The sequence below is a fragment of the Quercus robur genome, chromosome 6, assembly GCF_932294415.1.
Source record: "Quercus robur chromosome 6, dhQueRobu3.1, whole genome shotgun sequence".
Lineage (NCBI taxonomy): Eukaryota > Viridiplantae > Streptophyta > Magnoliopsida > Fagales > Fagaceae > Quercus > Quercus robur.
Window position 1 is genome coordinate 8,043,435 of NC_065539.1, and position 143,805 is coordinate 8,187,239.

A 143,805-nucleotide genomic window follows, 5' to 3' on the forward strand; every position below is an offset into this window, starting at 1 on the left:
ATATAGGAACCAAAATGGTGTTTTCGCCTTTTTTATATTGTGTTTTTTTTTTCTTTCTTTTCTTTTCTTTTCTTTTTGTTGCTGCTAAAGTTTAAAACAATGAATAATTTATTCTGAATTGAGGTAATGTTTTATGGTAAATTTTTATATTTATTATAATATATATAAAATAGCGGTAAACCCGAAATGGTATACCGATATTGGCCAATATCGAAATATATTGTTCCACCGGTCAAATCGGTACAGCCTCCGATACGAAATTGACTCCCTTGGATGAGAGTGCAGGCCAACCCTTTGATTCCTTAAAACTGTTGTTTAATGACTAAAGAAGTGGGATTAACTATAGAGATAACACTTGTCAAAAATTAAACAAGAAGAAAAAGATTCTTATTTAATTCTCTCCTCGGGCTAGTCGAGGATCACTTGCCCTTGAAAAAATACAGCTTTTAGTATGACTCTAGTCTCTTTCTCTCTTTCTTTCTCTATCTCTCTCTAAACTTTTTCCGATCCCTTTTTAAGTGGGACATTCCTTCCTTTTATAGCCATTTGAATTTGCATCATAGCCTTCCACTTGGAAGGCTGCTAATCTTTCTTTGGATGCTTGTCCGATTACTGCCTTGCTGGTGATGGTAGAGTAGGATATGGGTTGTGAAGACACTATGCAGGGGTCATTCTGCCATTAATGTGGCAAACTAAGTTGTTGGAGAGCATTTAATGTGGAGATGATGAATGTTTTATTTGGAAGTTTCCTCCCTCTTTGTTTGTACGTCATCATGGTCCTCCTTGGCTTTTCAATCTCACAACTCTTACGGCCTTCCTCCTGTCTCTCGAGGGGCAATTGTTCCTTAGCCTTCTTGGGCGGGTCGTAACCCTCGGTTTTTCTAGTCCGTCGAGTATTTAGGTTGTCTTGATTGGATCGAGCCTGGTTTGATAGACAACTAGGCCTTAATTACTTCTTGGGTTGATCTTGTCAAGGGTTCCTTCTGTTCGAGCTCTCCCTCACCCCCCCCCCCCCCCCCCCCCCCAAAAAAAAAAAACACACACACACACACTTATAATGCCTATTTCATTCTTATCCAATTATTTTATTTTTCAATCTTTTGCTATAGTTAAGATTTTTTTTAACCATATTTTTAGGGGATAATTATGACTTGTGAGTTCATCATCATATTTAAGCCATTTTCAAGGTAGATCTTTCATAGGATTGATTAGGTTTTCTAGGTATCAATTTATAAACCATTTAAAATAATAATAATAATTAATTAATTAGAAAAATTAAAATATTCAATTATATATTAAATTTTATTCCATGCATAAAAATTAATTCATTCTTTAGATTTGAATCAAGAGTTCTTCTATAATTACAACAAAATCTAATAGCATTTTTACAACAAACTAAGATGTATATCCCCCATGAATAAAATAAAATAAGATTATAGATGGACCTACCACAACTCAAAACAAAATTATTGTGAAAATGTTGTAAGATTTTTTTATGCTCTAGAATTTCTATTGAACGAATAGGATTTTTTAGAGTCAGTCATAATTAACTTCTCATTATTCTATTATTCACTTTGATTGTAAAGATGTCTATCAACTACAAAAATTCGATTTTGCATGATCTCTCAATCCGATGCTTTGATCTTTACGCTTGAAGCCACCTTTGAATCTTTGATCATTAAAACTTAAAGGTTCTCATCATGTATTTGATTGGATCTTTAGTCTTACAATGACACAAAATCACATTTGGAATTACCAATTTGGTAATTTTCCTAATTATATTTCAAGTATTTTAAAATATAAATGAAAACTACAATAGGTCGGTTTGGCTTCGACCCCAAAGTTAGAGGAGTCTTTCCACATTTTTTACCTTTTGCAAAAATCCCTTTTAGATCTTCTACTACTTGATATGATTTTATTCCACCTCAGTGTTACTTGATATGATTTTTAGCAGAATTTTGTTTCTTCGTTTATCAAAAGGGCAAGATTCACCTGCAGCCGAATGTCCACAAGTTCAACTCTCCAAATTTGGCATTAAATTAGTGGTCAAATATGTTCGCATTTACTCCCTCCAAAAAAAAAAAAAAAAAAAAAAAACTTCATGGGCACAAGTCATTATGTGGGAACATTGCTGTCATAATTGTAACATCACAATTTTTTTTAATAATTTGATAATTATAACGGGAGATGAGAGATTTGAACCTAAATGTTGTGAATAAAATAAAATAAGATTATAGATGGACCTACCAACTCAAAACAAAGTTGTTGTGAAAATATTGTGAGATTTTATTGTGCCCTAAATTAAATTTCTATTTAACAAATAGGATCTTTTTAGAGCCAATCATAACTAACTTCTCATTATTCAATTATTCACTTCGATTGTAAAGATGTCTATCAACTACAAAAATTTGATTTTGCATGACCTCTCAAATCTCAATCCGATGATTTGATCTTTACGCTTGAAGCCACCTTTGATCATTAAAACTTAAAGGTTCTCATCATGTATTTGATTGGATCTTTAGTCTTACAATGACACAAAATCACATTTGGAATTACCAATTTGTTAATTTTCCTAATTATATTTCAAGTATTTTAAAGTATAAATTAAAACTACAATAGGTCGGTTTGGCTTCGACCCCAAAGTTAGAGGAGTCTTTCCACATTTTTTACCTTTTGCAAAAATCCCTTTTAGATCGTCTACTACTTGATATGATTTTATTCCACCTCAGTGTTACTTGATATGATTTGTAGCAGAATTTTGTTTCTTCGTTTATCAAAAGGGCAAGATTCACATGCAGCCGAATGTCCACAAGTTCAACTCTTCAAATTTGGCATTAATGGCCTGTTTGGAAGTTTAGAGAGGGAGGAGAGTAGAGGGGAGGAGAGTAGTGGGGAGGAGAGTTGAGGGGAATGGTTCCCCTCCACCTTGTTTGGATGTTTTTAAAATTAGTAAGGGGAAAGGGAGTAATTAGCCCTTCCCCTTATTTGGATGTTTTAAAAATTAGGATGGAGAGGAGAGAAAATGATTAAAATAGACAAATTTACCCCTATTTAAAAATGGACTTGCAACATTGGTTTATTATTAATTTAGAAAGGGTAAATTGAGAAATTTATTTAGTCAATAATTTATCTACACTACTTTCCCTCCAAATCTCTCCAATTTGGGGGAATTAAAAATGAGAGGTTAGAGGTGGTTGAAACCCCTCCAAACTCCTCCCCCTCCTTCCTTAAAAAACTTCCAAACAAGGTAATTGAATTATTCTTCCTCCCTTTACTCTACTCCCCCTCCTTTTTTAAACTTCCAAATAGGTCATAAATTAGTGATCAAATATGTTCGCATTTACTCCCTCAAAAAAAAAAAAAAAAAAAAAAAAAGTATGGGCACGAGTCATTATGTGGGAACATTTCCGTCATAATTGTAATATCACAATTTTTTTTTAATAATTTGATAATTATAACGGGAGATAGGAGATTTGAACCTAAATGTTATGAACCCATTAAGAAGTATTAACAAGTTAAGATACAAGACTCTTGACAATTGCAATTAATTGAAATTTGTAAGAACATTTTTATTAGGCTATTATTATTTAGTCTTATCTCGTTGTTTGCTTGGCAATTATTCTATAATGTGTTTAAAAATCAATCCATTTAAAAAGCGATCGGTTGATTTTTTGGGCAACCCTAACATTTTGGATGACATATTAAAAAATGGATATGATTTTAAGAAGATACCCCTTTAAAATTGGATATTATTTTGAGAAAATACCCCTTGAAGATGATGAATAACCATAGAGCTCCGGAGGTATAAATGTCCCTAAGACCATATATGAATCAAATAGATGTCCTAGACTCCTAGTTGTTTGGCCATAAAAGTCCATGCTAGAAACTAAATTCTCATACTAAATTAGTATGCCTGTGTGAATCTATGATGCTTATCCTTTGATTCATTAGGCAATGAGTTTGAAAATCTGTAAAATGTAGGCTCACAGAAGCCTGTCCATCTTCAAACCTAATTATTCTAAAAAATTTGATACCATAGTAGTGATTGGTCTTTGCCGTCTTTAAACTAGGTGCAATAAAGTTTTCAAGGTCCCATATCATGCCTAAAATAATGCATAGTTTGAACTACAAAAAGAAATGGACCCAAGTCAATGCAAGTGATGATGGAATATGTAGAATAACTTGCCGGCTTTTTGGTTGTATCCCAAATTCCCATTGCTTTTTTAACTCAACCTAATCGTTTTTTAGTTGAATTTTAAACAAGCTACTATAAATAACTCTATACAATTTTGCTCAAGTACATTTAAAAGAAGCACTATATCCATCTAAAAGGAAAGGATGTGTGCACCTCAACCCATGCTCTGGTCAACTCTTATTTAAAGGATGTGTGCACCATAGTCTATACCCAGGAAGTATAAGAGCTCGCCATTTGGCAAAACAAAGCGATCGGGATTATTATTTTTAAAGTCACAATGTGTACATAGCATCGATTTCAATAATAATAATAATAATAATAATAATAAAAAAGTGGAAACATTAAAATTTGGTTTGGAAATCCCTTTACAAGTGGTCTGATTACATAATTCCACGATAAATAATTATTAAGTATTTCAAATACGGTGAATCCATGATGTAATATTCTTTTCTTGCATATTTACAATTAACTTATTAAGAATGTGAGAGGAAAAAAAAATACTATTTTACACTAAAAACATCTATTAATTTTCCTTACAACATGCATGTAGACAATAGGATTGCAAAGTTTTGCAAGTCAACTTGTTATTTTGAAAACTAGTATACAATTTTATTTTATTGTTATTATTATTTATTTGCTCATAGAAAACTAGTCATACTTGAGTCTAACTGCATCTTTCTCTTATACAAACACAGAAATTATTTCTTGCGTAATTGCATATAATTATCACCAAATTGACAGCCGAAGTACCAATTCACGAATGCCATAAATCTTTCTTTTTCTTTTTTCTTTTTTTTCTTATGAATTTACTAAGTAAGATTTAGCGGTAAAGAGGCCATCATGCACGCTTTTAGTCAATTAATTTATTATCAGTAAATACTAAATTGTTACTTTTTCACTTTTGCTTTTAAAAAATATATATATCTTTTTTAAAAAAAAATTATGTCTTCCGTGATAAGTTATGACTTTTTCCTTTCTCAAAAAAAAAAAAAAAGTTATGACCTTTTCAAGAAGAGAGCTAGTTTTTTAAGTTAGTAAAAGTGCTTTGATCATTCTTACAACCCAAAAAAAGTGTTTTGATCATTATTTAGACTGCTTACAAAATGTTGAAGAATTTGTATAGTACTTGATCATGTGCTCTAAAAATGAAGCGAGATTACTGTATGGCTGCACGCACCTATCAAAATTTAGAGTTCCACTTATTAGCTAACTTATTTTTAAGCAGGTTTGTTAAAGATATGTCAGATATATATTAGCCCAATGCAACAAGTCAAAGCTGTTCTTACTTTGTGTGTAAGAAAAGTCTTCTATTTATACTAAGAGTTCACTAACCTGTACCCTAAATATATAATTTTTTAAAACTTCACTTCTTTGCAACTTAAAAGTGATATGAGTGCCAAAAGTCTTATGTCTTAATTGGTCGATACCTTTTAATGTTTTCAATATATTTAGAGTTTAAATCCCCCCTCCATTGTAACTAAAAAAAAATATAGAAAGTGAAGTAAGTTGTGATGAGTTGGCAATGACATGGCGTTAACAATGACTTACTCAGTTTTTAGGGGGGAGGGGGGGGGGGTAAGAATGCAAAAATACTTTTGATACTTCCACTTTTTTATTGTTTGACCTATGAGTTATTGAAAATGACAAAATTGACCCTCTGTCTTACTTTTGTAAATTAAACATGACTAAAAGAAATGAAATTTTTAATAATTTTTACTAAAGTTACTTAGAAGTTAAATTGATTTTTTCCCCCTTGTTTAGTTATTGGGGAATGCAAAAATACTTTTGATACTTCCATTTTTTTATTGTTGGACCTATGAGTTATCAAAATGGACAAAATTGACCCTCTATCTTACTTTTATAAATTAAACATGACTAAAAGAAATGTAATTTTTAATAATTTTTACTAAAGTTACTTAGAAGTTAAAATGATTTTTTCCCCTTGTTTAGTTATAGGGGAATCCAAAAATACTTTTGATACTTCCATTCTTTTTATTGTTTGACCTATGAGTCATAAAAAATGACAAAATTGACCCTCTGTCTCACTTTTGTAAATTAAACGAGACTAGAAGAAATGTAATTTTTACTAAAGTTACTTAGAAGTTAAATTGATTTTTCCCCCCTTGTTTAGTTATTCTTCTCGTTCCCTCTTTTTTTCTCTCTCCTTGCAACACAACCAACCACAAGCAACCCCTAAACTCACACCACCGAATTCGCAAAATACCCCACTTAGCATCATGATTAATATATGGGTCAATTTCATATTGACCTATATAACTCATGATCGACTCAAAATGACTGAGTTCATTATTTTTGCAAGGTGGATTGACCCATTTTTAATGCGAATGCATTTAACCGTATAAATAGTTTAATATAGAATTTAGTAAATAAACTAATTTTATTAGTTTTATTAGTAAATTCTTCATTAAAACTCTAAAATCTTCAACCCTTTACTCAAAATAAAGAAGATCGGAAAGTCCAAAAATAAATAAATAAAGGATAAAATTTATGTACAGTACTTTAGGTATTGTCCCTTAGATTCCCCTGTTAAAATTCTGCCATATGACTTTTTTTTTTCATGGATGGAAGTGTATTTTTTAGTTAAATAGTCACATGACAAAATTTTAAGAAATGAATTTAAGGAACAACACTTAAGTACTGTACCTAAATCTTGCTCATAAATGAAACTTATAGGCTTATCCTTGTGATAAATTAAACCTCATATTTTCAAACTTGCCACTTAAAATTTCATTATTATGCAAAACACTTGAAAATTGTGAAACACTTGAGACCATAGGAGGGGTTTTGTTTAGCACAATAATGAAAGTATGGGATTAAAGTTGCACATTTAAAAGTATAAGATTTAATTTGTCACATGGATAAAACTATAGGTTTTATTTATTTATTTATTATACTTTCCCCCTTAAAAACAAAGTCACATTTTATTTATATTTTTCTTAAATTTTGTATTTCTAAATTTGGACAATACTTATTTGGTTGAGATAAGAACATTTAGATTGTATGCTATATTTTTCCTCATAAAAAAGAAAAGAAAAGAAAGAAGATTCTATGTTATTAGTACTTTAATTGATAGTATCATGATATAGAATTTGTAATGCGAGGATCTACCTCCTGAGAAGACGGTCAAGCCCTCATGAAATGACTGAGTTCGTTATTTTTGCAAGGTGAATTGATCCATTTTAACACGGACACAAGTACTCAACAAAGGAGATGCCTTAAATGTGATTATTCCACTACGTAAATAATCGTCTTCTTCTTATTGGTCGATCAAACATTTTATTGATGAGACTAAATTAATTTTGGAGAAATACTATGTCCATAATATTTTTACAACAATTCCTAAATGATAGGTTTTTATTGGTTGTTATTGTTGGGGCAAAAATATAATTTCAGTGGTAAATTCAAATTTGAACCTATAATAACAAACCACTTATGATTTATTATAAAAATATTATAAAATTGTTATAGACGTAACACTTCTATTAATTTTGAATTCATTCTTTGAGTGGTTTGTAAATCACACAACTAAGGACGCTAATTTGTTGTCCATAATGTAGCTAGTTGTGCCATTTTGTGTAGTTACGAGGGAATAATCCCCATCTATTTCTTACCATTTAAAAAAAAAAAATCTTATTGCACATGATAGAGAAGGGCCTGATTTTTAACTTGTTATTTGGTTCTCGATGCACCTCAAGTTTACCTGGGGCAAAAAAAAGAGTTGCTGAGAATACTCTTGGGCCATATGGCCTAAAAGTCCAAGTACTTTATATTTTAGCAACATCTCTTTCATGTTAGGCTTCATTGATCTTATCTCATGGACCTTGAAAGTTGAAACAATAACTCTATAGCCACCGAAAAGTTTACAAAATTTTTCACAATATTTCTTTATTATTTTGTGTTTTGATAAATGGGTGAGTGACAATTTATAGGGGTTAGGTGTGAAAGTTTTGGTGAAATTTTAGGTACCCTAACAAAAGTCATGCTGAAAATATGTGGAGCTTATGGGTAACAGTTATTTTAGTGTTTGTTTAGAAACATGAAATAACTTATATTTGATTATTTACTGAAATTTTTTATTGAAACTACTAAAAAGAAAAGTTAAAAACTAAAAAGAAAAGTTAAAAACTAAAAATAAAAGTTAAAAGCTAAATAAAATAAGTAAGTAATTTACATGAGACTCGCAAATAATAGGAAAAAAAAAGTAATAAGCTAGTTTTTTACCATTTGAGAATTGCTTATTTTTTGTAGTTTATTTGTATGATATAAGACAAAAACTTAAAAATTAGTTTATTTCTAAATGTTGAAAGTTAGATTATTTGAAATAAAGTTGAAACAAAAAGTAGTATAAGACACATAAATAGTAGATAATTTAAACAAAAACCTAGCTTACAATCAGTTGCCAAATTCACACAAGTTTCTATTTAGGAATTGCTTATTTAGTTTTTTTGCTAAAAATACTATAAATCAAAGGTAAAAGTTAAATGAAATAAGTAGAGAACTCATATGAAAAAAGACAATAAGCTGAATTATAATCAAAACTCAAACACATAGGAAGACTATAACATTTGTCATAATTTGATTAAGTAAACAGTGGACAATTGCTTTCTTAGACACTCACTACATACAATCAATAATATTAGAATTGTGATAAAAATTATAATACAAAAAGTTATGTCTTTAGACTTTCTCAATGAGTAAGGTTAATTATGTCACATGGCTTTCGATGGATCCAACTTGTAAACCATACATCATATGGTAGTCATTTTTTATTCACCATTTTATGCATATATTCACACGTCTTTCTTTACAATTCACAGTTTAATGTCAAAATTGTTGACAAAAATTGTGGTACAAGAAGTAAAATTTGGTGTGCATGAACTTTCTCTGTAGCAATACCACTGTTCAGGAAGAGTGCAAGGAAATTAAGAAGAGTTCCAATAAAAGATGCTCGACCGCAGAAGCAAAAAAACGTGTCGAAATCAGAATGGCCAAAAACTCTAAAAAGTTTAAATCAAAGAAAAAAGTTGTTTGACTTTTATGACTTTAAGGCACCGGCTTGGAACCCCTATCTGAAAACACTTCCGCTACACGACAAAACACCTAACAGTAAAGTCCAACCAGTTAATGGCCTCCGACAAAGGATTCTCGTACCGCAACCGCAAGTTACAATTTTTACACTAATTATATTACTAGGTAAACTGTAGATGTTGACAACTTTTATATGAATCTATTATTTTTACCATAATTTTTTTATGTAATAAATTATTTATTACCCTTATATGAATTTTTTTATTTTATTTAACATGTTATAATTATAACATGAAGTTGTAAAAAATACAGTATCCTAAGACTTTCTACCCTCCGACAAAGTACCATGGCCTCGTCAACTAGATAGATAAGATAAGGAAATACTTTAAGGTAGTAAAATTAAAATTCACTATCGTAAATAGAAACTTAGTGAAGAAGCTTCTCTTCTAAACCCTTCTTATTAACACTAATTAAAACTCACTTAACTAGTTTTGAAAAAAAAAAAACTTCATCTGAATCTAATTCCTTTATTTTAATCATTTTCCTTACCCTGAAAAGTTAGATAGAAGCGCCCAGACCAACGAAGGCTTTAGCAAAATCTTTCTCTCTCTCTCTCTCCCAAGCCTTAAGACAAGATCTCTCTCCTTCTTTTTTATTTCTGTTTCTCTCTCCTTAAGCCGCCTTATAAAACAGAGTCTTGTCTGATCCTTAACTCTGTTTCGCTGGAATATAGGATTTGTTTACTGAGATTGATCCGAAAAGTTGAAGACCCAAAAATATATATATATATATATATTCTTGCCTAAACGTTTTTTTTTTTTTTTTTTTCACTTTCTTTGGTTTTTTTAGACCAGAAAGTTGAAATATTTTTAATCAGTTTTTGACCGTTGGATCACGGTTCCACTTGCCGGTGATCAAAAATTTTCCGGTGATGGTTGTGGGGTTCTCTCTCTCTTTCTCTGTGCGTGTGTGTTTCATTTTAATTTCATCTGAGAGCTGAGAGAAAAGCCTTTTTATTTTCAGTCTTTGGGGTTAATCATTGAGGTTCCTTTGGGTACTGTGTTTTTTGGTCAGAGACCAGTCAGAGCTGGTAGGTGGGTAAAGAAGAGAGAAAAGAAAAGAAATAAAAAAGGGTTTGATTGACTGGTAGATAAGAAAGCAAGACAGAGCAGAGACGGAAACCCTAAACATTGTGTTCAAAAAAAGCCATCTTTGGAATTCTATGATAAATGTCCTAGATAGATTTTGCTTTTTTGCATATTAGATTACAGTTCCAAAACAAACCCTATCAAAGATTTCTCAGCATCCATGCCGGTAGACTTAGATAATTCCTCTACAGCTTCAGGGGAAGCTAGTGTCTCTTCCTCTGGCAATCAGAGTCAACCTCCAAAGCCCACCGCTAAGAAAAAGCGAAGCCTTCCTGGAATGCCAGGTAAAATTAATAAAGAAAATAAATACACACCCATATGAGTTTTAGTACAGTTTTTTTTGGTTTTTGACTTGTTTTTGGGGTTGTGGCAGATCCAGATGCGGAAGTGATTGCTCTGTCTCCGAAGACCCTAATGGCGACGAATCGATTTGTCTGTGAAATTTGCAACAAAGGGTTTCAGAGGGATCAGAATCTGCAGCTCCATCGGCGAGGTCACAATCTTCCATGGAAGCTAAGGCAGAGGTCGAGCAAGGAGGTGAAGAAGAGGGTCTATGTGTGTCCAGAGCAATCTTGTGTGCACCACGACCCATCAAGAGCTCTGGGCGATCTCACGGGGATAAAGAAGCATTTCTGTAGAAAACATGGTGAGAAGAAGTGGAAATGTGACAAGTGTTCGAAGAAGTACGCGGTACAGTCCGATTGGAAAGCCCATTCCAAGATTTGTGGCACTAGGGAGTACAAATGCGACTGTGGGACTTTGTTCTCCAGGTTTTTTATTTTGCTTTTGATGTTTGATTTAAATTCCCGTTCGTTAATGCAATTGTTGTGGGGTTTTGGGATTGTTGAAGTTGTTCTGGGTTTTTTTGATTGTTGTTTGAAGGAGGGATAGCTTTATCACGCACCGGGCGTTCTGTGATGCTTTGGCAGAAGAGAGCGCTAGAGCTCAGACTCAGCCAGTAGCGAATCCAAATTCGGAGTCAGACACCAAAATTCAAGCGGTTGATTCATCTCCACCAACACCAGTACCAGCACCAGCACCGGCACCAGCACCAGCAACAGCTCCAGCTCCAGCAACAGCTCCAGCTCCAGCTCCAGCTCCAGCTCAAGCTCAAGCTCCACCAGCTCCTCCACAGCCACAGTCAAGTGGTGTAATATCATCGGTTTTGCCAATCAAGAGTCCAGGTAAATAGAACACGAATTTGGAAAATTTTGAATCTTTTATGTCTTGGGTTTTGTCGGATGTGTATTTTGTCTAAACCAACAACAAATCTATGTTGTCTCTCTTTTTCTGTTTAGATCTTGGAGTTTAGTAGTTTTTGTCTGTTACTGATATTTGTTGTCATCTGGATATGTATCACAGTAGAAGAATAAGTCATCTGAGATTTGGGTAGCTAATAAAATACTAAATAAAACAACAGGCTTCTTTTGAGGGATTACCTCCAAACTACAGAGATTCAATTTATACAATCTTTGATAAAGAAACCCAAGTGATTCAAAAGTTAAAGGAAAAGGAAAAAGAAAGGGGGAGAAGTGGTTTTAGAGAAAGGAAACCATTATTGTTTCTCCTTTTTCTTCTAAAGTTCTTCATAAAGAAAAGCCTAACTTTCCATATCGCTTTGTGTTTTAATCAACCACTTTTGTTTTCCTTCTTTCTCTTTTGGCTTTTGTTACAGAGTTACCAGAAAATCAAACACAAATAGTAGAAGAAACACCAGTCACAACTGGCTTAAATGGGAGCTGTAGCAGCACGACCAGCTCAAGCAGCAATGGCAGTACAAGCTGCAGTGTATTTGCAAACTTATTTGCTTCCTCAACTGCATCAGCAAGCTTGCAAACTCCTCAAACTCATGGATTTAGCGACCTAATCCGTGCTATGGCGGCACGTCCTGATCCCCCAACAGACCTTGCACGGCCTCCCTCTACAGAACCTATTTCTCTCTGCCTCTCCACCAATCATGGGTCATCAATTTTTGGGACTGCAGGGCAAGAGCGTCGGCAGTATGCACCGCCACCGCAACCAGCCATGTCTGCCACTGCACTACTGCAGAAAGCTGCACAAATGGGTGCAGCAGCTACAAATGCATCATTGCTTCGTGGATTCGGCATAGTTTCATCATCTTCATCTGGGCAGCAAGATGGTTTGCATTGGAGTCAGCGGCAAGTAGAACCGGACAATGCTTCAGTTCCTGCAGGGCTTGGACTTGGGCTTCATTGTGATGGTGGCTCAGGATTGAAGGAATTAATGATGGGAACTCCTTCTGTGTTTGGTCCAAAGCAAACCACCCTTGATTTTCTAGGTCTGGGAATGGCTGCTGGTGGCAGCACAAATAGTGGCCTATCGGCTCTAATCACATCAATTGGTGGTGGTCTTGATGTGGCAGCCGCAGCAGCCGCATCCTTTGGAGGTGGAGAATTCACTGGGAAAGACATAGGAAGGAGTTCATGACACATTTATTAGAAAAAGAAAATATTTCTGTGTTTGATGTGGATAAAGATGCACATGTTGGGCAATTGATGTTGCAGGATGAACCATCATAAGCTATAATTTTATATATAAATAGTGCCCTTGTGAAGTTAAGCATTAGGCCGCAGGCAGTTGTGTACTTTTTGATTGTTCTGCCGTCCTTGATGACCAGGGCAATGAGGATCTTGTCGCATGGTGTAGACTCTTTTAGTGAGCTAAGACAGGGACCCTTCTTTTTCCTTCAGTGTGTAATGGGGTCATATGTGATTCAGTATATTTGATTTGAAGTACTGAAATGTGTGAGGTTTCTCAAGCTAAAACAACATAGAGCAGGTTAGCAAAAAAGAAAAAGAAAAAGAAAAAAAAAGATAAAGAAGAACAAAAGTCTAAACCATCATTTATTATGTTAGCTTCATCAAGCTAGAGCTTGGAAAAACCAGAGCAATTGAAGAAATTATGGGAGACTGCCATTGTGCAGTAGATCAATGACTTTGGAGTGATCTTGTAAATGATGGGTTGGGTTTAGTTTAGGGCTCATGGACTTAAATCAACTTTCTATCACCTGTAATTATTTTTAAAATTGAATTGAAGTTAATGTTTTTCTTATTTGAGGAAAATTTTCTTTCCTTATCTGTTTTTATCTTACATAGGATTTGATCTCAATCGGTCTTTTTCATTATGGTTGTCTGGTAGGCTTGTACTCTATTATCAGTTCAAGACACTGTTGATGAGTAGATTTTTTATTTGGTTGGCAGATTGGTAGTAATAAGCGGCTAATAAATTATTGAAGACAAGGTGGCTAACTTTGGATGAGGAAGTGTTAATTGGTTGGCTGATTGGTTTTTGGTGAACACCAAAATAAATTAATAGGGATATGGTAGCTGATTTAAGTCTTTGTTTGTCTTGTACTAGATTAAATTATTCATGTTGTAGCACTGTTTTTATGAATATTCACACTTGAATGCTTATTAATTGGCAGTATGTTACTTTGACATTGATGCTATGCCTATCTACATATTGAAGTTTTCAACCATGTGCTGCTTCTTTTTTAACTTGAATTTATATAATATAAAAAAAAAAAATTAAAGAAGAAGAAAAATTGTCAACTAATCTTTCGGATTAAAAAACTGAGGTGAGATTTTTGAAGTTTAAGATAGTCTTTTTACAGTGGATTCTTGCCCCTAGTTTGCGGACATAAGCAAACCATTGATTGATTCCTTGATTCCTGTTTTATTTTTATATTATGTTTATAACTTGAAATTTCAACTTGGGGGTCTTAATAGTCATAATGAACATGCATCACATCTTTTGACATCTTTCACATAAATACTATCCGTCTTTCGTATAATGAATCTTTCGTAGAAAATTGCGTTAACCATGATAAGATCATGAAAGATAATGCCTTTAATTACCAAGAAAGCAAGGAAAAAAACCATGGGATTTTTTAGTCAATCCTAATAATAATATGTGGCTTAAAATTTGGGACATCCTAGCATAAATGATATTCTCCCAAACCTTTTGTTTCAGAAATATTTCATTGGATTTTATTGTCTCCATTTTTTCCTGTTAAATAACAGTGTCACTTATGAAATATTTGTAACCCCCAAAAAAGGAAAGAAAACAGTAAAATGGGAGAACCTTGATAGGAATAGGATTATTATTCTCAAGGACAATTTTTTTTCTTCAATATACTCCACTATATTTCTTATTTTTGTACTTGTTTTACTCTTTGGCACGATTTTTTATTATCAGCCTTTTTATTATTTATTTTTTGAGTTCGTACTTTTATAATAAATTTATGGTTCAAACACTATCTTTATCAATTAAAATCTCTTTTGTACGTATGAATGCCTTTAATACATCTATTACTTCTTCTTCTTTTTATTTATTTTTTTGAGATTCAACTGCTACTTTTTTCTTTCTTTTAAGATTTTGTTCTCGATTTGAAAAAAAAAAAAAAGAAGGAATTTCTTTCTTTTATCAGTCTGATGAAGGGCTTGGAGTGGACCGCAAGAGGAAAATGGGAATTTCGTATTTTTGTACTTGTTTTACTCTTTGGCATGATTTTTTATTATCAGCCTTTTTATTATTTATTTTTTGAGTTCGTACTTTTATAATAAATTTATGGTTCAAACACTATCTTTATCAATTAAAATCTCTTTTGTACGTATGAATGCCTTTAATATATCTATTACTTCTTCTTTTTATTTATTTTGTTGAGATTCATCTGCTACTTTTTTCTTTCTTTTAAGATTTTGTTCTCGATTTGGAAAAAAAATGGGAATTTCTTTCTTTTATCAGTCTGATGAAGGGCTTGAGTGGACCGAAATAGGAAAATGAGAATTTCCGAATATGCCGTTGGACTTGGATTTCTAAAACTCCCTTATATTGCCACTGTCAGAAATACAAAAGGCTTAATTGTATTTCTTGAATAATAAACCGTACAAGAATAAACGAGTGCCTATATATAAGAGAAGCATATAAGTATAGCACAAAACATATGAGTACAATACAAGTATGTGTACGATATAAGTATATGCGTAATGCAAAAAAATAAGATTGGGCCTAGAGCCCAACGGACTATGCATTTTAACAGCAGCTATTTATTTCAGAACCTCTTAGTGTTTTTAATGAAGATATCTAGGATTCGAATTCCTTTTCCCTCAACTATCGAATTATCAAAAAAAAAAAAATGTGAGAGAAAATAATAGAGGGCACTTCAATTTTGTTTTAGGCTATTTACTTAATATTTACATAAATATTTAGTACATCAGAAGTAAATATTTCTTTTTATTACTTAGTGAGTCTTGTTAATTAAATTTATAATAGGATGCATCATTCATGTAAGAGAATGAAAAAGTTGGATTCAAGTTATACTTGGTATAAATCTAAGTAATATTACTCACTTTATAACTTTTATTGGATTAATATTTTGAAAATAACATTGTTGATTACATGTTCTCCATTTTCTTAATACTCATGCAAATTTTGTGTTAATCAAATGTTGTTTACTATTCATTCCATAAATTCATCTATTATGCATAGTTTTAAAATATAAAAACTTGAAATTCAAATATTTTATAGGTGATATAGTTATTGATCTTTGGTCATCATAAAATTTTTTAAATATGGAGAGTGCAAGAAAAAAATGTAATACAATTGTAGATTTGTCAAAATTTGCATCTATAACAAAATTCTGAGTGATATAATATTGCTTAGCGTTACATCAGGTGTAACTTGAATCCAACTTGTAATAAAATATGGGTAAAGTTTAGATCCAGTTTTTTAGGTGTTGTATATCAAGTTTTTCAATTAAATTCAAATACATGATTGTATTGCTCAATAAAGCATAAATAATATTATCCTTACAAAGGATAATTAAATTCAATGCAATTATGTATTTAAAATTAATTATAAAAAAACCTAATGTACTACATTTTTCCATAAAATAAATTCACTTATAACCCTTGCATATCAGCATACGTACAGATCCAATTTAGAATAAATTGAATAATCCGAATTACATATACAATACAAACATACTCACATAATATATATAGTGTGTGTTCCTACCCAATAAGTAAAGAATGTATACATTCATAATATTGTAAAAGTAATAAATTTAAATTAGTATTTTTTTTCTAAGTTTAGAATTTCAGATGCATAAATTTATATATAAATATATTAATTGACACAAAAATGTTAAAGTATAAATGAAAATTTGGAAGGAAACTTGGTATAAAATTGGAGTGTAATTAAAATGACACTTAGACACAAAATTGGAGTACAATTAATTTATACCACCATGCACGTACTCTTGGCGCGACCAGGGACGTAGCTATGCTTGGACTAGGGTGGGCAATGGCCCCCCTGGCCCAATGAAAAAAATCAAAATATAAAATATATAAAATGTGGTTTTGAATTTTCATGCTCTATTTTTGTTCAATACTTTCCTGCTTTCACAAAAAATACACTTTCTTTATTCAAATTTTCATTAAATTTTGATTCTTTTTGTGAGTTTCTATCTGGGTTCTAAATGATTTATGAAATTTATCTTAAAGCATTAGCATAGGATAATTGCAACTTAAGTGTTTGATGAAGTTCCCCAAAGAAGCTTGGAATAAACATACACACACACTATATATATATATATATATATTTATTTATTTATTTATTTATATATATATTCTTTTATAAGTAGCTTGGATAAAAAAAAAAAATGGTTGTCTTCGGGTTAATCTATAGCTACGAAATGAAGGTTTAGGCTATAACAAATTTTTTAAGCATTTGGGTTTGAGTTTATCTCCCCCCCCCCCCTCCCCCTCCCCGGCGCCCCCCTCCCCCCTCCCCCTTACTTGAAATCCTAGCTCCGTCCCTGGGCGCGACGGTCATTCCATCTTGGCACAATGATCATTCCATAAGTACAAAGTTCTTGTAAAGTGTGGAGGGGTATTATTATTAAGGCCAGGGTTCAAGTCTCCAAGAGAGAATTTCATATGCATATACACTTAGATTAGGTTAGAGCAGAATTTATATCTTGTATCAATATATATATATATATATAAAATTTTGCTAATATATGTCCTAAGGGTACACAATAATTAATCATTTTTTGAAAAAAAAAATTTCGGAAATTGAAAAAGTATTGACAGTTTTTTCAATTCTCAATAAAACTTTTCAAAAAATGGATTTGTTAATGTATACCCCTAAGGGCATACATTAACCGGACCCATATATATAGTGCAAGACTTAGGAATAGTACTTAAGTTATATTTCTTAGGTTCTCATTTTAAAATTTTGCCATGTGGATTTTTTTTTCATGGGATGAAATTGTATTTTTTAGTTTAGTAGACATATGGCTGAATTTTAAGAAGTAAACCTAAGGAACAGCACTTAAAGTACTGTACCTGAGTTTTGTCCATACATATATGAATATATATATATATATATATATTATATTTATTTATTGAGCTTCCAGGAGTATATATACGATAAGTCTACGTTTTGTGGTGTTACTGTGTTAGGTTTATCAAGCTAAAGATTAGCGATAAGTGCATGCATTTGATGAATTCCAACGTTTCAGTTGTAGGTAGCTTTGGCATAGAAGGTATTGTGGTGGTAATTTTAAGGTGCCGAAGTTGAAATTTGACGTGGACCCGCCATCGTGTAGCAGATGGATGAATATTGATATGGATGAATATTGTTATTCGGTTGGCAGGTCGCTGTGTCAATGGCTTCATACTTGGACTCCATCTCTCTCTGTGGATAGATTTTTTAGATAAACTAATTTAGTAGCACCAGTTTCATGATTAATGAATATTCACACTTCTTGTCTAAATTGTCAACCTGGTACAGTACACACAGCAAAATATTCTTTTTTCACATTTCGATTCATTAAAAGATTAATGAAAATCTTTTTTTCAATAAAGTAATGAAATTGAAACAAAAGTGTATAAAATCTTGAGGTCTTGGCTCTTGGTCAATAGTTTAGAGTGATGGAAATTTGGAAAGAGGCCTATGTAGCAGATTTCTTGCACTTCATTTGTGGACTAATTAAGGTAGGTGTACCGTCGATTTGATTTTAATTAGCAAAACTCAAATGATTCATGCATGATGAACAAACGTGCTTTGGATTGGTAATTGTGAAAATGACTGGTCCTTCAAAAAAAAAAAAAAGATTTTGGTTGAGTGAAATGGTGAATCACTTAATCATGGTTTAAGTTTTACCATGGAAATTGAACTAGCCAGGAAGTGTGCAACCATTTACCCTTAAAAGCAAGAGACTTGACGGATTAATTAAGGGACACCATGGCAGCCATTCAGTCCATCTCGGTCCATTTTGGTCCTATTCGATCCACACTGGTCCTACTCAGTCCACTTCGGTCATATTTAGTCTATTCTGTCCACTATGGTCCTATTGAATCAACTTTGGTCTTATTAGGTCTATTGGATCCACTTCGGTCTTATCTGGTCCATTAGGTCTACTTTGGTCTTACTCAATCAACTTCGGTCCACTTTAGTCCTATTCGCTCCTATTCTGTCCTTTTCGATCCTATTCGCTCTACTTTGGTCATATTTAGTCTCCTTTGGTCCATTCGGTTTTATTTGGTCCATTCTGTCTACTTTGGTCTTATTCAATCCTACTCAATCCAGTTTCTTTCATTCGGTCTTATTCAATCCACTTTGGTCTTATTTGGTCAAATTTGGTCATATTCAGTCACCTTTGGTCCTATTCACTCCATTCGGTCCTATTCTGTCTACTTTGGTTAGTTGGTTTACTGCGATCCATTTGGTTCAATCCAGTCCATTTTGTGCACTTATATAATGGGAAAAGATTGGTTTGGGTTGAAAGCACCTATTCTAAATCCACACACACACACACACACACACACACACATGTATGTATATATAGAGATCTCAAATTCGTAATCTCAAAAATCTTAAGCATAGCCTTTATTATTGCTACAATCCTGTTGAGCCATATTAATATAACATTTCAGCCAACTTTGGTTTAGCTAAATTTAAGTAAAAGATTTTCTAAACATAAAGGCTATGAATATACAAATTTAATCTTTAGGGCAGTTATTCATTTGTTTTAATATCCACTGCAACGCACAAGATAGTGACTAGTTAAGTAGTTAATATAACATACAAGGACAACACTAACCCAAAACAGCTATTTTATATTAACAATTTTCTTTTATCATTATTCGGTCTTATTCGCTCTACTTTGGTCATATTTGGTCTACTTTGGTCAATTCGGTCTTATTTTGTCCATTCTGTCCACTTTGGTCCAATCCTACTCTTTGGTCTTATTCAGGCCACTTTGGTCTTATTCGGTCAAATTTGGTCCTATTCGGTCAGCTTTGGTCCTATTCACTCCATTCAGTCCTATTTTGTCTACTTCGGTTAGTTGGTCCACTGCGATCCATTTGGTTCAATCCGGTCCATTTTGTGCACTTATATCATGAAAAAAGATTGGTTTGGGTTGAAAGCACCTATTCTAAATCCACACACACACACACACATATATATAGATCTTAAACTCGTAATCTCAAAAATTTTAAGCATAGCCTTTATTATTGCTACAATCTTGTTGAGCTATATTAATGTAATATTTCAGTCACTTTGGTCCGGTTAAATTTAAGTAAATGATTTTCTAAACATAAAGGCTATGAAAATACAAATTTAATTTTTAGGGTAGTTACTCATTTGTTTTAATATCCACTATAATGCACAAGATAGTGACTAGTTGAATAGTTAATATAATATACAAGCACAACACTAACCCAAAACAACTATTTTTATATTAACAATTTTCTTTTCATTATTATTCACGTGTATTCCCAATAATATGTCCCTCACCCACCCTATACTCCTGCACACAGCAAAATATTCTTTTTTCACATTTCATTAAAAGATTAAAGGAAATCTTTTTTCACTAAAGTAATGAAATTGAAACGAAGTGTACAAAATTTTGAGGTCTTGGCTCTTGGTCGGTAGTTCAGAGTTATGGAAACTTGGAAAGAGGCCTTTGTAGCAGATTTCTTGCACTTCATTTGCGGACTAATTAAGGTAGGTGTACTGTCGATTTGAATATAATTAGGAAAACTTAAAAGATTCATGCATGATGAACAAACGTGCTTTGAATTGGTTAAATTGTGAAATTGACTGGTCCTTATAAAAAATTAGATTTTGGTTGGGTGAATCACTTAATCATGGTTTAAGTTTAACCATGGGAATTGAACTAGCCAGGAAGCTTGCAACCATTTACCCTTAAAAGCAAGAGACTTGACGGATACATTAAGGGACACCATGGCAGCCATTCGGTCGTATTTGGTCTTATTCTGTTCACCTTGGTCTATTTGGTCATATGCAGTCCACATTGGTCCTACTCAGTCCATTTTGGTATTATTCGGTCCACGTCGGTCCTATATAGTCCATTCTGTCTACTATGGTCCTATTCAATCAAATTTGGTTCTATTCAGTCCTATTCGATCCACTTAGGTCTATTATGCCCATTTTGGTCTCATTCGGTCTTATTCAATCAACTTCAGTCCATTCACTCCGCTTTGGTCCTATTCTGTCCACTTTGGTCTTATTCAGTCCTTGTCAATCCACTTCGGTCCATTATGTCCACTTTGGTCTTATTCGGTCCTATTGAATCCACTTCGGTCATATTCGGTCCACTTTAGTCCATTCGGTCTTATTTAGTCCATTCTGTCCATTTTGGTCTTATTCAGTCCTAATAAATCTACTTCAGTCCATTCGGTCTTATTCAGTCCAATTTGGTTCTATTCGGTCTAATTTGGTCAAATTTGGTCATATTCGGTCAACTTTGCTCCTATTTACTCAATTTGGTCCTATTTTATCTACTTCAGTCATTCGGTCCATTGTAGTTCATTTGGTCCAATTCGGTCCATTTTGTGCACTTACATAATGGGAAAAGATAGTTTGGGTTGAGACTTGAGAGCACTTATTCTATATATGTATCCTCAAACTTGTAATTAGGGGTGTTCGCGGTGTGCTGTAGTACGATTTTGGGCCATTTTTAGTATCGCACTTTGCGGTGCAGTTTAGTTAAAATCATAATTGCACCACACCTTATTTTTGCGGTCACATGTGTGATGCAGTGAGGTGTGATGTGGTTTAAAGTTTAGCCAAAACCATAACCGCATCGCACCTCAAATTTGCGGTCATATGTGCGATACTATGTATAAGATGTGGTTTGAAATCGGTATATTTTTCCAATTTTGGGCTTTTTTTTACTCAGCCTAAAACTAATTTTTCCCTTTTTTTGGGCCAAGTTTTAAATTATTGAGCTAGTTTTTCTTTATTTTGGGTTGGCTTTTCTATTCAACACTTGCTATGGTTATTAAACCTTTTTTTTTTGAAAACTAGGGTTATTAAACTATTAATAATATATTTAATATTAAAAATAAATAAATAAATTAATATATAGAGAGGGTGCGGTGCACTATTACTTGCGGTGTGGTGCGGTTATGCCATTTTACGGGCGGTTTTGGTGCGGTTTTTGTGGTTTGGTGAACACCCCTACTTGTAATCCCAAAAATCTTAAACATAACATTTATTATTGCTATAATCCTATTGAGCCACATTAATGTAACATTTTAGTCTACTTTAGTCTGACTAAATTTAAGTGAAAGTTTTTTTAAATATGAAATTTATGAATATATAAATGTAATTTTTAGGATAGTTACTCATTTTTTTTAATATCTAGTGCAACACATAGTACTAACCCAAAAGGCTTAAACTTATGAGTTTGAGCTCCAACTATTTTAAATTAACTACTTTTTTTCCTCGTTATTATTTGATGAAGGACTTTAATCATTTGTATTCCCAAAAAATATGTCCCTCACCCACCCCCTACTCCTATACTCTGGTCTTGCTAGTGTTGTAACTCTACTAAAAAAACACTCTAACGAGGTCCTCTAACCTAAGTTTATTGAGATTTATAATTTTATAGGATATTTTTGTTGTATAAAATTTATTATAGTTGTATTCAAATAGAAACATACCAAGTTGGCTACATAAATAAATTAACTTAATCCACTATAAAATGAGCCTATCAAAAACTAATGCACTTAAATATTTATCATCCGACTGCTAGTGCTAAAAACACATGTAAATATTTTTTAGTTGTGTTTTGTATTTGATAAATATTTAGTAATATCCCAAGAGGTAATTTTTTTTGTAGAGCCAAGTACATGAAAATGTTTTTCGGGTCACAAACAAACTCCTGAAAAATGAAAATAAGACATTTTCTGGAAATTATTTTTCAAGTGAAAATATTTTCAGCATAAGTGTCGAGTGAACTTTTAACTTTTAAGTCTATATATAAAAGGAACCTTAGTCCCAAGGAAAAAACGGTAAGGCTCAAGAACAATCCTACTCTTTTGTTTGCCTACTTTCACGTATCTTCATTTGTTTTTCTTCCAAACTTTCAATTGTAATCCTTCCTAATTCCAATTGTATTCTGTCCTCGATAATTCTTCAAGCGTAACGTTCTTCGTAAGTATATTCAAGTCGATCGATCTTTTGATTATTAAAAAAAAAAAAAAAAGTGAAACTTGTATTTCAAGTTAGTTTTCAAACTTTGAATATTCACACTTTTGCTTCTTTCATTAAAAAGAAAGGTGTGACAAAAATTATGATTTTTTTTTAATATAAGTAAAGGTAGAAAAAGGAATTTGTAGAAAGGCTAAAAATTATGGGATTCTAATTTCTAAATATCTTTCAAGCATGAAACAAAAACTATATAAATATTAGCTTGTAATCCCGTCTATATACATAGATATATTTAAAAGATATAAGTTAAGATGCATAATATAATTTATATATATAATTTAAATACTATTGTTATATATTCATTCTTATATTTTGTTAATTCTTTAAAAAAAATTCTAAGAATATTATTAGGTAGAAAATGTAAATTTTCCATATTTTTAAATTTTTTTTATTAATTCTTAATTTTTGATATTATGAAGCATTTTTTTTTTCAGTTCATTAATTATAGTCTCTTTGATTTTTGTACTTAACAACTCACTTGAATGAATATTTATGATGTAGTCCTACATTTGACTCAAAAATTAAGAAATAAAACTCTTTAAAAATAAATAATTTAGGACACATGATGCAAAATTAGACTTCAATTGTAGAATCTAATTGAATTTATATATATATATATATATATATAGAGAGAGAGAGAGAGAGAGAGAGAGAGAGAGAGAGAGAGAGATTAATTATTGGCTTAGGCCTAAAGACAGAACAAAGTCACTAATTATATTTTTGCTTATTTTTGGAACACGCACTTTGTCTTCTCTAAAAATCATGTGCAAAGGGTTGTAGGCCCCATAGGCCCACTGGGCCTTCGCCCTTCTGTCCCTTGCAAATATCATAGTTATGGATATTCGTAATTGATTCTCTACTTCTCTCCCCAACTTGGTAAAACAGCCCTTTCCCTAGTTGTGTGTGGGGCCCAACATTACTGTACACATGTGCTTCACAATGCATTCCTCCCTCATATTCTATGGACCACAGACCTATCACCTCTTAACACGTCACACTCCCCAGTCCTGTCAGAAAGCTGGCCTTACCTAATTGGTTCATTCACGACCAAGCAGTTCACTTTCGTAGAGCCTCATACTCATAACACTTGCTTGCTACTTCGACAAAATATGCAAAATTACCAAAGTACCACGGATTCCAATATTGGCTCCGTTCGTAGCTGTACACTGGTTTCTGTCTGCATTCACAGGGGCTTTTAAGTCCAAAAACCTTGGGTCCCACATGGGTATTTTTTTTAGGCTTAGGTTGTTGTGGACCTTACGCAAAAGAAAGAAGAGAAAGAAGGTTTTAGAATTTTTGGAGTAGTGAAGAAGAGAGGGAAGCTCCAAAGGTCAGAATCGAGTCTCTACTCTTCGGAGCTTCTCTTCGCTTTTTTTCTTTTCTTTTCTTTCTTTTCTGTGTGGGAAAGATCGCTTTCCAATAGTTTTCTCAAGCGCCGACTTTCCTGTGAATCCATTTGAAACAGACAGGTGCGACTTTCTACTTCTTTTTTACATTCATTGCTTGCTTTTTTTCTTTTGCTCATTCTGATATGGGTGTCAAACTCCAACCTTGTTTTTTTTTTTTTTTATCGTTTTGAAATATGGGTTTTTGTTTTTAATTGGTTTGGGTGGTGATTTTTTGTAGTTTGTTGAAATGGGTTCTCTTTTTCTCTCTGATTTTTTGGAGAGAGAGAGAGAAAAATGGCTTCTTTTGTTTCTTTGCAAACATGGTTCCAACTCACAAGTATATTTATGTTTCTAAAGTATATTTATATTCATTGTGGATATCTATTTATTGAGGGTTCCAATGAGAAGAAAAAAGAAAAAGGACTTTCAAGATGTCTGTTTGCTACTAGATTTTCTCAAATTCAATGGAATTTCAGTGTGGAATTTCAGCCATTTATTCTCTTTGAGATTGTGTTTTATTTAGGAGTGAACTCCTTGAAATATATCTTAATTTCTCTTCCCATATTAGGTTTCAAAGTCTTACATTTCACTTCAGAAGGCTTAGTGCGAATTGCTCATAGCTTAATTGGTGTGTATAGAATATATAGATGTATTGGGAGTAATGACATTTTATGTCCAAGGTTGGATAGCCTCCAAGAGTGTAATTGATGCAAGGGCATTCTATATACGGGGCTAAGATGCCATCTGGCATTCTATCGAAGCTGAATACTACTATCTATTCTGGTTTTAGACGTGCAATAGTTCAGCGACAAGGTGGGTGGCAAACTTCACTAAATTTGGTACTTCGACCAGGGAATTTGTTGTTTCGGTATTCAGCACTGTCACGTTCCCTGCCCTATTCAACTTCTTTGATATCAGAGGCCTTTCAGTTTTCTAAAGGTCGGGAGAATAAGAGGAAATTTATGGCTGCTTCTACTTCCAAAGCTGTATTAGCAGATGTCTATGTCGATGACTTGATTTCAAGTTGTGGGAATGCATTAGACTTCACAAAACCTACTGGTGTTTTTTACAATGACAGAAGTCGGGGCAGATATCAAAATGCTAGCCTGAGTTTGAGAAGGAAAGAATGGTCCAACAGTCATCTGATTTGTGGGTATTTTATTTTTGATGGATTGAGGCGGAATTGTAACCCCAATTCACTTGTTGGACCATGGTTGAAGAATTTTCATTCTTCATCTTCTGTGTGCCACTCTACTGGGGCTGCTCATGATGTTTCATTTGACGGCAATTCTCGTGATGAACAGCTTGCAGAGTCCACCATTTTGTCCGGCGAGTATGTGCTCTGATTTTCTTAATTCTCTGTTTTCCCTAGTCATTTTAATGAATTAATTAATATAGTCAATGGAGGTCAGGCCTTGGTGTGATGGCAAATGCCTTCCACCAATAGCAGTAGGTCATGGGTTCAAGTCTGAGAATCAGCCTTCCTAAACAAAATTAGTGGTAAGGTTTCCTACCATGTCCTCTCCCAAACCCCACAAAAGTGGGAGCTTTGTGCACTAGGCATGACCCTCTTTTTTTAAATAAAAGACATCTAGTTAATGTTGTGTCTTTCATGAGCCTCGTACTTATTGGCTAGTTTAGTTGATTTGTTGATGCTGCAATTTGAATTTGTCCTTTATAGTATGTACCCACTATTTCTAATAAAATTTAGGATTGTAGCTTTGGACCAAACTTCACTAATCACATGAATTGTCATTCACACTGTTATTTTGGAGACGCCCTCCCCCAAAAGAGTAAACAAACATTTCTTGCTAATTGTTTACAAATTAATAAAATGGGCTTAGCAGCACCAGAGAGGAGGGTTTTTGTCATACTATAAAGAAGTTTGCTTATGAATTGGGGTTCATTGTTTCTCACTGTTTATATTGTATAACTTGTTTGTGTTCAGAACTGTTCTGGGTGAAAGAACCCTGAAGCTTATTTCTGGATCATGTTACCTGCCACATCCTGACAAGGAAGAGACAGGTGGAGAGGATGCTCATTTTATTTGCGAAGATGAACGAGTAATTGGTGTTGCAGACGGTGTAGGTGGCTGGGCAGATGTTGGTGTTGATGCAGGACAATTTGCCCGTGAGCTCATGTCTTATTCGGTGAATGCAATTCAAGAGGAGCCTAAGGGTTCCATTGACCCAGCCAGGGTGTTAGAGAAGGCCCACTCGAGTATAAAGGCCAAGGGATCCTCAACAGCATGCATCATTGCCCTTACAGACAAGGTTTGTTGTTTTTCATTTTCACAAGCCCCTAATGCCTGTACCTTGTATAAAAATTTTGGAACTTGGAATGTTTACATTAAACAGTAAAACTAGATGATAAAAAATGGAATTTTTTCCACTCTGTCTGACAGCAGGAATATATGTTTGCTTTCTGCTTGTACACACAATTTCTCTAGACCTCATCTTGACCTTATTCATACAAGAACAAATTAAGGAACTCCACAAGATGACCTAGCAGTTGGCTGAATAGAGGCTTTTCTTTATATTGCTGCTCTCTGCTGGATTTGCAGATTTGATGCCATTTTCTCCTTCAACAAAGCAAAATTTTCAAAAAGTGGCAACCCTTTCTCTTGGGTGTAGTGGAAATTTTTATCTTTATTTGTAGGGGCTGACTTTCTTTGTTTCTTAATTTCTACACCTGGGATTATTGCAAACTCCCAAATGCTATTTGATTTCATTCTGTAAATTGCAAGCCTTTTAAGACAGAAGGCTGCCGAATTACAACTACTAATAATATGAAATAATCATGGATGGGTTTGGAATACTTGAGATTTGAACTTAGTTTGAAGACAGCATGCACTAGCACAATTAAAACTTGGACAGAATGCATGATGCAGGTTTCCAGCCATAAACCTTTACACTCTGGTCCTCCATTTGTGTCCACTTCGAACAATTTTCTTTATAGAGAGAAAAAGACTAGAAATATTTGCCATCCGTTGTTATATGGTTTCAAATGTTTGCTTCTTTCAGCAGGGATTACATGCTATTAATCTAGGAGACAGTGGATTTATAGTGGTCAGAGATGGATGCACTGTCTTCCGATCCCCAGTGCAGCAGCATGGCTTCAATTTTACATATCAGCTTGAGAGTGGCCGTGGGGGTGATCTACCCAGTTCTGGTCAGGTCAGTTAGCACTTATACCTCACCATCATGTATGATTTGTTAATGTTTGTGACATAATTATTAGCTTCACTCGTCATATTTGAATCATATGTCTTCTTCTTGTTCTTCCCTCCCCCCTAATGAATCAGTAAAGAGTTTTATACAAACAGGACGAGAAACAACGTGAGCCCTAGAGGAACAAAGTAAACTCTTATCATATATCTCTTTTTTGGGTGTGAATTTTGAAAATCTAACCTGCATGTTCCTTATGTTCTTAACATGCATATCAAATTTCGTTCAAATCAGATGTTATATACTATTTGATTAATAAACTTATTTTTTATACACAATTTTAGATCACAAAAACTTGAAATTTTAACATTTGTTTGATGACATAGCAATTGATTTTTGATTTTTTTTGAAATTTTGCAAGCATGAAGGATATAATAAGAACATGTAATCCAACAGTTAGATTTTCAAAATTCATACTCAATAAAAAAGTATATGATAAATTTGAAGGGTTTCTCTCCAAACTAGAGGGCCCAAAAACACAGCTAATAGAGAGGACTCTGTAGTTTGTATATCTTTCTAGCATATGGAAGAGTTTTGGCTTTGTTCTGTCCACTTATGTGATGGAATATAAAATTGTTAATTAGGGATTAATAGCAAGGTTATCAATTCCGTACCGTACCGGCCAGCAATCCGGTACGCTCGACCCCCCTGTTTCGTACCGGAAAAAATACCGGCCAATTTCGGGCAATATCGGCTGGTATTGGGCGTATCGGCCGGTACAGAAAAAAGGTTTTTTTTTTTTTTTTTTTTTTTTTTTTTTTTTTTTAAGTTTTGTAATTTTTGAATTTTTGTTAGGACAGAATGGTAATTTATTTGTATTAACTTATTAGTATTATTTGTTTTCTTAGTATGCAATGGTAACTTTTAAGCTTTCTATTTTATTTTTTTATTTCTTTTTCCCTTTTAATTGATACTAAAGTCTAAAACCATGAATAATTAGTTTTGAATTGAGGAAATGTTTTATGGTAATCTTTTATATTTATTATAATATATATATACATAGACACATACATAAATATATATATATATATATATATATATATATATTTATTTATTTATAAATATAAAAAATAGCGGTAAACCCGAAACGGTACATCGGTATTGACCGGTATCCGAAATATATCGTACCGGTGGCCAAACCGGTATGGCCTCCGGTACGGTATTGACATCCTTGATTAATAGTAATGAGTTTATAATTTTATTAAATAAGAAAATATGTATTATGACAACGCAGACATCAAACATGTGCTGGATGCATCTCCCTAATGAAGTCATTGTGGGGACTTTCATGAGGTCTGAAATGCTTCTTAGCTTTAGGCTTCCATGATCCTGGAACCCTTGAGAGCTAAGATACAGTTAACTAAATCAGCTTAGGTTACTACAATGATGAGAAAGGAGTAACTTCTCAAGTACGATTAGAAAGGAGTCCTGAATATTTTATGTTTTTTTCCCACTGGTAGTTTTATCAACTAAATCAGCAGCTTAATCAGTACAAGCTGTAATCAAGTGTGTTAGACTCAGTTATCTTTTTGGGATAAATGCATCCAGGTATTTACAATTCCTGTCACTGCTGGAGATGTCATTATTGCTGGAACAGATGGGTTATTTGACAACTTATATAATAATGAGGTCACAGCTGTTGTTGTTCATGCGATAAGAGCTGGCTTGGAACCACAAGTAACTGCTCAGAAAATAGCAGCTTTGGCACGCCAGCGAGCACAGGATAGGAACCGACAGACACCATTTTCTACGGCTGCTCAAGATGCTGGTTTCCGTTATTATGGAGGCAAGCTTGATGACATCACAGTTGTGGTGTCATATATAACTAGTTCTTCCGATGTGTGAGTTTCTCATTTCTAGTATAGATATACTTACTTTGCTTGTATAGTCACGTGTTTAGTTGTGGTGGTGGACTGGGCAGTGTGGGCTGATAAGCCCATTAATTCCATTTTTGGCCATGAAACACCGCGGAAGTTGTACTTGATATTGGTTACATTTAGTCCTTTGAAGATCTGAAATTTGAACTACATTAGCATTAGAAAGCTGTGCATTTTGATATGCTTTCAATTCACGTATAATTAATGTAACCTCCTTGAATGTCTGGCCCAAGTGATAAGGTGAATGCAATTTTCTTCTTCTTTTTCATCTTGGTTCAATATGTGAGCTATTGTATGAACTTGTTATGATTTTTTAACTATTTTAATTTTGAACTAATGGACCAAAAGTTTTGTTATGATTTTTAATTTTTTAGCCTTTTAAAAGTTTGAACTAATTGATTGAAGTCGATTATGTGGGAGGTTATATGCCCTTGTTACTGGACTATTGTACAATAACTCGATTGTACAAAAATGTCACTCTCTTTTCTCTGACAAGAATAGCGGAACCTAATGTTACGTGAGATTAGGAAGTATGATATTATCATACTCTTGGAATATTGTATAATTACCCCTTGTTCCTTGGGTTAGGCATAATTCAAGGAGGTTACATAAATAATAGGTGAAATGCTTGCTTGTCTGCATGCTAGCAGTTTTTCTTTCTAGTGTTTCAGCTTATTTTCCTATGATCAACAAAAGCCAATTTTTTTTATCTAAATACTGAAATCGGTTCCAACTGTGGAGAACAATATCTCAGGTATCATGTTTGGTTCTCATCTATGTCATAATTCATATATCAATTCTAGTAACTCATTACCCACAACTCATGACTCATTCTCATAACTCATAATTCCCAATTTTTTTCTTAATTCATTCTGCATCCTATTTGGCACCCGAAATCCCCCAGGTTTTGGTTGTAAAAAACAGATTTTAACTCGGTGGGGTGGGATCTTTATCAGAAACTGCTACCTGCCATAGCAACGAAACCTAAAGAGCACAAATTGCAAACAAACACAGCACCCACATGAACCGAAGAAGAAAAAAGCATTGATCAGCAACACCCACATGATCAGCCACACCTACAAAAAGAAAAAGCTACTAACGGCCACACAAACTCACCTCCATTACAATCCAAGCCTCAAACCACAACCACACTCATACAGACATCAAAATCCGAACACATCAACATACAAATCCCTAGATCAGCAATCCAAAACCGTAGTCCACACCCACCAGAAAATTACATGCTGAAGAAACCCATCAAAGACTATAAGAACCCAGAAAAACCCACAGCTCTTCTATTCTCAATAACTCATAAAAACCCATAAATTACAACTTATTTATTCCGAAAATCACAACCAAACAAAACCCATAGATAATAGAAAACCCAGGCCTAATTTTCGAAATACAGCCATGAGAAATTTGTGAGATCGAAGAAGAGAAAGCACCGGTGTTTGCTGTGTTCAGATCGAAGAAGAAAAGAACCGTTTTGAAGAAATAGAGGAAGAAAGAAGAGAAAGAAAGAAGCTAAGAGAAGAAATAGGCAAAGAAAGAAAAAATGAAAAGAAAGAAAGAAGAAGAACCTAGAGAAAAGGAAATGGGCGTGAAGAAGAAAGAAAGAAAGAGAAAATGAATGAGGAGAAAGAACCTGAGAGAAAAATATGGTGCGAAGGAAAAAAAAAAAAAAAAAAAGTGAAAATGCACTTTTAGTTCTTACATTTTGGGCCTATTCACAATTTGGTCCCTAAATTGATTTAGCTCCTAGGTCAGTCTCTGATTTTCAAAAATCATTTTTAAAATAGTCCTGCCGTCAACCTAGTGACAGAAAATGGGTGACAAAAAATGCTGAGGTGGCAAACGGAGTGCATATGTTAATTGCTGACGTGGCAAATAAAATAATATTAAAAAAATTTATTTTGCTTTTAAAAATGACAAGTCAGCATTTTAATTAATAAAAAAAATAATTAAACTGAAAAAATTCAAAAAAAAAAAAAACCTTTTTTCAATTTTAAATATTGAAAAAACAATTTATAGTTTCAATTTTTCTTAAACTTTCTTAACAAACAAACATTAAGTTAACACCCCTTCTCATTCTAGGCTGGCGTGTTTGTGTTTGTATCTATTTCATTTTCTTCTTTCTTTTATGATAAACTAAAAAAGGAAAAATCAAAATGAAAATAACTTAATAAATAAATATGGCGAGTGTTTGTATTTTTTTTTTCTTTAGATCCTCTCTTTCTCTATCTCTTGGTGCATATATTTGTTTGTATCTTTCTTTGTTCAAGCTTTCAATCCCTCTCTCTCTCTCTCTAAACCTGACTCTCTAATCTTTGGGTTTTTCTAGTTTTCCGTGGGGTGGTCGGTAATGGAGGTGGAGATCGGTAATCCATGGGTTTTGGATTATGGGTTTGGTGGGAGATGGAGATGGCTGGGTTTGGTTGGAGAGGGCTGGGTTTTTCTGGGTTTGGTCGGGGTGGTCGTTTTTGTTGGAGAGGGCTGGGTTTTTTTGGGTTTGGTTGGGGTGGAGACTGGTGGTCAGGGTGGTCGTTTTTGTTGGAGAGGTTTGGGTTTTTCTAGGTTTGGTCAGGGTGGAGATCGGTGGTCGAGGTGGTCGTTTTTGTTGGAGAGGGCTGGGTTTTTCTGGGTTTGATCGGGGTGGAGATCGGTGGTCGTTTTTGTACTGTTTAGTGGACCGTGACTCGGATTGGGCTTCGACTAGGTGGATTTGTTGTTGTTGATGGCGAGTTGATGGTGGATTTGGGTTTGTTGACAGCGGATTTGGTGTTTTTGATGGCGGATTTGGTGTTGTTGATCGGCAAAGTGTTGTTTGATGAATTTCTGGGTTGGAGGTTTCTGGGCTGGAGGTTTGATGATTTTTCTGGGTTGGTTTTCTCATGTTGGTTTTGGTTTGGATTTGATGAATTTTTTTATGTTCTAGAGGTTTCGGTGGAGGATAGGGATTTTGTATGAAATATTGCATTGTTCTGGGTTTGATTGTGCTCTTGTTCTGGGTTTGATTGTTCTTGGATTCTGAAGAACAAGTTATTGTGTTCTTAGCTAAAAAATAATGAAAGCAATAATAATAATAAAATCAAATTTAAAAGTTTTTTTTTTTTTTAATTTAGTTTGAATTAAATTGAAATTGAAAAATATAAATTATTTTTATTTTTTTAATTAAACTGACGTGGCTTTTTTTAATTCAGAAAATGCTGACATAGCATTTAAAAAATTTTTAATATATTTTATTATTATTATTTTATTAGCCACGTCAGCAAACAGTACATTCCGTTTACTACCTCAGCATTTTCTGTCACTGGGTTGATGGCAGAGACTATTTTAAAAACGATTTTTAAAAATCAAGGACTGACCTAGGAGCTAAATCAATTTAGGGATCAAATTGTGAATAGACCCAAAATGTAGGGACCAAAAGTGCACTTTTACCAAAAAAAAAAAAAGAAAGAAGAAAGAAAGAGCCATTGGTAGTGTGACAGGTTTGTACAGTGTGGGTCCTACTCATCATGTGTTATTACCAAAATGTCAATTAACTTATAACTAATACCAAAAAGTTGTTCTCATTCACATTATTCATTTTCAATATTTTGAGTTATGAGCGATGAGAATTAGGGATGAAAACTTGGCCAAATAGATGCAATTGGTGTGAGACCCAACAGAAGTGTGTAATAGGTGATGGATGATGGAAATAAGGCAAACCAAACAGGCTTATCATCTCTTTAACAACTATAAGATCAATGACACATACACTAAATGTAGAGATGGCAAAAACCCGCTTGGGATGAGTTTCCGATCTGACTCAATGAGTACGGATATGTGTTTTACCCTCATCAGTTAGGGGATTCGGGTATTGGGGCGGGTTTTTCTTGTGCCCGAACCTGGTGGAAGACAGCCATGGAGCACTGGAGCTGCCAATTTTAAGGGCGGCCGTGGAGCACCTCCAACGCTATGCTGTTGTAGATGAAAATTTAAAATTTAACTCTAATCAAATCAAACAATGCATTCAAACTTTCACGCATTTCTATCATAGTGCAATACGAGATTCCTCCTCATCTACAATTTTATCTACTTCAACTGCTAATCTTGCAAGTATAGTACTAAACCAAGACAAACTGTGCAGTAGCTATAACAATAATCCTGATTACAATAATAATCATAGTAATGACTATTCTAACAATCTTATTCCTGTATTTAAAAAAAAATTCTAATCAAATCAAACTAAACATCAAAACTTCAGGCTTCCAAGATTCTTCATCTACAACAACCAACAACATTGCATTATAAAAATCTTGTTGCTGTAATTTTTTTAAGTTCATCCAACTTGGATGTACACATCTCCTCATGGCAGGGAGAAAATTGGTGTATTTATCATTTGTACCATCCACTCATCCAGATACTTTTCAATATGTGTGTATTGACACTTTATATGAGACTTTTTTTTTTTTGGCAAATAAATAACATTTAGTTTAAATTTAAATGCAATCCTTTTTTCAATAATTAACGTGAGAAAACTAAAAAGATCAAAGATATTTGAGATCACATAGTTGCATTTCTAATATCTAGCAGGAAGCTGCATTACTCAACACTTCATAAGTTTATGCATTCATCCTTCATCCTTATTGATATAAAGATCTCAAAGTTTTCTGCATTCCACTAAATTTGTTTCCCCCAAAAGATATGTATAGTTAAATGGGAGACAATGGAGCTACAACCTTTCAACCCAAAACAATAGTTGAAAACATACTCAATAGTCAATCCCACTTCGGAGTTGCAAATCCTGCCTCCAAGTTAAGAAACAAGTAGCAGTGAACAAGAAGTACCCTCAGCTGAAATTGGCCATAACAAATGTGTGCCTAGAGTTTGAAAGTGATTTGAGATACCTGAATATTCTTGCCCAAATTGATCCAAAATTGAATGAAGCAAACCCTTCAAGCAAGCATTCTAATAGACACTATTTTGAGATTGTCTGAGCTGATTAAGATAGGAAAACACTGCTATACTGGATAAGAATTTAAAATAAACCATTTGCTTTCTTACCTATTCCAAGATTTAGATTTTAGAAATTGCTAAACATCAACAATTTTTAAATTTTGACTTTGAAACATGACATGTTATTTGATAAACATTACAAACATGACTTATAATTTGATTAAGTACCACCTTACACCTAATTAAGCAGGAATCATTCAACCTTTTTAACCAATGCACTCATAACTTTACAATAAGCATGGATCACAAAACTTATTATACCAAAAAGCATCAAATGACAAACATTGTCCAAGTGGGACGTCATTTTGCATAGAGCAAAATGCATGTTTGTTTTTCTTATTAACATGCATATATTTAAGATGATGAAAACTACACAATCCAAAGTAGATGTGACAACTAGCTAGGCATTAAATCAAATCATTGCTTGTTCTTCTCCCTTTCCCCATGCCTCTCTCCTTTCTTCTTCTTCTCTCCTTGCTTCTTCTTCCTCCCATTCTGCTGCTTCTTGTCTCCGTTTCTTTTCCTCTACTTCTTCCCTCTCTTTTCTCGTGGTCTCTCTTTCTGGTTCTTCTTGTCCTTTTCTCCCTTCTTCTTTCCTCCTATCTTCTTCTTGTTCTCTTTTTGCTTCCTCTTCTCTCTCTCCAGTATGTTCTCGTCTCCAAGTCTCTTCCTCTTTGTGCTCTCTTTCCCTTTTTTCCCTCATTGGTTCTTCTCTTGCTTTCTCTTCCCTTTCCTCTTCCCTTCTCCTCCTCCCCTCTTCTTCTTCCCTCCTGGCTTCTTCTTGTTCCCACTTTGCATCTTCCTCTCTCTTTCTAGCTTCCTCCTCTTCTCTCTTCCCACCCTCCTCCTCCTCTCTCTTTCTAGCTTCCTCTTCCTCCCTTTTTGCTTCCTTTTCTCTCTCTTTCTCTTCTTCCTCCCTAGCTTCTTCCTCCTCCCTTCTTGCTTCCTCTTCCTCTCTCTTTCTAGCTTCTTCTTCCTCTCTTTCTTTCTCTTCCTCTATCTTCTTAGCTTCCTCTTCCTCCATTAGCCTCTGCTCTTCCTTAGCACAATTGCAACACTCTATTATGACTGACTCAGGCTGCTGATTCATAAGCTGATCAATCACAGTACTGTTAGTGACATTTAAGGACAAGGCCAACACGCGCTTATCCAAAGTTTGAAAAACTGAACTCTTTCCTGCCAGAAATTGAGGATTATTTTTCCTTGCTGTTGTACTAAATCCCATGAAAACAAATGACTCATTGTTGAAAGATATCTGGGCCATGGGATGGAACCTAGGCACAGCAAAAACATCTCCTTCCTCCACCCTGAACCTCGTATTGTTGCATTCTGATTTCTTTGCAGTGCTAGAACAAACCAGCCGAACCATCCCTTCCCCTCGTAACACTACTGATATCTCAGGTGCCAATGGATTCCAATGTGGGCCCATCATTGAGCCCTTCAAAAGAACAAGTTAAAATAGTGTTAGAATTAGGTGTTGGATTTCCAATGGACCAAGAAGCAAGCTGTTAAAAACAAAATTCACTAACCTCTGTTAGATTCACCATGAAAAGTCCAATATTGGAACCCTTCAACAAATGCAATTTTTTCTTGGTTACTGTTAGGCTCCACCCGTTACTATTCTCAAAATCTGGCTTTTCATCAAAAATATTATAGGGTTTCTTCTTATTGTCACTGAGTAACATGCCACCTCTTCCTCTTCGGAAGACTTGGAGGAGGAGAGCGTCTAATTCTGTTTCCTTTGTTGGCTCTGCATGCACTATGCCTGGTGGCTGAGTTCCTTTTGTTATTTCTCTTACCAAATCCTCCGAGACCTAGAGATATAGTAATATTTTCATTATTTATTATAGATCTTAGATTATTACACATACTAAGCACATATATGTAATCAACATGAAAATCTTTCAGCCCTATTTTTTAGAAAGATATAATGATGAAGTGGATCATTGGGTCCAAGATTCATGTCACCCACAACCATCACAAAATAAAGAATTTATTTCAGATAAAAGTAAAAGGCAGATACTGTCATTTCATTTCAAATGCAACTAAAACTTAGTACTTGGGACATAAAACCAATGTTTATAAGATCTTTCTTGTCTCCAAATACTCACATATATATACACGAAAACTATTAGCCTAAAGAGATTCAACTACTTGGAAAAACTCAAGAACTTTAGGATTATTATTGCATTAAAAGAAACAGTCCATCTCCGTAGACACCCAAATTTATACCCATTTTCACAATGTTCCTGTGTGTCGATTTTGTGATTGGATTACAATACTTTTCACATAAGACCATCATATGTACTTGTTGAAAAAGTAAATTTAAGTGCACCACCAACCACAAGGTGACATTGAAGCATGCATATTGTATATCTCATGGATACTTGATCAAAAAGTAAATTTAGATGCACCAATCATAAGGTGACAAACATATGATGTGGATTTGGTACATTTTAGGTGCGTCTCTATAATTTTTCTTAAAAGAATATGAAATGCTTCTACATAAGAAAATTTAAAAATTACTATAAATTATAATAGGGACAATAGAATATTCTTGGTATTTAATTATACATCGAGCAGGTACTAGAATGAAAAATGAAACTGATTGGAACTTGGTAAGTATATACCTTGAAAGCTGCTTTGAGGACTTCCTTATTAAAGCCTCGCAACAAGTTGCCAATAGTTGAGTATGCCCCAATTGTTGGCTCCTGCATTGGTTTTAATTAGTACTAACTTTTAAATAGCAAAACTAAGCAACTTAAATATCCTATTTATATTCTAGCAAATCTACTAGATATAGTCGAATGAAAGAAATTTTTTTTAAAATAGAAAATAACAGGGTACTTATTACAAATTAAAAGAAGCTCATACATATAAGTCATCATCTGTATTGGTGAAGATTGCATATATCTTAAGCTTCTGTCGCTCCGGTTGTAAGCTGCTATGCACATAGAAGATAGAGCCTGACTTGAGCCTGTAGATATCTCCTCGACGTAAATCCACTCTCCTCATTTCATCAAGAGTATCAGTCCAAGTCAACCTCCCACTTCCTATATATATATATATACACCCACAAAAAATATAATGCATATATACATGGGAATATTTAGAAATAAAAAACAATAATGAATATGGTACTTGTGATTAGAAAATTAAACCCCAACGCTTAGGCATTAGTGAATTACAATTTATAGTAGAAGCAATTAAATGGTTTATTTTAAGTGAGTTTGCATTAGCTTTTTCTTTTAGAGTCTCTGACCTTATTTGTTTATTAACTGTTTATGTACAACATTTTAAAAGCTCGATTTTTCTAAGTATAAATAAAAATGCTTGGATTAAAAAAAATTACAAAATATTTGTCAAAACTTGTTAAAAAATTGTGAGTGGTAGAAAAAAATGGTTGGCATATGTGGTTACAGCTTATTGCATGACAAGTTATGAATTAAGGAAGTGTTGACCCATATGTTCCAATCACTTTTCTTCATCACTCACAACTTATAATCATGACGAGTTATGACAAAATTGTGTAATTTTTAATGGTTCTGTAAAGTATAATTATACTTTTTTTTAGGGGTCAATTTGAAGTAAACAAGCACAAACTTTCAAATAAAATAAAATTAATCTATATATATGCAAACTAAAAGTCACAGCACCTGTGTGGACATAAAAGACCATGTCTGCATGGAGGAGTACAGGAAGAAATAGCGAGTATGGATCCAACGTGATGAACTGGAGGTGGTATTGCCCTCGTGCTCCATCACCGATCTCAATGGCTGAGACCTCTCCGTATTCTGTCACAACAAGTTGTCTCCTTTCATCTTTCCTCACTACAGGCTCCAAACCTGAGGCATCCTCCTTAAAAGCCTTATTCACATGCAAAAACAGAGAAAGAGAAAGAAAAAAGAGTGAGAGAAATGAAGCTTTGTTAGACATTATTTCCTTTCAGAGAGAGAGTTCAATTCTCTTAGCTTCAGAGTGATCGAGCTGGGTCTATAAATATAGATGAAGATGATGAGGAGCTAAAGAGGTACGTGTCTTTCTCTATGGACACGTACATTTGCATGGAACAGGTGGCTGGTGATTGGGTCTAGGTCTTTCCCGCATAAGTTCAAGTAGTTAGGGTTGATCCGAAATGGAGGGGTCCATGGTCTTATTTACCGAAAAATGCTAAATCTAAAACTAAGATTATTTTTTTGCTTCAACAATAACAACCAATAACAATTTCCCAGTTAAGATTTATTGTGAAAATGTTTTAAAAATGTTATGAACATAGTATTTCTTTAAATATTTTACTATATAATCTTTACAAACTCATATCATAATGAATAAAATTGGTACATTTAAAAAATATAAAAAATAAATTTAATTTTTTTTATTTTTATGATTGGTGACAAATCAACTTGTAAATATTATGTGGTAATAAAATTTGTAATATCCTCATTATCAAAAAAAAAATTGTTATATCCCTAATATCACTCTAAATGAAAAATCAATTTGTAAATATTATGTAGTAATAAAATTTGTAATATCCCCGTTATTAAAAAAAAAGTTGTTATAATCCTAATATCACTCTTAACTAGTCTGACATATCAATTTGTAAATATTATGTAGTAATAAAATTTGACATATCCCTAATATTACTCCAAACTAGCTCGTTTGACACGAATAATGCTAGAGATACAAATTATTTTACAAAAAAATTTATAAACTGCTAATATAGTGAATGATTATTGGTAAATAAAAATGGGATATTAATTGTGAGTCTAGATGAAAACTAATAAGATATTGGTCACATCAACATTTGGTAAAAATATTGTAAAATAGTTTGTGTTCATATCATTACTCCGTTTGACACATAAATTTGTAAATATTATGTAGTAATAATATTTGTAGTATTCCTAAAATCACTCTTAAGGTAACTGATTACAAGATCTTAAATTTCGCAAGGATTACGGGATGGTCCTGTTTGACTCTTGACAACACGAAATGGGCTTTGGAAGATGCATGCATGGTCTGTGATCAAATCTGAACTGGGCTGGGTTGCCTTTAATTAAATTGAGCATAGTGAGAAATGGTATACATGGGCTGTAGCATATTATCTTAATCAATCTCAGGCTGAGATTTTGGGCTAAAATCTGCCCAATGCCCAAGGCCCAAGTAGAGGTGATTTGTAGTCCACACCAAATAATAATAATAATAGTTTGCACTTTTTTGTAGGTTCAAGTTCATAAAGGTTTTGTTTAGTAATTAAAATAAAAAAAAAGTTCATAAAGGATTTTTTTTTTCAATAAAGGATCTAGCTTCGAACCCAACCCACCTATACTAAATTCAATCTGCGTCTTACTCTTATAATAAAAAAAATAATTATCATGGAGTGAATATCATAAATTTATTTATTTACAAAACTTATTTAATTTATTTACTTATGTATAATATTTTTAAAATCTTACATTTTCTAAATATAACTGTACTATGGTCTATTTTTAACAAATAAACAAATCTAGTTCAACACTAAATCAGGTGATTCAAGGTTCGAAAGATTGTTATAGATGTCTTCATTTGACGGTAGCTTAAATTTTATTAGTGATGCTGTATAAAATGAAGAGATTCAATGATAGTATAGATTTCAGACCTCCAAATTCTTTTATTTTCTGTGGAAAAACATTGAAAAAAAAATACATAAATTAAATTCCAATAAAACTCAGAAGAACGCTACCATTATGCATTTCACAAGATATCCATGTTGAAAGGTGGTAAGAGTAATCAAAGTTTCTTCTTTGGTTTATTTGCCTCTAAGAGAAATTAACTTTTAATGAAGCAGCTTTAATTTTATTGTTCTATCATCGATCAAAATCCATCTACTTCTGACTGGCACTGAACAATTCTGTATTCAAGTGGGAAATCTGAGTTGGTCGTGTCATTAGTTCAAGTGGGCACCAAAAATACCAAATATCATTCACAATAATACCACATAAAATGTGATGTTAACTGGTCAGAGAGGATTCTCAGGAAAAAAAAAAAAAAAAAAAAACTAGTCAGAGAGAAGTAGGCAAACAGAGAGGCCACGTAAAAAATGCATGTGAAGGAATCACACATATTAAATAAGTGGTGGTAGTAAAGACTAAAGAGAACTAATAATTGAATCAAAGGGTATTTCTTTTTTTCTTTCTTAAAAAAAAAAAAAAAAAAGTAACTCCAACATATCCTTAAGATCCTCTTTCATGTAAAAGGACCCCTAAGGTTTATTTGTACAATAAATAGAGGATAGAAGATCCGCACCATCATGCTCAAATCACCTCCACTGTTCCCACTATTTTTCTTTTAGGAGAAGTGGGTGAATGAATTGATCATGAAGACCATAACTTTATTTGAATGATATAAAGAGAGTAGAATCTCAACCCCTCTGTCTATCTTTTGTGTGTTACAAGCCTCTTTCGATCTTTTTGTCACCGCGTGTGTCCCGTGTACTATTTGCTATAGAAGAGAGACTTAGTTCTTAAGTATTTGACAAGGTATCCTAAATCCTAATGGAATTAATACTTGTAGAAAGCTAGGTACGTTCATTCTTTTCCAAAAAATAAGAAAGTTAGGTACGTTAAACATGCGATTAAGAAAACTTAGTTTAAAAATGAAATTCCATTATTAAATGTTTTAGCCATGTACTCCTACAAGGTCTTTGAAATAGAATAATTTGGTTATTCGTTTTGTTTTCTCTAGTATATCTTACACAATGTAATAGAACATGACAACATAATTAAAAGTGGTATTGATAACTATATTCCAAACTCAAACATAATAAGATGTTACATAATGGTTTATGATTATGAATATGCAAATTTTGAAAATATTGTGGAATAAGGAACCACCATAGAGTTACTAAAATGATTCCGTGTTTTGGGATACTTAAATTGATAATATCTATTATTTACCATTTGATTTGATGATAACCATATTTTTAGTTTTTTTTTTTTTTTAATACCATTTTTTTAGTTAATTATGATTGAATTTGAATTTCTAGCTAGTGCCGCTCTATAATGGATATCCATTAATTGATTGTTATGTATGTTGCAGATAGTAGTCTTCCGACTCTTCCCCCTTTCCTTTTTTCTTTGTTGATAGTTCAATAATTGGGAGAAGAGGGAATTAAATCTAAATTACAAACTTCATAGCAGTGCAAACATCAATCACTATCAACAATTGAAGGTATGATGTAATATTGAATCTAATTATTTGAAAAGTTGGTACAAAAGATCTATATATGTAATGTATTCGCCGGCGTTTTTTTTTATGCTTATTAGCCTGTATTTAGCACACATATTATATATTGTTGTTGTTTTTTTTCTATTCCAAACGGCAGTTATATTTATTATATATTGTTAAGCATAATAAAGAAAACCACGTTAGGATTCCTACTCTTATAACATATATTTATTTTATCCTTTCTACATTAATTAAATAATATTTTGAGAGAACAATAAAAAAAATGGTAATATGTAATATGTGAGACATGATCTTGGATGCTAAGATGCCATGACACCGTCGAGCTTGATTCAATTCGCGCCCAATGATTGATATATTCATGCTATTCTTTTGTGTTTCACGAGTACTTTTTATTATATTAAAAAAAAGAAGTAATGGCAAAATATATTAGAGAGAGAGAGAGAGCTATTTTTCTCCTTCCCAGGTTTCAATATTGAATACGACTAAGAAGATTAGAATTTTCTCTTTCAAATTACAAAAAAGAGGACTATATAACTAGCTACAAAATGAGCTAAGTATCGAAGTTTGCAAATATCAACACATGAGTTGCCTTCCAAAATGAGAAGGATAGTTTTACTAAGAGAATATTAGCTATATATTATGGAAGTAATGTGAGGATTGTTGGAAATTTATTTCTCGATTGATAGATTATAACCAAATTAAGCTAAACCAATTAATTAATCAGTTATGCTTTCTGATTTAGATTTGCTTAAACAAGCCACATAGCTATATTGTAGTATTTACTATTTATATTGCAAAAAAATAAGTAAGACAAGAATATATTATTATGAAGGGAAACCTTGACATGAAAAACCATAAAAGAGTTTATTGTTTATCTAAAATGAAAGAATCTACTTGTGAAATTGAAGTTATACAAATATGTCAACCCTAATTCTAATTTGTCACATCCAGTAAAACTTACAATTGTGATCCCGTGAAATTTCAACCATCTTTAACTCTTTTACTATGGATCTCTTTACACAAACAACCCAATTCGTGATTTCAAGTACTAACTTGAAGGTTCTCACAATAACACATATTTGTGTAGATGTTGCATCTTAAAACTGATCACCAATCCTTTAGAATTCTTTGGTTTTCTCGGTGATAGAAAGATTTCTTGGTACAAAATCCTAGGCATACATCAATATCGTAGCACACCTTGCATTCATTTTTCTTGTTGTGGTCAATTTTAGTGTTATCTTTTATATTTTAGACCTGTAAGGCACTAATTCCAAAATTTGATCATCGACCTAAATCAAGAATTCATAAATCTTGAGGCTCAGTCAGTTGACTGCTGTTGAGTATTAAGCTTGTAGTAGAGCTTAAGTGAACCTCGATTTGTCGAGTGTAGTCGAGCACTCGAGCTAACAAAAACTACAATTTCCTAGCAATTCTCAAGTCTTTGTATTAATCTTCAAGTATATCACCTAGATACACAAGACTTGCAGTTTGACTCAATAAATTATTACAATTTGACACTGTTTGCGAACAGGAACAATACATGGACCTAACATGGATGAACGGATACATGTCCATTGTCCAACACATTTGATGCATCCCTTTCCAAAATTATATGAGTACCGTACCCCACAATGACCCTTAAGCCTCCAACAAATCTATCCAAACATGGCCCAGTGTTCCTTTCTTCTTCCTCTTCTTTTTAAATTTTAATTATTTATTTTATTTTGCGAAAACATGGACCAGTGTTCTTACTTATTATAGCATTTACATCAACTCACCAATTTAATATTTCAGCAAAAATTTATCTAAACTCAACCAAAACAAGCATGCATCACTTCTCAAAAAAAAAAAAAAAAAAAAAAAAAAAAAAAAAAAAAAAAAACAAGCATGTATCAACCTCACTAAATTAACTAAAGTTTTTAAAGATGATAGTCTCATCTCTACATATAGTGAGCCTCTATCCTCACTATATTAAATTTCAATGTTAATAAAGTATTGAGGTTGATGTATATGTATGAAAATAATAGATAGTGAAACTAGTAAAAGTAGAGTTTTTTGGATTAGTTTAGTTAAATATTTGAGAAAATTGATGTGAATGCTCTTGTACTTGTTTATTTAGCTTAATTACAATTTTTAAAAATTTTACTTTTTATAAATACTTCATGTGTACTTTTACTTAATATTTGTTTTAAAGCCCAAACAATCACTTAATGTCATTTCCTAGTCCCTCAAAAATGCTGGTATAACAAAACTCATTAAGCTCGATCTAGGTTTTTTTTTTTTTTTTTTTGGGGGGGGGGGGGGGGGATGTTTAAGGTATTAAATTTTATTATTATCTTTTTTCTTTTTCTTTTTTCATTATTTTACCCCCTTAACCATCGTTTTTTACTTAGGCATAATAGGTCCCATATTTCGTTACATCAAATTGCCTTTGCTTTATTATAAGATTAAAGCAAGGTCGCAAAAGGTAGCTGCATTGGATCCCTTATAAAAGAGCCTTTCTGTTTTGGCTGAATCAGTGTGAACCATAATGCAAAGACAACCCCCCAAAAAAAAAAAAAAAAATGGTAAAATGAAACTCTTGTATGTGCTTTGATTTAGACGTGAGTGCCGCTTGTAAATAAGAGGACCTAAGACAGCTTTTTGTAGTTGGCCCAACTTTCTCTTCAAAGTTCAAATCATAAACCCAACAATAAAAGGTTCACCTCTAAACTAGACACGTGTACCTATTGAAATGTATGGCAACTAAAAAATTAAAGTTGTTAATATGATACTCTAAGCAGTTTCGGATTGATTGTGTGAATGAACTCTTTCGACATCAAGTTTCTGATTAATACATTCAATTCTTAACTTTAGTTTTTTTAATCGACAAATAGGCCAAATCATGGGCTTACAATTGATGGGACATTGGCTTCATAAAGAGATTAGAAATATTTTTTTTTCGACTTAAAGAGATTAGAATTTTAGACTTTGATATATACGTAATATATTTATAATTATATATAATATACAATAACGGAATCATGTAGAGACAAGGGGGTCACGGTCCTTTTTTTTTTTTTTAATTTTATTTTTTTACTAGTATACAATAATTTATTATTTTGGAAGTTTTTATTAAAAAATTCATACATGCCCTACCTTCTCCCTCTACTTGAAAAGTAAACCTCCCAAATTTAAAGTGACCACATTGCTCATATATGAGGTTGATAGCCCCTTCCAAAACAAAATAAAAATGAAAATAACTTTTTACTAACAGAACAAAAACAAATCACATAAAAAATCTTTGCTCGGGAAAAAAATTCAGAAGACAAATGCATTACAATTATATGTTTCGTATGAAAGCTTGGAACTCAAATTAAAAGTTTGGAACTTCGAGATTTGGGTCTTATTGCTACCATATGGTCTAATACTATTTTTTTTTTTTTGGCACCAGCCAGATGACTTTACTACTGAGCATTATTATTGATTAAATATCTTTTACGCTACAATAAATTATTAATTACAATAATTAAATCATTGGTTTAGTGAAAATATAATGATGTTGCTTAAATCTTTATAGAATTGATGTTGCTTGTTTGTTAGTAAGCCAATTTTATTCGTAGGAATTTACAAATCAATGGGGTGTTTTCGTTGTCAATGAGGATGGAAAATTATTAGGAACTCCCGGAGTATCATAAATGTGTACTCCCTCATCTCACATGAATGGTGAGTCCCATCATGAATTTCATTAGTGGGACCCACCATTTATGTGAGAGGAGGGAGTATTCATTTATGATACTCCGAGAGTACACAATAATTTCCCAATGAGGATATAGACGGATAGTGGTGTTTCTTGGGTTAGATTTTGGTTAAAGGGGTTGTTTGATAACATAAAATGTTGAATTTGCATTTCTTTTAAGGTAAAGAAAAGAAAGAGGAGAAAAGTTTTAAGGGTATGTTTGATAACTTTTTTTTCCCCTTATTTTCTGTTTCCAAAAACAATTTTTTATTTTTGAGACTAAAAAACTTGTTTGGCAATCCAAAATAGGCAAAAAAACAAAAACTGTTTTCAAAACTCAATTCGTGAAGAAAACTGAAAACATGCAAAATGTTGTTTTCAATTTCTAATTTTTAAAAGTCAATGAAAACACACATTTAATTTAATGAACCTGTCTTATTAATGAGTTAACATTAAAGTTCAAATCCTAGTAACAACATATTTTAATATTTTCTATTTTTTTCTTCAAAAAACTATCTTTTTAATTTTAACTAACCAAACATTTTTTTGATTTCAAAAATACAAGAAAAGTTTTTTTTCTTTATATTTCCAAAAACAATTTTTTGAAAATAGAAAAAAAAAAAAAAAAAAAAACTATTACAAAACATAACCTAAGTTAGCATCTTCCTTCTTCTTATTGAGAAAAACATAGTTCTTTATCTTTATTTTTTTATAAAAAAGGAAAAACATATATGGGATTTTCTAATATATCAAAACAATGATTTTTGTCATGATCAAAATCTCAAATCAATATATCTATCTTTTTGAAAAACATTTTTTTGGGTTTTTCCCTTTTAGATTAGGTTTCTTGAAATTTTTATGTTAGTTCAATTATTAAAATTGTTTTAATTAATTTTTTTTAATAAAGTTTCAATTTATGGTGTCCAATTTTTTTTTTATAATTGTGCTCATTCAATCATTATAGACTTTATCTATTAAGGTAACTGAAACCCATTTGTTATCATTAATTTTGAAATGCATGAATTATATTTTATTAATATTTAAAAAATAATAACTATCATTATTTTAATATTTTTTTTAAATATTAATAATAAAAAATATCGAATTCATGGATTTTAAAATGAGTGGGAACACAATTTCATAATGGATGGATCTGATATAGTGATATTACACGAAGTAACGAGACAACATGTAAAGTTAGTAGCTGTGGCAAAGGAAGGGTGCCGGACCCCTGGCTTTATAAAAAAAAAAAATCCTCCCCCCATTATATATTTACTTAATGACCCACTCATATATAAATGATTGTACAAACACTCATTAATTTAAAAGATTTTGAGAATACTAAGTATTTTAATACATACACAGGAAGAGGGGGAATATTTTTAAATAAACTTACAGTGATAAATATTCAAAAGGGCCTAATTCTTAGATACACAGCATAGACTTTAAACCTCTATAATTCACACTCATTTTTCAATGTGAGATTAATATCTCATTTTTCCTTCTAATATTGAACTTATTTTGTCTAAGTGTAACTCAATTTTGTTTTTGCTTAAAAATATTTTTTCATTTTGCATTTGGGTTATATATCTTGTAAGGACTCAATTTGTAACGACCCTAAATGATGTTGGGTTCGCACGTAAAAAGGCCCAAATAATATCACTTATAGAGCGTGGGTTTGAAAGGCTAGGCCTTGGTCACCGGACGAGGGTTTGTCGTGGTGTTCATACAAAATTAAATCGTGTTCGCTCGAGGAGTCTTTCTCCTGGAGATGGACTGGGAGGCTCTGGTTCTTGGCCATTTTTCCCAGCCACTTCTCCGGATTGCTTGCCTCTCTTTTATATTAACCTGCACCCTTTATCCTACGTACACATGTAGGATCGACTTTCCAGGACTGATACTTGTCCCATCAGCCCATACCCAAAGTGGTTGGGGGTGGTTGTAAAAGCTAAAGAGTATGACTCTGTCAGGTGCAGAATGCTTTATTGTAGTACTGACAGCCTTTTACTTGTGCTGTTTCCGCACTGTGATCACTCTTCCTTTTAGGGGCATTTATGGCATTCCGAGCAGGAGCTCGTCCTCGGCCATTTCCTTAGGCCATCCTCGACTCTCACGATGCGTTCTCGGCCTTGTATCTCCTTAGCGCAGGCCTTGGGCCTTAACATGAATTGGGCTGGGGTCACAAACTCTCTGACCCCACAATAGCCCCTCAAAATCCTGCTGTCCGACCTCCTGGTCGGAGAGAAGGGTTTTGGTGATGCCATGTCTTTATTGCGGTCTGCTTAGATCTATCCTTCATTAATGCGGGTGTCTCTTCATCTATCTAGGAAACATGTCGGACTTCGAGACATTCCTCTGAATTCATTCACGATGCGCTCCTGCCGTTTCAGTGTTCGAGACGCGTCTTTAATGATTTCCCTTTACGAGACTATTTAAATCCGACGGTTATTGACAGCGTGGGAAAGTGGAGTGGGTATATTCTCGTTTACAGATTTTCTTGGAAATTTGGATAGGTTAAATGCCTCCCGTTTTGCCCTTCATATAAGAAGAAAGGCAATAGGTTACTTCTCTTACACAGAGACCTTTTAATCCTTTTAAAGTTTGAAACCCTTAGCTTTTCCCAGAGTTTCCCTTATCCGCTCGCTTACACCTTGAATTGTGATACGTCCGAGATAGGAGTGGGAATGAAGAGACCATACCCTTCCCAGAAATACCATGTTCTTCTGAAGCTCAAAATGGCTTGGTCAGGGCAAGGATGGCAGAGACTCAAGATACCTCCCATCCTCCCTTCAGCCAAAATTCGAAACAGGGGCTCGTCGCGTCAAACTTTTGGTGCGATTGAGTTGGAGTCACCCATTATCAGTACCAGCCGCTCTCTTATGAGCATAGCTAACATGGCACCAGCGTGTTAGGAGTCAGGACTAACACAGGAACAAAGTATCCCTGCTTCTTCCTCTCTTCCTTCACTGGTGCCTCCTTTTGCCTCCCCTTCTTCTTCTTTCCCATCACCAGATCCATCCTGGTGCTTTTCCTTCTTCCTCTTCTTCTCCTCTTCCACCAAAGGAGGTTCTCCTCTCAATATGGGTGCTACTGGGGCAAAATTTGGAAAGACTTCGGAGCAAAGCTTAAAAAGACTTCTGGTTGTTTGTTTGTTTGTTTGTGTTTTTTTTTTTTTTTTTTTTTTTGCAATTCGTTTTCTGTATAGGCTTGTTTAAGCCCTTCATTGTACGTTGTAATACCTCTTTATATCAATAAAAGTCAACATTGCTTTATTTTGCATATTCTACCTCTTCTTTCTGAAATGGTTATGCCGTGAATAGACGTACTACCATATGACTTCTTTTTTATTTTTATATTCTGAACGATGCTTAGGGTCGTAGTCCCAGTTACTAAAAAGACCTTGCTCTGTGCTTATTGAAACTATTCGGCACAATAATGCTGACTTGAACAAATGATATTTAGGGAAAAAACCTTTGTTTGAGAGAAAGATGTAATTTTGTACTTATCGGGCTATTCGGCTTGATAATGCCGCCCTATTAGAGCTGTTCGGCACAATAATGCCGACCTGAAAAAACGATACTTAGGGTCGAAACCCTTGCTAAGAAAAAGATGTTATTATGAACTTAATAAAGCTATTCGGCACAACAATGCCGACCTGAGAAAGCGGTACATACCCCAAAACAGCCGAGATGACAGCTGAATGCTCGGTGCGGTGTAGGAGATAACCATCTGAGGATGGGTGGTCCAAAGGTGGATCGTCCATGTGGGCCGCCAAGTACTTAGAGTGCTTCGCCGCCTTCCTAATGGCTTTTGCAGCCTTGGTCCTTTTTTTGGTATCCAGTCTGAGGACCGAGGTACGATCATGCTGGGCTCAAACGCTCGTTTGTATCAATTCCCTTAGAGCTGAGGCTCTGAGGACAGATCGGGATCTTTATTATGCCTAGGATTTAATCTAACTTTTAGTAAATGATCTTCCTGTAGGTCTGAGTAACTTAACATTCTTCTTAAGTAGTTGGTTTCCCCATAGATTTGAGTCCGAGAACCATGCAATACCTTGGTTCTGTCCAAAACTTAATTTTTAAGTAGTTGGTTTCCCCAAAAGTTTGAGTCCGAGGACCATGCAATACCTTGGTTCTGTCTAAAACTTGATTTTTAAGTAGTTGGTTTCCCCATAGGTTTGAGTCCGAGGACCATGCAATACCTTGGTTCTGTCTAAAACTTGATTTTTAAGTAGTTGGTTTCCCCATAGGTTTGAGTCTGAGGACCATGCAATACCTTGGTTCTGTCCAAAACTTGATTTTTATAAGTAGTTGGGGGAATTAACCCCTCGGCTATGGCGTGGGACCTTGGTTTAGGGGGGTTAGCTCCTCGGCCAAGCCCCTAGAACCATCCGTGCTGCTGACACTATGAAGCGCAACCCCTAGTGAAGAAACATAGCCCCTAGTGGAACTTTACACCCACCGCCTATGCTAACACACAAGCCTTCCTTACAGACGGCGCCAATTGTAAGGACTCAATTTGTAACGACCCCAAATGATGTTGGGTTCGCACGTAAAAAGGCCCAAACAATATCACTTATAGAGCGTGAGTTTGAAAGGTTAGGCCTTGGTCACCGGACGAGGGTTTGTCGTGGTGTTCATACAGAATTAAATCGTATTCGCTCGAGGAGTCTTTTTCCTAGAGGTGGACTGGAAGGCTCTGGTTCTTGGCCATTTTTCCCAGCCACTTCTCCGGATTGCTTGCCTCTCTTTTATATTAACCTACACCCTTTATCCTACGTACACATGTAGGATCGACTTTCCAAGACTGATACTTGTCCCATCAGCCCATACCCAAAGTGGTTGGGGGTGGTTGTAAAAGCTGAAGAGCATGGCTCTGTCAGGTGCAGAATGCTTTATTGCAGTACTGGCAGCCTTTTACTTGTGCTGTTTCCGCACTGTGATCACTCTCCCTTTTAGGGGCATTTATGGCATGCCGAGCAGGAGCTCGTCCTCAGCCATTTCCTTAGGCCGTCCTCGACTCTCACGGTGCGTCCTCGGCTCTGTATCTCCTCGGCGTAGGCCTTGGGCCTTAACATGAATTGGGCTGGGGTCACAAACTCTTTAGCCCCACATATCTATATAGTTTTTTTTTTTATTTTTTATTTTTTTTTTTATAATAAAAAACATGTCATTATTTTTTATGGGTTAAAATTGTTTGAAACTATTCTATTTTTATCATCCATAAAAAGATATTTTTATTTAGCTTTTGTCATTTTATTATATTTATCTTATATTGCATTGGAGTATATGTTAAGCCGTTTAGGCATATCAAAGTGGCATTTAATATCTTAATCTAATTACCTGAAAATAATACAAGAAAACAACATATTTAACAAAAAATAATATTGATGACATGTTTTAAATATAAATTATATATACAATATGTGTTATTTTGTAGATTTAAAATTTATTGATAGACCTAGAGCTAGTTGCTTCTTCTCCCATGAAAAATATTTTCTAACTCGGTTTCTGCATTATGGAGACTCCTATTTCCTATTTCCTACAACCCTCACCCAACTAACCTTGACTGCTTGCTTATGATTAAAAAAAACTGTATACGTGTCTTCCTGCTATAAGCCGCAAACCAAAGCAGAGTTGATAGTACTGCAGGAGCTAGCGTCGGCCGGTACTACTCTTTGTTTGTTTCTTTTTGGTACGTAAAAAATGGAGGGATTTAGATTTAGTGGGCAAGGGAGTGAACGGTGCTCCATTATCGAAAATGGTACATATTCTTCTTCTTTAATCGTCGCCGCTATGACGGCAAAGCTATATCCTACGTGGGCGTGCTTCGAACGCGCTGACTATATATATATATATATATATATCAGATATATGTATATGTCATTTCACGGTAAAAGTTAATTATTATCTCCCATGCATGTCCGACAAAATTAAAGCCGCCAAGTGGGTCCTACATTAAGTCATCCCCTATGCCAATTTATTGCCAATCAGGCCGCACTACCATGACAATGTTGTGTAGGTGTAGGACCTACTTAAATTACTTTGAGAGAGAAGTCACTTTCCTTGTCAACAAGTCCCCTCTCCTCTCCTCTTGGCCTTTTCTTTCTTTTTCCACTTCTCGTGTGAACATTCGTGGATCCTTGTGGAGGACGTATATGGCTCCTACCGCACCTTTAGATTTTTGGTGATTCAAATGTTTTAGTTCACAGTTAGGGAATTAAGATGTTTATTGAATTTTAAATTTTTTTATTATTAAATTATGAAGGATAATATTATTTGTTGATAAAATTATGTTTTCATTATTAAATAATGAGAAATGTTAATGAATGTTTTAAGAGTATTTGTTTTTAAACTATTTTTAGAAATGTTTTATGGGTTAATGATAAAACAATTAATTTTTGTTTTTATATTTATCATGAAAATGGTGTTAAAAGCTTTCTTAATATGATTTATTAACAATTGTCCTAATCACATCTGTTAACATGATCTTTTAATTAAGACTCAAATCATCTTAGCAAGTGGGTTCCAGTTAGCTCAATTGGTAAAGTCTCTGATGGCTGTATAAAATATTTGGGATTCAATCCCTGCCTACACCAAAAACTAATTAGTGTCTTTATCTTTTGATAAATAGCTATCATCAGGAACGGACGCCATAGGTTTAAACTCTCTCTAAAAAAAAAAAAAAAAAAAAAAAAAATCATCTTAGCAAGACTCATTATTTACCTATCTAATTTAAAGTGAATATGATAGATGGAGGAAAAAGAGAGTCATTATAAGGATTTCAAAATTAACATTTAGCTTGAGTTAATTTTGTAATATGTGAATAGGTCATTTTTGTTTGGAAGCTTTAGAACCCAAATCTTACGTCTTACCCCCTCTACTCTACTTTATGCTCACAAATTATCAAAACTTGTCATGTGTCCACCTTATTGATTAACTCTTAATTTTAAGCATTTCTTTGATTTTGCTTACCAAAAAAAAAAAAAAAAAAACCATCTCCACCACCACCCTCACCAACACATTTTAATCGGGCTCTCTGGTTTCATCTGGGAGTGTGATGGAGTCGGTGACGCATCATATATATATATATTAAAACATGAATATGGATTTGATATTGGTTTGAGTTGTTTGAGAATGACGCAAAGTCGGAGGAGATGGCAATTTAATTAGCTTGAATTTGAATAAGACAAGGTGGTGATGGTGCTCGATGGTGTATCTTGGGAAAGAGGTGGAGTTTGCAATGATAGGATTTAGATACATGTGGATCTAGTAGTGGTGGCATGGCCATGATTACCGTGGATGACCTCTTGCTAGTAGTACTGATGGAGGTTGATAGGGGTAGTGAGATGTGTTGATTTTATTATTATTATTTTGCCTTTTATTTTATGGGAGTGAAATAAGAAAAAAACTATAAGTAGGAATTAATTAATTAATAGGTGGACATATGACAAGTTTGGTTTGTGGAGTATAAAGTGGCCAGAGAATGAGATAAATGATTTGATCTCGCAAGATTTCTACTATGACTCTAACTCAACTCAGCCATCCACTAAATGATTCAAATTTGATTTCCTTTTAAATTCTTATTTAGGTTTTGTTTGGTAATGGCTGAAAAAGACGGCTAATTTTACAATTTAACTTATTTTTACTATTATTTAACTTATTTTTGCTATTATTCATGAGTCCTATTATACTTTTTGGTATTATTCATGGATCCCACTGTATTATTTTAGCTAATTTTTAGTTTTATCTACAATCATTTTAGTAAAAAAATTTTAGTTTCAACTAAATAAGTTATTCCCAAACGGACACTAAATTTTTTATTAGTCGCTGAAATAAACATGAAAAACTACTAGCATAGACCAAAAGATAAATTATTCAAGAAGTTTATATATAAATTTAACCAAAAAAGGGGATAGATTTTTATCTAAACTTAATTGATTTTTCATAGTTGAAGAATTTGAAATACCGTGGAATCCTTGACGACCTCTTTTAGTTCCTTTTTATGTTAAAGTTTATATGGTGAGGATGATTAGTGAAGGAAGAAGACTTGCCAAACGGCTTTTACTCCGCCAAGTGGAATTTCGAGGGGGATACTAGCGTTAATATCTAATTTAAAGTTTAAAGTTTAAAGTTGTAGACTATCCTCTCAAAGTACTTAATTATGGCACTTTCGCTTAGCCTTTATCGACGAATAAGTAAAGTTGAGGTGGTGGAGTTTTTCTTTCGCCTTTGGGCCTGTTTTGAACTTTTGTGGGCCCTAAACTATTACTCCTAATTACAGTGGGGCCGACAAAACAAAAAGAACTTTAACGCCAACTATTTGACTTGTTTGTCGTTTTTCAGGTGATTTTAACTTTGATATGAATTGGTTGGTACTTGGAACCTGCTAATTAAAATGTAGTTCATGCTTTCATGGGATTATGAGCGTGTATTTGACTATTATCCTTTTCACCCTTTCTTGTTTTGCAATTTGCACTGGCTAGCGTCCAATAGCACCTATCATTCAGGAAAAGAAAGATATTCCATCTCTCTCTCTCTCTCTCTCAGATGAAAAGGCTTAGATAGAGTTGACGGACATGATTTTACGATGTAATGATACTAATGAAATGCCACAATAGTTATCTGGATTTTCACAAACAAAATTTGAAGTACTCAAAATATAATTTCAGATTTGAGTATGCAATCAATCTTTTTTGGATGTCACTTATTTTTTGGAAAAGTTTTTTCCAATTAATTTTAAATAGAAGAACAAAAAACTTGGTTATAATTTTAGCTTTATCCTTACAAACTTTTGTGGACTGTCATCAAATATTTGTGGCCCACTCATGCCATTTTTTGCACATAAAGGGGTGTTCATGAATTTGCAAAGCATACCTTGATTGTTAAAATTGAAAAATTATTGGTTAGAACTAGTAGAGAGCACTAGTATTGGAGGGTGTAAAAACCCCCTGTTATTATTTTAGCAACCAAAACATTAAAATAGAGCTTCATCCGATTATGGGTTTGTAAAAACTTTTAACATTCATGAACCATAAGGTTGTGTTTATACAATTTTACTGTTCATAGGTTGTAATAAAAAACATTGATATTTTATTTTCTTTTATACTTTAAAAGAGAGAAACATAGTTTTTTATTTTATTTGATGGAATGGTTTATATTATTTTAATAAGTTATATGTAAAAATAGAAACGGTGGAATTAGGTAAGTTATAAAATAAAATGATAAAATAAATAAAATAAATTTTGACGATGTAAAACAGATGTTTATTAACCGACCTGACACTGATGCTTTAAGTGAATACTACCAAATGAATCTCTCAATTAGCAAACGCTAGCTCTTTTATGGTTCTAGTGCTTGCTGCTTGCGTAAAGCAAGTCCACAATATACAGCAGGATCTATCAGAGGAGCAACTCTGGAATTGCATGGGCTATAGCTCTCTCTAGCTGGTCGTCAGAGTTGAGAGAGCGAAAAAAGCGAGAATCACAAAAAGCAAAGACAAAAGCATGATTAGTAACTTGAATTAGAAGCTTCAAAGAGATAAAGGCAATCTTCTGACTTGTGTCGAGCATGTCATGCATGTATCTTTTATTATACATTCCCATACATGACACATCCACCCCCATGCACACACGCAAAGATAAAAGGCCAACAATGATGACCACTAAAAGCTCCTCACCCATTCCACACTTTGAAGAGAAACAAAGCACTCTGAGCTCTGTTTCTCAACTTTCTAAACACTTTAGAGATGAGAGTTCCAGCCAATTCCCCACAAACCAATAACCAATCTCCGAACCCAAAACCGGTTCTTTCCAACAACACCAGCAGAAATATCGGTTTCCACAGCCCTACCAATACTCCTAATAGCCTTTGCTACGAACCCACCTCGGTTCTTGACCTTCGCCGGAGCCCCAGCCCCGTCACGGAAAAGCCGGCCCCCACGACAGAAATTCCGGGTCGTCTCGACGTTCTGTCTCGGCCAGAAGACCCGCTCGACTGGGACGAACAAGTGCTGCATAATCTGGACTGGGATTCGATCATAAGGGACATTGATTTACTACATCATGAAGACCCAGTTCCTTCTTTGAGGACTATTCTCCATTCCAATCCTTGTGATCCTCATCAGGTTGTTCAATTGCCAGAGCTTCCTCACCCTCAGCCCTTCGATCCCACTCAGTTTGTGCACACTGATTTCATCTGTGACGTCAATTACTCCACTCAAAACCTGGCTGATCTCCACAACTCGAACACCTTTGATTTGACCCACGAGTTTCATCATACAAGCCTCAACGGTTTCGAGACAGTAGAAGAGCTTCTTCGAGCTGTGGACTGCTTTGACTCCAACCAGTTACAACTCGCCCAGGGGATATTGGAGAGGCTCAATCAGCGTCATCGAGCTCCGGTGGGAAAACCGCTCCCACGGGCTGCGTTTTACTTCAGAGAAGCTTTCCAGAGCCTACTCACCAACGGTACAAACCGAACAACTCGACTCTCTTCCTGGTCAGAAATTGTTCAGACAATCAAAACCTACAAGGCCTTCTCTGGAATCTCACCGATCGCTTTGTTCTCTCACTTCACCACCAACCAAGCCCTCCTTGAAGCTTTTCAGGGCTCAACTTTCCTCCACGTTGTCGACTTCGACATCGGACTTGGTGGCCAATACGCTTCCTTCATGAAAGAGATCTCCGAAAGGGCCGAGTCTTGCAAAGCCAGTAATAATAATATTCCATCAGTGTTTCTTCGAATCACTGCTATCGTGCCTGAAGAATACGCCCTCGAGAGCAGACTGATCAAAGAAAACCTCTCACAGTTCGCACAAGAACTCAAAATCAGACTCCAGGTTGATCTTATTCACTTACGTACCTTCGAATCGCTATCTTTCAAAGCAATAAAGTTCATGAACGGAGAAAAGACCGCTTTTCTTTTGTCACCAACTATCTTTCGCCGTCTTGGCTCCACCAACAACATAGCTGCTTTTCTCAGCGATCTCAGGACTGTCTCTCCAAACGTGGTGGTTCTCGTGGACAACGAAGGCTGGACAGAAAGCGGGTCAGCGTCGTTTAGGCGCAACTTTGTGAACAGTCTTGAGTTCTACGCCTTGATGCTGGAGTCTCTTGACGCTTCCGTTGGAGGCGGTGGTGTTGGCGGCGACTGGGTGAGGAAAATTGAGATGGTGTTGCTGAGGCCGAGGATTTTGGCGGCGGTGGAGGCGGCGGGGAGGAGAGCCGCGCCGTGGAAGGACGTGTTCTATGGGGCGGGAATGAAGCCTGTACAGTTGAGCCAGTTTGCAGACTTTCAAGCTGAGTGTTTGTTGGGGAAAGTACAGGTTAGGGGCTTCCAAGTCGGAAAGCGGCATGCTGAGTTGGTGCTTTGTTGGCGTGACAGGCCGATGGTCGCCACATCAGCTTGGAAGTGTTAATAGCATAATTATTTATTGTTATCTCATGAATCGGATATATGCATTTTATTTTATATATTGTGATATGCATATACTGATCCATGAAATAAAATACCTTATCAATAGTGATGATCATGGTGGGTTTCTCAAGTTATTTACCGGTGTATATATATGTAATGTCTTTCTTGTGTAAGAGGAACATTATATGCCCGGTTATAATTTTTTTTTTTTGTTAGTAAGGGCTTTTAAGGGGGTTAGGATGGAGAATTACAAATTTAGATATAGGGGGATTGGAATGTAACTGTATTTAGCCCTGACCATTTTGTTTCTTTCTAAGGTAGTTTCCTTTTAAAGTGTTGTTAGAGAGGAAGAAGAGCTAAATGCTGGCTAATGTACTGTCTGCCTCTTTGTTTTATATATTGTCCTTACAGATAAGGCCTTCGTTTGCTGCCAGATTAACATGTTTGGGAAATTATATGTATCAATTTGCCGATCCATACTTGGAACTATTTTTTATCCATTTCTTTCTTTCTTCTTTTTTTCTTTATTCCTTTTGGTTTTCTTTTTTCCTTTCATTGTTTCTTTGTTTTTTTAGGGATCTTTTTCTTTCTCCCCCTTTTCTTTTAGTATATTATAAGACCCTCTTCGCTTGAAATAGGTTATTTTCATGATTTAGATTCAATATCATCAATTTAAAAATATATCTAGTACATATTACGTCAGTTATAATTTTAAATGATTAACAGATCCAAGAAATAAAATCTTAACTATGAAATGAATAGGATATATTCCACTTTTTTAAGCATGGAAATAATTTTGATTACTTAGACTTGAAATGAATCGTTAATGTTTCACACATTACTATCTTTGGGTATGCACATATAACATATGTTTTGAATTACTACATTTTTTATGCTTAAATGAATCCTTGTGAGTAGATTTCCCCAAAAATGAGAATGAATTCCTAAAGTGAATTATTCCTTGAGAATGGGGGTTCTTGCAAAATTTAGGTTGAACTCAGCCAATATACCTAGATACTCTTGTTTTTGAATGTATGCTATTTGTGCAATCAGAAGTCTTGGAACGAAAATTCAACTACTTTATTTTTTTTATCTAATGTTAAAGCTTAAATTTGTTGCATCGGTTATTAGTTGACACACAAGCATAGCTAGCTGTCAAAGTAAACGAAAGACTGTTCTATCAAAAACGAATTTGATTGTAGTGTACCATGGAAATATTGATCCAAGTTCAACGTAAAATTAGAATTGTGACCTCAGTTAAACAGGTTTGAGCTTAGTATTCATTGATCATGGTAAGGAATCAGCAATGGTATTAAAAAAAAAGGTAGTAGAGATGGGATTCATGATTGATTGGATTGGATTAGGTTCATTAATCCAATCAAACAAGAGCCAAAATGCGTCATTTCTTTCTCTGGCATCTGCAATAGCAAGTTCACAACTACTGCCTGCCAATGTCTTATCCGGGCATGACAGGCAGCATATACTCTTTTTGCCTTTTGGGTCAGTGCAGGCAGCATATTGATACATTTCCTCCACATACTGTACTTTATTCTTTCAGTTCAAGAGTCCTGGTTTTATTATAAAAATAAGGCCCTCTTTTTGAAAGGCTTATCCAGGGGTTGCATACACCCAAATGGGCCAATGATGGACCAAAAAGAGAAGAAAAGCCCAAAACCTCTTTTTTTTCTTGGGCTTAAGAACTTGACCCGACCCCCTGTCGCTCACATACATTTTCACGAAGGTATATGTGCCTCACAAAATGATACTAACATTTTCACACCATATTCCTTCCATATTTGTTTTGAGTTGCGGTATAAATTAAAAAGTTTATGTACAATAAAATTTTATAATATTTTTATAACACTAACAAATTAGTTTTTTATGCCGTCCGAGATCAAACCACAAATTTCTTATTTGAAGATAAAAGAGTTTATCAATTGAATTAATTGGAAGTTATTCTTTGTTTTTAATTATGATGAATATGCTATAATTTTATTATATTTTGACACATAGCAATATAACACTCTCGCTTTTGCAAAAACATTGTGAGATTTATTGTGTTTGAATAAAAAGTCAATTTTTCTATTTTATTGGCAATTTATAAAGCTATTAAGAAGTACTATTTTTAAAAGTCACGTGACTTATTATTTTGGTTTGACGAAGATAATTTGAAGCAGTTTTCCTGTTCTTTACACCCGCCTCACTCTCGCTTTGGGGTTGGTTTCTTTTCCCACTCCGTTCTAGCTTATACCCACGGGTACCTATCCCGCCGCACTCAAGTTTTATTTTAATATATAATTTATTAAAAAATTATTTTGAATAACAATACAACAATTCAATTATTAAGAATTACAAAAACAAATCAAACATAATAATACAACAATTTAAAAATATGCAAAATTTAAATCTTAAAACATAAAAATATAAATTTAATAATACAACATCGAAAAATATCATAAATTTATACTTTGATGGCTAAAAAATACTGATATATGTCTTATAAAAAAAACTATAAAAATATTTTTTCTTAATTTTTTAAATATAAACGAGACTGGTATGGGGAAAAATGTTAATCCTCATTCAAGCCTTATTTATCATACGGGGCGAGTAAAACCCGTCCATTAAGTGCGGGTATCCGCAGGCGGGTTTAAATTGCTGGAGCTAAACTATTTTGTCTTTATTTCCTATTTCCTATGGGCACCTGACGACACCGTTTCCTTTTTAAGATGCTCACGTCTGTTTTTTCTTTTTCAATCAGACGAACAGAGTAATAATAAATAAATAATATACCACAAATACAAACTAGTATTGAAAATTTAGAGAGTAAATGGAAATGGCTCTTCTCGGATCCCACATTCCAAGCGAGGTAAGAATCATCTTCTCCCTCTCTTTCAATGCCTCTTCGTTTTTCACTCTCTCTTTAGCTAGGGTCTCGTACTGTACCGCTCTCTCTATTTTATAGTCGTAGTGGAATAATGCGATTGCAGATTTGTAATTGTTTCGTTCTGCTAATTTCTGTTGGCGATTGATATCTATATAATTCTTCATAGATCAATATCATCATGAAATTATGAATCAGAGTATGAATTTATTTATAATAACTGGAACTAGAGGTATGATTTCAATGGAGGCAATGATTATCAATTTACCATAATTCGAAACTTGTCAAAATTTTCGATGTTGTGGTGGACAAATATTTACAAAATAGGAATGAAAATGTTTAGGGACTTAGAATAAATGTTTAGTACTAATCATATCTATGTCAATCCAAAGCCAAAGTGTGAGATTTTTTTATTTACTTTAAATTGTATTGATTGTGAGTTAGATAAATGAGGACTGATTTAGGGTCTTTGTGGGTGTCGTGGCGTGTTTGAGGGAATAGAAGAAATTTTTAGGGTCTGGATTGAATTATTATTATTATTATTATTTTTTTTTATGGGAGTTCAAGAATGTATTGTTCAAGTTTTTTTCATTTGGGGTTGCATACCAGATAGGGCAGTTCTGACTTTTTAGATATTTCTAGATTTCATCTAAGTTTTGCAAGGGCTTTGCTTTACGTGGCTTTCTTTGTACTCTAGTTCCATTTTTGTTTATCATTTTTTATTAGTAAATTAATAATTCTTAAGTGAACTAATTACTTAGTTGCTATCATTACTGTAGCATGCAGTATTGGAACTTATTTGATTTCCCTAACTGGTACATGCTTAAACTGATTTTCAAAATATCTGATGCAGGTGGGGCTGCAGTTGCTTCTTTATCCTCTTGGTTCTAACATTGTAATTCGAACCGCATGGTGCGCATTAATTAATGTTTGTTTTGACCATATGTTTTTAATGCCTTTTTCAAAGCTGCTTGCTCAATTTATTTTTCATTTTTAGAAGTGTATTATATTGGCAAACAATAACAGTTAACAATTCTTGTTGAGGTCAGCAGTGACTTCAAATATGTACTTGCAGATTTTTGGTTCCTATAGACCATTTTTCATCATATAAGCTCTGATCTTGATCTTTGATGTTTAGTTACTCATATGTGCTTCGTCCATTACGAGCTAAAATAAAAATACTTATATTTGGTGTGTAATATAATATTTAGCTTTCTGCTTGTGCAGCTGTTCTATTGGGATTGGTTTACCTGTGTACTCTACATTCAAGGCAATTGAGAGGAAAGATCAAAATGAGCAACAAAGGATGCTTTTGTATTGGGCAGGTCGTAACTTTTTCCTCCCTTTTTTTTCTTCTTTTCTCAAAATTTTGATAATTTTTCATCCTTATTTGTAAAATTTTAAAATTGTGTTTGTTTAGCACTTCGTTGCAAAAGACTTTGTTATTTTTGTGTCATATATTATCATCCTGGCTCTCTAGTAGGCCATCTTATTAATTTTTTTGTGAACCTTAAAGCCCAAGAATGTTTCTACTTTAGATGCTGTGTCAGTAGAACCAAAGGCATTCATAGGTCTGGGGAAGCCTAAGTAGTGTTATAGTCTGGTTGACTCTAATTTGTGATGATGTGGATGGTGCCCTGTTTTCATTTAAAACCCTATAGAACACCCTCTTTTAACCTTTTTCTGTTTTACAAGGCAAGAGTAGTAGAATGAATCTGTGGGGAGTGACAGATTACGTTGGTGTCTTATGGGAAGTGGTATGTTTGATACTTGGTCTTTTTACCAAGAGGTTCAGGGTGCTCCTATTTCCATTTTTCTATGGAAGGGTATTTGGAAAGTAAAGGTTCCTAAAATGGTTGCCTTCTTTATAATTATGTGGACAGCAGCTTTACATCAGATTCTTACTTTGGATAATCTCATGATAAGGTATTTGCCTTTAGTGAATCGGTGTTGTATGTGCCGTTGTAATGGGGAATCCATGGACCACCTCCTTCTTCATTTTGTGTTAGCACATGCTTTGTGGGTGTATATGTTTCAGATTTTTGGGATTCAATGGGTCATGCCAGGCTCTGTTGCTAGTTTATTATTTTGTTGGAGAAATTGGCTTGGGCAGTATAGATAAGATATTTGGAATTTGGTCCCTAGTTGTTTGATGTGGCTTGTTTGGATGGAGCGGAATTATCGCTTATTTGAGGATACTGAAAAATCATTGGATCTTTTAAAAGATTTTTACCAGCGAACTCTTTGATTGGTCTCAATGTTGGGGTTCCTTGGATTGTTCTTCCAGCATAGAGTTCCTTGTTTCTCTTAGAATAGCCTCTTGATCTATGTCTCTTTGCTCTCTTTATTTCTATGTGTTCATCATCATGAACTCATTGTTTTTTATTATTTTTATCAATAAACTACTCTTATTACCTATAAAAAAAGGGAGTAGTAGAATGAATTTGGTAAAGGGCTAGTGTAAAACTGTGTCACACTTCATGAAGATGAGTCTGAAAATCTACATACGTGACCCCTAATAGGAGTGAATGGATAGAAGAAAGTGTTTGGTAGCCATCTCCATGCTGTGTATCTCAAGTTGTCGAATGCGTATGGAGGTTGATCCACAAATTTTGGTGACAAGAATAGAAATGGAAGAGTGAAGCATGGAGTCATTTTGGCATAGCTAGTTCTTGTGGTCTATTCTTGAACTGATGGTGATGATGGGACACAAAACAACAGCCTTCCCTTATCAATAACCAACTTTTTATGCTGTTGATTAGGTCACTAATCTTGGGTGACTTAACCATAGGTTTTATCTTTGCTGATTCGAGATAAGCTTTAAGTTACCTGGATGACATTATTTTTTCATGGCTTTTGAAATTCTGAAGGTACATGTCCTGTAATCTTTAGAGAATGCAACTAGTCTGATCCTGTTCATTACTCTTAGGTGACAATTATATGTTTTATCTTTGCTGATAGGGGACAAGTTTAAGTTACCTGGATGATATTATCTTTTGTGCTTGCTGAAAATTTTGAAGTAAATGACTTCTAGCCTCTAGCATGTAACTGATTGATCCCATTCATGTCTGCTTTGGTTGCTTGCAGCATATGGATCTTTCAGCATCGTGGAAGTCTTTTCTGACAAGCTGCTTTCCTGGTATATTTCTGAACCCATTTATTTGATTCTAAAGCATGATTTCTGGTCACATGAGACTGTTTTTCTTTATAAGTTTATATTGGACTTCTTTTGCCCTTGAGAGAGATGTCATATGAAATTTCTAGGCATTGCTTGGTATGGTTATGGAGGTAGCTACTTGACATATTATGTTTACATTTCTCTCAGGTTTAAGGCAGTTTTTCTTTTTTTAAGTCTTATGTAGTCTCAAGCAAATTCTTTTTTTCTATTTTGATTTTATAATATTTTTTGATGATTCGATTGGTTATATTATGAGCAACATCAGTGACCTATGTCAATCAAAAACTTTTTGATGAGTTAAAATATATTTGACTCTTGCAAACATAGTCAAAACAAGCTATTACTTTGGGGGACAATTTTATCTTCAGAATTCCCTGTGCTTTGCTTCGATTATGTGTTTATACAAGTTGTGTGTATTATGAAATCTGTATAGCAAACAGCAAGCGCTCAAACATATGTCAAACTCTGATTTCTTGAACTGTACCTCTTTACTTGCATGAAGAGAGCACTATTGATGGGGTCCACACCTCATGAAATGGAGGTCACTAGCCTGAATCTCCCTTTCCCTCTCTCCTTGCTGCCAAAACTTATTTAGCATATAGAAGCAGCTGAACTGACCCTACCATTCAATTTTCTCTGCTTGCTGCAGTGAAAACTTGTCAGAAAAAGTAATAGCAGAAAATGTGGTTTCAAACACTATCAGCTTTAGTAATTCATGTGATTTGTTTGCACAAGACAAGGGTGAATAACAGATATGGCTACTAGTATGAATTTCTTGAAAGGCCAATGAGCTATAGCTCAAGTGGCACTTCCTCAATTCCTCCTCCTATAATAATGGGATGGAGGGTGAGGTTGTAGCCTTGTAGGTTCAAGATTCATCGGGTGCATGAATAACTTATATATATATATATATATTTTTTTTTTTTAAATCCTGAAAGATACACACATTGGTATGAAGTATGAACCAATCCACGTGAACTTGATTAATTTACTCATTCTGTTTTAATTATATGCAGGTGTCCTTTGTACTACCACTTGAAGTTTGCGTTTCTTGTTTGGCTTCAACTTCCTTCTGCTGATGTGAGTTTAAGCTTATGCTTCTCTTTTGAGTATATGGCAACAAGCCAACAAGTACTGGGACGAAAATTGTTATATTTTGCTTCCAACAACATTTTGTTACTCACTGCAACATAATTTAGACGTAGGGTGAACTCACAGTTTCATGACTGTTTGCTTTTTCACTAGGGGGCCAAGCAAATATACGTGAATTACCTACGTCCATTCTTTCAGAGACATCAAGCTAGAGTTGATCACATCATGGGTTTTGCATATGGTGAAATGGTATATTCTCTAATTGCTGGTATGTTTTGCCTTAGATTAGCTGTGTGAATGCATCAATCGGGGTATTTGTGTCCTTTCTGTGAATTGTAACATGGGGTAAGATCAGGTACCATAAATATGCTTTTCTACTTTTTTGGGACAAATTTGAGAAGAAATTGTGATCCCTGATTCCCAACACCCGGAATGGGTTGAACACAAGCCCTCTATCATTGAAAGGTTAGGAAGACCAGTAGCTACTAAGGCTGGTAAACCTTTTTTTTTTTTTTTTGGCTAAAGGAAAATAAGGCTGGTAATACTTGATTATGCTGAAACCTAATATTTTTAACATAACTGATGTGTTTTTACTCGTTCTATATTACCCCTGGTTAAAAGGGCCTTAAAAATAGTTGGTTTTAGGTTGAATTTGAGAGAACAGTGTGCATGCCTTCTTCTATGTATGAAATGTAGATTTCAAGAGGGTTTCCTGTTATTAAATTTGCAGGTTAAACTAATAAGTGCACATCAAGCAGAGATTCAGTTTGTTAGGAACATGCTTGCAAAGATTATGGGATCAGGTGAGGATTGTAGTGGCTTGTAGTGCTTATGGTCTTTTGTTTTGTCCACCAAATTATTCTCTTTCAGACATTAACTGTTTTACTTGTTCTGGACCAGCGGATCAAATGTTCAGGGGTTCTGTGACACCAGGTCAGCCACAACAGCACAGTGTAATTGAGGGCCCATTAAGAACAACCTCGGATACTGGCTCAGATCATGATGATTGATTGATACCTTCCTGTAAATATGCATAATTCTGAATCCTTTTTTCCCCATTGTCAAGGTAGTTTTGTACTTATCAGGAAGAAGAAGAAGATAAGGCCTATAGTAAGTCAAGCTTATAGCTGGCATCACACTTTCACAGTTTTAGACGTCACAATTGTGCTAAATTTTCTTGCAAGATTTCAGACAATTCGGTTGTTTCTTTTACAGGAAATAGCTGGGGATAATGTTAGGCTTGTATTGCACCTTTAGTGTACATGTGGCTCTCGAAAATTTGTATCAATGTGTTTTTGCCTGAAGTATCACATTTTGTTTTTTGTGATCTGTAGTGAGAGTATTTTGATGATTCCTTCCAATTGATAGTCCATGAACGTGGCTTCCAGTGGGTCATATACTCCCCCTCCCCCCCAACCCCAACCCAAAAATAAATTAGGGCAAAAGGATGGATATTTCAAGCAATGGATTTCTCATCATCTTAGTAATTCGTACATCTAACGTCAATTGTCTTGGCTATTAGCCCACTGGTATAGCGTTTTCTCTCTGAGGAAATTTGAGGGTTTTCCTCAGAGCACAAGTACCAAACTTGTGCTTTGGCTATCTTAAAGCGTCAACTCACAGCATTAAGTACCTCAACCACTAGAAATCAAGGATGCTAAGTTTTTTAGTCTACATTGCCATGTTTAAAGGGCTAAGTTACTGAGAAATGAGGTATTGATAATTATGAACTATGCAAATAGAGCAAAGGTTTGCAAGCGTCAATTAAACTGAAAGCCTAATATCCATTGCGATTCCATTCAATACATAAACGGTTGCTGAAGTATTCTCCTATATGATTTTTTTTCTTTCTTCAATTGATCAATACAACAATACAGATGGACTCAGGAATGTCCCAACTCAGTAAAGATATCATAAAAGTTAACAGTTACAAAGGGTTAAGGCTATAAAATTAGTAAGGAAAATAAATGTTTCATGATCCATTAGGGCCAATGCCATTACTTCCTGGAGTTGAATTAATTTCTGTTCTGACTGCAATGTTATCTGTCGTATCGTAGGAGTGTTTCAATTTAAATTGTTGCCGTCACCATGAGATTGAATAACTGATGTGGCAACGTTCTGTTCCACGTTAGCAACTACTTCTGGTCCGCATATTCGTGTCAACTCTTCCTGTTATAGCAGCAAAAAATGGGCAAAACTTTCCAATCAGACTGATTAAAACTTCAGGAGAGAATTGATTGCACTGCTTTTGACATATCTGGCTTATCAAATGACAATTGGGAATAAAATATTTTCTGCTTCTTTAAAATTATGGAAAATATGGAATGAAATTAAGCAAGAAAGTGTTTGGAGTATAATGATCACTAAATTGAAAAGGCAACGTGGAGTAGAGACGAGGGTTTAAATTAACCTTAATGGAACTATTTTCGGATGTAAGCTTTTCACATTCCTCGGAAAGCCTCTGGACCTCATCCTTGAGATTGAGATTCTCGTTGTTCAAAGTTTCCACTCTTGCTTGTAGTTCTTCACACTCTGCCTGGTTGGGACATGAAACACAATTAAATTTATAGACAAAACTAAACAAGTAGTTCAGCATTCTGACAAAATGGATGATAAATGCTCACCATCCCATCCAGACCCCAAGAACATGTTAAAACTTCTCACCAAGCAATGAAAAGTTCAAGATATTCTCTCTTAAGTATGAATTTTAATACTTTAAAGGGCCATAGAGTCCCAATCATGCAAATATTCCCTCTTCTTCATATCAATCTTTAACTTCAAAAGGAGATGGCAAAAACATGCAGTTAATTGCTTGGAAGTTATAAAACCTTTTCGTCACAACTTAAGATGGTTAAAAAGTTGAAATAAGGCAAGAATTGGTGATTAGCGAGCATGACTGAGCTAGTAGGGCATAATGATTAAACAGGCAAACAGTTGGTCCTGACAGGTAGCACAAAGTATATTTGTACCTGTTTGCGTAATCTTGACCTCCTAGCAGACTCCCTATTAGATTGCTTTCTCTTCTGTCTCTTCAGCTCACGTTCATCCTGTCAAAATCAAGAGTTAGAATTCAAAAAAAGGAATTTATAAAAAGCTTAATTGGTAACATAAAGGTAAAAACTATGGAATTAGCGGATACACAAGTCCATATTGACTTTAAAATTTACAGCCTCTCCATGCAAGCCTATTAAGTGATAAATTAAAACCAACATAAAATAGGATACTAAAAGTCAAACTGATGGAGAGTCAGATATGTGCACAAGTGCACCTGTTTTGTGGGCAATGACACAAAAGCAGAAATATGATAAAGAATTTCATTGTTAGATAATTTGTAAAGAATTGCATTAGGAAACAGGCACAAACTCCTAATAATTGTTTTTGAGTAAGGTTTTTTGTTTTTTGAGAGAGAGAGAGAGAACTACAAGCCTTATACCCGTACCCACTGATCAGGCATTACACCTTCGCGACCCATCATTGCTGGAGAAACATGTGCTGATGAGGCACCAGATGGATTTGCTCTCACTTTTGCAGCTCCAGCACCAGCAGGTGATGCATTCCATAAGTCCATTCCAATATTCAGATTAGTTGCAGGTACTGAGACTACAGGATTCCCAGGCACAGAAGCTTGAATAATGGCCCCAGGAGTGTTAGTATGTGCATTAGCTCCTGAGGAAGTTTTAGTGAGTACAAAATTATTACAGAAAAAGTGACATAGGCAGGAACCATTTAGGTTGAAGATTAAAAAAAATAAAACGTTTATATATATATATATATATATATACCATCTGCAAGCATCTGGTCAAAGCTTCCCTTCTTGCTAGCTGTAAAATCCTACAGAATTGAGCATGTGTGGAAAAAACAAATGTCATATCAACAGGCCAGATTGATACAGATATGGGAAACTCCAACACATAGGCATGCAAAAACCAGCTACATGATAAGTGAGAAAGTGCATGTATTAATATTAAGATAATGTACCTGTTGGTTATTGTTCTCATCGCTTGCATCTGAAGAACCATCTGTACCGCTGTCAGCACTAATAATCACAGAGAGAGAGAGAGAAGAAAGGGAGAGGGCAGTGGGGAGCAAATCTCTAATCAGCATATAGCAGTGATAGCACACATTTATGTAAATCTAATGTTAAGGAAACCAAGTCAAAAGAAGATTAAACTACACTTTAGGTTGCTGCACCTCTGTGAAGCGCCATCATTTCCTGAACCTGAAGTTGCCTTTGCAGACTCTCCACCCTTGCCAGAATTTCCAGACATTCCCTTGGATTTTTTAGCTGAAGCCCGGTCCTTTCCATCAGGCCCCTTACCTTCCAACTCTGCATTTGTCTGCACTGGGTTTGGGGTCTACAGAGATGATCAAATTTAAAAACTTCTCAGTATTTAACAGCAGCAGGGAGTATGTGTCACACGTGTGGGAACATGCATTTGTATTGTATAAAAAATAAGTATAAGGAAACCTAACCTAGAAAGAAAGCATGAACACTATAATTACCGTGGTCATATTAGGATGAGCATAGACACCCCCTGCAGGATATAAAGCTGGGTATGGAACTGGGGTCCCATATGGTGGCATCAAAGGGTGCTGATAAATAGCCAACAGAAAAGCAAATAAGAACCTTCTATCATATAGAGAATGTATGCTTCTAGTCTTCTACATGTCCAAAAAAAGGGAGATATTCACCTGGCTTCCCCACAAATAAGGGTGGGGGGTTGGAGAAGCAACAGTTGGGGCAAAAAATGGAGGTGCAGTAGCTCCAGCACCATAATAAGCCTAAACAATAAGCTCATCTATAAGCCACTAACACTAATTATCTGTATAATCTAAATAAAATAATAAAAAATCCATAACAGCACAAAGCAATCAAAAACATTAAATATATTTTCATCAAGAACCTGCATGCTCGACCAATCAGCATAAGGTGTTGTCGGTATCTCCTGTAAATCAATTGCGAATGCTTTAAAACCAATAAAGAAAAAAAAACCAAACAAAGAGAGAGAAAACAAAAGAAAGGGGGAGAGAGAGGAGGATGAAGGGGATACCTGAGTTGAAGAAGCTGGTTTCGAAGGCTTAGGAGGTGTGCCCTCTTCCCCTGTCCCCATCAAAGATTGTTTCATAAAATCCCCTTTAAGTTCCACAGTTTAAGACCAGATCACTTGCACCCTTAGCAATATCTTGGAAGCACCTAAAATCACCATATTGATAATCCATGTCACATACTAAGATTTTAAGATGATAAATTTACTTACTATTGATACTGTTTCAGTTAGATAAAAGCAAATTTTTAGATTCTCAAACAAATGCAAAGTTGTTAAGACAATGCTTCCTCCATACTCCAAAATGAATTAAACTAGCCTCCACAATGAACAAGGTCATTGAGCTCATATAAATTGAAAGGTAGCACAGGTCACAGGGAAGACTAAGATTCTAGTTCACTTAAATGGCTATAATTCTTTTTTCTTCTTCTGTTAAGTTTGCGCTTCTTCTCTTCCCCCTTTTTCCTTCTAATAAGTAATTAAAATAATGATTTATATCTTTGATAATTGAACCTGATCATAATTTCTTCACACGACTTTTGATATAAGCACACATTTTATGGCATTTTACTTGTATGAAAAATTATATGAGGGAGTTTTTTTTTTTTTTTTTTTTTTTTTTTTTTTTTTTTTGTGTAATGAAATTTTATTGAAAAGAAAAAGGACGAAGCACATGAGGGAACATTTGATTCAAGGAAGATAGCTACCATAAGAACCTTAGGAACTTAATAATGGCTTGCCTTAAAATAATTGAAACAAAGCTAACAAAGCATTAAATGGAAGCCACTCATGGTTGGTCCTATTTAGTCATTCAGCTCTATAAAGCCACACCCTCTTCCGAGTCATAGACCATCGTTCATATGCTTGCCACCAGGACTCACATTGTTTATAGCCATCAACATTTTCTTCAAACATATGATAAATTATACCTTATCTATAACCACACAGAGCATAATGTACCATCAAGTGTTTCATATGGACTGTAATCTTCCTGTCCTTGGGGCAGTTTTCATTACCATATTATGCTCTTAGTAGCCCATAGAACTAGTTGTTAATGTCCAACCAATCCTTATAAGCTTGGATTTTTTTTTCTTTCCTTTTCTTTTTCAACATATTGGATTTAACTTATGCCAGGATTGGAATAAACCAAAAACAGTTTTCAGTTAAATGGTGAACTAATCCTTCCACTGAGTTCTGACTCTTACTCATTGCATTAGCAATTTGCTTCAGTTGATGATCTACATATCCGAGCATCATTTAATTTTTAGCCTCACATCCATATTGTCAAGTCAACAATATATGCTTCTCTTATGGGTAATTCTTGGCCTTCAATTCTACTAAATAGTAATCTCATCTTACATATATAGTCACTCCTCTATTAGTCTTAGACAAGCAACCTTTAGTACTTTCATAGATAAAGCTAAACATGTCCAAAAATTTTCTTAATCATCCAAAAATAAAAATAAGAACTTTAATTCACAAGGGCAACCTATAAGTACCTTCAAATTTATTCATAACTACACATCTCCAAGATAAGATAAGAAAATCTATCTAACTATTTTGATAAACAAAGAAATTCGGGTTGAAAAGGTACAACCACCCATAACTCTAAACTTAATCTAATCTTATTAGAGAAACAAAGATTACCATAACCAGGAACAACAAACTGAAATCTGTGGTTTTGAAACCATTAATAAGAAATTAGAGATCCCGACCGAGCTTAATTCCGAGACACATATATATAAGAATAGTAAGTATATGTATGGAATTAAAAAGATTAGACACAAATAATAATAATAATACGTTACCAACACGTGTAATTAGACGGAGAGAGAAGGAGAAAGAGAAAGAGAGAGAGAGACTAACCTGCTTTGATGGCGTTTTGGAGAGAGTGAGGTGGATGTCCAAGTGGAATACAGACCCTTCTTTTATTTACAGTATATGTTTGTTTGTTTTTTTTTGGAAAAAAACAAAAACAAAAAAAAAGGCTGAGAATTTTAGGTTTAAGAATCTGAGGAATCAATCTATGCTGCCCAGAATATACGTACACAGCTTCCACTGCCAGAGTCCCAGAAAACCTCTTTTTTGTGTTTCAGTGCTTCCTTTGTCTCTTTCTCTCTCTCTAGTTTGAGTTTCTACTACCTCTGAAGCTGTTTTTGTTGTTGTAGTACGACGTGGTTGTTGTTGTTGTTAATATTGTGTGTGTGTGTGTTTAGAACCGTACAATAAGGAGTGAATCCAGTGTGGCGGTGTCCTATAGGAAGAGGAGGAGTTGGTTTAGGGTTTGGGAGAGAGAGAGAGTGAAAAGAGGGGTGGTTCCAGCTGTCCACGTCTTAGTGGATTGGATTTGTGACGAAGCGGCAACCAACGATGACTCACTCACTTGCTAATGGATAATCTTAAATAATAGTAATTTTTCACTCAACATTGTCGGAAATGGAAATTGCGAATGTGTGGACCCACTCTGCCTCTCAATTCTCTCTCTCCTTCTCTCCCTACGGTTTTTGCTCCTCTGCGGTACCTTCCAATTTTTCACTAAAAACTCTGTTAGATTGCGCCACGTAACGTTTTTATGTTAAATAGATAAAGATACTCTCTCGTGTCCGACGGGACCTATTCTCTCCATCAGATGGATGGATTCAAGAAAAAAAAGTGAGATATACATTGGACCATTATACATATACCCCTTATCTCTTCTTTTAATTTGAGTGATAAGTTTTACTTTCCAGACAATAAATAAAGTGCAGAAATTTTGACCTTTGACTTCTCAGTATTTGAAATAAATTAAAATTTTGTTTTTAACCCTTCTTTTTTAACTTATTTTTTTGGCTTTGTATAGTTGATTTTAAATTAAACTTAATAAATATCATATTTGGTGCGACAAAAAAAGAAAAGAAAAAGATAAGCTTAAAAATATACTATTCTCAATTTTATTAGATAAAACATAGTGTAAATTACGTCCAAATATGATTATATGCAAAAATGAGGTCAATCAAGATAAATCAATCAAATATAAATATAGTAAGGATTAAACTTTGACAAAGACTTTATAACTAAGGGAAGAGAAAAGAGCAAGGCAAAAGAAATGGAAAAGAAAATGCTTCCCTCTTGCATGTTTGGAAGGAGTGAGAGAAAGAGAGAAAAGAAAAGAATATATTTGCACTTCATTTGTTTCTTTGTAAAATGTTTTCAAATGTAATTGAAAATATTTTAGTAAAAAATACTTTCAAGTGTGTTTGCTGTAACCTAAAATTTCCAAGCTCAAAACACCAAATTTTCCAATACACAAACCACCATATCGACACTAAACCCAACTAGATTCACACTCTCAACCACCATATTGACACAACCCTGACCGATCAATGTCCTTAGCCATTGAATCCAAGCCCTAAATCGCTAGATCGATGCCCTAGTCATCAAATCAACACCCCTAATCATTAGATCGCAACCATCAACCACCAATTTGTCGCCTCCAGCCACCAAATTGCTCATCTTGGTCGCGAATCACCAACGCGATTCTGAGCCTCCTTACCACCATTAACTGCCAACCATCGTTGATAATCATCTCTGTGAGTTTTGGATGGGTACAGGCTTGTGTAGCGAGATTTATATGGGTTGGGGAGTGATATTGTGCAACCCCACAAACTTGTAAAATGTTTTACTAAAAAAAAAATTGGTAAAACATTTTACAAAGGGTTTTCAATAAAAATCATTTTTAGAGTTGACCAAATATTATAGTGAAACAAACACCTAAATATGTTGAAAATATTTTTCAAAAAACATTTTACAACAAAATAAACATATTATTAATATATATATATATATATATATATATTTAGTTTGGTTTGCAGTAGGAAGAAAAATGAAAGGAAAGATGTTGTTTTACTTAAATTCTCCCAATAAAGTAAAGAATTTTTGTAAAAAGCTATGGACAAAATTGAAATTTTATGTCATTAGTGGTGGGCCAGGAAACTTGCACTTTTTTATGCTTGACTTTCTCTCCATTTCTCCCAATTTGGGCAAAAGAAAAATGTGGGTCTGATGGATTGGTCTTCCCTCAATTTTCTCTTTTGTTCTTTCTTCTAATAGTTTAATGCCGACCACACTAGAAAAAATGTCAAGTCACCAATATTTCCTTTCTCTTCTCTCCTCTTCCCCTCCTTCCAAACAAAGCCATCTTTCTCTCTCTCTCTCTTTGAATTTTTTTTTTTTTTAGAAACAAACACACACACAAGGGAGATATTAATAGAAATATCAATATATCAAGTAAGTACAAAACTTACTTGCATAGAAAAATATTAATAGAAATATCAAATAAGTACAAAACTTAGCTAAGGATCTATATCAAAATTAATAAGTCATTTACAGAAGCCCATTTAGCTGATAAATGCGGAGTCACCATGTTTCTATATCTATTGACCCAATTCCAGATGTAATTATTTGTAGCTGAGGTATATAATATATAATTAATTTGTTGTGCGAGAGTGCTACGCCCACGGTTTTAGCCTTTCCGCTTACTCCCCTTTTTTAGTGACGATGGCACCGGGAAACTATAGAGTATAAATTAAACTATAAACATAAAAGTGAATGACGGTGGAAAAGCGAGTAAGAAAGAAAAAGGAGGAAGTGACTAAAAACCCATTCCTCCACACTCGAATTACGCCCACGGTATCATCCTCTTTCTTAACAAAATTCTTATCAATAATATGCCAAATTACCCTTTAATTTACTATGTGGACCCGAGATCTCGCTTTGTAAAGATTGACACAACTATAAATATATAATAATAATGAACCACCCGTGGGCCATGACAAGAATTCAACCATTAAAGCAGATCTAAATCCAACCCTGTCAATCCGTCTGAAGTTGACAAAAAGGAAATCAAGCTCATCAAATCTGTAAAAGATTAAATGAATATAGTTTTAGCTAAAGAGATTAGATGTGGAATCAATGTCATGAAGCTGAAAATCTAGAAGGATGCCTTGTTCTAATATAAAAACTTTGAGTTTGGTAATTTTAAAATAAAATATATGGAGTGTAAAATTAGTAACATGAGAAGTGTCAAATTGAAAATCTTCAGAGATACTGATTAAAAAACAGAAAGAAAATCTAGAGAGATACCTTATAATATAAAAACTTTGGGTTTGGCAATTTCAAAACAGAATACATGGAAGGCAAGTTTAGTAACATGAGAAATAAAGATGGAGTTGCAAAACTTGATGGTAAAGAAATACCAAAGATTTGGATACTTATGATATCTTGAATTGATAATTCACAATAAAGACTCTCAAAAAAAAAAAAAAAAAAAAAAAAAAATCACAATAAAGACAATGAGATCAAATAGAATATAAATTATAAAATAAGAGTAAGATGGACAAAGTGAATAAGCCTATTAGGCGTATTAGGCGCATTGTGTGATTGTAGAGTTCCTAAGGTTTATCTTACATTTTTTTTTTTTCATTATTTTAACACCAAACAACCTCCAAACCTATTCAAGATCTTAATAACCCTAATTTAGTGTTGAATTCCCAAAGATCCGGTGTCAAAATTGTTACACTGACTTTTCTAACCATGACAAAATCATACTACAGATGCATAGTAGTTTAGTTGACTTTCACGACTTACTTATGGTTGATGTATTTAATAAATTTAAAAATAGTTTCTTTCCATTACTTGATGTGTGTTGGTACTTGGTATGGCTATAGTCTAGAGTATGGTTTGGAGAAAGTAAACTTATTTTATTCTATTCGATTTCAAATCTTTCGTATTGAAGAGATAAATATCATATTTTTCCCACTTGTGAGAAAAACTTGTAAACCAATTTTTTTTTTAATCTCCTTCAATAGTTTATCCCAAAAATTCTTACATGATAGATTATGATAATGACTATGAGCTTGTACCAAAATTCTATGATATATTTTTCAACAGACTTAGACAACTTTTTCAGTCATTTCTTCATTTTCAAATGACTTCCTCTAAAGTAAAATACATGTTTTAGCATTTATCTTATAATCACAAAAAGATGTTAAACCAATCATTTCAAATTTTAAAATTGTAACTATGCACAATGTTAAATGATTCGTGTACTATTACTAATGATTGATTTTATATAATTTATTTTTTTGATGTCAAATGTATTACACATGATATAAATGCCACACTGTAAGGAGGAAGAGGAGACCACACTACATGCTTTTTGGACCTGTCAAAGATTAAAAGAAGTATGGAGAAATATTGACTTAATACTATATAAAACAGATTAGACAGAGACATAGAATACAGTTATTTGAGTTCATTTGAATTTCTATCCAAATTATCTCCCCATGTGGTGTCGCTTGTTAGCTTGATAAGACTTACTTGAATTTTGATCATTATCTTCAACTATTGTTCCAATAGGAAGAACATGGACAATCAGCATTTAGTAAGAGAAGCCTTACTTTACCAGGATGAATACAAAGCCCTAAAAGATCTAAGCCAACCAATTAGACATGCGGTGCCGGTGGACACCATCTGATCAGGGTCTACACAAGATGAACGTAGACGAACCTCTAAGGAACGATAGGAAAGTGGCTAAGATTGGAGCTCTCATAGGAAATGACCAGAAATAGCTTATGGGTGTGATTTGCAGGCGAGAACAACCTGTACATTTGGCTAGCGAGATTGATTTGAAAGCAATGGTCAAAGCATCCACTATGCTTTGCATATAATTGATTTGAGCGGTTTAAAAGTAAATAATTTAATTAAAACTTTTTTTCAAGTTCAGATGGATTGAAGGGTGCATTATTATATATTTATTTATAGTTGTGTCAAGCTTTACAAAGCAAAATCTGAGGTCCACCTAATAAATTAAAGGGCAAGCATATACCTAGGGCCGGATTAAAGGGTAATTTCGCATAAAATTGAGAAGAATTTTGTTAAGAGATGTGATACCGTTGTTGTAATTCGAGTTTGGAGGAATGGGTTAGCCACTTCCCCTTTTTTTTAGGTAAATTACAAAGTTGGTCTCTATCTTTTATATCATATTTCAATTTGATCCTTAACCTTTCAATTGTGTCAATTTGATCCTTAACATTTTTAGTGTCGTGTCAATTTAGTTCCTACCGTATTCATTGAATGGAAAAAGCTAATGTGTCAAATGAAATAATAATAAAAAATATTTTTTATATACATTAATTGCCAACTGTACCAACACGTCAGATTAAAAAAAATTCTAAAATCTTAAACTTCCCCTCTCTCTTTCTCATCAAATTCATCTCCCTCACTCTCACTTCCCCTAATTTCCTCTTTCTTTCATTAACTTTTCGTGCACTTTCTCACAATCCAAACGGAAAAATCTAAACAAATTCTAAAACCCCAGAAAAAGAGATGCAGAGAGTATCACAATCACACTACCGACTGCTCGCTGGAATTCAAAATCATAATCACATAAAGAAAATCACACCCATTCTAGGTTTTTGAACCCCCGTTTGTTCTTGAGAAAGCAAAAGAAAAGGAAATGTGACATAAAGCTAAAGACTACATGACACCTATTTCTCTCTCTCACTACTACTTTCTATTTCGAAAATTTTCCAGTCCATTCTACTTCTCAACAATCAAACCAATAATTAAAAAAAAGAAAAAGCACAGTCCAACACGACTCCAAATTCCAATCCAAACACACATAGAGGAGCTAAAGAGCCAAAGAGAGTGAGATAGAGAGTGAAAGACATCTCAACTCTCAACCCCAAGCACAACTAGACATGGCACATGGTCAAGTTAATCGGGTTGCAAGCTAAACAGGCCGGGTTAAAATACAGGCCATTTTAAACAGGTTGAAATTGGGTTGGGCCAATTGGCTTGCAGGCGGGTCGAGTTGACCTGTATTTTGACATTAAAAAAAAAGCTTAAAAAAATTGTCAAATTTTTAGAGAGAATGAATTAAATCAATCAAAGAAACGAATGTACATAATGCCCTTTGTTTTTTTTCTTCCATTAAGGTGGCACCTACTATTATTAGACTATTTGAGTTATTAGTATACATGTAAAGGGAAAAAAACAAAAAAACCAAAAACATAAAACTTTCCACATCTTTCCAATTCTGATAGTTTTATGCATAACTAAAATTCTTTACACTTGTAATAACAAAATCTTTCATATTAATAACTCACAGGCATAATGCTTATAACTACAAATTTACAACTTGAGAGAGAGAGAGAGAGAGAGAGAGATTTTAAGGAGCACAAAAATTATATATTAAGTTTACACACTTCTGATTCAAAGTTCACTAATGATATGGACTTTTGGACTTTTTCTTTTACTTTAGTTTTGTATTGTGCCAGTTAGACTTATTGTTAGTAACTTAGTCTTAGTATTTAACTTAGTGTTAGACGTTTAGTAGTGTAGATGTGTAGTTGTAAATGGTTTTGCCATTTGTATTTTTTTTCCTTTACTACTTAGTATTTAACTTAGTGTTAGATGTTTAGTAGTGTAGATGTGTAGTTGTAACTGCTTTTGCCTTTGTATTTATTTCCTTTTAATTAATTAATTTTTTAATAAATGGGGGCATGGCCACTGCCACTAGTGGCTACTAAATAGCTAAATAGTGTATGTGAAATTCTTTAGGCATTTATGTCTATAAACCTAGCACCTTGGTATGTAGTTGAAATATTTTTTAGAAATTTTTTATAAAAAAAAAAAAGGGTCGGCAAGTTGGTCGGGTCTGGTTAGCCCATAAAAAAAAAAAAAAAAAAAAAAAAAAAAAGACGAGCCGCGGGTTGGCCTGTTTTTAATTCAAAATAAAACGGGCGGGTTCGGATCAAGTCAACAAATTTTGGCCTGTTTTGCTATGTCTAAGCACAACCACTCCTTCAATATATGTTTGGGGATTTGTAATAATATACTTCTTAAATAATAACTTTAAAGGAGTAGGAATGGCCACCAATAGCAATGCAACACGTTATAAGGTGTTGGAGAGCTGCTGTAGGATGTTGTGTTCATTTCCATCACAAGGAAATTGCAAGTTTTCAATTCTGAGTTTATTAACCTGTTTGGTTTGTGAGAAAGTAAAGGAAAAGTAAATGAAGGAAAGAGGAAGTTAGGGAGAGTGAGAATAAGGGAGATGAATATGATGAGAAAGAGGGAGGAAGTTTGAGATTTTAGAATTTTCCCCAATCTCACGTGTGAATGGTTTTTTTTTTTTTTTAATGACATGACAATACAATTGCAGTAGATGTGTTATGAAAAATATTTTTTTATTATTTTGTTTGATACATAAGTTTTTTGCATCCAAAAAATAACGACATGAACTAAATTAACACAGTACTGGAAATGTTAGAAACCAAATTAACACAATTAAAAAGTTAGAGACTGAATTAAGATATAGTGTAAAAGATATAGACTAACTTTGTAATTTATCATTTTTTTTATTTCTTTGTCTCTTTCCAATGTCCATTCACTTCCACTATCTTTTTATCATTTTATGATTATACTTTCCCGTGCCATCGTCACAAAAAAGGAGGAGTAAGCCGAAAGGCTAAAACTGTGGGTGTAGCTCTGTCGCACAACAAATTATATACCTCGGGCACAAATAATTACCTTTGGAATTGAGTCAATACTCAATAGAGATAGAAACATGGCGACTCCACATTTATCAGCTAAATGGGCTTCTGTAAATGACTTATTAATTTGAACTAGATTGACTTATTAATTTGATCTAGATCTTCAGCTAAGTTTTGTACTTATTTCTATTAATATTTTTCTATTCAAGAAAAAAAAATTTTGGAATTGATTTGATCGAATATTAATTTTTGTATTTTAAAAAAAAATGAAGAAGTAAGAAAGAAAAATAAATTATTCAACATTTTAACTAATGCAAAATCAGTTAACTTATTATGGAAAATCAAATAATCAATAAGCTATAAGATGCACTTAGATTTGCTCAATTTTCAGTCCATTAAGCATGAATATCAATACAATTTCAATTTCAATAACAAAATCTTATTCTCAAAATATTGCAATTATTTATGAATTCTTATTAGCATATTAATTGGAAATCACATGTGTTCTTCTTTATCATTTTATTCCATTCAAAATCATAATTTATGTCACATTTTTTTTTTGATGAAATATGTTACATTCTTGATTGGTGACATGACACTTGTCCTAGTTTGGTTGGCGTTAGACTATTAGAAAAAAGAAAAGAAGAGAAAATTGAGGGAAGACCCACCCTTCCAAGCCCACACTTCTCATCAGCCTAAATTGGGCATAAATGGAGAGAAAGTCAAACACAAAAAAGTGCAAGTTTCTTGGCCCACTACTAATGACATAAAATTTCAATTTTATCCACATCCCTTTACGAAAATTCTTTACTTTATTGGGGGTGTAGGTACCAAGAATTTTTGCCTTTGGCTTTGGCTATTTGGCTTGATGGTCTTGCCTTGCCTTGGCTTGAATTCTTTGTCCCACATTGGAAAGATCTCATTCCTCTTTCTCCCTTATAAGGGATGAGCTAATGAGAAAGAGTACCACTAGTTTGGTTAAGGCAAGGCAAGACCATCAAGCCAAATAGCCAAAGCTAAAGGCAAAAATTCTTGGTACCTATAGGGGGTATTTAAGTAAAACCACATATTTCATTTCATTTGTCTACCTGTTGCAAACCAAAAAAAAAAAATTATCAATCTATTTGTTTCGTTGTAAAATGTTTTTCAAACAACATTTTCAACATTTTTAGATGTTTTTTTCATTGTAAAATTTGTTACCAAAAAATTTTTAGTAAAACATTTTACAAGTTTGTGGGCTTGCACAACACCGCTCCCCAGCCCATCTAAAACTCATTCCACAAGCCTGCACGCATCTGAAACTCACAAAGATGGTCATTAGTGATGGTTGGCAATGAATCATGATAAAGAGGCTCGAAATCGTGGTGTCAATTCACGATTGGGAGGCGCGGTTTGGTGGCTGGAAGGGGCAATTTTTGGTGGTTAAGGGTTGTGACCTAGTGGTTGGGGGTGTTGATCCAATGACTGGGGTGTTGATCTAGTGGTTTGGAGCTTGGATTTGGTGGTTAAGGACTTCGATCATTTAGGGTTACGCTAATATGGTGGTTGAGGGTGTGAATTTGGTTGGGTTTAGTGCTGATATGGTGGTTTGTGTTTGAAAATTTTAATGATTTGAGCTTGAAAATTTTAGGTCACACCAAACACCTTAAAATACTTTTAACTAAAAATATTTTCAACTACATTTGAAAGCATTTTGCAAAAAAACAAACAAAGTGCAAATATATTCTTTTCGTTTCTTTTCTCTTCCTTGCTCTTTCCTAAAATGCAAGAGGGGAGCATTTTCTTTTCCTTTCTTTTCCCTCACTCTTTTCTCTTCCCTTAGTTATAAAGTCTTTGTCAAAGTTTAATTCTTACTATATTTCAATTATATTTGATTGATAGATCTTGATTGACCTCATTTTTGCACATAATCAGATTTGGACATAATTTATAAATTGTAACTAATAAAATTGAGAATAATATATTTTTAAGCTTATCTTCTTTTCTTTTCTTTTCTTTTTGGCATTATTATTGTCGCACCAAATATCATATATTTGATAAGTTTAATTTAAAATAAACTATACAAAGCAAAAAAAAATAAATAAATAAATAATTGAATTTTTATTAATAATAATCTAATTTTCCTTTGGAGGCTATATAACATATAAGAATTGAAGAGGTAAAACCCTAGGATGACTAGGAAACCCTAATTCGCACTAATCACGTGATTATGTGGCAAAATATTGAATTTTACCAAAAATAGAAAAATTAAGTTAAATGCAAAATCATAAAGTACTAATCTTAAGGATCGTCCTAAAACAAGCTGGATATTATTCTAACTTCTAAGAAAAAATTTATTAAAGAAACAAAAATGAATAAAAATAGCAAAATCATTGTTTTTGAGGCCTAAACAAAGGAATTTGCCAAACCAAAGAAACTATTGAATTGTAATATATTGGCACGACCTTAGTCACGGTGAAATTAAAAAAAAAAAAAAAAAAAAACATCATATTTTGTTTGTTTTAGTTTCAAATTTCGAGGATTTTCTCAAATATAAAATGCATGTGTAAGCTAATGAAGTATTTTTATGCTATACTATTCCCAATACAAGCAACAATAAATAATAATAAAAAAATTGTTATTATTGTAAATATATGTGTATATTTCAACCTAGTTATCTCATTCATGTATTTATTTTATATGTTTACGTTTATATATATATTTATTTTATGTTGATGTTATGGTTTGTGCTTGTGTTTGTAATTTGTTTATGTTTGCATGATAGTACTTTTTCCTACTCCTCACATAGTTGCTCACTACAACAATAATTCTATTGAACAAAAAAATTCAATGCATGTTTGGCCATGAAGATAAATGTGGATAATTAGTATCTCTTTTAGTATTGCCCCTTTTAAGATTAATATGGTGGTAAAAAGTATGCATAAGTAGTTTGGATATCTGAGGGTAAGGAGGCAATAACAATAATTAAGGAGTATAAACGTTAGAGAAAATAAACATAATATGTGCTCTTCTAAGATTTTACTAATTGTACATAGGCTCTTAAAGAGATCAATGTTTATATACACCAATAATAAACTAGTAACAAAATAGCATATTGTTAAATAACCTTTAACAATCCACATGAAATTAGTGCTTTTTATACTTCATTTTGTTATCTATTTGAAACAATATAGTATAAGACCTACATAGTACAAAATGAGGCGACGACCCATATGATCGTTTCTAAACTTTTGTAGTTATATAATATTGTGGCTCTCTATATTTGGGAAAAACCATGAAGCTTGAACTCTTGGAGTTGGAGATATGTAGTTACATTTTTGTAGTATCATTGGGACTTTATTTTGCACAAACGAAAGTTAATAAGTTTAAAGAATATTTATATGTAAAAGGGATTTATATGGTGTTTAGTGCCAAGCTACGTAGAATTTGGAGTAGTCTATTCACTATGCTGGTTACCTCTCTATATGTCTTTTTACTTTTCACTAAAAAGCCATAGTCAAATAAGACCATATTTTTGTGGATGCCTTGTGAAACACCGATTACTGTTTATTTTTATCACTATAGTATGTGGATTGGGCTCAACTGCTACTTATTATTTTTTAATAATTAGGACTAATAAGCTTGTTAATGCGAAATGAGTTCAAGAGGATGAGTCATTTCTTAACCTTAGGATGTGTTTGAAAATACTTGGGGAATATTGCTTGTAGGTATGTGATTTGTCTATGATATTGCAATTAAAATTTTGGAAGTACCTTATCCACATGATGCTTTTTTTTTGTTGTGTTAGACACCTAAGTATTGCATTCCCTTTCATTAGATTGTTATATATTGGCCCAATCTTAGTCACACTATTTTTTAAAATCATATTTTGTTTGTTTTAGTTTCAAGTTTTGAGGATTTTCCCAAATATAAAATGCATGTGTAAGCTATTGAAGTATTTGTTGATTAAGGTATTACATTATGTACATACATACATGTTTGAGTATGACCATGGCTATGAGTAATTCTATAACCATTTTATACTATACTATTCCCAATACAAAAACAATAAAATAAAGAATTTTTTTTGAGATCAAGATGGTTGATAAAAGCATAGTGATGTGAATATTTGGGCATAATTTATCGTTTCATTTTTTATTTATATGATTGATTATGTTTATGTTCATTGTTAGGGTTTAAGTTGGCAAATTCCTTGAATTTTTAATATCTTATCTTGTTTGTAATGTGTGTCAAATTCCAAATTCAAAAGGCCCAAGATGTAGCTAAAAAGAAGGCAATAGCATAATGAGTCAATTTGGTGGGCTCACAACGAAAGAGATAGGGATATTCACTAGATGAAGTGGGGGAAGACTTTTGCTACAAAGCAAATGGAAGGTTAGGGTTCTTACACATTGAGACATTTTATTAATCTCTTTTGGCAAAATAAGGATGGCAACTCCTAACAAAGAAACCAACTTGTTACACAAAGTGATAAGATGAGATACTAACTCGATTGCAATTTTTCAGAAACCAACACTACACCAAATGGCTCGTATGTATCACAAAACATCCTAGAGGCAAGTTGTACATGGATATGGGACACCGATGGAGGGGGAGGAATAGAATTATGGAAGTAAAATACAGATATGAGAGTGCAAATGAATGCCTACCCTTACAATCTATAGAATACTAGATGAGAATGTCATAGTAGATATGCTCATTAATGTGAAACACTACACTAAATGGCTCGTATGCATCACAAAACATCCTAGAGGCAAGTTGTACATGGATATGGGACACCGATGGAGGGTGAGGAATAGAATTATGGAAGTAAAATACAGATATGGGAGTGCAAATGAATGCCTACCCTTACAACCTATAGAATACTAGATGAGAATGTCATAGTAGATATGCTCATTAATGTGAAAACGGACTATGGAATTTGCAGAGAGTTCCATAAGACATCATTGATTAATCTAGGCCAAAACAACCAATGGTAAGTTCTCAGTAAAGAGCATCTATTACATATTGAGAAAGGATCATGGCCAAGAACAATCAGCTAACAATTCAAATCCAGCCAATAATCTCAATTATGGAAGAAAATATGGAACACTTAGCTAAAGAGTTCAAGAAGATATACTCGATTAATCGAGGCCAGAACAAATAATAGTAAGTTCTCGGTAGAGAGTGCCTACCACCTATTGAGAGAGGATCATGGCTAAGAACAAGAAGTTCCAGCGCAACAATCTCATTTATGGAAAATATATATATATATATATATATATATATAAATGACACTTTGATATCCCAAACAAGCTCAAACACTTCACATGGCGGGCATGCAAGGGCATCCTACCCAAATGTAGCAATCTAGCCAAGATGAATACAAAGTCCTAAAAGATCTAAGCCAACCAATTAGACTTGCAGTGGATATCATCTGATCAGGATCTATACAAGATGAACGTAGATGAGCCTCTAAGCAACGATAGGAAAGTGGCTGAGATTGGAGCTTGTAAGAAAGCATTAAATAGAGAATGAAGAAATCAGAGACTTGCAAAGAAGAGAGATTGTGAGCTAGAGAGAAAAGAATTGAATAATTTCTCTGTATTGAATGAATGAATGAATCTGTACACGACTTTTGGCTTTATACAAAAACAAAGCAAAAACTAACTTACCAACTAATAAGGAATTAATTACAGCACGTGTAACAATTTGTTATAGCATGTGTGTTTACAAGCAAAAATTAAATAAGTTTCTAAACTACTTGTAGCAAAGCTAACAATGCTTAGTTGCTCTCTGTTGTTTAATCACCATCTTGTCGTTCAACTCAATCTTCTTCTTTCTTTACTCTCTTTTGTTCTTTCTTCCTTTTCTGATCTTTTCAACCTTGATACTTTTTATCAATATGAGAGCCAAAACTATGTATGTTCACTATACTCATCTTGGTAAGTAAAGATTTCAATTGTTGACCACTAAAAAAGCTTTTATGAGCAGGTCTGCTAGCTGTAAATGTGTGGGAGTGTAAAAAAATCTTATGACTTTATCTTGTACCTTATCTCTAACCAGATGACAGCTTACCTCTATATGTTTAGTCCTTTCATGAAATACAAGATTTTCACCTATATATACTGTTGCTTGATTATGACAGAAAAGCAAAGTGGGTTGATGATGACAAACTTCCAAATCCTTCAACAAAGCCAATAACCAAGTCATTTCACAAACAGTCACAGTCATAGCTCTATATTCTGCTTCAGTAGAAGGTCTAGAAACTATAGATTGTTTTTTGGACTTCCATGAAATCAGATAATCTCCCAAGAACACACAGTAACCAGTAGAGGATTGTCTAGTGTCAACACAGAATGCCCAATCTGCATCTGTAAATGCTTTCAAGTGAATAAATTTGATTTAAAGGATAGAAGAATGCCTTGGCCAGAACACCCCTTGATGTATTGTAACTCCTTATAAGCTGCATCCAAATGAGGCTTTCTTGGTTTTGACATGAATTGGCTAAGCTTGTGAACTGGATATGTGATATCTAGTCTAGTAATGGTGAGTTACAACAACCTACCAACCAATCTTCTGTAGACACTTGGGTCAGGCAGTAACTCCCTATGGAACTTGCTTAACTTCAAGTTCTGTTCCATTGGAATTTTACAAGGTTTGCATCCTATCATACCTGCATCTTTGAGCACCTCTAACGCATATTTCCTTTGACATATGGAAATTGATAACGCCTTAAAATGTTTACTTGTTATATATTTATGTAGAAATTATCTCCTTATTACTATGCTTAATTTGTATAATTAAGCCATGATTTGCATTAGTCCCTATTATTTATCTTTACATAATTTATTGAATAAGATGTTATTCATTGTGTGTAATTTTCTACTTTCAGGAAATCATATAAGAAAGATGAGTTTACAGGAATTTGTGAGAGAATGGAGGTCAAACTAGAATTAAAGTGGAGCTAAAGGACTATGTTTAAATGTCTAAGGAGATGTGGCTGGAGTGCTTGGATCGTCTACCATGATTGGAAGCTTCAAATAAGGAAAGAAATCAAAGAGACAGAATCTAAAAAGGAAAAATCTGATTTGAGCACTGATCAATATTTTGGGCATATCTCTCTCCTTAAAAATCCATTTGATACAAGGCTAGATGCGTTGGAACCATTACTTAAATATCTACAACTTTTCAGTTTTGAGTTTTTCGAAATTCTCAATTTTTGAAGGCTGAAATTAACTCACAATCTACTACTGTAAACCTAGATGGAAATTAAAATAGTAAAAATTTTATTTTCTTTGGACACTTTTTACATTAGGGTTTTGAAGGGAGGCCGTGTAGAACGAATTTTGGCAGATAAAATCTTGTATTTTTCTTTCTCTAATGGCAGCCTAAACTTTTTACTAGGGCTAGGGGGCTATGTTTATTCTATACGGTATGAATATTCAATGTGATTTTTTCTAGAATTTTATCAACAACATATTTGATTGTTCAATTATATTTCTTTTAATGTGCTAGTTCTTCCATGCTTTCAATAAGTTCAATCATGTTTTTCTTATTGTTTATATGAATTTCTAATAGTTTCAAATAGAAATCAGGTTTTAAAGTGAATGGGTTTTTCTAAAATTTTTTCTAACCACATTATTAATTTAGGTTATCATGCGTTCTTGAATTGTCTCAATTCAACTGAATCATAAGTGTGGGGACCAGAGATGAGGCTGTTGGGCTTGAACTCACTTGGGCTCACAATTTATTTGTAGAGTGGGCTTCACGATTTCCTACTCTGGGTCGTTCTCGGTAGAGAGACTCAAAGCAATATTCGTTCTTTCTTCCTCCTTGACTGTTTCTCTCTCTTTTTTTCTGAACCCCTTCCTCTTCCCAAACTTCTGCTATTTATAGCTAAGGTTAGTGGGGAGATTATGATTACAGCCACCGCTAGTGCTATTGAAGGTCCAATATTATTTGCTTTAAGTTGGTGTTTAGGTGAGAGTGGGATGCAACAATTATGGCCTTGGAACTTGGTTCCAACTTAGTCGATTGTGCTCGGTTATGCAGTTTCCTGAGCATTTCATGATTTTCCCGGACACGGTTCATATGCTTGTTCGAGAAAGCTTATGCCGAACACTTCTAAGGATTCAAGACCCAAAACTTGTTTTTACGTGAAGGCAGTTTCAAGAAGGGCTTAGGGCAATGGTGCTGTTCCGTTGGGCCTGGGCCCAGGGCCCATATGGGTCTTGGGATCTCGGTGCTATACATTAGCCCCCCCCTTGATTCATACCCGGTTGCCGGGAAGAATCAAGGAGCTGGCCGAGCTTTTTGATCTCGGGGATCTTATGGCCAGGGACTCGTGGTTATGGTTTCTCATTAATGCTTATCTCAAAAGACGTGCCGTTTCGCGGCGTCAGGTACAGTTGCCATTATTGCCTGACGGTTCGTGAATCGAAGCGGCGTGCGTATCGGTTACCTTTGGTATTCGCAGGGCCGTTCGTAAATCGTGCCCATTTATTGCTTGATTAAATGTTTCTTTGCCCCCCTTTTTGACTCTATAAATAGTCTCCCTCATAACACTCTTTCATTTTTCCTCCACCTCTGATTTTTCGCTTTTACTCTCTACCGACCAACTCTCTATGCGCTTACTCACCTGCCCAGTGTTCCTTTCCTCCTTAGAACCCAAAGTAAGTTTTCTTCCCCTTCCTATTCCTTCAGCTTTAATTCTTCAAGTTCCCTTTCATAGCATTAAGTGTTATAGATGGGTTACTCTTATCTTCTAGAGTTCCCGGCTGCCTTGGCCACCTTTAGGAGCAAATTTAATATTCCCGATGACGTGGAAGTGGCTTATTGCCATGAGAGTGATATTGCTCTCCACCGAGGATTAGGTACATCCTTCTTTCCTCTAATGTCAATTTTAGAGGGTGGGGTTAGGTTCCCCGTGGATCCCCTTTTGACAGATACACTTAGGTACTACGGGCTGTGTCCCGACCAGCTTCCCCCCAACTTTTACCGGGTAGTTAGCTGCGTCAGTAGGTTGAACCATACCTTTGACTTACAGTTAAATTATCACGACATTAACCATATGTATAGCCTCTGTGGGAACAAAGCTACCAACTATTACCTAAAGACAAGAGATAATTGGGTACGGCTGATATCATGCTTACCTAATTCGAACAGGAACTTCGCCGGGGAGTTCGTTCGGGTGCGCGGCAATTGGTTTGCCGGGGACATCCCTTGCCCCCTTTCACGGCGTGAAGTGGGTTTGTACCAATCCCTTGATCTAATTGTTTTCCTCCCCTTTTCCTTTTCTTTTCATTGAAGTAAATCTTTATTATCAGATACTGATATGACTCTTGCTCTTTTGCAGACGGCAAAGTGTTCGTTCCGGACATCAGAACCGTCTATGCCAAAGATTTGAACTTCATCCTTCGTTCCGAGATATACGTGCATTGGGACGGACAGCTTCGGGCCTCGCATCTGATCCTCGGAGTAGAGCCAGTTTACTCCACCTGGCAGAACTTTAAGTAGGCACTTCTAGTTGATAGCCCCCTGCTGTCATACATAGACGTCCGGTATGCAAACTTTTTGCTGCCGAAACTTACAACTGGGGAGGCGAGGGAGTTTGGGCGGCGCTTCACCTGCTCGAACGAGCTAGCCCCTTTGCGAGACGAGTCCGCAGAACGCGTGTCTCGGCGCCTTAGAGAGTTAGCCCATGAAGCTATCCAACAAGACGACCCCGTTCAAGAGCAGCCGCAACCCGATAATCCGCCCGCTGAGCCCCAACAACCAGTGATTGAAGCGGCTGCCTTATTGGCTGAAGATATCCAACCCGGCGGAAGGATGGTGTCAAGGAAGATCATGACTATTGACCGCTTCGTGCCCGGTGCACGGCAGCCCAACCAGCCCCCACCTTTTCAGGGTCGGGGCCAGGTGCCTCAGCCTCCACCCTCTTCTCAAGCTGGACGGGCCCATAAGAAACAAAAGGTTACCGATCAACCATCCACGGGCCCGGGTGATGCTGCCGACCAGACTCCTCCCCAGCCAACAGGGGGGATCGTTATCCGTGAGCCGCAGACCCAGGTTGGTCCGGGGGTTGCGTCCTCCTCTCAAGCGGCTCCAGCGTGGAAGCCCAAGTTCTTGCTGGACGGCAAGCCTTTGCCTTCGACCGCCTGTGTGCGGATGTGGGAGAAAGGCGAGGGTGGCTGTATTGCCCAAACCCTGGCCGAGGGTCTTCTTCTTCCTGAGGACGTGCACGCCTTTGAGGAGGGATCTGAAGAGTCTGTGAGGCGCCGGTTAGAGTGGCATGCTATTGCGGTAATTCTTTAGTTATCTACTTCTTCCCATACATTTACTTCTGCTTCCTTATTAACTTTTGTGATTGCTAGGCTGCTCAACTGGCTCACATAATGGCTGGCCGGGCATGGGATCTTGTCGAGGAAGTTGAGCGTGAAAAGGGGGCGCGGGAGTCAGCGGCCAAAACAGCGAAGGAAAAACTCAAGGCAGCTGAGTCTGCCGAGAAGAAGGCCGCTGCCGCGGAGAAAAATAGGGCGTTGGCGGAAAAGAGGTGTGCAGAGCTTTTGGCTAAGCAGAACAAAACAGAAGTGAAGCTAGCTGAAGCCATCAGCCTCAATACTTCCAATGCCGAGGAACTCGCCGACCTTAGGACAGCCCTGGCGGCCTGTGAGCAGAAGTGGTACAACGAAGGCTTTGCTGATGCCGAGAAGTCTGCAGAGCCGGTAGTGGCCCAGGCTCGGAACTTGGGTTTTGAGGCCGGGTGGTTCGCCGTTCTTTAAGCACTGGGAGTTCCCGAGGATTCCCACCTGAGAGACCCCGGCCAAATTCCCTTTCCGAGCCCTATTACTGCCGTGCAGGATCCCCCGGCTGCTGCTGAGGAGGAGGAAACGACAAGCATGAGGGAGCTGGTTGAACAAATTGACGCTCATGCCGAGCCGGAGGACATGGAAGCCACCAGCATCCCGACTGTACAGGAACTTCTCAGCGAAGACTCGCGTTACCCCCTGACCGACCAGCCAGAAATGACGGATCCGACCCGACCCTCCTGCTAATTTTCTGCAGCCTCTCTGTTTTTATGCTTTCACCTATTTTCATTGCATTTTTAGTTTTCTTAATGGTTTATTTGCCTATGTCACCGGGATGTGGTGAACGAACAATTTCCTCTATTTCGCTTGTTTAATCGGTAAACAGCTTCCTTTTTTAACTTTGGTTTTAATTCGTTGAATGAATTTCTATCTATTTGTATGTTTCGCTTGGACTATGCCAATGTTTCGGCCGTAAATGGAATGATACCCCAAAACCTATTGCGCGGTGCTTTGGAGAATCCGAGAGTGACAATGGATTTAATGTTTGTAAAGGGTTAGGGTTCCCATATGTTCGGCGATTTTGATCCAGCCGAGGATGACGTTTTTGTCCTTTATCCTTTTATTCCTTTATGACGATAAGGTTTCCACCTACTCGGCGATTTTAGATGAGCCAAGGGCCAGATTTCTGTCCTTAGTCTTTTTAGTGATAAGGTTTCCACCTGTTCGGCGATTTTAATCGAGCCGAGGGCTAGGTTTCTGTCTTTAGAATTTTTAGTGATAAGGTTTCCACCTGCTCGGCGATTTTAATCGAGCCGAGGGCCAGGTTTCTGTCCTTAGAATTTTTAGTGATAAGGTTTCCACCTGCTCGGCGATTTTAATCGAGCCGAGGGCCAGGTCCCTGTCCTTAGAGTTTTTAGTGATAAGGTTTCCACCTGTTCGGCGATTTTAATCGAGCCGATGGCCAGGTTTCTGTCCTTAGAATTTTTCGTGATAAGGTTTCTACCTGCTCGGCGATTTTAATCGAGCCGAGGGCCAGGTTTCTGTCCTTAGAGCTTTTAGTGATAAGGTTTCCACCTGCTCGGCGATTTTAATCGAGCCGAGGGCCAGGTTTCTGTCCTTAGAATTTTTAGTGATAAGGTTTCCACTTGCTCGGCGATTTTGATCAAGCCGAGGGCCAAGTTCCTATGGTTAGAGTTTTTAGTGATAGGGTTTCCACCTGCTCGGCAATTTTAATCGAGCCGAGGGCCAGGTTTCTGTCCTTAGAATTTTTCGTGATAAGGTTTCCACCTGTTCGGCGATTTTAATCTAGCCGAGGGCCAGGTTTCTGTCCTTAGAGCTTTTTATTTGCAATTCTCTTGGTATGCAATTATGGAATCAAAAACAGCATATACAAGCAACTCCATCGTAATCTTGATTTTAGCAAAATACAAGTTTTGGCTTACACGGATGGTCACGCGTAGAACTTCTTTAAGTTGTTGGCATTCCACGGTCGGGGAAGCGGCCTCTCGTCAAGGTCTTCCAAGTAGTAGGCCCCTGCACTAGCAATGGCGGTAACTCTATAAGGTCCTTCCCAGGTTTGAGCGAGCTTCCCTACAGCTACGTCTTGCATGTTTCTCACGACTTTTCTTAGTACCAATTCTCCGACGCTGAATTCCTTCCCCCTTACATCTCGGTTGTATCTTCGGGCTAGTTTTTGCTGATACTTGGCGAGCCGTATGGTTGCGGCCTCCCTGCATTCTTCTAGCCAGTCCAAACGCTCCATCATCAGATCGGCGCTCTAGGCGGGGTCAAACCCCGCGACCCGTGCACTGCATAAGCTCACCTCGTTGGTATCATAGCCTCCGCCCCGTATGTCAAAGAGAAAGGGGTCTCGCTCGTGGATCTTCTGGGGGTCGTACGATATGCCCATAATACATTGGGCAGCTCTTCAGCCCATCTTCCTTTTGCCCCGTCCAACCTCCTCTTGAGCCAGTTCAAAATCGTCTTGTTCATTGCCTCGGCTTGGCCGTTGCTTTGTGGATAAGCCGGGGTTGAATACTTGTTCCTGATGCCGAGATCGCTGCAGAAGGCCCGAAATGCCTTGCTATCGAACTGTAGCCCATTGTCTGTTACTAGCGAATTTGGCACCCCAAACCTTGTGACTATGTTTTTCCATACAAACTTTTTTACATCAGTATCTCGGATGTTGGCCAAGGCCTCGGCTTCCGCCCATTTTGTGAAGTAATCTACAGCCACTAATACAAAACAGCGGTTTCCTGTTGCTCGGGAGAATGGGCCGAGGATGTCAAGCCCCTATTGCGCGAACGGCCACGGGTTGCTGACGGGGTTCAGACGACCTGCTGGCTGATGGATCAATGGGGCGTGCTTTTGACATTGTTCGCACCTCCGGACATATTCAGCGGCATCCTTCTGCATCTGTGGCCACCAAAACCCCTAGGTCATCGCTCTGTGCACTAAAGATCGTCCCTTAACATGGCCGCCACACACTCCCTTATGTAGCTCGGTCAGAAGCTCGCTTACTTTCTCGGGATGTAAGCACAAAAGGTAAGGGCCTGCGAAAGACCTTCGGTACAGTTTGTGATCCGAAGACAGCTAGTGCCGGGGAGCTACTCGACGAATCTTTTTGGCCTCGTCTTCATCATCCGGAACTTTATCCTCGGCAAGGAAATCTATAATCGGGTTCATCCAGCACGGACTGGCCACTGCTACCTTGGCAACCTCCACTCTGGCTTGGTTGTGAATACTCTCCACACTGATACTTGGCTCCCCTATAAGCTCTATTGTGACTAGCCGTGGCGTATCCTCAGTAGCCGATGAAGCTAACGTGGCAAGTGAGTCGGCGTGTTTGTTTTGTGACCGACCTACCTGGGACACCTTTACCGTTCCGAATTGATCGATAATCTACTTGGCCGCACTTAGATAAGCTTTCATTCGAGAGTCCCGAGCCTCGAAGTCTCCTATGTTTTGATAAACAACCAGCCGAGAGTCTGAACAAATCTCAACATCCTTTGCGCCCAGATGCAATACGGCCCTCAAACTGGCCAGTAGGGCCTCATACTCGGTTTCGTTGTTTGAGACTTTGAATCCCAATTTGAAGGAGTGTTCCAATCGTATGCCCTCCGGGGTGATTATGACAATACCAGCCCCGGCCCCCATAGCATTTGAAGCACTGTCCACTAATACCTTCCACGGACGAATTTCTGCATTACAGATTATCTTGCCGTCGTTCTTAGGTGTGAATTCTGCGATGAAATCTACAAGAACCTATCCCTTCATCGAGTTTCTCGGTCAGTACCTTATGTCAAACGATCCCAACCGAGTCCCCCATTTGGCAATTCGGCCCGTGAAGTCTGATCTCTTTAATAGTGACTGTAATGGATACTCGGTGAGGACGAACACCATATGAGCCTGGAAGTAATGTGGCAACTTCCTAGTGGCGTGTACCAGGGCTAAAACCAACTTCTCCAGGGGCAGGTACCTCGTCTCGGCATCTACCAAGGTTTTGCTTATGTAATACACTAGCATCTGTATTCCTTGGTCCCTTAGTAACACAGCACTTACGACATGGTCGGTGACTGAGAGGTACATAAACAAATCCTCCCCTGGCTCCGGGGCCGTCAACCTTGGTGCCTTTGCCAAGTATTCCTTCAGCTCTCGAAAAGCCTCATCACATCCCTCGTCCCAATGAAACCCCTTCCACTTCTTTAGAAGTTGATAAAATGGCCGGCAGCGATCGGCGAATTTGGAGATGAATCGGTTTAGGGCGGCTAACATCCCGGTAAGCACTTGCACTTCCTTGGAATTGCTTGGTGGTCTGAGACGGTTTACGGCTTCTATTTGGTCGGGGTTAGCCTCTATTCCCCGAGTAGAGATCAGATAACCCAGGAACTTGCCAGCCCCCACACCGAAAGTGCACTTCTCGACATTCAGGCGCAATTTATGCCACCATAGTATCTCGAATACTCCCCGGAGGTCTTCCGTATGCTGTGACTCTCTTTTGATTTTTACCACCATGTCGTCAATATATACTTCAACCGTGCATCCAATTTTTTCTCGGAATATTCTCGTCATCATCCGTTGGTACGTGGCTTCGGCGTTCTTCAATCCAAACGGCATGACTTCGTAATGATAGTTTGCACTCGGGGAGATAAATGCTGTCTTTTCTCGGTCCTCGGGTGCCAAGGCAATCTGGTGGTAACCCTGGAAAGCATCCAGGAAACTCATCCTCAGGTGCCCATACGTGGCGTCTACTAGTTGGTCAATCTTGGGCATTGGGAACGGATCCTTGGGACACGCCTTGTTCAAGTCTGTGAAGTCCACACAAACCTTCCATTTACCGTTCTTCTTCTTCACTACAACTGTATTTGCTAGCCATCTTGGGAAGAATATTTCTCTTATCACTCCGGCTTCTTCAGCTGCTGGACCTCCAAGTTTACTGCGTCGACATGTTCCTTTGACGCTCTTCTTGGTTTTTGCTTCTTCGGGGGAAATGATGGGTCCACGTTGAGTTTGTGGACAATGAACTCGGGGTCTATGCCGGGCACTTCATACGGGCTCCAGGCAAAAACGTCTACGTTCTGCAAAAGGAACAACAACATCTCTACCTTTTCCTGGTCATTCATACTTATACCTATCTGGAAATACCTGTCAGTATCTGGAAAAATTCTGACCTTCAATACCTCCTCGGCCACGTCCGCCCTCGTTTCCCCTCGAGGCTTCTGTAATTGCTATGAAGTTTCTTTCTCGGTCTGCTCCGCTTGTCCGAGCTGTTCACTTTTCCACCTGATCGCGACGACAAGACACTGCCTCGCCACTTGTTGGTTCCCTCTCACCTCGGCGACTCCATACTCAGTGGGAAATTTTACTTTCACGTGGAGGGTGGACGGAACAGCCTTCATTGCGTGAATCCACGGCCTCCCCAGGATTGCGGTATATGGTGAGAATGATCAGACTACTATAAAGGTCACTATAACTCCCTTGCCTTCCATGTCCACCAGGAGAGAGATTTGTCCCTCGGGAATCACGACTCTCCCGTCAAATGAGACCAGCGGCGTGTCATATTTCGCCAAATCCTGGGTCTTCAATCTGAGCCCTTCGAACAGGTCTGGGTACATGACGTCAGCCCCGCTTCCTTGGTCTATCATTACCCTCTTCACCAGGAACCTGCTTATCCGAGCCGTCACCACCAGTGCATCGTCATGAGGTTGGACCGTCCCTTCCAAATCGTCTTCTCCAAATGAGATGGTCAGCCGTTCAACTTTCTTCTTCTTCTCGGCTGAATCTCTTTCCGTGCAAGCCACTGTCAATACCCTTTTTGCTGCTGCCGTTCCTCTCGGTGCAGCGTGAATGACTTCGATCACCCCCAGTGGTGGCGGGAGGGGGTTCCTTTTCTGTTGGACGCCTTGGCCGGCTTCTCGGTCATTGGAGTCTACTACAAACTCTTTCAGGTACCCTGCCTTTACTAGCTGCCCGAGGTGATCTTTTAGTACCCGACACTGCTCGGTGGTGTGCCCTTTGTCTCTATGGTATGTGCAGTATAGGTTTTGGTTCCTCCGAGATGGGTCGCCCCCCATTTTGTTTGGCCACCTGAAGAATAACTCGTTCTTGATCCGATCTAAGATTTTGTGCACGGGCTCTTTGAACGCCACATTAACTCCTTCAATTGGCACCTCTGGTTCCTGCATTCTGAAGTCTTTTTTGGGTCTTGCCGGCACAACGCCTTGCCGAGATCTCCCGAGTAACGGAGCTTTCCCCTTGTTCTGCAGCCGATCGTCCTCCAGACGTTTGTACTCCTCTATGCGTCTCATAAGTTGCCTCATATCCTCGGGAGGTCTTTTCGTCAATGACTCCCGTAATTCAGAGTCTTCAGGGAGCCCCATCCTGAAGGTGCTTGCCGCAATTTTCTCATTTCCTCCACCAATCTCGTTGTAGAGTTCCCAGTACCGGCTGGCATAACTCCGAAGGGTTTCTCCGACCCTCATCTTTATGGAAAGTAGCGCGTTTACCGGCTGTTGCACTCGGCTGCATGTCACGAATCTACTGCCGAACTCTTGAATCAGCTCAGCGAAGCTACGAATGGAGCCTTTTCGTAACTTATTGAACCATCTCAGGGCCGTTGAGCCGAGACTGGAGGGGAATACCTTACACATCAACGCATCATTGTGTGCATGCAAGGACATCATGTGGATGTAATGACTGACATGCTCCACAGGGTCTGTCTTCCCCTCGTAGGAATTGAATGGCGGTCATGTAAATCTGCTCGGCATAGGGGCCCATTCAATCTCATCGGAGAACGGTGACCGGGCAGCCATTCGTAAGGCTCGGCTCAAGGCGTCCATGGCAGCATTGTGGGGCTGCCGTTCCTCCGGTGATTCTGACCCTCGGTCATCGTATCCATGTGACCGTGAATGGTCCCGGTGATGACGTGTCTCTCGGGAGTGCCGGTGTGACTCTTGAGAGCGTGATCGGTTTTGGAATCGTTGCGTACCAGATCGACTGGAGCCCTCCTCGCCCCAATTTCTCCTTTGCCGGAGGTTACGATTCCTTTCTTGGCGTCGACCCCTTGCTTCCAGCTCTAGATCCATTACCAGTCTGCGCAACTGCTCCAATTCTCGGTCTCTATCATCATACTGCCTATGCGCCGAGACACCCGAAACCGTTCGGTGGGTCTGATCGGACCCTTCTCCCAATCCGAACATTTCCTCTCCTCTGGGGTGCTCCCTATCCTCCTGCCGTTTCTGCCTTCTCTCCCTCCACGTCGATCCCCGAGAAGATCCTATGGAACTGCTCGGCGCACGCCCTCCCGAACGCTCCTCGGACATTTCCCTTGTTTAAGTCTCAGTTGAACCACAGTTTCGTAGGAGAGCCCCACGGTGGACGCCAATTATGGGGACCAGAGATGAGGCTGTTGGGTTTGAACTCACTTGGGCTCACAATTTATTTGTAGAGTGGGCTTCACGATTTCCTACTCTGGGTCGTTCTCGGCAGAGAGACTCAAAGCAATATTCGTTCTTTCTTCCTCCTTGATTGTTTCTCTCTCTTTTTTTCTGAACCCCTTCCCCTTCCCAAACTTCTGCTATTTATAGCTAAGGTTAGTGGGGAGATTATGATTACAGCCACCGCTAGTGCTATTGAAGGTCCAATATTATCTACTTTAAGTGGGTGTTTAGGTGAAAGTGGGATGCAACAATTATGGCCTTGGAACTTGGTTCCAGCTTAGTCGATTGTGCTCGGTTATGCAGTTTCCCGAGCATTTCATGATTTTCCCGGACACGGTTCATATGCTTGTTCGGGAAAGCTTATGTCGAACACTTCTAAGGATTCAAGACCCAAAACTTGTTTTTACGTGAAGGCAGTTTCAAGAAGGGCTTAAGGCAATGGTGCTGTTCCAGGGCCCATATGGGTCTTGGGATCTCGGTGCCATACAATAAGTATTTAATTGTATAAGTACAATCAATTATGAAATATATAATTTCTTAGATCATAAAGAATTTCATATCGATAGAGGGAAACACCCCGATACCCTAGTATTTACATTATTGATTTAAATCAGTTTTTATTATTATTCTTGTTAACAATCACCAAGCAAAAGTATTTTTCTTCTTTACCCAAATTTTTGTTTAATTATATTGTCTTTGAATCTATCCTACTCCTTGTGGTTCGACCTCAATACTTCGAGAATTATATTACTACGATCTCCTACACTTGGGAGTGAGTAAGCAGAAATCCCCTTTTCTGATCTAGCCACTTTAAGATCAAGGAAGTACTTCAAGTTTCCAAGGTCTTTGAGCTCAAACTCTTTATCCAAAAAGACCTTAAGTTCTTCAACAGCTTGGACATCATTACTTGCAACAAGGATATCATCAATATAAACTAGCAGTGCTATGAAGGAATCATTACACTTCTTAGTGAACAAAAAGTAATCAGACTTAGACTGTGTGAACCCATACTTCAGGATAATTGTTGAAAACTTAGAGTATCACTATCTTGAGGCTTGTTTAAGTCCATATAAGGACTTGTTGAGATTGCAAACTAGATAATCCCCCTTGCTGTGAAAACCCTAAGGCAGCTGCATGTAAATTTCTTCATGAAGCAAGACATTGTTCACATCAAGCTAAACCAAATGCCAACCTCTCACAGCAGATATAACAAGCAATGTTTTGACAATGGTCATTTTAGCCATAGGGGAAAAAGTTTCTGTGAAGTCCAACCCTTCCTGTTGAGTAAAACCCTTAACAACTAGTCTTGTTTTGTATCTTTCCACTGACCCATCTGCCTTATACTTCACTCTATACACCTACTTGCATCCAATAACTCTCTTATTTGGAGGTAAGGGAATAAGAGTCCAGGTGTTGTTAGACTCCAAGGTAGCAATCTTAGCAGCTAAGGCATCCTGCCACTTAGGGTCTTTGACAGCCTCATGGTAAAACTTGGGCTCAAGAACATTAGTAATAAGGGAAAAAAATGAGCATAGGATGATGACAGTTTGGAGGAATCAAGGTATTGTGAAATTTTAAAATACTCGCAAGTGTACGAACCGTATCGAAGTATAGTTGGACAAGAACGAGGTCGAACCCACAGGGACTTGTATGAACGTAGGAAAATTAATTAAACCTTAACCAAATTAATCCTAATCTAGTTTAAATAAAAATTGGTTGGTTACAATAAAATAAACTAAGCAAATAATAAAATTAAGCAAATAGTTAAACTAAGAAAAATATATAAAGCAATAAAAAGATGTAAACAATCAAGAGAAAGGAATTAAGGTTTTGGAATACGCCTTGTAAGTTATATCAGCATATATTTATGATCATTAATTTTTCCCAACTTACTACATGATAATCTAGAAATCAATCTTGCTATCATGGAAAATATCATCATTTAAACCCTTATTTTAAAAATCAAAAGCATGTTCTTCTTCGCTTCTTAAGTATAAAACCAAATCATCAATTGTATCCGTAGCCAAACAAATCACAAGCTATATCCAATTCTAAAAATCAAATCATAAATTAAATCCATTGACAGACAAATCACAAGCGATATCCAATTTTATAATCAAGAATTAATAAACCAAACATTCAATTAATTTAGACAAATCCTAAATCATGAGAAAAACATGATTGAACTCATATCTAGAATCCCATCTTAGTCAATTGATATGAAGCAAGAACAATTTAAATCATTAAAGAACAATTATTGTGGAAAAAATCAAATCACATAAATATTACTGTTAATCCTTAACAAAGTTTCATCCTCAACCCTAATTATAAATTTAGCTACTCATGGTAATTGAAGGAAAACACAAAAATAAAATACTAAACATTAAACTAGACAAATAAAATAAAACTAACTGTCATGGAAGAAAACCAAAGAAGTAGCCGCACTCTCTATGTACAGCCCCCAGCCCTAGCACTAGCCTCCGCCTCCCTGAATTTTGCCCTAAAGAGCCCTTAAATAGTTCAAGGAATCCTATTACAAGTTGAATTCTCGTTTGGAGGAAATCCCAGATTTTTATGCTTCACTTAACCAACAGTTTTGGCCCATTTAACTTCATAATTTGGACTTTTGGTAAACTACAAAGTTGTAGCCCTTTAAGTTAACGTTCCATCCCAACTTGAATCATCTCGATTGGACATATGACCCGAAAGTTATACTAAAAATACTAACTGATGTGTAGTCTGGAATCCTAATCCGAATTGGACCTGGATTTGGAGCAAATTTCCTTTGATTCCTTGCTCCAATTGAACTTAAATTTAATTGGGTTGGTCTTTTCTTGAATTCATGCCTGGCTGAATGTAAGTTGGCTTGATTCAATTGGCCTAGCCCCACTTTGCATGTAAAGCCCTTTTTACCTACAACACAAAGATATTATATAATTAGTCACAAAATAACATAAAAGTAAGGCTAAATATGTAGATATGTGAGTACTTTATTGTATATATTTCATGCACATCAAATACCCCCAAACCTACATTTTGCTAGTCCTTGAGCAAAACAAATAAAGAGTAAAACAAAACAAAGAAATTAAAAAACAAAGAAAAAGGAAATCCTAACTAATCCACTTTCGCTGGAATTTTCGATTGCATTTAGCGTATGCAACAAGCCTTTAAACCCCTAGCTTACACTAGTGGACGAGTTGTAGTCTCGTGAGGGTTTACAGGGAATATACCCACAAAATTCTGAGAATGAATACTAAAAAAAACAAATAAATAAATAACTAAACAAAACAAAGAAAATCATTTTTTTTTTCAATTGCCTTTTGCAAAGAGGATTAGTTGAAGTTCAAAAACACTACAAATGCTAAAGAAATTTCTCATGCCATCAAAACTCAATGTGAGTGAGAAGTGGTAGCCAACCCAAACATACTCTTAGTTTTAGAATAAACTTGACTCAAATCTCTATTTGAAAGTATGTTTCAACTCAAATCTTTCCGGTGTTATCACTCAACAATTGAAATCACTCTGAAATGGGGTGTAACACTCTCAACAGTATATGTGAGCGGAAAAATGTAAGCAAAATCAAACACCTCACATATAAATCACATGAAAAACGCTTAATCAAGAAAGAACAAGTAGTCTCATGAAAGGATGCCAAAAATATTCATACCACACCTTTTTCTTCTCAGTCATATCAATATCTGAATTACACAATCTTCAAGATCAAATAAGGACTTTATTAGGACGTAATGTAAGGTAAAAGCAAAGGGAATGAAATAAAAATGGGTGAAGGTAAATAATAAGAAGTGTTTTCAAGATTTGTCGGAATGTCAACTCTTTTTGGAATTTCCATTCAACAATTTTTTTTTGACTCTTCTTCTTCAAAGCAGTACTCCTTCCTTACATTTCACTTCTCAAAATTTGATGAGAACCCTTTTTATTTTCTTCTTTTTGACACTTTTCTTTTTTTTTTTTGAATTTTTTTGAATTTTTTCTTCTTCTTTGAATTCTCACACAAACCACCACATTGAAACAAACTGATCAAATTCCATCTTGAAACACTATGGATAAGGGATTTAAGAAAGAAAGGCTAATTAAAAGGCTCAACGGGGTGACTAGGGATAATGTATCAAGAAAGAAAAAGAAAAACACATATATGGCTCAAAGTAGACAAAAATGGCCTAATCTCATCTCTCAAAGACTAGTATAGTTCATTTAACATCAATGACTTCAAAAGATTCAAGTGTAGCATAAAATTAAATTATTTTTTTCTTGGCCAAAAGAAAGAATAATGAGACTACAACAAGGGAAACATGTTACGCACTTCCAAATGAATTTTAAGATTAAAAACAATAAATGACCCTCCAAAAATAATGATTGGCTCAAAACTCACAAGGGTTACAGTCTCCACATTGTTATCATCAAGATTTTCTAATCATTTTTATCCTTCAACAACAAGTTGTGTCTGAGTGGCTATGTGCATGTGCAATGAATTGAGCATGAAAGCAATGAAATTCTTTAAGCAAGAGTAGTATAATGAACTCAAAACATAAACCTCAGCTAGGCAAAAGATTTTTTTTTTTTTTTTTTTTTTTTTTTTAACACAACAAAACAAAAAGATAGAAATCTATGTACATCCCCCCCAAACCTAAATCAAACATTGTCCTCAATGTTAAAAATGATACTCTCAAATATATGTCTTGAATGAAAAGAGAGCAAAATATTAATATGCAGCATGAGAACCAAGTAGAAACAAGTAAGGTAAGGAGAAGGAGGAGACGTACCTTGATCAAGCTGATTGTTATAAATTTTAATTTCTGTCAAATATTAGCTAGAACAAAAGAAGATAAAATGAAACAAGAAAATAAACACAAAGATTAATCTATAACCAGAAAATAAATAAGATTTTTTTTTTTTTTTTTTGCAAAAAGATTTAACACAATTGGATCCAAACCCCAACAACACCATGGAGATAAATAATTCATATTATGAATGCTCTCAATCGTTTAATCATCAACTTGTCGTTCAGCTCAATCTTCTTCTTTCTTTACTCTCTTTTGTTCTTTCTTCCTTTTCTAATCTTTACAACCTTGATAGAGCTCTCATACGAGATGACCAGAAAGAGCTTATAGAAGTGATTTGCAAGCGAGAACAACCTATACATTTGGCTAGCGAGATTGATTTGAAAGCAATGGTCAAAGCACTACACTTTGCATTTGAGATTGGCATTCAAGATGTTCTTGTGGAGAGTGATTTAGCAAAAGTAGTAAAGGCTATGAAGACAAAGGATGCAAACCTCACTAGCAATGGATGCATGGTTGACAAAGGCAAGGCTATACTAACTTGCTTCAGAAGTCAGAACTGTTGGCACAAGAAGACTATAACCACTTGGCACAAAGAAAAGATAACCAATAGGTATAATCATGACTTTTATAAATCCTAAGAATCCACAACAAAAGAGAACTAAAAACTGAGATAGTACAAAACAATTCAACATTTGCATATTTTTTCAATAAGAAATGGAGAATTTAAAAGTCTCTTACTCTTACATGATTTGTTTGACCCTTTGAGTTGACTTGACATGATACAATGGCGAGTTGAGTTTTGGTTGACCTATTTTTCCCCCATAAAACATTAGACCCAAAACTATAGTATTTGCTTGTAGTCTATAGATGCTTATAAGACTATTTAAAGTTGATCACATATATATATATATATATATATATATTTTTTTTTTTTGTCGTTCTATCACATTTAAAATTATACTTTCTAACATGTTTTAAATAAATATGCTCATTTTTATTACTTCAACTAATGTTATTTTAGGTTTTTGTTAACCTTTTTTCATTCCCTTTACTAGAATCAATTCAGTCTTACTCACTAGTGCATTAATTGCTCATGCAAACATGACTAAACCATTTCAAGTGATCCTCCTTCATCTTTTTAACATTGACAATTAGGCGTTTCTTTAATTAAATTTTTTCATTTTGTGTCATATATTTCTTGTATTTTTACTTATCCATCTTAATATTATTCATTTCAATTATGTTCATTTTATGAGCATGTTTCTTATTAGCTTGGTAATCAATACCATAGAGTGTGATTTGTCTTATAACAATTCTATAATTTTTTTCCTTTTAACTTAGGGTGTGTTTGTTTGGAGGTGAAATAGGGTGGATGGAAAATTTTGGAGAGAAAATGGGAAGGACAACTTTTTGAAGTGTGTTTGGTTCGGTGGGGAGGAAGGAAAATAAGTAGTGGGATCCAAGTGTTTTCTCCCCTAACCCACCAAAAAGTTTTCTTCCCAAAATGGAAAGAAAATTCAAGGAAAAAATTGGGCATCATTTTTGGACAAAAATGCTCATGTGCAGTTGCACATAGGCTTGTCCATGTTGCTCTTCTTCATTTTTTTTTTTTTTTTGTGTTTTTTTGTTTTTGTTTTTGTTTTTTTTTTTTGTTTAGATGTGATTTTTTTTTTCTAGACATGATTTTTATTTTTAATAAATTTAGGGGATTGATTTTTTTTTTTTTTGGTTGTTTATCCCTTTTTTGGTTTTAATTGGGCATCATTTTTTGACAAGGATATATGCATAAATTTATATAAAATTACTTTTTCTATCCTTTCACTTTTTCATTTCCAAACAAACAAAAAGGAGAAAAATTAAAATCTTTTCTATTTTCCCACTTTTTCATCCTCTCACCATTTTTTATCCTTCCACTTTTCTACCCCTCCAACCAAACAGACCTTAAGGAAGGAGAAAGCAATCAGACCCACAATACTTAAAATAAACTTCCACAATTCTATTAAATTTAATCTCTCTATTGATGTTATTAACAATAATAATCTTTTATATAGGTTATTGCTAAATTCTTCCCTAGAATGAATATGTGTACGTTTGGCATAAGTTTATTTAGTTTCTTGTCGATAATGTGCTTTATAATTATAGAATATGTATTTTATTTGATAAACAATAACGTAATAAATAATTATTATAATAATAAAAGGAATAAATTTTATTAGTATAATAACTATCAAATATAAAATGATAATGCCTAAATAACAAATTATTGTTTTGTAACATACCAATCGTGCTTTAATGAGAATTTTGTATCCTTGGGAGATTGTTGAATAACTCTTTGTACACTATATTTTTAGTGTATCATTGTTCTTATTTGTTATTTTTCTTCATTAGAAAATTTAATGATTGATAAAAATCATGTCAAACTATATATAATGATTGATAAAAGAAGTAAAAAAAAGAAAAAAAAAAAACACTAAATGGATTGACTGCCTTCCTTTATAGGTCAAAGTGTACAACTTTTAATAGTTAGCCATAACTATTTCAGTCAGGAAAAAAAAAAAAAATCAAATTGTTATGAACAATTTATCATCAAATTATATCAAGACTTACTTAATAATAAGCTAAAAAGAAGATTGTTCTCTAAATCAAATTGATAGGATGAAAGCAATATATCACCATTGGAACCCATATCATAAAACACAAAATAATTTAAAAAATCATGTCTAAGCATATTTAATGTGATTCATTCTCAAACCATAATCATATAAATTGGATAAAACTTAAGCATTAGGTTAAACAAAAGACAAAAAATACACAAAACCTATTCAATTTAATGGAAAAAAAATTAGAGTAAACAAATACATACCTGCAAGGTTGTAGGTAGAAAAAGAACCGTATGGTAGGTATTCATTATGAATTATTTGATATATATACACTTCACATTGAAGAAGTTGATATAAACAAAAAATCTAATGTTATTCTAATTTGTAGAAGTGTGAAGCTGAAGTCTAAATCTTAAAAAAAGTGGCATGTAAATAGAATTAGTGTTTTATTTAAACACTAAAAGTAGTTTTTTTTTTTTAAGTGTAGTAATATAATTTAAATACAAAAAAAGGATTAGTTGAAGATTTTGGATTGTAATCAAATTGATATTATTTATCAACTTATAAATTATAATAAGAAAATGATTAGATGAAGAATTTGGATTTTAATCAAATTAAATTTTTTATCAACTTGAAGAAGATAAGAACAGACATATTTATGTCTCTTTTTTTTTTAATCTAAAAAAATTTATTCAATTTGGTGAAATCACTTGGCATAACGCCAATTTCTAAGCTAAACTTTTATTATATAGTATATTATTTACAAGAAGTGAAATCCTTAGGGTTAGAGATATACTAGTCACTGACCTGTGCAATGCACGGGAAAACTATTGAGTATATGAAATATTATTTAATTTTGGTTTATTTACAACAATCATCATATCATAAATGCATAGTATACTTAGAAACATGAGGTAACATTAATAATATACAAATTATTTTATATAATTTTATTATATAATTATTTTATAAAATTTTATATAATAAATTAAGTTCTATCTAGCAAATATTTTAACTCTTTAAGTACTATCCGGCAAATATTGTAACTTTTTTGGGAATGAACATTAAGTGAGCACAATTTTTAATTTATTTTTCTAAGATGTAAATGAATGTTTTGCAAACATAACTTTCGTTGATTTTTGTAAGAATATTTAAACAATTAATTTTTTCTTCTTCTTTGATTGCAAAGTAGGATTTCAATCTCAAAAATTCCTAACCTCCATATAAAAAATTCAGTTGCTAAATAAAAAATATCAATTAATAAAAATTATGATTCTAGTCCTTAGTATCCTCAATTATCCAATAGATGTTGCATTGTTAAAATAACAATTTGTTTTTTCAACAATTATTGTGATTTTGTTGCATGACATACCTAAACGCAAGGCATTAATGATGGAAGATATGTAGCATGCAAGCTATAGAGATATAAATATTTATTAGAAAGTCTCTTTAGAAGAAGTTTATGTTTTTATTTTTGATTACTTGCCTTCGATAAAGATAAAAATAAAATCAATCACCAAAAAGATTTTTTTTTAAAAGTGAATAAGAGAGAAATATAAAAATACAAAATTTTTAATATAATTACATATTACAAAGTTATAATTTATAATATATATATATATATATATATAAGCCAAGAAATAACTAATGAAATTGTGGGGCCGGGGAATTTGTGGTCCCGGCCCACTTTACATTAGGGCCCAAGGCCCAGGCCGAGGAGACCTATTGCTGAGAACGCGTAATGAAAGCCCTAAAAAGGCCCAAGGATGTGGCCGAGGACGATCTCACGCTTAGTATCCCACAAGACACCTAAAGAAGAAGGACGAGTTTAATGTAGGGACAAGACAAGTGAAAAAGCTGCCAATACTGTAATAAAGAACTCTGCGTCTGACAGGTCCATGCTCTTCACCATGCTATTCAACTTTTACGTCTACTCCCAACCACTTTAGGTATGGGCTGATAGGACAAGTCTCCATCCCAGAAAGTAAAACTTACACGTGGACATTGAAAGGGAAGTAACTACTAGTATAAAAGGGAAGAAGAACCAAGGGGAAAGGGGATTCCCCCAGAGGGAGAGGCCCTAAAAAACGGAGGAGGAGAAGAACACTAAGCTCCTCGGACGGGGTCCGAGGACGAAAACCCTATAGGTGACTTTGAAGAAAGGTTTTGTCATTCACGCCAGGCCCATCTTCGTATGAGCTTCCATAAAAACCATGACCAGACCGCTGTCCAGTGACCAAGGTCCAACCTTTCAAGCCCACACTCTACAAATCATATTGTTCGGGCCCTTTACATACGAGCCCAATGTCATTTTTGGGTCGGGAATAATCGTGTCCCTACAATTGGCGCCGTCTGTGGGAAGGCTTGCGCGTTGGTACAGGTGGTGGCGGAGTCAAGCCTTTGTCAAATAAGGGTCTGCGAAAGCTCCTCCATTTCCAGCAATACGCTGTTGTTGTCCCGACATAAATTTCCGTTAGGGGCTACGTCTCGCAGTGTCAATGGCACGGGCAGCTCTAGGAGTTTCCAACGTCAAGCTAACGCCCCCCACCTTGGTCGAGGGGCTAGTCTTTGAAAAAAAAAAAAAAAAAAACTACTTAAAAGAAAAAATACAAGTTTTGGACAGAACCAAGGCCTCGTATGGTACTCGGACTCAAGCCTATGGGAAAACCAACTACTTAAAAGAAAAAATACAAGTTTTGGACAGAACCAAGGCCTCGTATGGTCCTCGGACTCAAGCCTATGGGGAAACCAACTACTTAAAAGAAAAAATACAAGTTTTGGACAGAACCAAGGCCTCGTATGGTCCTCGGACTCAAGCCTATGGGGAAACCAACTACGTAAAAGAAGAAATACAAGTTTTGGATAGAACCAAGACCTCGTATGGTCCTCGGACTCAAGCCTATGGGGAAACCAACTACTTAAAAGAAAAAATACAAGTTTTGGACAGAACCAATGCCTCGTATGGTCCTCGGACTCAAGCCTATGGGGAAACCAACTACTTAAAAGAAAAAATACAAGTTTTGGACAGAACTAAGGCCTCGTATGGTCCTCGGACTCAAGCCTATGGGGAAACCAACTACTTAAAAGAAAAAAATACAAGTTTTAGACAGAACCAAGGCCTCGTATGGTCCTCGGACTCAAGCCTATGGGGAAATCAACTACTTAAAAGAAAAAATATAAGTTTTGGACAGAACCAAGGCCTCGTATGGTCCTCAGACTCAAGCTTATGGGCAAACCAACTACTTAAAAGAAAAAAAAAATACAAGTTTTGGACAGAACCAAGGCCTCGTATGGTCCTCAGACTCAAGCCTATTGGGAAACCAACTACTTAAAAGAAAAAATACAAGTTTTGGACAGAACCAAGGCCTCGTATGGTCCTCGGACTCAAGCCTATAGGGAAACCAACTACTTAAAAGAAAAAATACAAGTTTTGGACAGAACCAAGGCCTCGTATGGTCCTCGGACTCAAGCCTATAGGGAAACAAACTACTTAAAAGAAAAAATACAAGTTTTGGACAGAACTAAGGCCTTGTATGGTTCTCGGACTCAAGCCTATGGGGAAACCAACTACTTAAAAGAAAAAATACAAGTTTTGGACAGAATCAAGGCCTTGTATGGTCCTCGGACTCAAGCCTATGGGGAAACCAACTACTTAAAAGAAAAAATACAAGTTTTGGACAGAACCAAGGCCTTGTATGGTCCTCGGACTCAAGCTTATGGGGAAACCAACTACTTAAAAGAAAAAATATAAGTTTTGGACAGAACCAAGGTCTTGTATGGTTCTCGGACTCAAGCCTATGGGGAAACCAACTACTTGAAAGGAAAAAAAAAAAAAAAAAAGGTTTTAGATAGAACCAAGGCATTGTATGGTCCTCGGACTCAAGCCTATGGGGAACCAACTACCTGAAAGAAAAAATAAAAGTTCTAGACACAATCTGGACATTGTATGGCCCTCAGACTCTACCCCATGGAGGAGTTACCCATTAATAGTTGGGTTAATCCCTAGACCGAATGGAATCCCCAGTTTATCCTCGGATCCTCAATACCAAGGGAACTAATGCGATTGAGATGGGGCCAGGTGTTATCAAAAACACGGCCAAAGTCCCTCACTACTCGGCAACCCACTCGGATGGTTTATTTTGAGTTTCTCATTCTCGGACGGCTGCCTCACGCGCATTACGGAGCACTCAGCTGTTATCTTGGTTAGTCTCATAAGTTTAATCTACTGTGGGTTAGCTTTATTATATTTGATAATGTCGATAAGTTCAAATTAATAGCTTTTTGTTACAAGGTTTCCTGCCCTAAGTATCATTAAAGGAAAATACACATGTAGTACACCCATTCACAAAGTAATTGCTGCAGAAAAGAAAAGTATTTAGAAGGAAACATATTCATCTTTTATTAAGACAAAGAAATAGTACAACGTACAATGAAAGAGCTTGAATAAGCTTATACTAAAAACTAACTACATAAGCAAAAAGAAAAGATACAAGGGAATGAAGAAAAAGCAGAAGAAGAGGTGTAGAGAAGAGAGATGCAGCAGTTCTAAAACGTTGTCTAAGGAAACCATTCCTCAGTACTTTTACATGCCCATAACTCAGGCAGCAAAAGAACCTAACGTGGGTCTAGCACCTTTGAAGAAAAGGTGCAGGGAGCAGGGTATTCGCAGGTGGCCACACCGGAAGTTGATGAGCCTCCATGTTAGCCACGCTCGCGATAGAGCGAATGGCGCTGACGACAGGGAACCCTACTGCTGTCGCACCAAGAATCTGATGCGACCAGTACCCGCTTCGGATTTTGACTGAAAAAGGAGAAGATATCATCCCCACCTTGTAAAAACGGAGGATTGTCTTGAGCCTGTGTCTCCCCCATCCAGACCGCACCACCGTGAGTCTCGGAAGGATCCGGTGCCTCTGGAGCGGGTGTGGTTCTTTCACCCCCACCCGTGCCTCAAACATATTGCTCTAAGGGAGGATTGCACTGGGGATGAAGACTGTGAGTATGGATGAAGGATTAAGAATTTGAAGGGGCCGAGGGGTTTATATGTAAAGGGAGTAACCTCCTATCCTGCCTATATAAAGGGCAAATCGGTGGCATTTAATTTATGCATGTTTCCAAGAAATGCTACAGGCAAGACGGTTTTGGCTCAATTTCCAACACCGTCTGCAACCATAAGATTTGAATATCCTTGTGATGGCGCGCCTCGAGCACTGAAACGTCGAGGACGCCACGTGAGTAAATCTGGAGGGATGTCTCATAATTCGGCACACCTCCCATGCAAATGGATAAACCCCAACATTAATGAAGTGCAGAGTTGGGCAAGCCATGGTTTGGGCCTAACATCACCAAAACCCTCCTCCCCCAACCATGAGGTCGGGTAGTAGGATTTTGAGGGGCTATTGTGGGGCCAGGGAATTTGTGGTCCCGACCCACTTTACATTAGGGCCCAAGGCCCAGGCCGAGGAGACCTATTGCCGAGGACGCGTAATGAAAGCCCTAAAAAGGCCCAAGGATGTGGCCGAGGACGATCTCACGCTCAGTATCCCACAAGACACCTAAAGAAGAAGGACGAGTTTAATGCAGGGACAAGACAAGTGAAAAAGTTGCCAATACTGTAATAAAGAACTCTACGTCTGATAGACCCATGCTCTTCACCATGCTATTCAACTTTTACGTCTATTCCCAACCACTTTAGGTATGGGCTGATAGGACAAGTCTCCATCCTAGAAAGTAAAACTTACACGTGGACATTGAAAGGGAAGTAACTACTAGTATAAAAGGGAAGAAGAACCAAGGGGAAAGGGGATTCCCCCAGAGGGAGAGGCCCTAAAAAACGGAGGAGGAGAAGAACACTAAGCTCCTCTGACGGGGTCCGAGGACGAAAACCCTATAGGTGACTCTGAAGAAAGGTTTTGTCATTCACGCTAGGCCCATCTTCGTATGAGCTTCCATAAAAACCATGACCAGACCGCTGTCCAGTGACCAAGGTCCAACCTTTCAAGCCCACACTCTACAAATCATATTGTTCGGACCCTTTACATACGAGCCCAATGTCATTTTTGGGTCGTGAATAATCGTGTCCCTACAGAAATAATCTTTGAAATTAATATGAACAAAACTCATCACTATGATCATTTAACAATATGAAAGAAAGAACACAAACAAACACATGGGCTATAAAAGTAAAAATCTAAAAGACAAAAGAAAGAAAAGCTACGAAGAGAAATTTACATACCTAGAAGACAGAGTTTGTAGAAACAAAAGAAAGGGCATAGAGGGTTTTCGTGTGGTGCCATCGGTCAAACCAATGATCCGACCAGTGATATCATAAATAATTTAATTAATAATTAAATAATTTAAAAAACAAAGCAAAAATAAAATAACTCATAATATTTATTAAAAATTTATCCAAGGCACATAAATAAGTTTAAGTGAGTATTCAAACCTCATAATACTAAAAAGATTATAAATAATCATATTAACATTACGAAAAAATTTACTTTTATGACAACTTTTGTCTTTATATGTTTTACAATGTAATCAAAAGGAATTAATTGGACTCCAAGATTGAATTGAAGCTTTTTTATTTTAATAAGAAATTCAAGCTATTTTAATGTTTAGATACAAATTGTTCTATGTTTAGAGTAAATATATATTTAATATAATTGATAGTTTTTTTACTAACATCATACAAATTACAAAGTTTTACAAACACAATATGAGAGAGGGAGAGAGAGAGAGTGAGAGAGAGGAAATGATAAAAAGAAAAACACCAAAACCAAAGTGTGGTAGACAATGTATGTGTGGTAAAAATTTATTATTTTATAATATTTTTACCACTCATCAGAGAAAGAGAGAGTGAGAAACCTCTTTGTACCAAAAAAAAAAAAACCGTGAGAGAAAGAGAAAGTGAGAAACCCATTACAATCGGTGAAGACAACACGGTGTGCATCAATCAGTGAGCTCCAAGTCCAGTTTTTTGTGGCCGCTGTCATTGTAGTTGATGCCGACTTAACAAATTTGACTTAAAGACTAAGTGAAGTGTGAAGAAACTTCTTCTTATCATGTTTCCTGAGCTTTTTTTTTTTTTTTTTTTTTTTGCACAATCCTTATGGCTGTCATAGGTAAACAAATCAATATTATATATATAATTTGTTTTTTCCTCATGTTTTCCGCGGGGAAACAATGGAGAGGCTGAGAGAGTGGGACTCGGACTACTTTGCTTTATATGTATAAGAGAGAGTTCTAATGATAATGATAATGATGAGTTTTAGTTTGAGTTGGATTTGTTAGAGAGATAGAATTTCACCCCTTATTAAGTTTGGTTTTTTTTTTTTTTTTTTGGTTTTATTATTATTTTTTTAATATTGTGCTAACTAGGAAAATTGTAGGAGTTTCAAAAGTTTCGGCTTTATATATATATATATATATATATATATAGATTAGTCTAATAACATAGGCCTAAGCTCAATCCTTCTATGTGTACAAGCCCAAGTTTCCTACTTGTAGTAGAAGTCACTAATCTAGAGTTTAGCCTATTATGTATACTCATGTTATGGTCATTGTAATACAAGATTTATACTACACTCTCATATAATAAGATTTCCTCTGTGGATGTAGGCAATGCTCTCTATCGGTGCTAATATTTAACATTAAGGTCCAATTTGGGGGGTTTATATATGGGGTGAACTGGGGAATGATTAAGAACTAATTTGCAGGGTTTTGTTCATTGATGGTGGCTGTGGTGGTTTGACCTCAAACAAACATGCAAGAGATGTACTGAAGCGAGTAAAGTTGTTATTCCCTTGGATTTAAGCCTATCTACATGGGCATGAAGCACCAATCATGTTCTTAATTCAGTGGGTTAAAAAAGAGGGTGAAGAACTGTAAAGAGGAGTTGCTATCTCTACGATAATCACATCTGCAAGCTATTCTGCACATGGAATTTCCTCTTGAAAGTATTAAGCTGCCGTGAATTTATTTATCGTTTGTTTTTGCAATTACTCCAGGCTCCTCTGCCACTAGCTAAGGCAAACCAGACCAAGCGATTAAATTAATTGTTTGCTTTTAATCACAACTTACCTGAGGCTGAGGTTTATTGTCATCAGGCCTCACAAACAAGTGATTCTAGTCTTAAAGCAGCATACAAGCCTCCAAATCCACAGCCTAGTATTTATACACGCCTTCGGCTTCTGTAAGCAAAGTTTTTGTTACTAATGTTAGAACATCCAGCCCAAAAGCTTAAGGTTAGGTGGAGAGGCCCAAACCGAATGTGGCACTCTCTCACAACACACCCTTCTTATGACACAACCACTGAGTTTAAGATATTTCTTCACCATTTCTACAGTGTAAGAAAATGCTACACACAAAATTTGATGCAAAGTAAAGCATGAAACTTCAAATTGAGCACAAGAAAGTCATCCAACAATTATGACAAAGTAATTTAAGAATGCATTATTATATAAATGTAAAGAAAGTTACTCAGCTCTAACTCAAATGACACTTTCTTTATTTGTAAGAACAAGGTGGAAGGTGATGTCATAAGTTCAAAACCCACGGGATGCTTCCATTATTAGAAATTTAGAAGTAAATGTATATGAATTTGAAGAATGGCTATTCTTAAAGTCACCAACTTAAATTGCATTAAAGGAAAGAAGACACATATTACATGTCATGAGCTTGATTATGGATAACTTGAACATTTTTCTCGGCAATCAACGTGTATAAACAAAACAGAGAGAGCATACGAATAGGATTGGAGAATAAGAAGTGCGTAGCTGAAGTAATTAACGAAATCTATGCTATTAGAGGGAATAATCTGTCTATAATCATGGGTTTTATCTCTAACCCAAGAAGAGCTATCAATAGAGAGAGAGGAGCCAGTGATTGATTATATGGCTGTTTTGGTTCCACGCTGCCAGTGCCAGCACACCGCAACGGTCGACCAAAGTGCATGTGTCAATTATTATTGTTTGAGTACTTTGAAGCTCCGGTCGTCCTGTTGAAGTCTACAGACTATGCCAACATTTTGAAAAATTATATGACACGCCTGTCCTATGGAGCACACCACACGTTTGTGAGAGGCTTCCACATGTTTGTGAGAGGCTTGCTCTATAATACGGGCACACCACATGTTTATAAGAGGCGTGCTTTATGGAATGATACATGTGATACCGTCTACAAAGTGTAAAAGAAAAATGGCAAACATCATTCTACTACAAATTTAATTAGAAATACTACCTTCTAGACTTTTTGAAAAGAGAAATAGACAAGAATACATCTAATGCCCTTTGCTTGCTATAAAAAATGACCGGCGGTATTTATTTCACACCTTTTTTTTTATAATCGTATTTATTTCACACCTAATTATTGTACACAACAGTATACACTCATTTTGTGTGCAACATCAGTGTGTAATCACTTAAAAAAAAAAAAAATGAATGCTTGCATTATTTTGCTATCTAATAATACTAGAAATACAAATTATTTTACAAAAAAATTTACAAACGGCTGGTATAGTGAATGATTATTGATAAATAAAATAGTGATATTAATAATGAATCTAGATGAAAACCAATAAAAGATTACCACAAAATAATTTGTGACTGTAACATTACTCTTTTACTATCATAAAAAATAAACGATTTGTAAGACTTTTCTATAAAAGCAATTTAGTGGTTGTCTCACACTCTCACCTGAATTAATGAGAAGGTGGTGTTTATTTCACACCTGATTGTTGCACACAACAATATACACACATCTTGTGTGCAACAACCTGTGCGGAATAGTATTTTCTCAAAAATTAATGCTAGAATTATTTTGCTATTAATTATAGAAGATAAATAATTTGTAAAACTTGGCCGCCTCTCACCTGACTTGATGAGAAAGTGATGTAGTACAGTTTGCAAATCACACTTGGCCGCCTCAACTAGTCCAACCATTGATGTTTTGCTTCTATTGCAGTGAAAGCCATCTTAAAAAAAAAAAAAAAAAAAAGTCAAAAGACTTTTTGGGTAAAAAATTGTCTCTTTAATATAATTCTGAAGATATTATAATTTCTTTATACATAATTTTTTTTTATATAATTACAAATGGACAATTTTTAGCATTTCTAATAAAAATATTTAATTCATAAAATAAAATAAAATTCAAAATATCTAAAATTCAATTCCCAAACAAAGACTACTAATTTTAAAATTGTGATTTTAACTCTTAATTTACTTTTTAACTTTTGATAAGTAAAGTTTAAAATCTAGATTTAATTATTATTATTATTATTATTATTTTTGATGGGTGAGATTTAATTATTTTAAACTCATAATTATTCATGTAAAATTAAAAACAGGGATTAAACTTTAAAAATGGTGACTTGTGTGTTGAGACCATGTAAAATGAAGTAGATAGGTTTGGACACAGAGAGAGAGAGAGAGAGAGAGAAGGAAAGGTAAGGTAGCACACGAAGGAGGCCAAAGCAAAGCAAAGCTCACACTTCTCGTTGGTCCAAAAATGGGAGATACAAACAGCAACAACGGTAACAATACTAATACCAACAATAAGAAGCCGGAGTGGCTTCAACAATACGATCTGTTGGGTAAGATCGGAGAGGGCACCTATGGTCTCGTATTCTTGGCCAGGATCAAGTCCTCGACCAATCGTGGAAAGTCCATCGCCATCAAGAAATTCAAGCAATCCAAAGACGGCGATGGCGTCTCTCCCACCGCCATCCGCGAAATCATGGTAAAAAACACTACTCTTTTTGAAATTTGTGATTCTGAGAATGAAGATTTTATAAAATTTTGAAACTTTTTTTTTTTTTTTTTTGAAATTTTTTGAAATTGTGATGGTGTAGTTGCTACGAGAAATTTCACATGAGAACGTGGTGAAGCTTGTGAATGTTCATATCAATCACGTCGACATGTCGCTCTATCTCGCTTTCGACTACGCAGAACACGACCTCTATGTATGTGAGCCCCCCAATTTTTGCTTTTTCATTGAAAGTTCATAGAATTTCAATCATTAGGGATTTTGAATTTTAGTGTTGTTTAATTTTTGGGGAATTCCATTTGCCACAACAAATTGCTGTGATAAGCTGTGATTCAAGACCTTTTTCTCTGGGTGTTTTATTCTAGGAAGCACCCTACACTTCATTTAGGGTGCTGTACCCGTGCCATACCAGCCCGTTTCATGTTATAATTTTTCAAAAATTGCTCGTTTCTTTGTTGTACTTGTAACCTGTAACCTTACCTGTTTCGGTGTCCGTGGTTCCTAGGGAATTTAGAGAAATTTATCCTGATATTATCGACATTTAGTGACATTATATATTTATATTGATATTTGCACTCCTGAATCTGATGCAACTTTGTTTTGGCAAACAATTTCTTTTTATAGGATTACTTGATTCTTGTTGTTTTCATGAGCTAGTTACATTTCCTAGATGATAAATTTTAGTCATAACATATGCTAGTCTGAGGATCTTTAGGCAAAAAAGCAGTATACAATGCAACCATAAATATCATGTTATTGTTAGCTTTATCTATATAATGGTACTATTTGTGATCACTGCATGACAGGAAATTATTAGACATCATAGGGACAAGGTTAACCAATCCATCGGTCAATACACAGTTAAATCATTTCTATGGCAACTGCTCAATGGACTAAACTATCTTCACAGGTAAGGGTTATTTCTGCAAAGCCGATGTTTATTTCCTTTGTGACTTCATCATTGTCGATGGACATATGATGTTGGAATTCTTTTGCAGTAATTGGATCATACATCGAGATCTAAAGCCTTCAAATATCTTGGTAATGTTTTCACCTCTTTATCCCTCAGTTATATATGAATACCTTTAATGCCTAAAGTCACTATTTTCATACACAATTATGCTTGTATACATTTGCTGCTGAATTTACTTAGATCTTCCATGAACAGGTTATGGGTGAAGGAGACGAGCAAGGAGTTGTAAAAATTGCTGATTTTGGACTTGCAAGAATATACCAAGCTCCCTTGAAGTCATTATCTGATAATGGGGTAGGAGGCATCTTTTGCATTATTGGGCGCTACCTTGTTTGTAGTTTCATATAATGTTCTCGTATTTATTTAGGCAAACCTTGGATGTGCACTAAGTAGACATGTAGAAAACTTATGAGGCTATGAAATCAGAAAGCTCAGTATTAGATAAGTGATGCTTGTTTTCCTCAGTCCATGAAAATACGGGGTTCAGAGGAATGAAATTTTTATGCCCAATCGGAAAAGCATTTTTTGAGAAAAAGGGGTTGGGGGTGGCCGGGGGGGTGGGGGAATGATGAGGAGCCTCAAGAATTTGGGCTGCCCTTACTCAAGAATTTTCCTCTTGAATCCATAGAAATGTTGAGGAGCCACTCTGGATGGCTCTGTACTTACTATTCATGAATTGATCTTTCAACAGATAGAGGATCAAGAATGGTTTTTAGTGTATTCAAACTAAATCTGAACAAATTTGTTGAGCCATCAAACATTGCAAAGACAAGGTAAAACAAACTTGGCTTAGCCTTCATGCTATATCTTGTTAGCATGAGCCATATCTATTTTCTATGATGGTCACCATCAAGAACTTGGCCCTTGCAGCCTAATACATTATAAAAAGCCACCTTTGGGGGGTATTAGTTAACTTGGATTAACAAAAATTCATAGGAAAAAGCTACATCTATCATATTCCTTAATAGGCACATCCTCTCTCTCTCTCTAATCCAAATTGCATGGAGCTTTCGAATTTTGAATTGTGGAAATTTAACTTGGAACTTTGTATGAGAAATTGCCACCTGCCAATCAAATGCCATATTGTTCCACTGAACTTCCTCATGTATGAGGCTAGTGAGCCTTCTTGGTGCAACCATCATATTATGATTTTCATTTGAGAACTTTGTTTGTAAGTTATTTTCTGCTTGTGCTTTGTTCTCAAGCCAAAAATGCTGGATCCAATTGGTGCTCATAGGAATTTCAGCTTCCTAGAAACTCAAATTTCCTCGTATCACTTTTTCAATTTTGCTCTGCCACTGTTTCTCAGCTTCTTGCCAATTGCTCTACTTGATTGATGATCAAGGGGCAGGAAGAGGGAGATAGTATCACTTGTCTTTAGTCTTACCTTTATAGTCAAAGGCGAGCCGGGCAATTGCCTACGCGCCCGGGTGAGGCGAGGCAAGGCGCTACTAAGGCTCCAAGGCAATGTGCCTTTAGATCCTAGGCAAGCAAGAGGACCGCCTTAAGTCATGAAAAAGACGCTAAGGCGAGAGCCTCAAATTTTTTTTTTTATTGTTTTTATTTTTATTTTAAAAAAAAAAAATTTGTAGAAGCTTGTTGTAAAACCTATTGTTAGAATAATTAACAGAGCCTAAACCATGTTAAGCTTATTTTGAAATTAATTCATAGACCTAATTTCTTCATGCAACACATTTCAAAAACAGTTGATTATAATATTTCAATACATTAGGTACATATGATCTAAGTTCTATTTATAATAAAATTATTTAAAATTTTCCACCTCACTTTTATCGGGCTAGCACCTTTTTTTTGCCTCATGCCTCTGCCTTAAGGTCGCCTTTTGCTTTTGACTACTTTGGGTCTTACTGCATTTGCAAAAATTCTGATCCGCAAAATGTGGTTGTTTCTTCAGCAGATAAACACATTTACACATACAAAATTCTTAATTTTTAAAAATTAGCATTTGCTGAAGAAAGTGAGGATGGATCAGAGTTCCAGGAAAGTGAGAATCAATAGGAGTACTTTATTAGATATTTAAAATCTCAGTGTTTCCAACTAAGGTGCTATCCTTTTAAAAAAAAAAAAAACAGTTTCTTCTTGAAAAGAGTATTTCTAAGTTTGTAATCCTTTCAAAGTGCATGCTTTCTGATAATATTTGTAGCAGTCTATAATATGTGCACTTATGGTGAAAACTAAAGTAAAGTAATGCCCGTGTATTGATCTTATGGATATCAAAATTTGTTCTATGATTCTGGCCAATGCGTAGATGATATCTCCTTCCCTACTTTTATCTCAGTATGTCAATTGGTGATATGTTCAATACTTGAATTTTGATGTCTTTGTCATATACTGGGTTCTTGATCTGCCTTGTTTAAACCTGTGTAATCATTTCACTAGTGATGTGATATCTTGGAAACCTGGATATGAAAGGCTTGACCCCCATCCTCAAAGTTCCTTTAAGCTGCTTACTTAAAAAATTATCAACCTGTGCTAATAAGATACATTGGTTTCCATTATTACTTGTAGGTCGTGGTAACTATTTGGTATCGTGCACCTGAGTTGCTCCTTGGGGCGAAGCACTATACAAGTGCTGTTGGTATCCTTGACACCAAATTCTGCATATAATAACTCCATGCATTTGAACGCACAGACAAAGTTGCCAATAGATTTGCTTTGGTGTTACTGCTTCATGCAACATTGTTTTGTGATCTTTGTCTCAAATTAAGTTTTGCTAGAATGATAGTTGTTGAATTTTGACCACATATGTGCACATGCAACATTGTTAAATCTATGCTTCTGTTGCATACTTGGTCTAGAAATGATGGTTTACACCAATGTTGATTGTATGGAATAGTAGGATATGTTACGTTATTCTCTACCTTGAACTGGAAGGGATCTTTACTTCACCAAGTTGTTAAGATTGACAGGAAGAAATTCTAACAGTAACAGAAGAACTGTAGAGCTAATACGTCATTGATGAAGTGAATGTTGAAATTGTGCACCAGTGATTAAGAATGTTGTACATCCTTCTTTTTTTGATTAGTAAGAATGCTGTACATCCTTAAAATTGCAACTAGATATGTGGGCTGTTGGATGCATATTTGCTGAGCTTTTGACTTTGAAGCCACTTTTTCAAGGTGCAGAAGTCAAGGCCACACCAAATCCTTTTCAGGTAGAATGTTGTTTGTGGCTTTATATGGTTTCAAAGTTTAGCTTCCTTGACTGTCTTTCCATTTTTAAGATGTAGTTTCCTAAACTGTACTACTTATAGACATTTTGTGATCCCTATAATATAGTTTTCCACTTCTGCAGCTTGATCAACTTGACAAGATATTCAAGGTCTTAGGTAATTTTTCTGCCTACTTTCATGTTGAGGCCTTTTTTCTCCTTCTATGTTGCAAATCTATATTATAGTTCATTGTTTTTGCAAAGGCCATCCCACTCTAGAAAAGTGGCCAACTCTTGCAAATCTTCCACATTGGCAACAAGATGTGCAGCATATACAAGGGCACAAGTAGTAAGTTTTTCCCCCCCCCCTTATCTTATCTAATGAAGTATTATAAAATAGGCAATAAAGGACCTTATGTGCATATGCCAGTTGTCCTTGAACCAAATGACATCTCCCCCCTCTCTAAGGAAGGGGTGAAGTTTGAAGTTATGGATCCAATCCTGTGCAGTTGGTGACAGTTTTGTATCTAATTACAACAACAACAACAACAACAACCAAGCCTTAATCCCAAAAATTTGGAGTCAGCTATAGATCCTTAACACATTAAGTAGTCAGCGATGTATTCTTTTCTGCCGTTTCATTCTGTCCAAAGTCATACTCCGTTATCTCCTTAGTTGACATATCCTTTTGACTACTTCTACTAATGTTATTTTAAGTCTTCCTCTACATTTTTTCATTCCCTTAACTTGAATCAACTTACTCTTTCTCACTAGTGCATCAAGCACTCTCCTTTATACATGATCAAACCATCTCAAGCAACATTTAAGACACTTCCTCCCTTGCAAGGAATAATTGTTTTTTTGTTTGTTTGTTAAGTTTTCTGTTTTTATCTTTAATATTTCTAATTTTTATTCTTTTACAGTGACAATACTGGACTTAATACTGTTGTTCATCTCCCTATAAAAGGTCCTGCATATGACCTCCTATCTAAGATGCTCGAGTAAGTGGCACCTTCTAGCTATCTATTTACTTATTACCATGACTTCTATTTTGGTGCTTGAAATTTGGTCATATTTTCATTTAAATCCTTTAAGTTTGAATTTCAGTCAAGTCCTTTAGCTCAAGTTAGTTTGTCAATGTCACTATAAGCGTTGACTGAGGGAATTGCATGATACAAAATTATCTGTGGCACGTGCTACATCAACAATCTGACATCGAAGTATGCCGCATCAGCTGCAAATAAAACAATCATCAATTCTTATAATCTTTTAACATTACATTAAAAGAAAGAAAGAAAGAAATCAAAGCAAAGCATAGCAAACAAAACTACACAGACACCCACCTCCACCTGCCATAGTTGCCATCACCAACCCCCACTAGACCCTCTACAGCCGAGGGTCTAGTGAGCATGGATCACCCTTCTGCCTCCATCTCAAAACGAAATCTAACACCTGAATAGGCTGAACTCTTCTCTATCCTTCCCTAAATTTGCCACAGTGTTTCATAATGAGATGGAGGAAGCCTCAATGACCTCTAAAGGCACTGCTACTTCAAGGACATACAGTACAGGGAATAAATTGCAGTCATGCCATTTGTAGCAGATTTTTTTTTTCTTTAAATTTTAAATCGGACAGTCAGCTTGTTGCTGTGAAGTACTTTAATTGTAAGGGGCAGCATATAAGATTATGTTGCTCAATTTGTCTCAAGTGAAAAGCCTATTATAATTTGTTGCGGTTCCAAGTTTTAATTTCGCTCTATACTGTATTTCTTGCTGTAATCAAGTCCTGATTACAGGTGATTTATTTTAAAGTAGAAATCATGTTTATTAATCGCCACACTGTTCTTGCGTGTCTATATATGCAGATATGATCCTCGAAAGCGTATAACTGCTGCACAAGCTCTGGAGCACGAGTATGACTTCCTCTCTTCATTCTCTCTCTCTCTCTCTATATATATATATATATATAATTATTTACTTTTTACAATGTGGTCCCATCACCCACCCCAAACTTTTTTTTTGGGGGGGGGGGATTGATTTCTCTCATTGTTTCATTGAAGCTGGATCCAGCGTGATATCTGTTCTATATTCATCTCTTGGTGATATGTGAATTCTGAATGCAACCTAATAAGATTCTTCTTCTGCTGCTTCTTTTCTTTTTTTGCTAACTCTTCTCTTCTTGGTGATTTCTGAATTTTGAAGGCAACCTGATTTTTTTTTTTTTTTTTTGGGTGCCCAAAAAACCCTCTAACCCCAATAGATTTTCTACAGTGATAGTACCTCAGAAAACAATCATTAAGCATATCAGACCTAATTTTACCTTACTACCTAATTCTTGACTTATGGGGAGGTCGTTTTGTTTGGGATTGATGGTGGAAAGACACTAACCTGACTGGTCATCTTCTCATTTATTGCTTACATGGCATGTGTTACATGGGAAGTTCTGGAAACCCCTAGTTATATAGTGGCTTTTAGATTTTGGTACTTCAGTGATCTTGAGTACTGCTCATGTAGTCTGTAAATTTACTTGGCTCTCAAGAAATTTATAGTCATATGGGTTTTACTTTTCCTTATCCTCACAGTAGATGTGATTATATTATATTATATCATGACAGAAGCCTTCTCTTATCTTTATTGCTTTCCGGAGTTAGAAGCCTTTATTGCAGAATTATGTATATGCAATTTCGTGCAGTTTTTTTATGGCACTTATCTTTGATTGGACTCTTAATTTCAAGTGAGATCTTGAGTTTTTGTACCTGCACTTGCCACTCTCTAAGCTGATCAATTGCATCTTTTTGTAGGCCTCATCTTTTAGTACATCAAAGCCCATGAATATTGTTATCCTGTTTTTAATATGTAATATAAATTATCTAACCAATTTCCCTTGGAGTCATATCTTAACATTTTATTAAATTGAATTCTTGCTTGGGTAAAGTAGTCTGGTCTTTGCAAAATGCATCCCCCCCTATTAAAGTTTGGGTCAATATTGTCAAGGCATGCTATATGGGATTTTTTTGGGGGGAAGAGGGGTGTGGGGGGGGGGGGGGGGGGGGTGGGTGGGGGGAATTTATGTGAATCCAGTTATGTTGGGTTGAAAAGATGTATATGTTCATAAATTTACTAATTTTGATTCAAAAGCTTTCATTTTATCATCATATACCAACCACTTTCAGATGCATCCCATATCCCCCCCCTCCCCACCCAAAAAAAAACCAGATATATCCTGCCACCTCCTCCTTTTTGTAAATAAAAATAGTATCTTTCTTCTGGTATATTTCAGAGTTTGACACCAGAGATTGGTGTTGGTGCTGGCCTTTGTACCCAATAGTTGGGGCATAATCCTAATATTTGTTGAACATTGAATCAACTGAACTTTACTAGATGCCTAAAAGTTCTTGGGTAAATTACTTTTTAAACCTTAGAGATTTAGGTATGTTTTATTTTAAACCTTGAATTTTCAAAAGAATTTCATTTATACTTCAGATTTTTAAAACATCTCATTTAAACCTCATAATTTTATATTTTCTTATTTAAACCTTAGAGTTTCAAATGAAGGGAAGGGAATATGTTTTGAACAAACAGAGGTCGAGGTGGGGGGGGTAAGTTTTATTAATGGCGTTAATAGAAAAAATATGCTAGAAGGTTTAAATGAAAAGTTTTTGGAAACTTTGAGTTTTAAATGAAACATTTTGAAATTTTAAGGTTTAAATGAAACATACCTAAAACTTTAAGGTTTAAAAAGTAATTTACCCTTTTTTTTTGTTGAGGAAAGGTATATAATCGATAGCATTTCCTGTTACTTTAGCTTATATACCTTGAGCTATCCTCTTCTATGTTCTCATATGGCGGAGTAACAGAGTTATAACTTGTCATTATTTACTGGACATCGCTTTCTAAGCATCCTTTTTGTTTTGCTTTTCAGGTATTTTCGAATTGAACCCCTCCCAGGACGGAAGTAAGGGTCCTTCCTTTTTTCTTTTTTCTTTTTTTCAATTCTTTTCCTTTTGGTCTTTGCCCAAATACCGTATTGGAGAGTTTTATTTTCCAATGCTTCAAATAATAATAATTATTATTATAAAAAAATTAAAAAAAAAAAAAAAAAAAAAAAACCAACAAAAACTAAAACTTCCAGTAGATGTAATGTGAAGCACATAGCAGACCTCTGTTTCCTTCATTTTGACGAACAGAAGACATCAATTTCAGTGCCCTGGTATCCCCAAATGGAGACAAAGTTGTGAACTATCCTACTCGACCAGTGGACAGAAGTACAGATTTTGAAGGGACGACTAGTCTACAACCTTCACAACCGGTATACGTGTGCATGTTTTTTTGTCTCTTATGTTTATGCTTTGGATGATGTGTGTGTGCTTATTCTCTGATTCATTGGACTAGGTATCATCTGGAAATGCTGTTTCTGGAAGCATTCCTGGTGCCCATGGAGGGACATTGAGATCTGGCCCTAGGCAGATGCCAGTAGGTGGCATGCAAAGGATGCAACCTCAGGCCATGCAAGCTTATAATAATCTAGCATCTCAGCCAGGGATGGGTAGTGGAATGAATCCTGGTGGCATTCCAATGCAGCGGGGTCTTCCTAACCAGGGCCATCAACAGCAACAGGTTTATTGCGTTGAGTACTAGTTGTTTTGTTGTGGAAGTGTTGGTTCCTATTTCTGATGCCCCATTTCTTAAGCAGGTGAGAAGAAAGGACACTGGAATGGGGATGACTGGATACCCTCCACAGCAGAAATCAAGGCGCTGAGGTACTTCAACTCCTGAATTCCCTTTGTTGAATTTGCCCACGATGCTTTAGTATTATACCGAGTCACTATTTCACGAGATGTTTACTGCTTAGGTTCAGTTTGACTCACTCTTCTCTTAAATGAAAGATAGGGAACATATATATATAGTATGGTTAATGATGCTGTGTCTCTGCAAAAATATGACCCCAAGCTCAGGGAAAAGTATCTCATGGACAGTCTTATGAATCCTCTCTCACGTGTGGGACCCACATGCCATGAAAGGTCTCATGAGATACCCTCTCCAAGCCCAGTCCCCTTCTTTCCTTCCATGGCCTTTTATCAAAGTGCATTAGTATAAAAATAAATAAATAAAATTTAAAAATAGGGGAGATAAATGCTCTCCTATGCTGTCAAGTACACACTTGTTGCCAATTATTTCTTTTCTTAATGACATGCGCGCACACACACACATAAATATAGATGACTATGTATTTTAGTGACAGCTAGGGGGAAGAATTCTGGGTATCAGAGAATGATCTCGATTTGAATATTAGGTCTCAAAATTATTGAACTGTATGAATCTACTAAAGCATGCTAGTCAATTGTCACTATGTCATACTAACCAAAAAAAAAAAAAAAAAAAAAGCTCAGCACTCTATATCAAAACATCAAATTCTCTGTTCTTTTATCATTTGTCCTTCTATGAATCATAACTTATTTACCTGTCAAATAGACCCCCCTCCCTTTTCCCAAAATTTTATTATGCATTTAGCTGGAATTTCACATATAATATGGTTAGGTTATGGAGGCATATGGGGAGTGAAAGATATATTTGGTTCATCATGCTTGAACTCATCCGCTACTTGTCAGAATGTAAAGTTGAGATGCTTTGCCACCATTACTTGGAAACCTTATGCTTCATTTCACGTCGTCAGAACTTAAAGATCAAGGATCACAGAGTTAATCTTCTCTGTCAGATGCCTTTCTGCTCTAACCTCGATTTTGTTACTGCAAGTGCTGATGGTATCATGGGAGGTAAAAGAAGCACCAACTGCACACTAGCCAGATGGCATGTATGTCGCTGTGTACACTAAATGTAAACTAAATTACTACACGTTAGTTGTGTACACTAAATGTGACTAAATCACTATAAATGTTTGTTGTATTTTTGCCAATGAGCAAGCTTAAATACAATAGCACTCTTGTTTGTATTGCTGCTATTAAGCTTGCTTAAGACTATACATAGATCTAGGATCTTTTTCTTTTTTTCCTGTTAATTCATCTTTGATAACCATGTATCCCTTAATGAGGATTACTTAATCCTATGATGAATATTCAGCAAAAAAAGGAAAATAATCCCATGAATAAAGTGTGGTTTTCCCCCAATACATCATTACTTTAAGGGGACGTTTGGTTTGCTTTGATGTTATATTATACCGTAATATGTTTTTGTAATTTTACATTAATGTAATTTCAATACAAAAATAATATTAAATTATTTTGGAAGGTAATGAGATTAAGATGATGTGATATATTTTGTAATTTTAAATTTGAAAATGTTAAAAAAAAATTTTTAAAAAAAAACCTAAAATCTTAATGTTACATCATCGTAATATGCATCACATCAAGAGCACATCGCAACGAACTAAACACCTCTTAAGAGCCAAGATTTTGTGGAGTGCTCTACTCTTACAGTACATAAAGAGAATAATGGCCGGTGTAGGTCTAGATGGTTTCATTGGCATTCTATATGGAGAAATTAGGACATAGAACATAGAAATTTCATTTCAAATTGAAAATTTCTTATTTGCAATTCAGGAATTAATTTCATTTGAGATCTATTATTCAAATGGTCAAAGGCACTGGTTTTTGCTAAAACACGATTTCATTAAGAAAGAGCAAGAATTCCCCCCGTCCATGGCTCACATTGAGGATGAAGATCTTAATTAATACAGCAAAATGGGATTTCGAGAGGATAGCAAACTTGGCTAAGGCATGAGCAACCATGTTTTCTTCCCTTCTCACACAGCAAAAACAAGAAACAAAATCTAAGCTAATTACTTTAGAGTCATTACAATAATTGTAGAATTTTCAAAAATATTTGGAGCCTTCGTTGTTCAAGGCATCAAAGCATAATTATGCATCTCCTACTATAACCTGCTGATAGTGTTCCAGCTTTGCAAGTTGTATTGCCCAGAAAATAGCTTCTGCTTTGGCTACTGCAGGTACCCTGTCTAGAGTTTCTTTGCTCCAAGCCTTCTATATATCTCCTTTTTCATCTATGGCCGCCACTGCTAAGGCTGCATAATCTACTGAAATTGCTGCATCTACGTTCAATTTGAATGTCTCAATAGGTGGTTTGGTCCATACTGTAAGATCCTTACTAAGATGATCTTTTTGAGTTTGCAAAGCTATTGCGTGTTCAATTATCCAATGTCTCAATGCTTGGATAGGGGCTAGAAAGTTCACCTTAGCCCCTTTATGCTCCGCCTGATTTCTGAGATTCCAAATAGCTTTTATGGTGAAAGATAATTGCATTGAGATATGATCTTGGAATGACTTTGATGACAACTCTGGGTTTCTTACACAATCTGGAGGTTGTAAGATCAATTTTGCTCTCTCTGCGTTGTTGCCAATGTTGATGTTATCTGAGTGTAGGTCTAACTTACTACCAAAGTAACCAAACCAGATAGCCCAACCGCATATTTGAAAAAAAAGGGGACACCTATTTCAGATTCCATATTTGAAAAACAAGAGGAAACTTATTTCAGATTCCTATTGAAAGAGAGGGTAAATTGTGTCCTTGCTTCCCAATTTAAGCCAACTTATCTTTTAACCAGCATCTTGCAGCCATCCCAAGGGATTTTTTTTCCCTATAATTACATGGTTTGTGTGGAACAGGGAAACTATACACACCCAAGAGAATAGTAAGATGCTCAAAGAGCTTTGGACACCCTCAATAGCAACAAAAATAATAATTAAAAATCCAAAAGTATGACAATGTTATATGTGATCTAATTAGAGCTTTTAGATGAAGTTTACCTATTATCTCTCTTCTTTCTTTCTTTTTCTTTTTGTTTTTTAATTTTTGGGATAATATGAGCTTTTAGAGGGGGTTACGAGTGTTTGAGTGTTGAGTTGGTCCACGATGAGAGTTAGTTGATGTTGCTTAGTTGGTTGAGTTCCGCGTTTGTGTGGCAATCAAATAAGACTCATAAGTGAGTGAGTTCCAAATAAATAAATAAGAGGGCAAGTTGACATGCGTCTTCATATTTGGATTCACTAACACACATTTTAGGCCCAAAGAGCCGAACCAAAAGGGCACTTGGTCTCTTGCAACAACTTGGGCTTGTGCTCATGAGCACTGTTTAAAAAAAAAAAATCAAACCGGCAAGTTCAATTGGGAATTGAATCCTAAACCAATTCAAAAAATAGAGAAAAACAAGTAAATACCAAAAATCATACACAATTTTGGTGCTTTGACCATTCCAGTTTTTAAAATAATGCTCAAAGCTAGGGCTGTTCATGGGTTGGGCCGAGTCGGATTTGTGCCTAACCCAAACTCGACTCAACAACATTGGGTGGTAAAAATTTTAACCCGCAACTGACCTAAATGGAGTTTCAGATTGATTGGATCAGGTTATATCAGTTTGGGAGGCGTATCAGTTGATCTTAGGTTTGTCGAATTTTAGCCGAAATTTGGTTGGATCTCATTAGATCTGGCCAAATCTAATGAGATCTAGCCAATATTCATTTGAATCTATCGAGATTTGACCGAGATCTCACTGGATCCGTCGAGATCTAGTCAAGATTTCCTTTTATCGACGGAGTTAGAGTTGGGCTTATTGGATTTTCGGCCTAAACTTGCGATTTCTGACGGGGACATAACAAGTCTTCAAGCGGGTCAAGTTCGTCGATTTCTCAGACAGCCAAACCACCACTCAAAACGACAGCATTAGGTCTTGGTGCCAAAGACCTGCGGCCAACCAAACCACCGCTTGGATCAGGTGGGTCTTTGGGTCTAGGTGGGTGGTGGACAGCCCTACTCACAGCCTCACAAGTGATTAGAAATATTGTTCATGACCCCACACAAAAAAAAAAAAAAAAAAAAAAAAAAAAAAAAAAAGGGGGGGGGGGGGGGGAAAAAGGCAAAGAAAAAAAAAAAGAAACAAAATTTGTTTTAAAGTGTGAATAAACTAAAATTAGGCCATGGAAGTAACAGAATTTGTCGGAATAACTACGTTTAAAATGATGTCAAACACTTGGGAGTAAAATTAAATAAAATAATAATAACAACAATAAAAACCCCAAGGACCAAAATCAAAACTGACCCTAAATATAGAGGGTATCAAAAAAAAAAAAAACTGACCCTAAATATAGAGGGTATAAAGTATAATCTACATTTTAATATATAAAAAGCAAAAACCTCCGGTAGATGTAATGTTGAAGCATATACAACCAGTAATTATTAATTAGGGAGATTATGGATTTGTCGAAAAACATATACATAAAAAGATATTGAGAGGATATAAGATTAACGTAACTTGAAAATTATGCCCAAATTCCCAACCCATCTTAATTTACTAATAATCAAATCAAATAATTAGATACAAAGATGCAGACTAATGTATCCCAAGTCCCAAGTTCCCAGGCCAAAATGGCCATATACCACCTTTTTTGGAAATTTTTAGCAACAAAACACTATTTCGAAAATAAATGGCAAAGTACCACTTTTTCCAAAACTCGAGTTCCTCATCAGTTCTGCCACCGTGGCACTGCTGAGTTGGATTTGTGCGATTAAAAAATATTATGTGGTACTCGAGTTTATTTGTGCGATTAAAAAATATTATGTGGTACTCGAGTTTGGTAAACTCGAGTACCATTTACACAATACTCGAGTATACCAAACTCGAGTACATTTTATAAATAAAATGCAAAAAAAAAAAAAAAAAATTACACAGTACTCGAGTTTGGTAAACTCGAGTACTGTGTAATTTTTTTTTTTTTTTTGTTTTGTTTTGTTTTGTTTTTTTGTTTTTTGGGGATAAACAACAAATAAACCTAAAGATAAAAATAAGTATTTTTTTATGTTTTTATTTATTTAAATAGAAGCATTGTAAAATATAGAGATTTTAATTTCGAAATATGAATTTAATTTTTACATTAATTAAAATTGTTCATTGTTTTCTCATAAAAATTGTTCACTATTTTCTATATAAACAATTTCTACGATTTTGCATAAAATTAGTTTATGTTCAGCATTATTTATGAAATTGTTCGCTCTCTTTTTTGCATAAATTATTTTCTGTTCACTATTTAAAAAATTGTTCACTGTTTTCTCATAAAACACCAAGTGAAATCGTGTTTTCTAAATTTAAACGCCAAATCTGAATGCTTTTTCATGTTTGAATTTCACAATAATCGAATATATTTTTCTGCATTGATAAAATCTGTTTCTACATTAATAAAATTTTCCCTCTACACATCATATTTACTATATATTCAAATCTGCTTACCGCATTCATAAAATCTGTTTTTTGCATTAATTAAAACTGTTCACTGTTTTCTTATAAAATTGTTCACTGTTTTCTGAATAAACTATTTCTAGCATTCTGCATAAAATTATTTTCTATTCAGCATTATTTAAAAAATTGTTCACTTTCTTTTCTGCCTAAATTATTCTCTGTTCAATGTTTAAAAAATTGTTCGCTGTTTTCCCATAAAACACCTAGTGAAATCGTGTTTTCTAAATTTAAATGCCAAATCTGAATACTTTTTCATGTTTGAATTTCACAATAATCAAATATATTTTTCTGCATTGATAAAATCTGTTTCTACATTAATAAAATTTTCCCTCTACACATCATATTTACTGTATATTCAAATCTGCTTACCGCATTCAAAAAATCTATTTTTTGCATTAATTAAAACTGTTCACTGTTTTCTCATAAAAATTGTTCACTGTTTTCTGTATAAAAATAGTTTATGCAGAAAACAGTGAACAATTTTTATAAGAAAACAGTGAACAGTTTTAATTAATGCAGAAAATAATTTTACTTAGTGAACAATTCTACATTCAACTAATTCGAACTTTTTTACAAATTTGAATTTTCAGAGGCATTTACCATTAGGTGATTTGTATGAATCATTCATTTTTCTTTCATGGAGTTTGTCCATTATTTATATGGTTACATATTTTAAAAAAACAGAAAAACCATATAAGTGCAATAACTGCGCCAATGCTAAAAACAATTTATGCAAAAAAGAGTGAACAATTTTTATGAGAAAACAGTGAACAATTTTAATTAATGCAAAAAACGGATTTTATGAATGCGGTAAGCAGCTTCGAAAATACAGTAAACATGATGTGTAGAGAGCAAATTTTATTAACGTCGAAATAGATTTTATCAATGCCAAAAAACAAATTCGATTATTATGAAATACATGAAAAAGCATTCAGATTTGGCTTTTAAATTTAGAAAACACGATTTCACTAGGTGTTTTATGGGAAAACAGCCAACAATTTTTTAAACAGTGAACAGAGAATAATTTACGCAGAAAAGAGAATGAACAATTTTTTAAATAATGCTGAACAGAAAATAATTTTGTGCAAAATGCTAGAAATAGTTTATGCAGAAAACAGTGAACAATTTTTATAAAAAAACAATGAACAATTTTAATTAATGCAGAAAATAGTTTTACGTAGTGAACAATTCTACATTCAACTAATTCGAACTTTTTTACAAATTTGAATTTTTCGAGGCATTTACCATTAGGTGATTTGTACGAATCATTCATTTTTCTTTCATGGAGTTTGTCTATTATTCATATGGTTACATATTTAAAAAAAAAAAAAAAAAAACAGAAAAACCATATAAGTGCAATAACTGCGCCAATGCTAAAAACAATTTATGAAGAAAAGAGTGAACAATTTTTATGAGAAAACAGTGAACAGTTTTAATTAATGCAAAAAACATATTTTATGAATGCGGTAAGCAACTTCGAAAATACAGTAAACATGATGTGTAGAGAGCAAATTTTATTAACGTAGAAACAGATTTTATCAATGCAGAAAAACAAATTCAATTATTGTGAACTTTAAACTTGAAAAAGCATTCAGATTTGGCTTTTAAATTTCGAAAACACGATTTCACTAGGCGTTTTATGAGAAAACAGCAAACAATTTTTTAAACAGTGAACAGAGAATAATTCACGCAGAAAAGAGAGTGAACAATTTTTTAAATAATGCTGAACAGAAAATAATTTTATGCAAAATGCTAGAAATAGTTTATGCAGAAAACATTGAACAATTTTAATTAATGCAAAAAACCAATTTTACGAATGCGGTGAGCAGATTTGAATATATAGTAAATATGATGTGCAGGGGGAAAATTTTATTAATGTAGAAACAGATTTTATCAATGCAGAAAAATATATTCGATTATTGTGAAATTCAAACATGAAAAAGCATTCAGATTTGGCTTTTAAATTTAGAAAATACGATTTCACTAGGTGTTTTATGAGAAAATAGTAAACAATTTTTTAAATAGTGAACAGAAAATAATTTATGCAAAAAAGAGAGGGAACGATTTCTTAAATAATGCTGAACAGAAAATAATTTTATGCAAAATCATAGAAATTGTTTATGCAGAAAACAGTAAACAATTTTTATGAGAAAACAGTGAACAGTTTTAATTAATGCAAAAAACAGATTTTTTGAATGCGGTAAGCAGATTTGAATACAGTAAATATGATGTGCAGAGGAAAAATTTTATTAATGTAGAAACAGATTTTATCAATGCAAAAAAATATATTCGATTATTGTGAAATTCAAACATGAAAAAGTATTCAGATTTGGCGTTTAAATTTAGAAAATACGATTTCACTAGGTGTTTTATGGGAAAACAGCGAACAATTTTTTAAACATTGAACAGAGAATAATTTACGCAGAAAAGAGAGTGAACAATTTTTTAAATAATGCTGAATAAAAAATAATTTTATGCAGAATGCTAGAAATAATTTATTCAGAAAATAGTGAACAATTTTATAAGAAAACAGTGAACAGTTTTAATTAATGCAAAAAACAGATTTTATGAATGCGGTAAGCAGATTTAAATATACAGTAAATATGATGTGTAGAGGGAAAATTTTATTAATGTAGAAACAGATTTTATCAATGCAGAAAAATATATTCGATTATTGTGAAATTCAAACATGAAAAAGCATTCAGATTTGGCGTTTAAATTTAGAAAACACGATTTCACTTAGTGTTTTATGAGAAAACAGTGAATAATTTTTTAAATAGTGAATAGAAAATAGTTTATGCAAAAAAGAGAGTGAACAATTTCATAAATAATGCTAAACATAAACTAATTTTATGCAAAATCATAAAAATTGTTTATACAGAAAATAGTAAACAATTTTTATGAGAAAACAATGAACAATTTTAATTAATGTAAAAATTAAATTCATATTTCGAAATTAAAATCTCTATATTTTACAATGCTTCTATTTAAATAAATAAAAACATAAAAAATACTTATTTTTATCTTTAGGTTTATTTGTTGTTTATCCCCAAAAAAAAAAACAAAACAAAAAAAAAAAAAAAATTTACACAGTACTCAAGTGTGTAAATTTTTTTTTTTTTTTCATTTTATTTATAAAATGTACTCAAGTTTGGTATACTCGAGTATTGTGTAAATGGTACTCGAGTTTACCAAGCTCGAGTACCACATAATTTTTTTTAATCGCACAAATCCAACTCAGCAGTGCCACGGTGGTAGAACTGATGAGGAGCTCGAGTTTCTGAAACTCGAGTTTTGGAAAAAGTGGTATTTTGCCATTTATTTCTGAAACAGTGTTTTGTTGCTAAAAATTTCCAAAAAAGGTGGTATATGGCCATTTTGGCCCAAGTTCCCAACTAGAAAAAAGTATCGATTTGCAGTGCAACATTTCATTTTTTTTTTAAATGGAAAAAAAAAAGTATAAAGTTATTCATTCCTAATGATTAATGCACAAGGGTTAGCAGCATATTGTATTTATTTCTCAAAAAAAAAAAAAAAAAAAAAAAACTTGCTGACTCATTCCCAAAACCACTTGACCTTGTGTCCATCAGAATGTGTGACCACCTCTACAGATATTTTCGTGCAAGGGCACGAACTTTTGTATCAAATTGTGATGATGTAATACGAGAACCGGGCAAATATAGGGGATTAAGAAGAATCTGCAAATTCCCAGACACCATATTAGCCAATAAACAATTTCTTTCATAACAGAGCAATAGGATAAAGTTGCTGAAAATAAGATGCAATCACAAATGTTCTTTTCTAATAGAAAGCACCCATTATGTATTCCAATGGGTCTCTCTCTCTCTCTTAGCCAGTACAGGAATCATTTCCAAATCTTCATTTGCTGCCAAAGAACCAGAGTCTAACATCCGGCTACAAATGGCTACTTTTTTTTAGATGAATGAGCAATAGTCATTAAGCACAGAGCTGAAGTACAGCAGTTCAACAACACAATGACAGCATTGCTAAAGCAGCTGCTACAAACAAACACACCAATACAGCAACATAAGGAACAGAAAATCCCTTAAAACTAACAGATACAAATAGAAAAAACTAAAATACAAATCAACCATTGAAACCCACCTAAGATATCCCCTAGTTAGCACACAAGACTTTATTCAGCCGAGTTTTCTTTATCTTTCTGCAGAATCCCATTTTAGCATTTACATCCCATATAATGGACAGAATTATGCTTTCTTCAGACTTGATGTGCCCATTGTAAATCCTTGCATTCCTTTGAAGCCAGGTGTGGTAAACCTTGGCTGTCAAAGCCAATTTATACACACTGGCTTTGAAACTTCTCTTTTTAGTGCTCATTTGGTACAACTTATTTTTCCGCCTTTTGAAAATGGGGTTGTTTGAAAAAGCTGCACCTAGAAAATAGTGCAACTCAAAAAGTTGTACTTTAAAGAAGTGCATTTTGAATCCATGGTCCTTAGCACCCCAACCAATTGCATCCTCCCCCCAAAAGATAGGCCCATTGATTGAACAGAGCTATAGGATCTTCTTCCAGTCTTTGGGTAAAAGGACATTGGAAATATAGGTGATCCCTAATCTCAACAGAACTAAAACAACTGGCTACTTATTACAAACTAATTATAAATGTCCTGGGCATAATATTGACAGATATAATTCTAACAGTCATTATTCCAGATATAATGATGGAGCACAAGGTTTCCAAAATGAATATTGTAGGGATTTAGGAAGAAGTTATAACATACCCTAGGTTTAAACCATGATTAGCCTAAACCCTAGGCTTCGCTAACTAGAGGCTTGCTATAAATATCACTGAGCCATTGAAAAATTCCAGCAAAAATTTCATAAATATATATATATTTTTTTTATAAGAAAATTATTATTATTATTATTATTATTCAGACTTGAATCCATTCAATTCAGGCTATTGCATAATCAAGGGGATGCAGCAAGTCTTGAGGAGGAAGATGAATGTATACATTAACTAACAGCTATTCTTACAGCAGAAGAAGCTTTCTTACAAAAAGTTTGAAATAAATGGCTCAATTGGGGAGACCAGAATAATAAATACTTTCACTCTTTGATCAAGGCTAGGCAGGAGCGGAATTCTATCAAATGCTTGCTTGATGATGAGGGGAACAAAAAAGAGAATCCTGCAGATATAAAAGACCTGATTCTCAAGTATTATTAAGATTTTCTTGGTCAGCCAAACTCAATAGATGAGGCTGAAATGATAGGAAATGTATATGGTTTATTTTTTGATCAAAGAATACTAAGATCTCACTGGAGCAGGATGTATCAGAAGTGGAAGTCAGAAATGCTATGTCCTCTCTTGGGAATGATAAAGCTCCTGGCCCAGATGGATTCACTGCATACTTCTTCAAGAGATCCTGGTCTATAATTGGTCAGGAGGTTGTCAAAGCTATTCAATCTTTCTTTCAAACTGGGAGGCTTCTTGGGTAGGTAAACTCTACACTCATCACTCTGGTACGTAAACTGGAAAATCTATCTAAAGTGACTGATTACAGACCTATAGCTTGCTGCAATGTTCTTTATAAATGCATCACAAAAATCTTGGAAATTAGGTTGAGGGAATGTCTTGGCAATCTTATCAGTCCAAATCAGACAGCCTTCTCGAATGGAAGATCCATTTCAGAAAATATTCTACTTGTTCATGAGCTGGTTAAAGGGTATCATAGGAATAAAGAAAAAGAAAGATGTGCCAATAAAGTTGATTTGAAGAAAGTATATGACAAAATTAACTGGAGTTTCATTCTAATGTGCTTACTTTCCGTTGGTTGTCCTCCTAGATTTGTTAATTGGGTTGGGTCAAAACCTGCATTACTACCCCTAAATACTCTATAGCTTTGAATGGAAATTTGGTTGGCTATTTTGGTGGAGGAAAAGGGATCAGACAAGGGAATCCACTTTCTTCCTATCTGTTTGTCTTAGTTACGGAAGCCTTCAACAAGATAGTTCAAGCAAAAGTGGAAGCATCCCAGATCTTCAAATGTCATCCTGCTTGTTCAGGGCAGAAATTAACCCATCTATGTTTTGCTGATGACCTTCTCTTGTTTGCTTCTGCTGATCTCCCTTCTCTACTTATTTTCCAAGCACTACAGGACTTCAAAAGGTTTTCTGGTCTCTCAGTGAATCAAAGCAAGAGCGGTATCTATTGCTCTGCTTTTTCTCCAACTTTGAATCAACAGATTCTCACATCTATGCAATTCAGACCTGGTACTCTCCCAATAAAATATTCAGGAATGCCTCTTATTTCGGGCAAATTAACTTAACCAGATCGTAATCCTCTAATAGAAAGAAAAACCAGTAGATTAAATTCCTGAACGAGCAGAAAATTATCTTTTTCTGGAAGATTATTGTTGCTGCAATCAGTGATGTATAGTATCCAGAGCTACTGGTCCAGCATCTTTATACTTCCAAAGAAGGTTATCAAAGCCATTGAACAGAGATTCAAAATGTTCTTATGGAAAAGGGGTAGAGGAAAACAAGGGCAACATTAAGGTAGCTTGGGATCAACTTTGTTTTCAAAAGAGGGAAGGGGGCCTTAAAAAGATTGAAGACTGGAATAAGGAAGCAATAATGAAACATATCTGGTCCCTTTTTGCTCAGGCAGGTTCACTTTGGGTGGCTTGGGTCTATGATAATCTTCTTAAGTCCAAGCGCTTTTGGTCTGTAAAATGTCCTTAGGATAGAACTTGCGGCCTTGGGGGTGGAGGAATTTGCTCAAGATTAGGAATGAAGCTAGAGCCTTTTTAAAGTTAAAGGTAGGAGATGGGCATCACATTTTTCTTTAGCAAGATAACTGGCACCCTGCTGGTATTCTCTGTCAAACATTTGGGCATAGAATAATCTATGATGCAGAAAGCTCTTTTGATGCTAAAGTGGATAATGTTTCGAGGAATGGAGAATGGTATTGGATCCTGCTAGGTCAGAAGATCTTGTAACAATTCAAAGTCAACTGTGCTTGGTTCATATTAAAGTGAATGATCAGCTTACTGGTCTGCTGTTCCTCAAAAAAAAAAGCTTACTGGTCTGCTTCAGTTAGTGGTAAATTTGTGTGTGCTGCTACCTGGAATCAGATCAGAAGCAGAAGTGCAGAAGTGGATTGATGGAAACTATTATGGTTTCCTGAAGCCATCCCAAAACATAGCTTCATTACTCTTAAAAATAGGTTAACAACTAGATTGAGATTGCTACAATGGGGGTGGAATGGAGATGGCAGTTGTGTCTTTTTCAGGAATGGACTTGAGAGGGGGGATCAACTGTTTTTTGGGTGCACTTTCACTGGTAGAGTCTGGAAGCACATCATGGGACTTTGTTAAGTGTCAAATATTCCTAGTAATTGGGATGATATTGTCTCTTTGGGGGAAAAATAATCTAAAAGTAAAATATTTTAGAGCCATTCTCTGTAAAGGTTCATGGTGAGCTACGGTCTACCATATCTGGTTACAAAGGAACAATATGGTTTACAATGGAGATGTCATCTCAGAGGAGAGTTTGATAAAGAGGATAGGCTGGGATGTCAAGAACAGGCTTGGGAAGATTGCTAATTCAGGCAACTCTCTTTTTCTTGCAGTGTTGAGGACCAATTGGGGCTTCTGCTACTAAGTGTCTGAGTTTGGCATTGGTCCATTAGTTGTTGCCAATAGAGAGATTAGTTCTTTCATTGTTGCAATTTGCTTTCTGCTATAACTTTGGCTAATTGTGTAGTTCTCAATTAGAACTTAGTTTGAGGGGTTATTTGAGTGTTTGTGTTTAGTACATCAAAGCTGATGCTTTGCTGATTTGTACTTAATATCTTCTTAATGGAATTACTGACTTATCAAAAAAAAAAGTGTGGTTATAAATTGATTTTAGAAACAACTTATTAATGTTCATAAATAAAATATAGACTACTAAGACTCTAGGAAATCAAATAAAAATACTAATAATATATATAGAGACTACTAAGACTAAACCCTAACTCTAATTCACCTGGGCCAAAGCCCAATTATTGAATTAGGCAAATACACTTAATCCTATGAGATTAAATAAAATACTAATAATCTAATTACTTTACTAGACTTTTAAACTTAAATAAAACTATCTCCATACTCCCTGCATCGCATAAGTACTATAAGAGAATGATGAAATGTCAGAATCTATTACATTTTACAATACGACATATTGAAAAGTCAACAAACCTAGAAAAACTCTGATTGGCATTGATCAGTATATAGTCATGAAGCATGCATAAGGCCCAACATTATTTAATTTGGTGCCTGCTATATACTTCAAAGAAGAGAATTGACCATCAAAATGATAGCAATCAACATAATCATAGGTATTTCTGGTAGGTTTTCTAATGGTTTGAACAGCATTCAGCCAAGGTACCATCTGTTTGCCTCTTCAGAACAAGGAGTAGAATTAAAAATTATCAAAAGCAGTAGATAAAAGAAACAAAATGCAAGCATACTATGTGCACAAGTTGGAAAAGAAGAAAGATAAGGAATGCAGGTTAAGGTCTTTGCTGGAGAGACAATGACCAAATCATCACATTTGCAATTTTTCAGTAGAAGATGCACTTGTTAATTTCACTTAAGTGAGTCCACGAATTTTTATGTTTTAAGATGTTCTTTTCGATTCTGAGCAATTTTAGGCTTCATAATCTTCACAAAACCAATGACTTTGATATTAGGACCAACACTGGCACCATATTGACGAATACCATAATAAGCACATATTTTCCTACTACATGTGGCCCTTTCATGAACGTGTAGAAAGTGGCTACTGATCAAAATTTCACTATTGATTCTACATTCTGTAAATACAGAATGTACACCAGGAAGTGACTATATCCCATTCGGCAGTACATCCTAAAGCCTCAGGATAAAGGTTTTTTGATAAGTAGCTTCATGAAAGTCATAGAATCTTAACAGCATAAACTCAAAACATGTGAAAGGACAAGAATAACTGCTCAGCCTGATGATCATCATTGTCAAGGAGATTCAGTCTACCAAAAAGAACATGTTATATGCTAAAGAACTAGTACGCAAGAAAAATAATTTACTAGAAAAGTTTAAAGTTCTAATTTACCTTTATATAAAGCTCATGAACCTCTTGGAAAAAGCTCTTAATTCCATCATCATTACGAGAGTCATGAAGCAGCATCAATCGCGTATGTAAGCTTGGTTAAAGAAAATAGTAAATTCTCACTGGCATACAACAAAAAACCTTTTTTTTATAAGCAATAATTTTATTAAAGACTAGAAAGGAATCAAGTACACAGGAAGTATACTAGATGTACATCATACTAAAAATTGTTAAAAGTACAGTGATCAATAAACTCTAATAAGTTTGAGAATGAGAAACTTCCTGGTGCTGACACCCATTCAAACAGAGTTCTTAAAAAGTGCAATTTCAGATCTAGAATTGTCCTCTCACATGTCAAAGCTTTTTGCATTTCTTTCCTTCCTTATACACCATAATAATCAGTGAGGGATAGCCTTCCATATAGCACTATTTTGATGTCGCCCAAATCAACCCTGCCAACAAGCTAGTAAATCAACAACTCTTCCAAGCTCACCTACCAAACCCCAAAGAGCAAAAACCAAATTCCACAACTCTCTTGCAACATCAACACTATCTCCACATTCCCTTTACACATACAACACTAGCTCACCAATACAATGTTTCGCTTCCTCAAGTTATCTGCAGTTAAAATCTTCCCCAATGAAGCAACCGAAAGAAAGAATGCTACTTTTGTTGGGACTCTAGGCTTCCAAATGCTTTTTTTTCCAAGGTAAATTCTCAATTCTGGTAGGTGTTAACGATCAATAATAGGGTCTAACTTCGAATCCCAACACAACTTATCCTCCCCCTGCCCTCTCACTTCAGTAGAATACAGTACATCCAAGAATGACGAAAGTGACTCCAATTCCCAATCCTACACGGCTCATGTGAAATTTAACTCCCAATGAACAGATTCATTATGGAGATGCAAATGATCCACTACTAGAACCTCCCCATCCCTTGCAATACAATACAACTCTGCATATGATTCCTTTAAGCTGAGTGCACCACACCAAACATCCAACCAAAATTTTATTCTAGTACCATCAGCTACCTCAAATTTAATGAAGCAAGAAAACTTTGTCCACCCTCTCTCAATATACTTCCATAAGCTAACCCCATACGGCCCATTAATAGACTTGGTACACCACCCACCCCCCACTGAACCATACGTTTCATACAGAGACTTGGTATACCAACAGAAAACTACAAGAATAAATAAAAGACATTTTACTGTCACAGTTTTGAAGCATGCTAAAAGAATACCACAGTGACAACAGCCATGAAGACATTGGACATTATTACCATCCCATCTAATGTGCTTCTCATATGTGTGATACAACTATTCCACTAGGGCCATGTCATTGTTTAGATTTTAAATAACTAACTTTTAGACATAAAAGTTTATAGAATCCAAACAATGGTGACCATCTCACCAATGCATAATGCCAGTATCAGATGTCAAAAAAATTTAAATTTAACTTCCTCTCATGATAAAAATAGAAACACAAATTTTATGCCATCTATAAAGCAACCACAAATAGAGAGGATATGACCAGCTGTAACATAAACTGACACCACCAAATCATTAAATCTGTCTATTGCTTTCAAAAACCTGCATAAGAATGTAAGGAAGGAGATTGTTAGGAGGTACATTGATGACAAAAATAGGTGCAACACAAGAAAAATAGAGTAAACGCATAGTTGTTACTCTGGAATACATTGACATATTTATATCATGAGGATCAGAACTCACATGGCACTAGTAGTCCATGCAAGGTCTTGAACAATATCCAAAGCGGCATGTAATATGAACTGATGCAGCTGAGCCACATCTTCTCTCTATTACCAAGAAATACAACACCAACAACAAATAGCTTTAAATGAGCCATAATGTACAACCCATATGGTAAGCTCCAATAAAAATTTTTAAAAAATAAAATAATAAATAAAAACCAAAAGCGAATCAAATGAATCATGATGATTACACAATGCATCAAATAAGATAACAAAACTCAGTCATGAGTCCACATAAAAAGCAAGCTTTCATCATACAGAACGTGATACTGATCAATTGATGCAAGATAGGTTCAAAAAGTAATTGGAAGGGGAGATAGAACAGGAAAAAAAAAAATGAAGATAGCCATAGGAATCACCACCTAGGGTTTTCTTGGAATTAGCGCCAAGTAGGAACCTAGGTTGCTAGGAATCAATGCCCAACAATGGGAAAATTCCAATATAAAATTTCATTCCTCAATAATGGGTCTTCTATGTTTATTAAAGCCATTTTAAATTAGGGGTGTGAATTCGGGTTAGCGTGTCGGGTTCGTGTCGTGTCAAGGTAGGGGTATTCGACTAAATGACTCAACCCTAACCCGACCCATTTAATAATCGTGTCATGATCCTTCAACCCTAACCCGACCTGTTAATAAGGCGGGTTGACCTGACTCAACCCATTTGACACGCTTAATAAACGAGTCGTGTTGGGTTAATACGAATGTAACACAACCCATTTCAACCTGCATAATATTAAATATAACATCCATCTAGAAATAATTTTTTTTACATCCCAAAAAGCAGTGCATACACTTCTAGTCTTCAACTCACATTCAAAATAATATAGTTCAACAAAAATATAACATTCATCTAGAAAATAAGTTCTTTACACTCCAAAAGAAGTGCATACACTTCAACACAAATTCAAAATAACTAAGTTTAACAAAAATAAAATAACATAGTTCAAAAAAAAATATAATATCCTTAAAACTCGTCAAATACTAAGTATCAATATTGAAAGAATTTGAGTAAACACTAAAAAGTAGACTAATCCTGACTATGACCACGATTATCATCCATAGATTCTTTGTTGATGTCCAAATTCATAACATCTTCCACAAGCTCATCCAATTTTATTTGTACAAGTTCTATGCCAAAAAAGAAAAAAAGAAAAAAAAAAGTATTAGTAGTTTTAGGGTCTGTAAAGTTTCAATTTCCAATTATATCCCTTATAAATTTTTGTAATTACTCACTTTTATTTTTAAATTTAAAATATATGTTGGATATAAAAGGTATTTGACAAATCTAAATAAAATAAATATTTATTTGTTAAATGAGTTAGTCGGGTTGTGTTAAGTGGGTTATTTCAGGTTAACACAAATAAATTGGCGTGTCAAACGTGTCTATTGCGGGTTATGCGAGTTGACCCACTTATGACACGTTTCTTATTGTGTCACTTTCGAGTCGACCCGTTTATGACCCAAACCCATTAAGGTCCAACCCTAACCCAAAAAAACCCGTGTCGGGTTCGTGTCGTGTTCGCGGGTTGGGTCGAACATTGACACCCCTATTTTAAATAGGATTTAAGGAGTACATCAATAAGGAAATTAATAAAACCATAATCAAAACATAATCCTCAATTAGAATTAAGTTAAATCAATGGAAATTCAAAATTCAAATTAGCACTAATTTTGGTGTCTACACCACCAATGCTTTTAGCATTATATTATTTTTCCTTTTCTTTTTAGTTTTTTTTTTTAATAAGTAATGGTATTTTATTAAGGGAATAGACTATTTGGTGCACACTATAATGGGCACAAAATAGCCTAAAAGAATTACCAAAACAAAAAAATAAGCACAAAAGTCAAGTGATCCTTTGAAGTCTAAAAGGCAATTGCTATTTGTAAGATCTCACGCACGAGACCAATCAAAAAAAGTTCTAATCACCAATGATTCCAACTGAGACTTCGAGCTTTCCACATTCTCAAAAGTGCAGCTATTTCATTCCCTCCACAATATCATCATCAAACAGAAAACGGACAAGGTTCCAAATATCCTATGAGTGCTTCCCAAACAAATTCCCCCACCAGAACAATAAATCTCAGATTCCACATCCATGTGAAATATCAAAAAAGAAATTCAAAGCCAAATAGAAACATTTCTTTGTTAGGCAACAGTTAGCCTTGAAAATATGGATTACTTCAGTAGAACTTGCCTATAAAATAGAAAACATAAAAGTCACAGGCAAATGCATCCCCCAGTTTTTAACTCTAAATTATAGACATTTCCATACCAAAGAAAATAACTAAAAAGCACGGACACGGGTATGACACGGTGAAGCGAGCAATTTCTAAAAATTATAACATGAAACCACCCAGTACAAAAACAGTGTGACTCGGTTACGGCACCCTAAATGAAATGCCAGTACTTCCTAGGAAAATAATAATAATAATACTAATATAGACATTCACATGGCGAAGGAATTTACAGTTTATACAAAAGGAAGAAAGAAAATGTAAATACAAAGAAGAATAAAGAATGGTATACTTTAGTAGCTGATCCAACTTCAGCTTCATATATAGGGATGTCATTCCTACTCACAATGATAAAACAAGCTGTGGTCGCCATTAAAACCCTGCAAACTGTAAAAAGAACCTTAATAATAAACTTTTGTGTTGATGAGTTGGTATTTGCAATATTAAATTCAACAAGATTTATGGTTTTAGTATTGTAATTCTACATGAAAATTGATCAGATTTTGGATGGGAAATTTCCCCAGTGAATTTCTAAATTGATCCAATTGTAGTTATGTGAAGATCAAAATCCATGAAATTTACAGTTTGTTTGGTACGAGTATTTTAGGGAGGACGGAAAATGGGAGAAAGAAAATGAGGAGATAGGTTATCATTTTGGTCTGTTTGGTAGGAAAGAAAATGAGAGGGGGAGATAGAGAGCGTACCGGTGCCGGAAAGCAATAAGGGAGCTTCAGATGTGTCACCGTAGAGGAAGCACTGAGTGGAAAGCAAAAGAATCCGGTTATAAAACTAACTAAAGAGAAAAGAGATGTTAGTATGTTACTCGTTAGGCATTTTATTTTTCTTTTTAAACTTTATTTAAAGCCTAATTTGGAATAAATTTCTCGCCGTACTTCTTATTTATCTCTTTCTTTCTTTTTTGAATTTTAAAAATTTAATCATCTACTGTTTAAGGGGTTTTTTTTTTTGTTTGCACCGGATTTTTTTGTCCAAAATACCCCTATTTTCATAAGTTTAAGTAGAGGCAGAACTAAAGGACAACAAAGTAAAAATACATCTTTAATAATTTACACCAATTATAATTTAGGAAAATAGGGTATTTTGGACAAAAAATTTCGATCCAAACAGGGAAAGGTTCTTAAATAATAGCATAGATAAATAACCCTTAAATTTTGTAAAATATATTTTACTTTAGAGAAATTGTGAAATGCAATAATAAAATACAATTTTACAAAATTTATATTTAACTCACTTTGCTATTTATATTTCATAAGTATATTGAAAAAAAGATATTTTGATATTATATATATTTATTTATTGAAACCCAAAACTAAGAGGATATTCAATTAGATTCGAAATTGAAGTTTAATTTTGTATTATGTGCTAAATTATTTTCTTAATTTCAGTGCAAGTATTTTCTTTCATTGCAACAATCGGAAATTTTGTTAGCTTTATATTAAATGTGACACCACTTTCAATAAGAATTATTTCTTTTTTAAATATAATAATTTTATAACATATTGAACTTTTAGTTTAAAATTATTTATTTTATTTTAATACAACTAGACAACTCATTTAAAAATAATAATAAATAAATAACCCTATCATTTGAAAGAGAGTATTATTTTGAATATAAATTGAGTAAGATAATTAAAGAATCTTTCTAACACTATAATTAAAAAACTTAAACCATAATTATAATTGTGGGGGCCAGTTAATCAACAATTATTAAAACCGTGTTAACTGGGCCTGTGGCCCATCCGAGAACGTTAAACCATCCAAGGAGGCCCACATAAGGTTATAAAGGGAACCAAATGAAAAGATGAGTAGATATCACATGAGATGGGTCCAGTAT

The 143,805-nt window shown here is 35.0% G+C and overlaps 9 protein-coding genes across 17 annotated transcripts; 5 read left to right on the top strand and 4 right to left on the bottom strand.

Moving 5' to 3' along the window:
* The first annotated feature begins 9,759 nt into the window (after window positions 1-9,759).
* On the top strand, window positions 9,760-13,464 carry LOC126732571 (zinc finger protein GAI-ASSOCIATED FACTOR 1-like). The gene is made up of 4 exons (XM_050435505.1): window positions 9,760-10,676; window positions 10,766-11,162; window positions 11,275-11,576; window positions 12,068-13,464. Exons 1-4 carry the CDS (start codon window positions 10,553-10,555, stop codon window positions 12,838-12,840), a joined length of 1,596 nt encoding a protein of 531 aa, XP_050291462.1. The 5' UTR covers window positions 9,760-10,552; the 3' UTR covers window positions 12,841-13,464.
* Window positions 13,465-24,204: 10,740 nt separating this feature from the next.
* On the top strand, window positions 24,205-29,707 carry LOC126732572 (probable protein phosphatase 2C 80). Of its 3 annotated transcripts, none has more exons than XM_050435507.1 (5): window positions 24,205-24,416; window positions 25,016-25,668; window positions 26,284-26,608; window positions 27,359-27,511; window positions 29,111-29,707. In XM_050435507.1, the coding sequence occupies exons 2-5, from the start codon at window positions 25,043-25,045 to the stop codon at window positions 29,405-29,407; spliced, it is 1,401 nt and encodes a 466-aa protein (XP_050291464.1). In that variant the 5' UTR covers window positions 24,205-24,416; window positions 25,016-25,042; the 3' UTR covers window positions 29,408-29,707. The 3 variants fall into 3 exon arrangements, with proteins under 3 accessions (XP_050291464.1, XP_050291463.1, XP_050291465.1); XM_050435506.1 differs by having other exon boundaries at window positions 24,206-24,416; window positions 24,904-25,668; XM_050435508.1 differs by having other exon boundaries at window positions 24,207-24,416; window positions 24,904-25,668; window positions 27,362-27,511.
* A 5,105-nt stretch (window positions 29,708-34,812) lies between these two features.
* Window positions 34,813-38,373, bottom strand: LOC126689813 (vicilin-like seed storage protein At2g18540). The gene is made up of 5 exons (XM_050384990.1): window positions 38,094-38,373; window positions 37,312-37,490; window positions 37,068-37,148; window positions 35,967-36,251; window positions 34,813-35,875 (listed from the first exon to the last, which is right to left on the bottom strand). Exons 1-5 carry the CDS (start codon window positions 38,371-38,373, stop codon window positions 34,850-34,852), a joined length of 1,851 nt encoding a protein of 616 aa, XP_050240947.1. The 3' UTR covers window positions 34,813-34,849.
* A 16,658-nt stretch (window positions 38,374-55,031) lies between these two features.
* Window positions 55,032-57,294, top strand: LOC126732573 (scarecrow-like protein 15). Its single transcript, XM_050435509.1, has one exon. It carries the CDS (start codon window positions 55,127-55,129, stop codon window positions 56,795-56,797), a length of 1,671 nt encoding a protein of 556 aa, XP_050291466.1. The 5' UTR covers window positions 55,032-55,126; the 3' UTR covers window positions 56,798-57,294.
* A 2,200-nt stretch (window positions 57,295-59,494) lies between these two features.
* LOC126732575 (HVA22-like protein k) lies at window positions 59,495-65,251 on the top strand. Its single transcript, XM_050435515.1, has 8 exons — window positions 59,495-59,662; window positions 60,531-60,589; window positions 60,905-61,002; window positions 62,765-62,816; window positions 63,872-63,935; window positions 64,101-64,196; window positions 64,678-64,750; window positions 64,848-65,251. The coding sequence occupies exons 1-8, from the start codon at window positions 59,624-59,626 to the stop codon at window positions 64,955-64,957; spliced, it is 591 nt and encodes a 196-aa protein (XP_050291472.1). The 5' UTR covers window positions 59,495-59,623; the 3' UTR covers window positions 64,958-65,251.
* Window positions 65,252-65,711: 460 nt separating this feature from the next.
* On the bottom strand, window positions 65,712-71,337 carry LOC126732574 (G-box-binding factor 1). 6 transcript variants are annotated; one of them, XR_007659502.1, is made up of 12 exons: window positions 70,859-71,334; window positions 68,999-69,141; window positions 68,852-68,893; window positions 68,640-68,729; window positions 68,451-68,540; window positions 68,139-68,302; window positions 67,926-67,983; window positions 67,730-67,778; window positions 67,381-67,613; window positions 66,917-66,994; window positions 66,358-66,479; window positions 65,712-66,116 (listed from the first exon to the last, which is right to left on the bottom strand). XR_007659502.1 is itself a non-coding variant. In XM_050435510.1 (12 exons), the coding sequence occupies exons 2-12, from the start codon at window positions 69,071-69,073 to the stop codon at window positions 66,012-66,014; spliced, it is 1,110 nt and encodes a 369-aa protein (XP_050291467.1). In that variant the 5' UTR covers window positions 69,074-69,141; window positions 70,859-71,325; the 3' UTR covers window positions 65,712-66,011. The 6 variants fall into 6 exon arrangements, 4 of the variants coding, with proteins under 4 accessions (XP_050291467.1, XP_050291469.1, XP_050291470.1 ...); XR_007659503.1 differs by having other exon boundaries at window positions 67,387-67,613; window positions 70,859-71,330; XM_050435510.1 differs by having other exon boundaries at window positions 66,358-66,483; window positions 70,859-71,325.
* Window positions 71,338-94,264: 22,927 nt separating this feature from the next.
* On the bottom strand, window positions 94,265-95,197 carry LOC126689814 (uncharacterized). The gene is made up of 2 exons (XM_050384991.1): window positions 94,905-95,197; window positions 94,265-94,838 (listed from the first exon to the last, which is right to left on the bottom strand). The coding sequence occupies exons 1-2, from the start codon at window positions 95,195-95,197 to the stop codon at window positions 94,265-94,267; spliced, it is 867 nt and encodes a 288-aa protein (XP_050240948.1).
* Window positions 95,198-114,040: 18,843 nt separating this feature from the next.
* LOC126732577 (cyclin-dependent kinase E-1) lies at window positions 114,041-124,721 on the top strand. Its single transcript, XM_050435516.1, has 16 exons — window positions 114,041-114,395; window positions 114,508-114,618; window positions 115,229-115,332; window positions 115,421-115,463; window positions 115,591-115,689; window positions 117,925-117,994; window positions 118,476-118,570; window positions 118,711-118,744; window positions 118,831-118,915; window positions 119,490-119,567; window positions 120,431-120,478; window positions 122,488-122,520; window positions 122,769-122,874; window positions 122,958-123,182; window positions 123,259-123,325; window positions 124,104-124,721. The coding sequence occupies exons 1-15, from the start codon at window positions 114,165-114,167 to the stop codon at window positions 123,322-123,324; spliced, it is 1,428 nt and encodes a 475-aa protein (XP_050291473.1). The 5' UTR covers window positions 114,041-114,164; the 3' UTR covers window position 123,325; window positions 124,104-124,721.
* Window positions 124,722-132,357: 7,636 nt separating this feature from the next.
* LOC126732578 (uncharacterized) lies at window positions 132,358-142,800 on the bottom strand. Of its 2 annotated transcripts, none has more exons than XM_050435517.1 (6): window positions 142,655-142,800; window positions 142,243-142,330; window positions 139,676-139,761; window positions 139,470-139,534; window positions 137,944-138,026; window positions 132,358-132,527 (listed from the first exon to the last, which is right to left on the bottom strand). In XM_050435517.1, the coding sequence occupies exons 2-6, from the start codon at window positions 142,321-142,323 to the stop codon at window positions 132,435-132,437; spliced, it is 408 nt and encodes a 135-aa protein (XP_050291474.1). In that variant the 5' UTR covers window positions 142,324-142,330; window positions 142,655-142,800; the 3' UTR covers window positions 132,358-132,434. The 2 variants fall into 2 exon arrangements, with proteins under 2 accessions (XP_050291474.1, XP_050291475.1); XM_050435518.1 differs by having other exon boundaries at window positions 142,243-142,337; window positions 142,655-142,770.
* Between the last annotated feature and the right edge of the window lie 1,005 nt (window positions 142,801-143,805).

What these genes read in the sequence shown, in the direction of transcription:
- LOC126732577 (XM_050435516.1), top strand. Translation starts at nt 114,165, where the DNA reads ATGGGAGATACAAACAGCAACAACGGTAACAATACTAATACCAACAAT. An exon ending in GCACTATACAAGTGCTGTTG is followed by an intron (nt 117,995 to 118,475) that starts GTATCCTTGACA and finishes AATTGCAACTAG; the next exon opens with ATATGTGGGCTGTTGGATGC. An exon ending in CTCCTATCTAAGATGCTCGA is followed by an intron (nt 119,568 to 120,430) that starts GTAAGTGGCACC and finishes CTATATATGCAG; the next exon opens with ATATGATCCTCGAAAGCGTA.
- LOC126732573 (XM_050435509.1), top strand. Translation starts at nt 55,127, where the DNA reads ATGAGAGTTCCAGCCAATTCCCCACAAACCAATAACCAATCTCCGAAC.
- LOC126732575 (XM_050435515.1), top strand. Translation starts at nt 59,624, where the DNA reads ATGGAAATGGCTCTTCTCGGATCCCACATTCCAAGCGAG. An exon ending in ATTGTAATTCGAACCGCATG is followed by an intron (nt 60,590 to 60,904) that starts GTGCGCATTAAT and finishes CTGCTTGTGCAG; the next exon opens with CTGTTCTATTGGGATTGGTT. An exon ending in GATGCTTTTGTATTGGGCAG is followed by an intron (nt 61,003 to 62,764) that starts GTCGTAACTTTT and finishes GGTTGCTTGCAG; the next exon opens with CATATGGATCTTTCAGCATC.
- LOC126732578 (XM_050435517.1), bottom strand. Translation starts at nt 142,323, where the DNA reads ATGGCGACCACAGCTTGTTTTATCATTGTGAGTAGGAATGACATCCCT. An exon ending in GCATGGACTACTAGTGCCAT is followed by an intron (nt 139,535 to 139,675) that starts GTGAGTTCTGAT and finishes ATTCTTATGCAG; the next exon opens with GTTTTTGAAAGCAATAGACA. An exon ending in TTCATGAGCTTTATATAAAG is followed by an intron (nt 132,528 to 137,943) that starts GTAAATTAGAAC and finishes GGGAATTTGCAG; the next exon opens with ATTCTTCTTAATCCCCTATA.
- LOC126732572 (XM_050435507.1), top strand. Translation starts at nt 25,043, where the DNA reads ATGCAAGGGCATTCTATATACGGGGCTAAGATGCCATCTGGCATTCTA. An exon ending in TCCACCATTTTGTCCGGCGA is followed by an intron (nt 25,669 to 26,283) that starts GTATGTGCTCTG and finishes GTTTGTGTTCAG; the next exon opens with AACTGTTCTGGGTGAAAGAA. An exon ending in ATCTACCCAGTTCTGGTCAG is followed by an intron (nt 27,512 to 29,110) that starts GTCAGTTAGCAC and finishes AAATGCATCCAG; the next exon opens with GTATTTACAATTCCTGTCAC.
- LOC126732571 (XM_050435505.1), top strand. Translation starts at nt 10,553, where the DNA reads ATGCCGGTAGACTTAGATAATTCCTCTACAGCTTCAGGGGAAGCTAGT. An exon ending in TGTGGGACTTTGTTCTCCAG is followed by an intron (nt 11,163 to 11,274) that starts GTTTTTTATTTT and finishes TGTTGTTTGAAG; the next exon opens with GAGGGATAGCTTTATCACGC. An exon ending in TTTGCCAATCAAGAGTCCAG is followed by an intron (nt 11,577 to 12,067) that starts GTAAATAGAACA and finishes CTTTTGTTACAG; the next exon opens with AGTTACCAGAAAATCAAACA.
- LOC126732574 (XM_050435510.1), bottom strand. Translation starts at nt 69,073, where the DNA reads ATGAAACAATCTTTGATGGGGACAGGGGAAGAGGGCACACCTCCTAAG. An exon ending in AACCAGCTTCTTCAACTCAG is followed by an intron (nt 68,894 to 68,998) that starts GTATCCCCTTCA and finishes ATTGATTTACAG; the next exon opens with GAGATACCGACAACACCTTA. An exon ending in TGCCTGATCAGTGGGTACGG is followed by an intron (nt 66,995 to 67,380) that starts GTATAAGGCTTG and finishes TGATTTTGACAG; the next exon opens with GATGAACGTGAGCTGAAGAG.
- LOC126689813 (XM_050384990.1), bottom strand. Translation starts at nt 38,373, where the DNA reads ATGTCTAACAAAGCTTCATTTCTCTCACTCTTTTTTCTTTCTCTTTCT. An exon ending in GGTCTTTTATGTCCACACAG is followed by an intron (nt 37,491 to 38,093) that starts GTGCTGTGACTT and finishes ATATATATATAG; the next exon opens with GAAGTGGGAGGTTGACTTGG. An exon ending in TCCTCAAAGCAGCTTTCAAG is followed by an intron (nt 36,252 to 37,067) that starts GTATATACTTAC and finishes CTATATCTCTAG; the next exon opens with GTCTCGGAGGATTTGGTAAG.
- LOC126689814 (XM_050384991.1), bottom strand. Translation starts at nt 95,197, where the DNA reads ATGGGGCTCCCTGAAGACTCTGAATTACGGGAGTCATTGACGAAAAGA. An exon ending in AAGAACGAGTTATTCTTCAG is followed by an intron (nt 94,839 to 94,904) that starts GTGGCCAAACAA and finishes CACATACCATAG; the next exon opens with AGACAAAGGGCACACCACCG.